This window comes from Hippocampus bargibanti, linkage group LG04 (assembly GCF_051943395.1).
Source record: "Hippocampus bargibanti isolate YZ-2025 linkage group LG04, ASM5194339v1, whole genome shotgun sequence".
In the NCBI taxonomy this organism is placed as follows: Eukaryota; Metazoa; Chordata; class Actinopteri; order Syngnathiformes; family Syngnathidae; genus Hippocampus; species Hippocampus bargibanti.
In genome coordinates this window covers 17,334,643-17,463,468 of record NC_142737.1, presented here as the reverse complement: position 1 = coordinate 17,463,468, position 128,826 = coordinate 17,334,643, and the positions used below count along the sequence as shown (strand labels likewise).

General features: G+C 42.2%; 5 protein-coding genes across 11 annotated transcripts; 3 read left to right on the top strand and 2 right to left on the bottom strand.

Annotated features, from left to right (window-relative positions):
* Positions 1-4,374: 4,374 nt before the first annotated feature.
* On the bottom strand, positions 4,375-30,673 carry antxr1a (ANTXR cell adhesion molecule 1a). The gene is made up of 18 exons (XM_088994467.1): positions 30,220-30,673; positions 28,239-28,310; positions 28,090-28,161; positions 25,937-26,018; positions 25,749-25,782; positions 25,375-25,454; positions 24,891-24,959; positions 22,560-22,640; positions 21,829-21,889; positions 21,636-21,734; positions 18,855-18,924; positions 18,692-18,770; positions 17,040-17,135; positions 16,310-16,351; positions 14,613-14,708; positions 14,374-14,541; positions 13,603-13,683; positions 4,375-5,529 (listed from the first exon to the last, which is right to left on the bottom strand). The coding sequence occupies exons 1-18, from the start codon at positions 30,372-30,374 to the stop codon at positions 5,140-5,142; spliced, it is 1,827 nt and encodes a 608-aa protein (XP_088850593.1). The 5' UTR covers positions 30,375-30,673; the 3' UTR covers positions 4,375-5,139.
* Positions 30,674-40,039: 9,366 nt separating this feature from the next.
* Positions 40,040-47,992, top strand: LOC148899309 (MOB kinase activator 1A). 2 transcript variants are annotated; one of them, XM_088994464.1, is made up of 6 exons: positions 40,040-40,219; positions 41,012-41,178; positions 43,369-43,462; positions 45,187-45,320; positions 46,147-46,310; positions 46,502-47,992. In XM_088994464.1, exons 1-6 carry the CDS (start codon positions 40,206-40,208, stop codon positions 46,577-46,579), a joined length of 651 nt encoding a protein of 216 aa, XP_088850590.1. In that variant the 5' UTR covers positions 40,040-40,205; the 3' UTR covers positions 46,580-47,992. The 2 variants fall into 2 exon arrangements, with proteins under 2 accessions (XP_088850590.1, XP_088850591.1); XM_088994465.1 differs by having other exon boundaries at positions 40,041-40,219; positions 41,015-41,178.
* Positions 47,993-48,712: 720 nt separating this feature from the next.
* Positions 48,713-59,131, top strand: trafd1 (TRAF-type zinc finger domain containing 1). Of its 4 annotated transcripts, none has more exons than XM_088994461.1 (12): positions 48,713-49,275; positions 49,513-49,576; positions 49,657-49,792; positions 49,943-49,996; positions 53,717-54,149; positions 54,997-55,260; positions 55,342-55,406; positions 55,599-55,850; positions 56,036-56,168; positions 56,484-56,697; positions 56,806-56,863; positions 58,391-59,131. In XM_088994461.1, exons 2-12 carry the CDS (start codon positions 49,542-49,544, stop codon positions 58,427-58,429), a joined length of 1,683 nt encoding a protein of 560 aa, XP_088850587.1. In that variant the 5' UTR covers positions 48,713-49,275; positions 49,513-49,541; the 3' UTR covers positions 58,430-59,131. The 4 variants fall into 4 exon arrangements, with proteins under 4 accessions (XP_088850587.1, XP_088850588.1, XP_088850586.1 ...); XM_088994462.1 differs by having other exon boundaries at positions 48,715-49,275; positions 54,994-55,260; positions 56,484-56,681; XM_088994460.1 differs by having other exon boundaries at positions 48,717-49,275; positions 49,529-49,576; positions 54,994-55,260.
* Positions 59,132-60,533: 1,402 nt separating this feature from the next.
* On the top strand, positions 60,534-118,424 carry smtnb (smoothelin b). 3 transcript variants are annotated; one of them, XR_016114710.1, is made up of 21 exons: positions 60,535-60,891; positions 84,159-84,316; positions 85,486-85,564; positions 86,542-86,620; positions 87,384-87,463; positions 92,281-92,377; positions 96,061-96,743; positions 97,911-97,953; positions 102,354-102,929; positions 104,109-104,185; positions 111,237-111,407; positions 111,649-111,724; positions 111,874-111,906; positions 112,397-112,576; positions 112,691-112,753; positions 112,932-113,004; positions 113,409-113,585; positions 113,664-113,790; positions 113,949-114,100; positions 115,693-115,922; positions 117,254-117,392. XR_016114710.1 is itself a non-coding variant. In XM_088994458.1 (21 exons), exons 1-20 carry the CDS (start codon positions 60,832-60,834, stop codon positions 115,838-115,840), a joined length of 3,132 nt encoding a protein of 1,043 aa, XP_088850584.1. In that variant the 5' UTR covers positions 60,536-60,831; the 3' UTR covers positions 115,841-115,871; positions 117,254-117,393. The 3 variants fall into 3 exon arrangements, 2 of the variants coding, with proteins under 2 accessions (XP_088850582.1, XP_088850584.1); XM_088994458.1 differs by having other exon boundaries at positions 60,536-60,891; positions 115,693-115,871; positions 117,254-117,393; XM_088994456.1 differs by lacking the exon at positions 115,693-115,922 and having other exon boundaries at positions 60,534-60,891; positions 117,254-118,424.
* A 517-nt stretch (positions 118,425-118,941) lies between these two features.
* On the bottom strand, positions 118,942-121,484 carry selenom (selenoprotein M). The gene is made up of 5 exons (XM_088994463.1): positions 121,276-121,484; positions 120,259-120,294; positions 120,148-120,182; positions 119,728-119,806; positions 118,942-119,510 (listed from the first exon to the last, which is right to left on the bottom strand). Exons 1-5 carry the CDS (start codon positions 121,366-121,368, stop codon positions 119,274-119,276), a joined length of 480 nt encoding a protein of 159 aa, XP_088850589.1. The 5' UTR covers positions 121,369-121,484; the 3' UTR covers positions 118,942-119,273.
* Between the last annotated feature and the right edge of the window lie 7,342 nt (positions 121,485-128,826).

Genomic DNA, 128,826 nt, shown 5'->3' with positions numbered 1-128,826 from the left:
TTTGTTACATGTGATAGAATTAACATTACAAAGCAAATCACAATATTTGACTAATAATACATTCTCAAACCTTTAAACTATTTAAAAATACTAAAATAAAATCTCATGTTGCCCTTGAGCACAAGCATTTGCCCCCACCGCTCTGTGCTAACCACGCTACACAGTGCTGCTAATTGTTATTATTATTTGTTGTATATTTTGTGAAGCGGACCGAATTTCTGGACTTTGGGATAAAATGGACAATAGGCCAAAGTCAGTGGTCGCTGTGTTGAATACACCAATAGAGCCAAATGATGACCTCATGCCCAATGAGCTCATGTATAGGATGCGACTGCCAAGACTCCAGTGAGTGTTAAACAAAGTACATCTTTTTAAAAAAATATATATAATTATTTCTCCAAAATTCAGGACAGCGTTGATTGAATATCTGTGCATTACAGAAGGCTGAAAATGTCAACAGAAGAACTCATAAGGGGCGCAGATGTTTTCAGATGCCGCAAAAGGGTTCGCCGATGAAGTCAGTGAACGGCGTCTGATGAGGTTGATATGATGTAGTCTTCACAAGCCCCACATTTCAAACCATTTCAACACCTTAGACATGTTAGATCCACTCTGCCCCCTAACCAGGTAGCAAATGTAGTTGACTACAAAACACCATTAAAAAAATGCTCACTACTTTTCCGAATCCACTCGCTGCCAAGCCGTCAGTGGCCATCAAGGCCTGAAAAACATCATGAAGAAAGGTCGGTCAGTTATTTCCTGGCTAATGTTGGCCTATTTTGGTCTTGTAGTAAATCACACCACCCTTTTTCCAGTCTGGATTGATTCAGACGTAGCACTACTGAAGGCCTAACGATGAAATCCACGGCCCGCCACTGCGTAGCAGTGGATTTTGGGAAATACCGGGTTACTTTTGTCCAAGTTTGGTTTAATTATTTTGACTCAGCTGATTAGGTTGGAGATATGATTCGGGTGGGCCAATGTCTTTAACCCTTTCAGGGGCAACAGTGCCAACAGTGGGCATTTATCACGGTTTCAGTTACACGGTGCAAGAAGTAGTTAAGATCACCGTTTCTGTCAATGTTGTGTATTGCAATTAAAGGACATTTATTGTAACATTTTTTTAGAAAACATTAAAGATGTCTGACGGTGCTGTCTTTGGACAGATGGCTCGGGGTTCAAATCCCAGTCAGGGTAGATGTCCCACCTCAGGAAACTGGTGGGACGCTTCAGAAAGCGCATCCAGTGTCATAACAATTCTAACTATGTCATGAAAGTGACACGGGAAGTTGCTTCTGCATCTTTGTCAATGTTGGTATGAAAAGTTTACATGTATTTTTCAACCACGGACATAATGATAATGTGGTGTAACACATTTCTTGGGAGTTTTAACTCATCAGTATGGGTAGTTACCACTCGTTGGATCGAAATATAGACCCGACACGTTGTGTCAAAATAGTGGTTCGTGGAGGGCAAAACATCATTTTTAAATATAAACACCGATTCAACTTATTCACTTAAGTCAAAATTAAAGACAAAAATGAAATGTACCTACTGTAATATTTGGACACAAATATGTCTTCAGCGATTCATCACAGTCGCTCATGGACTCACTCACAAAGTTAATCGATGTGACTTTCTTTGTGTGAGAGGTGGCCTTAGCTCATCCCTCAGCCCCCAAAGCCCCGCCAGGAGTCATTAGCACCATTTCGCCTGTCCTAAGGCCCGTCCATATTTCCGGAAAATTAGTCGGACTCTGCTCTTTTCCATGATGGCTCATGCACATGTGTGTGAACATCTGGAGCTGCTTTGCTATACTGGTGCAGTTCGAGTTTTTTCCCTCCCTCTTCACAGTCTCCATTGCCTGGGCTGCCCTGTAAAGTGACAGTGTGTGAACTTAGTGAGCCGACTCACTGTGCATGCAACTTGATCAGTAATCAATCGTGGGTTTTGTCACTACCATTAATAGTTCACTCAAATGGTTTACCAGTCGCTTTTTTTTAAATGCTTTATGAAGTAATTTAAATGACTGCACTGATTTGCATTTTTTTATATCGATGACAGATGTGTTGTTAGTGGAAGCAGTGCACATCAGTGACATGGTAAAAATTGAATTTTATTCCATTTAATTTGGTTGACTTCCTTTCTTTTAATTATAAGGAATACTTATGTAGAAATTACATTACAAATATATGCTGTAATACTCATACTAGTTTAGTATGTTAATTGATGATGAGGGTTCTGGGGTAGGAGGTTTGTATAGTCCCTTTAAGGGACCATTATGCTCAATTTTTGAGAATCCTCGTTCTGAACTGTAGCTGGGTTTACATCAGTGACGGACCGTCAAGGCCTGCAAATTGCAAAGCCTTCTCTGCTGGCCTAAGAATATCTGAATCACGGACTAATGTTAATTATTGTCACGATCTGGTTGGTGACCAACGGGTGGCGCTGTCGGCCCTGCCTGCACCTGCACAGGTGCTGGTCGTTCCGATCAGTGGCAGACTGTCACGTTCTGGTTGGTGACCAACGGGTAATGCTGTCGGCCCGCCCTCAGTTGCATAGGTGCTGGCTGTCTTCATCAGTGGCAGTTAAAAGGACTCCCGGCACGACCATTCGGTGTCGGGTCAGTGTAGTGTGCATGTGTTTGCTGCACCCTGTCGGGTTTGTTTCACCTTGGCAGATTTTTACTCTTGGTTTTCTTCAATACTTTGTATTTTTCTGTTCAGGTGATTTTGATGTTTAAGATTTTGTTCCTGCTGACTTTATTTTAATACAATTTGTCAAACAAAACCTGCTGCCCCCTCCTGCCTGCTTTTTTGGGATCCTCAACCGCCATCACCACCTTGCAAACCGGGACAATTATATCTTGTCCATGAACTCTTTTCAAAAAATTCCAAATTGTCTTTCAGCTTCTTTTTACTACTTTTCCCCCGATCCACTGTTTTGCAGGCCCTGTCGCATCAAATGTGTCGAACAAACTGTTGCTCTAACCCAGGCATGGGCAAACTACGGCCCGCGGGCCACATACGGCCCGTTCGGCTTTTTAATCCGGCCCGCCGAACCTGCCCAAATTATAGTAAAAACAGCGTCTGAAACTCATGACAAAAAGTTAGCGGACAACAGGGCAGATAACTGAAAAGTTGCCTGCCCCATCTTTCACAACCTGAAACACAATGAGACAACTAATCACATTAAAAAACATTGTCACAAAGTATAACGTTTTTTTTAATCAAGAATGTACCGAGTACAAATACTACCTTGCTTAATTTACGGTAAATGTGCATGGCTAGATTTTGCTGCAGCAGTCGATCGTCATTGTGGTGCACAATGCAACGTTTGGATTGTTTCCTACGAGCCACTCAGCCCCTTTCATGAGTCTCACGTACACTTTACAGTCACGGTTTAATGTAAATTTACGTTTTGTAGCGTCACATATGTTGTTAGCCTCTTTTAAATCTTTCTTCTGGGCTGAGGTTCTGTGCATCTATTTTGGAAAATTATATGCAATTGGACGACTTTATAACGCTTGCGAAAGTCCGGAAGAAAGAAGCAGGCTTCTGATTGGCTGCCGTGCCGAGTATGCAAATTTCACTGCAGGTTGCCGATGTCTGTGTGCTCGGCGACGGTACATGCTTAATGCTTTAGGTTTAGTATTTCCGGCCCAAACACTCCCTCTAAATGCTCCTGGCCCGGCCCCTCTGTCAAATTTTAGAACCCAATGCGGCCCGCGAGTCAAAAAGTTTGCCCACCCCTGCTCTAACCAATCAGATTTTGAGTTGGCAACCCAAAAGGGGTACCAACGCCTTCTTGAAGGCACTGGTCAACTTCAAGAGTTTTTGCAAACTATGATTAACTAGTCACATGATTGGCCAGTCACTAGCCAATCATAGTATCACTTGGTGGTGATCAGAGCATACTGGCCACTGGCTAGAGCTAGCACACTGTATTGGTAGTGAGCTGCATAAGCAAATATATTATGTTGATTTCGTAGCAGTTTTGTCAAGCCACAATAGCTGAAGGCGAAGTCATGATTTGGTTGCAGATTTACTGTGAAAGCCATTTTCAAGACAACCTTTTGAAGGGAAAAAAATGACATTATGAAGAAAGGTCGGTCAGTTATTTCCTGGCTAATGGTACCCTCTAGTAGACTTGTAGTAAGTCACACCACACCTAGCGATGAAATCTACGGCCGCCACTGGTTTACATGAAGACTTTTGTGTCATTCCGATTGAAATAATTTCGTCCCCAGAACTCAGGTCACCCGTTTGCATCACAACAGCTGTTTTACATGTCATGTGACGCACAAATCAATGGTAAACATCACATGATTTATCAATGCTGGCGTTCAAATTAGCACAGTAGGAATGATTGTTTTAAGACTTTTATTAAAACAACAGCTTCATACAAACAAGTTATAAGCAGTATAAAACAAGTTCTCCAATCGCAGACAGGCTCTGGTCACACGCACCCACGTGGGTGCTTAAACGATAAGACCAAATATAGAATAAAAATTGTACAAAGATTATGACATGCAATTATACAACTGACGCCAATATTTCCAGAGGGGTCAGAATGTGAGTGTGAAAAAAAAAATCTTTGTCTTTCCAATGAAGCAAGCCAAGCAGTCCAGCATCCGAGTCTATCCGACGTTGTGCTCACCAAAGACCGGCACATATTCAAACACACCCTTGACCCGAGAAAGACAACCGCTATGGTGAAAGGATAGATGAAGCTGCTCAGGTTGCATTGATCTCAAAACTCAAGGGTGTGTCGGATTCCGCATGATGCGGTTGGAGTTGTTTTATCACTATAGGAGCACACCCCCACGAGTGAGTCTATCATCTCTCAGCTGGACAGGGAGTGGCCCCTTGAAACTCCCTGCGGGAAAATGAATATGATTCAAGGTCAATAATTCAAGCATCCGTTGGCGAAGATGTGTCCAAAAGACAGTGTGGACAAATAGCGGAAAGCAGTTCCTCGTTGTCCTCTGCACAAAGCAGGTGGGCCGCAGCCTGCTGGGCTTTGCTCTCCTGCAGACACAATAAGACATGGCCACGCGCTTCCATTTCTAGCTGGGATTCTCACATTCAAATGTCCCCATTGTGGGACGATCGAAGGCTTTCCGATTCTGATTCCCGGCTACAGGCCAGGGCGTGGCGGCGGGCGGGTTGGGGGCGGGGCTCGTCCCGGGGCGGGGCCTTGAGGCGGCGGGGGCAAGGTGGCGGAGGGCGAGAGGGGCGGCGGCTCGGCGAGCGTGTGCAAAGAGCTGGTGGGGAAGGCCCGTTTGGGAGGCGGGGTGTAATAAAGGGGGGTGGACGGAGGGGAGAGGGACGCGTCGGAGGGCGTTGAAGGCAGTAAGGGCAGCGTCGCCGAAAACGGGGGGGAGGACGGGGGGCCACAGGGGGTTGGCGGGAGAGTGCCCTGCGGTGCGGGTGGACTCCTGCTTGGAGGGGTGTAGATGGGCGGCGGGTTGTAGTGGGGGTAGCGAGGAGGCGCCGACTTCATCCGAATGAAGTTCATGCAACGGCCCTGAAGCGACAAAGTGGACCAGATGTGACTTTTTACAGTGCAGCTCGATGACTTTTAGTGTCGATTCAACAGGCCTATAAAAGCAGAAAAGTTGAAATCTTTTTCATTTGAGTCAATGAGTTAAATATGGATTTCTATTTAACTACTGACTACTTGTACCATTCACTTTCAGCGCATATTATTCATGTTTGAGGAAATCAAAAGAGGGAAGGGGCTGTCATTGTTTTGGAGTGCATCAGCGCAAGAGTTTGCGCACGTGTCCAAAGCTCAGCATGATGTCGACCCAATCATTTTCATGTTGCTGAGAAATGCAGGATTGTGGTCCAATTCAAACACGATTGACTATAAATGCTCACGAGAAACCACCACACAGGAAAGCCCAATGAAGTCTCATACGTTAGACTTTGGTTTAACCATTTGCTCGAGAAATGCAAATAATTGCAAATCATCACAGGAAGTCTATTCATTGTTTTTATTTTAACTAATTCACTGCCAGACTGTGCAAAAATGTGTCGACTCCAGTGCCAGGGTTTTTGTATTTTTCACTCAAATTGCAGGACCCACAGAATATTGAGTTTTAGGACTACATAAACATTCAATACAGCACCAGAAACCTTAGACCAGTGGTTCTTAATCTTGTTGGAGGCACCTAAACCCACCAGTTTCAGATGCTCATTCGCCGAACCCCTCTTCCAATGACTGTGCCTACTAACTGCAGTCTAGACTGAGGGGTGGACCTCTGTGGCGGAGGATCCACTGAACCCCTGAGACTGACTCACCGATCGAGCCCAGGTTAAGAACCACTGCCTTAGACCAAAAGTGTCAAACTAATTTTTTTGCCACAGGCCACATTGTCGTTACGGTTTCCTCTCGGGGGCCGTTATGAATTTGGGGAAGCCATTACAATGTTTAATCCCCTCCGCATATTACATATAATGCGCACAACAAATTCATGAATAACTAGTTGTCAGATTTGAAGTAAAAATAATGACTGTTATTGTGGTTTACATGCGACAATTTGACATTTTGGTTCGGACCTCAGAAAGCATCAAGGAATTTCACAAGTTTGATTTGCTTTCGCAGGGCGAATAAAATGATGTGGCGGGCCAGATTTGGCCCTCAGGCCTTGACTTTGACACCTGCGCCTTAAAGTCTGTTCTTTCATCAGAAAAAATGAGTTAAGTTATGTGGGTCTGGAGTTATATGAGCTTGAAATGAGGGCGGTTGTCCAAAATACAATATACTGGGCATATACATCTTTCACGATATTTAAGTGAGTTTATAAAACCCCAGAACATCATTTAAATAAAATAATTACCATCACTAATTCTGAGGCTACGAGAACAGTCATTTTATCTGTTCACGATGTAATCAAGTCATTGTGTCATGGTTGATTTGTTTGGGAGCAACAGGTGGCTCTGTGTGGGTCCTCCTACAGTGGCACACCTGTTGGTCACCTTGGCATTAGAAGGTTTTCTGTTCCAACAACTTAGTATTGGGTCATTCTATTTGTTGTTCATGATAAATTGGAAGGACGTCAAAAGGTAGGACAAACTGCCATCATCCTCGTTTGTAATGTTTTTTTTTATGTGAACACTTTTTATTTGAACCCTTTCGGGGACAGTGATAAGGTCAGTGAATGGTTTAAACTAGCATGTTATCATCTAAAACGGTGTCTTCTTCTTTTCCTTTCAGCTTTTCCTTTCAAGGGGTCGCCACAGCAAATCAGTGTCCTCCATCTTTAGAGGTTTGATCCACATGTTTGTTTTGGCCGAGCTTTTACGTCGGATGCCCTTCCTGACACAACCCTCTGTATTTATCCGGGCTTGGGACCGGCACAAGAAGACTTATGTCCCTTTGTGGCTACAGAACAAGATCATCTAAAGAAATGAGTTTGACACAGTTTTAGATGAGTTTGACACCGGGTTTGACATCATCTAACCACACTGAAGTTACAGTTTCATCTCGAGGGCCGTTATGAATTTGGGGAAGCCATTGCAATGTTTCATCTCCTTCACATTGCATCCAGAACGCACAACAAATGAACAAATAACTAGTTTTCAAATATGAAGTCAAGAATAATGACTGTTAATGTGGTTCACATATGACAATTTGAAAATTTGGTTCGGACTTTAGCAAGCATCATTGCACTTGACATACTTGATTTGCTTTTGTGGGCCGAATAAAATGATGTGGCGGGCCAGACTTGGCCCTCGGGCCATGACTTTGACACCCATGTCTTAAAGGGTGCATGATTAATCATACTGTGATGTCTCTTCTTGGTGATATAAATCCCAATAGAGTTAGTGAAGATATACGTATAAGAAGTCTGTTTTTGGTTTCTAAAGTTTTGTTGCTGACAAGTTGGGTCTTTAGTCGATGGTTTCCTCCTCGGGGCAACATATACCTTGTGTGTGTGTGTTGCATTTAATGGTGTTTAATGGTGTGTTGATGAGAAGCAGAAACCTGCTTTCAATTAGTGAGTAGAGTAAGTAAGTAGAGTAACTTGGTTTATTTGCCTCCTTGAGTGTATACAATTTCCCACCAACATTTCTTGATTCAGCCAGGATTCATGTGATATGAAGAACAGTTTCCAATGAGATTTCCACTGAATTACCATTTCGCCCATTGATGAGACAGTGACAATCATATCTCAATTCAAATGGAATGTGTATGCACGGTTGAGTTGAAAAGTGCATTAACAAACAAACTAAAAAAAAAATTCGCTGCACAAGAAGGGACAAAGTATGGAATGTCTATCCAACATATACAGTGTATATATTTTTTTAAACACGCGGTTGATCTTTTCCAGTCCGGTAGGAGACGTCCTGACATTGCATTTGTCATGGATGGATCCTGTTAGTCCCATTGCAGCATTCATTTAGGGCAAGTTAGAAAAGGGAGGATCCTAATTGCAACCAGAGCAGCCCGTTTGCTGCAAGTCCTCAAGAAAGCTTTTTTTCCCTTCTTTCTCCAATACCCCCGGAGATCGCTTAACAGAAGAGACTCACTTAAACTCAGGAAGTTGGATGTTGGTTTCATTTAACCAAAACTTCCTGGGGTTGTATAATTCGGTATCAAACAGAAATTCGCCATTTGAAACACTTCATGCATGTCATATGAGACCCGAAAATACGTAGTGTGAGCTTATTTTAGAAAGCATCAACAGATTGTTCATTTTTTTTGGGCAAGGGGTGGGGGGAGCTGACCCCTGTGAGTGGTTGTAACGTGGCAGATTCAAACAAAGGCATTTTTTTAAATTCGCAGCTAATAAAAAAAGGGTCTTCTCGTTCTCATGAATTGTACTGCATGAGAGGCCCACTGAGAGCATGGGACATAGCAGAGAAATGAACCGATTTGTTTCATGCAGCAAGTTGAGCTTTTTTTGGTCAGGAGTTTTTTTTTTTTAATATCTATACTTAGAAAAAATGCAAATACAATTAACCCATTCACTGCCATTCACAAATGTATTCGGGAATTGAAAATATGACATAGAGCGCCATTCCTGAATTTGTTCGGGTTTTGTTTTTTAATGCTTGGGTGTTGATCAAACGTTGTCCATGGCCTCTGGCAATGTTTTTCCCCTTCCACAAGGGTTCAGCATGTTAGCGCTTTGTTCCAGCTTCAGCAGTTGTTCAAGGGCTATAGAAACCAACATTTGCAAATTTCCCCATTGTGGGACGAATAAAGGTTTTCTGATTCTGATTCTGAACATGTATGTATTGCATTGTATTTTGGACAGCTGCCCTCATTTCAAGCTCATATAACTCCAGACCCATATAATTTGGGAATTAACTATTTTTACTGATTTAAGAAGAAAATCTTAGGTTTCTAACACTGCATTGAATGTTTATGTCGTATTAAAATTTAATATTCTGCGGGTCCTGGAATTCAAGTGATAATGACAAAAACCCTGGCACTGGAGTGGACACATTTTTGCACATCGTCTGGCAGTGAATGAGTTAAAGGACAACCAACACCATTTTTTTGTTTCCTAACTGACACCAGAAAAACGTTTCAGAGCATATAAAATACCCAAAGCACGCAGGCTGATATTTTTAGTCAAATGCAAAACACCAATAAAAATGCCTTAAAGTGTCCCAAAACTACTTAAAAATAACCCCCGGTAATGGCGAGTTTTCAAATGGGCTGATTTGTCTGCTGGGAATTTGTGTCAACTAGTATCAAATAGTAGTCTTGGTGCAACACAAAACGATTCACCATCGCGTTATTTGTGTGTTTTCCTTCTAATTTCGCCATCAACACGGATCAACACGAAGTTTTCAGACCAAACAAAGTACCCAAAATGCATTGTGTGTCGCTTTCTCGGTCAGCGGCGTTCCTGACGTGACGTGACGTCAGGAATCTTCACCAACTCGAAAACAGGACTTCCTGAATATTCAGCGCAAGTCTTAAAATGTAAAATATAGCTATATGCCGTGGAATCTTTGTAAAATATGCTCAGTAGAAGTCATTTCAGGTGATTTTACAAATTATGGACACAACTTGTCCGGAGACGTCGGTTGTCCTTTAAAGTACAAATTTAATTTTGTGGGGGAAAAAAAATACTTGACACCGCTATAAGTTAATGTTTCACATCTGTTTCCATTTTTGGAGTGTGTGTGCGTTCAAAATCATATTGTGACAGGAGTGCCCAATGTAGTCGTCAACCACTCGGACAAAATGTTACCAAAAGATCTTTGACTCATCACAGATTTATCAAATGATATCATGATGAGTGGAATCTTGGAGTTGGTTGCATAATTTGGTCTCTTCTAGGAATTTCCATCGTACATTGACTTTCTTCAATAACATCTACACACATGGATGTGATCATTTCAAGGATGTTGTTTTCGTGTCATATTTTAAAATCAGCAGAGATGAGCACTTCAATCTATTTTGCCTGTCTGCGACCTGGCTACCTTTTTCTGTCATCATCCCTCCGTCCTTACTCATTATAATTGTTCTCCATCCCCAAACATTTCCACCCTTGCTGGTGAAATGGGTGCCTGTAGGTACTTTGTTCTCTGACTGTGCACAAAGTAGTGGAGTTGCTATAAAAATACAATCAGATTAAAGAGTCTGTTGACAAAAAAAGGGTTGGCTACACTGTGGCTTTGTTATTTTACCTCCTGAAATATTCTTAACCCAGTTAGGGATGTTTAATTAATGTGTCCTTAAACAAAAACCTCCCAAAAATCAGCGTCTGTCCAAAACAGACGAATAGAACGTTCTGTTCTGGGGACAAAATGCCTCCCGCCGCAAATGGATTTGCATTTAGTTTGGCCATGTCTTAGTGTGTATTTTCTGAAAATTGTTTGACATACCCTCTTACTTGGACATGAGCGTATATACAATGAACAACAAAGATTAAAATAGTACCCCTGAAAGCTGTTGGTGCCATTCCCTCTGCTGTCCTTGTGCGTTAAATGAGAAACACCTGTGACGAAGCAATGACTCACATTGTTCCACACTCCCGGTCAGACTTGAGAATAAACACAGCTGTGTGCCACCTGACACGGTTTTGTCAAAATAAACAAGCGGCTGGCATACATCACGTTCGTATGTGTATGTAAAGGCTATAAAAATGTAAAGGCAGCAATAACACAACCTGGATTGTCAAACTGATGTAATGTCCCATGGCTGCATGAAAATGATCACTCTGAATAGAACGATTTAGATGACTTATTTTACTATTTTGCTTGCTATTAGTTTGCAAAAAATAAAATAAAGACTTGATTTCCATCAGGGCGGCCCGGTAGTCGAGTGGTGAGCACAACGGCTTCACAGTACAGAGGTTGCCGGTTCGCGTCCCGGTCCGGCCTCCCTGTGTGGAGTTTGCATGTTCTCCCCGGGCCCGCGTGGGTTTTCTCCGGGTCCTCCGGTTTCCTCCCACACTCCAAAAACATGCATGGCAGGTAGATTGACCACTCCAAATTGTCCCTAGGTGTGAGTGTGAGAGTGACTGTTGTATGTCTTTGTGTGCCCTGCGATTGGCTGGCAACCAATTCAGGGTGTCCCCCGCCTCATGCCCGAAGACAGCTGAGATCGGCTCCAGCACCCTCCGCGACCCAAACGAGGAATAAGCGGTACAGAAAATGGATGGATGGATTTCCATCCACTTTATGAGCAGGTGGCGAATGCGCCAAAACCTTGCTGCAAATCCCGGTAAAGATTTTGAGGAGCAATTTTTTTAATTAAACCTGAATCTGTAAGGAGTTTACAACTGTCTCAAGTCTGGGTGCAGTGCGGATCAATGCAGTGAAAAGGTTTCTGTTCAAGTAATCACTGGACAATGTAAAACTCTGGCATTCGACTCAGCATGATTCCGACTTGATCTTGGTTTCACTCCCTGATGCTTTCTACTGTATTTGTGGTGCTTTATTTCCTGTATATGGAGGCTGTCCATGTTAAGCACTTTGTTACAGCTAGAGCTGTTGTTAAAGCGCTAGATAAATCAATATGTATTGTATTGTATTGTATTGTATAACAAAATGCTCCTCAATGAACGTTTGTGTGGATAACCTTGCATGTTACTGTTAACACTAAACATGAAGTCTTGGCAAGACGAACCTGCACAACAACGACAACAAAAACCCTAAATGTTATTTCACTTTTTTTGGAAGGGGATAGGGCAATTTCACCTCAACAGAGATGGTTGAATGTTATGTTGTGCCAATCCCACCCCATGAGACTGCGCGTTGACTGCCAACAGTCTAGTGAACCGTTATCGCCTCTATTACGCAGCTCGCCATCGGGAAATCACATTTGGCTTTTTCCTATGATGACTTCAGCAGACATTTCTTCCCTGCATGAATTCTCACTGCAGCCGTCCAGACGCAAGAGGAAGGTTAACTCCCAATTTACAGTCGTTTCACCCGTGGGGCTCTCTCTCTTTCTCTCTCTCTTTGCAACATTTCTCAAATTGAGGTCAGTGGTTCCTTGAGGTCCCTAAAACTGTTTGGAACACCCTTTCGAGGACAGCGATTGCTTCTGTGGATGGTTTAAGTTATTATGTTATCATTTTAAGGGGTGTCAAACTTTTTTTTGCAACAGGTCACATTCTAGTTATGTTTTCCTCTCGGAATTTGGGGAAGCCATTAGATTGTTTCATCTCCTCCACTAATAACATCCGGAGCGCACATCAATTTAATGAATAACCAGGTTTCAAATCTGAAGTCAAGAATAATGACTGTTATTGTGGTTTATATGACAGTTTGACATTTTGGTTTGGACTTGAGCTAGCATCATAGAACTTGACATGCTTGATTTCCTTTAGAAAGGCCGAATAGAAGGATGTGGCAGGCCAGATTTGGCCCCCGGGCCTTGACTTTGACACGTCATACATGATCATGTTGTTTATCTTGCTAAAATACTGGTCTGTCATTTATACTAATCTCCTGTCAACATCTCGGCATGCTGAACACCTGTGCTAATATTGCCAAAAACCTCAGTTGAACAACTCATACAAATTAGTTTTATTGATTGATAAATAATATATATATATATATATATATATATATATATATATATATATATATATATATATATATATATATATATATATATATATATATATATATATATATATATATATATATAGTAAAGTCTCGTTATTTCGATATCGGATATATCGATAGTCCCGGTTATATCGATACTATTTCTATGCACGCACGGAGAAAATTACATGCAAACAGGGTCGGATATATCGATAGTCCCGGTTATATCGATATTTTTTCAGACTCCCTTGAATATCGATATAACGATACTTTATATATATATATATATATATATATATATATATATATATATATATATATATATATATATTTGGTCCAGTGTGTTTTCAAATTAGTTTTATTGATTGATGTATGTGTACTTTTGGCAAAAATATAGTTTGGTGGTGTGCTTTAAAAATGTTCACAGTCAAAATGGGTGGCATGGTTCAATAATGTTTGGGGGGGAGGCACTGTGTTCTCCAATTCAGGGTACATAAGGGGTCTTGTTGAGCAAATTTAATGCAATCTCTCACACACCGATTGACATTATCTGTTCACTTTGTGTTCATCTTACCTTATCACCTGGATGAGGTCTCATAACAGACACGCGGTTGTAGGCTTTCCTTAAAAGGGCCCACAATGCGTCCAGCTTGTTCTATAGAAACAAAGCAGATCAAATGCTAATCTCAATGACACGTGATTTCTGTCCATTTTCCCCAACAGAATATGTCAAAGTCGTCTTCATCCATCTATGCAGCTTCTCTTCATAGTGACAAACAAAACAGCTATGCTGACGATAAAGGGAGGAAAAACAGCTGCACCCCCCCCCCCCCCCCACCTCACAAAAATGCAAGTCGCGCAGCCCTACTCTCTAGAGGGCAATCCAACAGGAGGCTTATTTCTATTAACAATCTCCTTTAAACGGCAATGAAGTGTCACTCCTCGAAGCCAGTGTTGGAAGACCTTCATCAAAGCAGCCGTGTTACAATATGTTTTGTGTCGCATTCATACACAGATCTCGGCAATGTTTCTACTTACATGGCTTGCAGCTGTTTAACATTGATCTTTTGTGTTATCCACATACCAACATGCAAACGGCTGCTTTCAATGGTCTTTTTATGTGTGGGAAGTGGCAAATATTCATCCATGTGGCTCTGATCTCAATTGGCATTTAGTCTTGTGGAAATGTATCATAATCAGATCTTTGTCACATTTCATTAGATCAGATTGCATATGTATAACGCAGAAACGGATATCTATCGCCCTGGTCTGAAATGTACAAGTGCTTCTGAATCTAGTTGAAGTTTCTCAAAGTTAGTGATTATCAGAGCATTCACTGATGTACCTGTATGGGAGAGTACCACTTGTGTGGTCCAAGCGGTTTCTGCATGCCATTGTTGAGAACGCGCGTGGGGGACTGCACAAACTCCTGCTCAGGCATCTTAACTTTGGCGTTTTTGGCCTTCTCCAGCTTCGCGCCTTCTTCTGTGGAGCCTTTTTCACCCCAGCGAACCTAACGTAGATCACTTTGCTGTTGATGGAATTCGAGTCTGACGGTGGTGTATTTCCACCCTCTGTTCTCACCTCCATCCTTTTGATTCCCCCGACTCCTCGTCCTCCATAGTAGGAAGCGTCTACAGTTGGCCATTTCTTCTTTGGTATGTCATCGTCTTCATCATCCTGTTGGGTTTTGACAAACAAGCTCAATGAGGCGAGGATTTCAATGAGCCATTTCACTGGCTTCATGATCTGAAATGAAGCCTGTCAAAATATCTTCGTTGCTGCGGTTACAGTTGGCGGCAGTGTACAAATCCAACATGTTGAGTAACATTTTGGTATAAATTGTAAATAGAAGAATCAAAATATAACAGACTACACATCTGCAAACAATAACTATGCCAGATTAACTTTCTAAGGGTAGAATCTGGGAAACAAACATTCTATTGCACAGGTGTACCGAATGTTGTGGCTCGTGACCAGAACACCATGTACAGATATCTATTGTCTTACATAGTACCCACGTAGTGTTTAACTCATTCACTGCCAGGCGTGCAAAAACGTGTCCACTCCAGTGCCAGGGTTTTTGTCATTGTCACTTGAATTCCAGGAACCACAGAATATCGAGTTTTAGGATTACATACACAAACAGAAAAAAAGAGTTAATTCCTAAATGATATGGGTCTGGAGTTATATGAGCTTGAAATGAGGTTGGCCGTCAGGATGACCCAAAAAGATGAGTACCCATGAAAATTTCAATTGTGGCTTTGATTAAAAAGCTATTTATTTCAAATTACAACCACATATTATTCAGTTTATGGAAGACCATTCACCAGAGCTTCAGCTGTTTCTGTCAATTATTCGTCAATTTATGGCTTTCCCAAGATGTGTTCCAAATGTCCACGATTTCGTTGCAAGCAAACGTGTTCTCGTCTGACAAAGTTGTCAATCACTTTTACACACTCCTCTTTTGGGTGGGTGACCCAAAAAGATGTGTCCTACTGGCGCTTAAAATGTAATGTATTACTGAGTCCCTCACTGCAGCAATGTTTTCACTCCAAAGAAGAGTGTGTAAAAGTGGTTGACAGCTGAAGCTGGAACAAAGCGCTAGCATAGAAAAAGGGGAAATGCTGCCCCTTTGTGGAAAAGAAAAACATTGCTAGAGGCCATGGCCAGCGCTTTATCGGCACCCAAGCATGAAAAAACAAAACCCGGGAATGGTGCTGTGTCATATCTTCAATTCCTGAATAAATTCATGAATGGCAGTGAATGAGTTTTTCGATGTCATTCAATGTCTTTGGGTTTTCTGTCTGTCTGTCTGTCTGTAGTGCTTGACATATCCAAGGAAATAACACAGAAGCTCAAAAGTAAATTGACATGATGTTTCATCCTTGTAATCTATTCTCCTTCTGACTAATAATCTGTCATCTTGTCAAGTCGACAAACGTCCGACAAGCACGCAAAGGCAATCAATTTCACCAATCAGTAGTATAATTACTATAAACAAACGCAATGGGTTATTAGTGAATTATTGGCCGGCTGTACTTGCAAACAGAATGTGGGATAGCTATAAATGAAAAACAGCCATAAACGTGGCATGTTTAGAAAAGTCTGAATTTCATTGTTAATATTGGAGGGCATCAACTCTCAACACATTTGAGATTGTTTAAGACTCATTCCAAGGCGAGAGAGAATGAGAGCGCTTGGTCATTGAGGTTTCAGATGTCAAAATAAACTAAACACTGACAGGGAGTCATTTGAATCGCTAAGAGTGGCGCTCCTACCGAACTCTCCTCCACAATAGGTGGTGGTGGCTCATGGATGATCTGAAAAGCAATAAACACATGGAAGGAGAAAATCATTACACATCAGATAAGGTCATCAAAGTGTTTCGAAAACTTGGTTGTCTCCACCCATGGCTTAGGAAATGCTTTGTCCACTGAGATGAGCAATGCACTGACCTAGAAATCTGCCTTCCATATTTTTCAGGCGAAATTGAGCTTCCAAAAATGCGACATTTGTTTGTTTGCTTATTTATTTATGCAACAATATCCTCTGTGTGTAATGTAGGCATTATTTTCTCATAATTTCAGATGTGCATCGTTTGAGATTGCCACAAAGCTGAAATGGTAGCAGCATATGTGATCACACATTGCACGTATCGTTTAGTTTGGCTGGCACGCGCCGCACGCGTCTCTTGTGTGTGTGGTTCTGTGTCATTTTTACCATCTACAGATGAGCTGTCAGTTTGATTCTAAACTAAATAAAGCCTGCAAATTAAATGCGTGACCCTGATTTTTCTTATTTGTGATTTTCCTCCATCCTTTTCCAAATCCTGGAGCAAGAATGACTCTCCATGGTAACTCAGCATCATTTTCCCAAACAGACACGCATGGACTTTGAATGCCATTGAATGGATAAAAACAGCGCGCGTAAAGGTAGCCGCGTTGTAAAAAAACAAAATTATGAAAGATGATGACTTATATATTAATTCATATGAGAGGTTGGACTCACCACAGTGCAGCAGAGTGGCCAGAACCACCATAGAAGAGCCAAGATAAGCAGCAACATAAGGATGAGCAGAGTAACGGCCAAAATGGTTCCATCAGACTGTGACATATCAACACAGAACAAGCGTCACAACTTCTAGTATTATAAAGATGGTAACCTTTTATTTCTTGCTCCTTCAGTGACTCAACTTGATTTGTCTCTAATTTAAAAAGGCCAACGTGTCATCGATTAGTCATGAGAGTTGGAAATAAACAATGTGAAGCAATGAATGGCATTGTTGGATTGGATTGGATTGGATTGGATTTGCCTTTATTAGTCTCGCAGTGGAGAAATTTACATTTCACAGCAGCAAAGTAATAAAAGGAAGGAAAGTAGAAAAACAAAATACATGAGCTGCTGGAAAGGCAGCCACTCTCGCGGCGCCGTCTTGAAGTCAAAAGAACAAAAAAAAAAAAAAAAAATCACAACACAAAGACAATATAACATCAAAGACACAGAGTCATTCATTCTTTAGCATTTTGTTGCTTACATTCCATTACCACAAGCTTAAAGGCAATATTCTTGGGTAGTGGAAAAGTTTATGAGCTTTGAAAGTGAACCCGCACAACCACACACGTGGTTGATTGAAGTGCAATTGCTTCTCATTTTGGGTCAAATCGAAGGAGAAAAAGCAGCAAGACACGCAGTTAGTCCATCATTGTGCCTCTGGGGTTTTCGGTCAAGTGTTCACTGTTCACAATATGTTCACTGGGTCCAAGGCACTGAGGTGAGTTGGAGTTAGTTGTTTGATGTCAGATTATTGTTTGTAGTTAGCCATGTTTTCAATATTTGCGGAGCAATTCCAAATATGTCATTGACATATCATATGTGTCATATGTATCATTGTGTCATATGTGTTTAGAGAACTGTGTTTTATATCTGAACTACAAATATGCAATATGTACAAAATACAATGAACAGCGCAATAGCATGTCAGTTAAACATATGAGAAAAAAATGTTGAAGGTTACAATTAACTCATTGACTGCCATTCTCGAATGTATTCGGTAATTGAAAAGCATGACGTGGAGTGCCATTCCCAAATTTGTTTGGGTTTAGATCTTCTTGCTGGGGGGACGGGGGGGGGGGGGGGGGGGGGGGGAGAATCAAACTCCAGTCAGACCTCTGGCACTGTTTTCCCTCCCACGAGGGGGCAGCATTTGCCTTTTGTACAGCAGCCCCCTCTTTCATTGCAGATAACTAGAGCCAAAGTAGATAACCATAAACTTTTTTCTTTTTTGATTAAAGTTTTGTTACACTGCATTGAATGTTTATGTAGCCCTAAAACTCTATATCCTGTGGATCTTGCAATTTGAGTGAGTCCTGGCACTGGAGTGGACATATTTTTGCACATCATCTGACAGTGAATGAGTTAATAAAAATTATGATGACAGTTTTGACACTGGTGTGTGTGTGTGTGTGTGTGTGTGTGTGTGTGTGTGTGTGTGTGTGTGTGTGTGTGTGTGTGTGTGTGTGTGTGTGTGTGTGTGTGTGTGTGTGTGTGTGTGTGTGTGTGTGTGTGTGTGTGTGTGTGTGTGTGCGTGTGTGTGTGTGTGTGTATGTGTAATTCAGGTTTTACAATGTTACAGGACATTTTTTGTGTCATGATGTACTCACACAGCTCACAGTTGTAATGGTGACGGAACTGGAGATGAAACTGAGCCCTTCGTTCATACTGACGTAAAGATTTGCTGCCCTGTAAAAGAAATGAGAGAATGAGTCAAATGTTATGCTGGCTCCATTGTGAGAAAAACAAAAGCGGGTGCGACGGTTTACTGACATTCCCTCATCTTGAAGCACAGGTGCCTGGCAGAGAAGATATGTATCCTCCACTATCAAAGGTTTGACCACTAGAGACAAAAATGGAAACGTTTCAAATACCTAAACATGAGTCAAACATTTTAGTGTTCTCCGCTGAAAATAACTTTTTTTCTGAAATCGATTTGTTGTTCACAACAAGATACCACAGTAAGTGAATGAATATTGGGCAAGAGGAGAGCGGACTCCAGGAACATGTTCAAGGAAAAGTAGTGGCTTACACAAGAAGTCAGTTCACAAATTTCTGAGAAATACATTCCCTTAAAATCAAAACAAGTGTTTTCAGTATTAAGGGAACAAAGTCTCTCATAGAAACACCTCAGCAAAATGGTCAGCTTTTGTTTTTGAGGCAAATCTAGGTCTTGTCCGTTTCCAGCTGGATTTTGGGAAACAGCTCCAACAAGCACTGTGACCAGGCCACCATGTTTATTCTGGCTGGGGGAGCGCATACCCCAGAAGTGAGGAAATCAACACGAAAGACGCATGGGCCGTGGCTGATCCACTCTTGAAACTCTATGCGGGATGGAGGGATAAGAAAATTATGTGGCCAGAAACAAGCACAACAGAAACAGTGCCAGATCATATATGATCTTGCTCCAAATTCATCCCTGGATCCACTTTGTTATCCATTAATGAGAGATACTGTAAATTGGACTCGGTGGCTTCTTGAGAGGTCATTGATGGTGTCGTGATATGCTCAGATTGGTTCTCTTTGGGTGACGGTGTGCATGTGGGTATCAATGACCGTTTGTCTGTCGGTGCCCTGCGACTGACGGGCGACCATTTCAGCCCGAATTCAGCTGAGATAGGCTCCAGCGAACCCCCGGGATTCAATTTAGGATAAGCAGTGTTGAAACTGGAGGAATGGGAGGGTGGCTTCTCACAAGTAACCCCACAAATCCAGTGAAGAGCAGACAGGATTTGATTCCCCGAGCCTCCAGAATTGCACCAAACTCCTTTTTGGAAGAATGTTTGGATTCCAAGCCTTGCTCTTCATTCACAGTGCAGTGGTCCGTGATGGCAATTCACGTTTCATAATAAAGATACAGGTAATGGTAATCGAAAAAAAATAATTAAAGGTCTGTGCGAAATTAGTACCACTAGATGTTCTGAAATGAGCATACATACATTAATTAAAATGTCACTCGGTGGAGCACAAACCTCTACCAAGGCGTAATCGATTAACAAAGGAAAATGGAGTTCAGTGAAGTGGTAAAAATCATAGCGAAATACTGTCATATATTGTGTCAGGGGTGTGGTTTAGATTCCCTCTATCTTGATACTTCAATTGTAGCAATGCATTTTGAACAACTGTATACTTTGCGGAAACAGTTTAATGGGCTGTTTTCTTAAAGAGGTATGCACGTTTTTGTGGAAGGACGTTCCATCCATACGCTTTCTATAGCTGTAATGTATCTTTAACATATTAGCCAACGACAGCTGACTTGGGGTGAGTGCGGTACACCCCTTAACTGGTCACCAACAAATTACCGGGCCTCGTTATTCACATTCACATCAGAGTGAGCTGCTAACCTAGAGGTAACCTAATCTGGGAATAATCCACACAAGGATAGCAAGAACATACAAAAGGCACAAAGTAAGAATATAGCCTGGGTTTCACCCCTAGAACAGAGAAATAAATGTGATCTCCGAGAAATATTTACCCATATCATGAAACCTGTATATCCATCATCTTGATGCAACATAAACTAGCTTTAGAAAACAGGTCACCTTTACCAGTTTTCCCGCTAGAGCAGAAATGTTTGATCTTTCTTTGTAAATTAAACCAGCACTTCCCACTGAGCTGTGGGGTGCACAGTAGGAAGTGGTTTCCACAACCATTAAAGGACTCCAGCCGCTAAAACTGTGGAGAAATTGTTTGGTAGCCTAAAGGCAACTTAAACATCTTGTTTCATGTGTGGCACTGGTTACTGTTTTCACATAAAATAGCAAAAGCAGTAAACTTGGCACCTGACTTTGATCATCCAGGTTCCCAACTGAGCACAAGACTTTTAATTTAAACTTCATCTCGATATTAAAATGAGATCCAAGATAAGAGTCAAATATTCTCCCTTTCCAATCCTGACCGACCTGAATGGAAAAGTGTTTGATGGTGTGTAACAATACAAGATATTGGTATTTACAGTTCGGTACATCTTAACGCGTGAGAGGTATTTGTCATAATCTCAGATAAAAACAATGTCGGCGTAAACTATACCCAGAAAATTAAACATGTTGGTCATTTGAATTTCACCTTATTCTGCCATTCCCGAATTTATTCAGGAATTTAAAAATGCGACGTGGAGCGCCATTCCCAAATTTGTTGGGGTTCTGGTTTTTCCTGTGGAGGGCGTCGAAAAAGCGCTGGTCAGACCTCTGGCAATGTTTTTCCCTTCCACAAGGGGGTAGCATTGCCTTTTGTCCATAATAGCGCTTTGTTACAGCTTCAGCTGTTGTTAAAGCGCTATATAAATAAATATGTATGTATTGTATTTGGTACAGCGCCCCCATTTCAACCTCAGATGACTCCAGACCCATATGACTTAGGCATTAACTCTTTTTTTTCTGATGAAAGGACAGACTGTCAGGTTTGTAACGCTGTATTTAATGTTAATTTAGTCCTAAAGCTCAATATTCTGTGAGTCCTGAAATTTGAGTGAAAATCACAAAAACCCTGGCACTGAAGTGGACGCATTTTTGCACATCGTCCGGTAGTGAATTAGTTAAGATTTGTTTCACTTACTTTTAGTCACGGTGTCATTAATACGAAAGCTGCACAAGACCTTCTCAACATTGCGAGCATGAAGGAATCCATTTCCTCTCACTACAACCTGGAAGGACTCTGTGGGAGGAGGAATGAAAACACAAAATGTCACCTCAACATTTGGTGGCCAAGTTTATGATTATCAGCATGCAGGGAAACGCTGCTTCCTCACCTCCCGCACAGATGCTGGAAGGTTCGGCTGCCAGAATCTCAATGCAAGACTTTTTCAGGATCTGAGGAAATGAGTGGGGGTGGGAGGAACATCAATATGGAAGTCTTAAAGAGGAATAACTTGGCATTATCCTCTATATTTTTATAACGTCAATGTTTCCTTATGCTAATCTCTTGCTTCCTGTCCCATTGCAAATTTCAGCATCCACTTGTGGCACTGCTGTATTTGTTGACACAATATTGCTACTTCAACTGTTTTGAAATGTACTGGGCAGCTACAACAACACACTCGCTTCCTTGAAATTCAAATGAGATGATAATGCACTGCAAATGAGAAGGCCAACCTATCGAAAGGCAACCCAGTTGTCATGACACACTGCTTTATATCTCGTGACAACAGTGAGGTCACAAGAGACGCAGTCATTTATTTGATTTTATTTGGTCAAACATGGTCCTCGCTGATCAAAAACAGTCACAGCAAATAATATAGTATATACTGTATATATATATACTGTACTTATTTGTAATTGTGTCCCAGGGAGAGTTTCATTGATGCAAGAGCTTAAATGAATCTTATAGTCCTTTAAGTCTGGTAAGCTTTCTTATGAGTCTAACTCAGAGATCATAGAATGGAGGGAGGTATTGTATTTCAAGGTGATTTCCTGTGGGCCGACAATGCCGTGTCGCTTCTTTCCATACAGATGTTGCTTGTGTGGATAGAGTGATACTTACGGAATCAATGACCCCTTGCAAAGCCTCAAATCCATCATTGACGGGGAATACGTGGTCCTTACTGTCAGCAATCTTTGCCAGCTGTAAGTGAGCAATGAAAAACACAAGTGAGCCAGATGTTGACAAATTCACCCACATACATGCTGGATTGCTGTCTCTTTACTTTGTATATCATATTCACACATAAAACATCATTCAATTATGAAAATGATACCCATTTAACTTTCATCATGATCCTTGAAATGTTACTTGAGGGAAGGAGTGCTCACACATTCTGAGGATTTTTGCAACTTATGTTGATGTGTAACCGCATATGTTGCGCAACACAGTATAATTACTGTATATACATTTTTGCCATTACCTGAGTTCACTCTGCTAACTGACAGATGAGACAACGCAATTCTAAAAGTTGTCTTCCCATTCGATATGAAAGTGAGTTGGCTGGCACTAGGACCAGGCCACTCACCCAGCAGGTGCACGGGAGAGGGCCGGTTTATGTTACATATACGTATTTCACTGCATTTTCTGTTTGAGTTAGATCCACTCGTTATCCGTTGGAATAAACACGTCTCCACATTCAGTCCTCTTTACTCAACGGCTACAGTGATACTTTTTTCCTTCTGAATTCGCCCAGCTCCCCCACTCATTTTTATACTCTCTTATGTTTAAGAGGAAAAACCAGAGCAAAAATTAGGATGTAATTAACAACTACTACCAGGGGCGTTGGTTGAGCACACACAGTGTACCTAATAATGAGATGTCGTCCGATTGGTTGTCCGGTGTATCAATCATCTGAAGGGATGGCTGATAGGCTGAGGTCTAGTTTTTATACCAAATAACTCTACTTTATTTGTATACTGTCAGTTAATGACAATGCGACATCACCTTGTCATGCGATCTACCAATCGTACCTTGGAGATCGACTAGTCGATCGCAATCGACGTATTGAGCAGTGATTTGCTTTCTCACTTTTTGTTCCTGTCTGTCCAGATTTCCAAATTCTGGGGTCTCTAATTCTGGTCTCTGAGGGCCCCCATCCTGCATGTTTGAGATGTTTCCCCCCATTTCAACACAAACAATTCAAATGTTCTGGATCATTATAGGGATCCTGCAGAGATTGATGTTGAGCTGATCATTTAAATTGTATGTCAAAGGAGTCCAAGATGGCGCCCGAGTAGGCAGCCTCAGCAAGTGCTCTCATTAGCTGGACACCAAAGGGGCCATTGTGCTTTTTTGCGCCTGTAATGGGCAGCATCTTCACAGCCCCGCTTTGCTTAGCGGAAAGGTCAGTGCTGCTGGACAGTCTGCGGCTGGATGGATGGATGGCTTGAGGAACCCGCGATAAGAAGAAAGGAGCGTCAGCGCAGAGCGCCGATGCGTATGTGGAACTGTTGCGGCTTGGAATTGAAGCAGATTTATGTGGAACAGGAGATGTGAGACAATCTCTTTTCGTCAATGGATGCTACAGCTGCGTGTTTGCTTTCAACATTTAGCTTGTAGTCGACGTGCACATTCCACTATGATGTCCCTGATCCACTGGTGGAAAGACGCTTTGATCCTCTCCTCTTTCATCTAGAACTGCTTCATGTCATCACAAAGAGGGTACAGCAAGTCCTGAAGAATGAATGTCTGTGTTTTTGTTTTGTCATATTGTCTGTATGCTGTCATATTATTTGTTATTTAGTTTTTTTTGTTCTTTTGACTTCAATATGGCGCCGCGAGAGTGGCTGCCTTTCCAGCAGCTCATATATTTTGTTTTTCTACTTTCATTCCTTTCATCACTTTGCTGCTGTGAAATGTAAATTTCTCCACTGTGAGACTAATAAAGGCATATCCAATCCAATCCAAAAGTAGGCACACACAGGGCATCAGACCTTGAGTTACCCAATTGGTCACTCCGGTGTATAATATACTATACTCGTATGCAGGCACATGCTTTAATTTTTTTACAGTTGTGCACAGGTTATGTGGCCACTGAAAATGTATGACATAATCAGAAGAAACGTTGCAGTTGAAAAAGACAGAAGGAGTATTCTATTTTGATCTGTTTTACCTCCCTTATTTGTTTTTATACAAATACAAAAATCTCAATGTTTTTTATTCTGTGATATTATTATTATATCCTGTAAGTTTAGTCTTTTGATTGGAATCGTCAAGCAAAATATTAGTCAGCTTGATCATTCAAATATTATATGAAAAAAAACAGGAACCCCTATATTACACATTACACTACAGTGTGAAGTAGTTAATGGCTTTGACTTCAAACTATGACAAATGTGGAATGTTTTTCATGTTTCAGACATATGGACTAAAGGTGATGTAAAAAGCCACCTGAGTCTCATTGAAGTCCTTGACCCCAACGCAGTAAACGGTGGCCCCGAGGCTCCGGGAGCGATTGGCCTGTCAGGTTGGCAAAGATTGAGAACACAAATTAAAAAAAAAAAATTCGTGAAGCACACTGATTCAGTTACGTCCTAGCATTTTACAACATTTTACAAAACACAACTAGACAGCTTTGAATTTTGTCATCCAGCTACATGCTTTACAAAACATGCAACAACCAAGGACTATTTTGCAAAGATAAATCATTGATTTCATGAAGGACAATTAATATCCTGGCAAGCTGGATTTAGTTTGAACATGCACAACAAAGTCCAACATAGCTCACCTGCATTGGCTCTTACAGAAGCGTTTACTTAGAGCCGTAAACAGCAGGATGTTCAGAGCGCCAAAGTGGCGCCATTTAATGGGGTTAGTGGTGCAAATGTTTCACCTGCTTGCAATTAGTGTAGAAGCCTATATTTGTCTCTCTGACCTCTCTCTCGGCATAGTAGAAGAGATCCTCATGCAGCTCTCCATCTGTCAGAGCTATAATCACACTGGCGGTGCGATAACCTGTGGATGTAAACCATATGATCAAATCCTTTAAGAATAAATGTATTATCTTTGCTTATCGAGAAAAATGTGTCCGATTTCAAGGGGAAGCCCCACTTATGAGCATAGAGGAAGGGTAATGGAGATAAGACAATGCTTTTTCACTTTTACTGACAGAATTTTTTTAATGAGTCCTCACATTAAACATGCTTAAAAGCTTCAGAGACCCTCTGACTCTTGAATTTTGAATATGAGAATAGTTTTACTGGTAAAACTTTGACACGACAAAGTTGGGTACAATCTCACAATACAAACCTTCTGTGTTTCCATAGTATATCTGCTCACTGGCCTATGGAGCAAATAGAAAGACAATGAGCTGTCAAACAACCACACAGTGCTGGAAGTCAACCCCTGTTTAGTGGGTCCAATGTGTGTTGTTTATGTTATATGAAGAGTACAACTCTTCACTCTTAGAGTGAAGAGAGAGAAACGCCATAGCTCACCCTCAGGATGCCCTCGTGCATGAAGGTGTCCCCTCCTGGATGAACTCCCTGGAGCTCCTCCAGACCTTTGCGGATACGCTCTCTGAGGTGGCATACACAAAACAACCTGATATATGACAGATGAGTGGTTGACGCTATCCAGGGTTCAATTCATATCTCGACTTTGTGCTCACCGTGTTTCGTTTGGTTTACGTTGAGTCTTTGAAAAATCAACTGTACATATCTTGTATAATTGGGTAAAAAGAAAGTAAATGATGTTTACTGCAGTATTATTGACTATTATTTTGTAATTGTTATTCATTCATTTATTTCCCAAACCGCTTCATTCTCGCGAGCCTATCCCAACTGTCTTGGGGCAGGAGACGGGGGACACTCTGAACTGGTAGCCAGCCAATTGCAGGACACACAGAAAAGGACTACCGTTCATGCTCACACTCACACCTAAAAACAATTTAGAGTGTCCCATTAACCTGCCATGCATGTTTTTGGAATGTGGGAGGAAACCTGAGGACCAAGAGAAAACCCATGCAAGCACGGGGAGAACATGCAAATTCCACACAAAAGGTCGAAGCTGGAATCTTACCTGGTACCCTTGCTCCAAACACAACCACAGTGGCTTTAAAATTAAACAAAAAGGTGGGCTTTCACTCCAGACTTTAAGCTTCAATTTGAGGGCATTTACATCAATATCAGGGAGAGCGATTATAACAAAGCGTGTGGAGTCAGGACCAACTAGCTTCATGCTAACATTGCATATCCTTATAAGCCAAGTTTGTGTGATAATCAAAACACCTTCGTTCCAAACATAGTGTTTTCTAGCTATTTGTAATTCCAAGTCTTGGGTTTTATGTACCAGTGCTTTATTATGTATCATTATGAATCCAACTGGAGAAGCCTTTGAGGCGTTCCACTGCATGGCTGCAGTGTCGCTGAAAGGATATGGCCCACATATTGTGTACTCTTGAATGTGAATCATTATGTGCCAACATAACCATGCACAAAGTCATCTTGGTTTTGCAATCTGAGGGAAACTCAGATGAGCCAGTCCGAAATTGTCAAAGCTATACTGTGACGTAGATTTGCCATTGCATGTTTGTTTAATGAAAGTAATATATGCCAAACTATCATAATTCTAAAAGCAGTCAGTTTAAGGAAATTACTCCTGCCTCAAGTGCATAGACGCCATAGAGCACAGGTGTCAAAGTTAAGGCCCGCGGGCCAAATCCGGCCCGCCACATCATTTTTTTTCGGCCCGCGAAAGCAAATCAAACTTGTTTAATTCCATGATGATTGCTAAAATCTGAGCCAAAATTTCATATTTTTGGATGTCAACCACAATAAAAGTCATTATTCATGACTTCAGATTTGAAAACGAGTTATTCATTAATTTGCTGTGTGCTCTATATGTAATATTTGAAGGGATTTAAACATTCTAATGGGTTCCCCAAATTCATAACGGCCCTCGAGAGGAAACCATAACTACAATGTGGCCCGCAGCAAAAAATGACTTTGACACCCCTGCCATAGAGTGAGCCAGGTGGATAAAGTAGTACAGTAGTAGGACAACATTTAGGGGAACAAATTAGATGCAGACTAGGCATGTGCACGGAGCATATTTTGGAGCACAGGTGTCAAAGTCAAGGTCTGGGGGCCAAATCTGGCCCGTCACATCATTTTATTCGACCAAAATTGAAAATTATCCCATATAAACCACAATAACAGTCATTATTTTTTACTTTGCATTCGAAAATTAGTTACTCATTAATTTGTTGTGCACTCTATATGTAATATGTGGAGAGGATTAAACATTCTTATGACATCCCCTAATTCATAACGGCCCGCCGCGAGCAAACTGTAACTACAAAGTGGACCCCGGCAAAAAAAATTGTTTGGAGGTTATGTGCTTAAGCCCTAAAAAGAGCACCCAACCGCAGAATTATTCATACAATTTGAATACAACAGTATTTTAGTTACGTTATTTATTTATATATATTGACTAATGAACACAGTCAATATATCAACTATAGTTGTATTATTGACTGTTATCTATGATCAAAAGAGATGAAAGGAAAATATAGTGGATATAAAGTCTACACATCCCAGTTCGGGTAGCAAAAATAATAATAATCCCAAAATAGGTCATATGTACCCACCTGTCCTCTGTCAGGCTCATTAAAATCGTCCCTTCAGTGGAGAACACGATAAATGACATCCGTAATTGTGGACTAAAGCATAGTAGGATGAAAGTGTGTTAGATCAGGTTCTTGAAAGTTTTTCCATTCCATAACACTGATTCGCTTACCTGATAAATTTATGAGCCAAATGCTCAACAAAATGGTAGATTTCAGTCCAGTGGTCCATCACACTCCCAGATCTACCAAAAACACCACATGTTTAGTTACATAAAACAAAAGAGAAAAGCTTTTTAAATTAAAAGCAGTATTACACAGAAGCAAATCAGCAACAGTTTGGAGCTTTAAGCCGCCTTTTCATAATGGAGGACGCTATTTAAGCTCTGCTCAAGTTACTGCAAACATCTTTATAATACACCCACAATTAAATATTTCGATCTGCTAAATGATCGCACATTAAGTCATCGTGTATACCACCCTGTGATCACAATAAGTTCAGTGTTGCTGCTCATCATTTTTGTTCTCTTTTATACGTCCTCATGCTGAACCTTAGCTTTTAGTGTCTGTTTTTTCTCTAATGGTTTTCCAGTATTAGGTTGAAGCACAACTCCAACAAAGACCTCTGCATTCTGTGCAATTTTTTTAACATATCAGAAAGCAAAAGGAAACCATTCACCATTCAGGATGTTACCAGAGATCTTGTATAGCAGAATATGAAATAAAGAACAAATGCACATGCTTGTATCTCCAAATCACTTGAGATGTCCTTGTTTAAACTTTGATTTTATCAACTTGGATTCCTCACCCCCTCCTCCTCATCCTCCGCCTCATCCATATCAAACACCTATTTTTCCATTGTTGGTATGACATAAGTTCCAGTATGAAAAGGCCAAGACAGCAGGCTGAAACATTAAAACATCTGTAGCCAATGAAAGATAGGCTGTGAAGACAGCAAGAGATGATGAGGCGAATACTGTGTGAGGGCAGGTGGAGGGCATGGTTGCTCTAAGTTCACTGGATCCAAAATGAAATACGATGCAAAAAAAAAACACTAAAATGAGATAGTGATATCCTGCCCTCTGTTAACCCTCAAAATGGAATGTTCGATCTGCATCAATTCTGACACATGCACGATTCACATACATGCACTGTGAATATCCATTTATGCTTTGGCATGTCTGGTTATACACTCAAGTCACACATCCCACCTTCCACACATTAATACAACAAAGATACTGTGCTTCTCGGTGGCCTACTTGTTTTAAAAAGTACTAAGAGGATTAATACATGGAAATGTATTAAAGTGGAGGGTCGACTACTTTAACTTTGAAGATAGACTGATGTTCTGAACTGCCACAGATGTCCCTGATGCGGCAACTCTGTTTTCTTGCGAAGATCTCTTAAGTGCGTGTCAATGAAGGCTGCCAGTTAAGTCTATTTTCTGCATTACCTATTCACCAAAGGTATTTTGATTAGTCTCAGGTGGTAGACTGTCCATGATGAAGCGCGTCTCATTTTAGTGGAGTTTGGTTTCATGCCACTCTAAACCACAATATAGTGAGTGTTTTTCAAACACTGACAGCTTCTATTATTATTTTAAAGGTAGAATTTTTAGCAGCAGGTTTGGTGTGAATCACATTAGATTGTGCAAGTCTACCCAATAAACTGTCCTATGTGACTTTAGTGCATGCCTCCCTAAATCATTTGCCTGTTATTTTTGCACATGTTCAATATTGCCCATTTCTTTTGGGTCCCCCATCTGGTCTGTGTTATGTTGATGAGAGCAAACACAACAAGGTGTTACGCGAGTAATGGTGAACATATGTGGATATACAGCGTATTGTGCTGAAATATAGTTTGGACCCGGTGACACCATTGCAATACCAATTCATCAACACTGCTGACATGGCATGGCAGCAGGGTCCATACTGGTCGCATTTCAACAGACTCCATGACAACAAGCATAAAAAGTACAGTATGAAGAATCTCACTCACAAATATGCTTCAAATTCATGGCTCTGCATATTGGATTGTATGTTTGTGTTTGTCAATGCTTTGCTGAATGAATTCATGTGTTGCATTAAAAAAAACTTTTTTTTCACAAATCCATTCTCTCCTTCCTCACTATTTGTTCAATAGAGTTCAACTCACTTGTCCAAGACAAAATAAAGGTCAAAGCCTCCATAGCACGAGGACGAGCCTGCCAATCTTCTGTCATGGTCAGATCCAGCGTGAACAAAAGGAACAATCAGACTGGCAGCAAACAAAGCTGGAATCCACGGTCTTCTACTCCAATATGAAGACATTATTCCATCTGTAAATCCCACACAGGTAAGGTGAAAAATAAGAGCACCTCTTTCAAAGTGTCAATAAAGATGGAGCCAAGACAGTTGCCCTTGACGACCCCTATTCTAGTTCTTCACAGGCAGCGGCTGAATCCAAAATAAATACGGTAATCATCCAAAGCAGAAGTGTAACTCAAGAAGTGTAGATGAGAAGAGGGAGAAATGAGAGCTCTCTCAGGAAAATGGATCCAAAAAAAGATGATGCAAAGGCCTTCTAGAATCACAACCTCCCACTTGAGCTTTTTTGTTCACAGAATGACCTTGCCAACAAGCGACCCTCTAATTTATTAACTCCCACCATTGACAAGTTTTCTCCCCCGCTCTGCCTTATAAGTAAAGGGTGCGGGACAATGGGAGCTCTCCCTCCAATTAGTACATTCTGCCCCCTAGAGGTGGTGCAGCATAAAAGCAATGTGACCCACGGCCACACTGATGCACGTCTGTAATTTGTGAATGTTGCGGTATTTTATTGTAGACCAATGGTATTAGCAACCATTCAAATACACTGCAGATGTTTTTTACATACTTATTTGTATCACAATTTTAATTCATCAAAAAATGCCCCTTTCAGTTTTCAAAATCCTCCGATATGAGACAGCCTAAAAAGTCAACCCTATTAAAACCCCTATAAATGGCAATTCAACAAATACAAGAAATAAATACACTTGATTATGCATCGCATCAAATATAACAGGGCTCTCAAGTAGTGATGGGAATTCCGCCTCTTTTTATTGAGACGGTTCTTTTGGATCAGCTTACCAAAAGGGCTCTTTCGGCTCCCAAATGGATCCTCAGGTTGTTGTTGTTGTTTTTTTCTTTAATTAATTTATTTCTAAAAATAATGCAACATTATATGTAAAACGAATTACTAATGTAAAAAATATACAATATATCATTTTTTTCAATTTATATGGCTATTTCTATTCTTCTGAACATACAACATGGAGTACTACAAAAAATAAAATAAAGTACAAAGACCCATCTCAAAACAAGGCCAACAAAAATGTCCAATCTTTGTGTATATTCCTAGGCTTTTAACTATTTACAGTAAAATAACACGAGTAAGCTTAGATTACCACAGAACAACATTTAGCTTGTAGTCGACGTGCACATTCCACCATGATGTCCCTGATCCACTGGCGGAAAGACGCTTTGATCCTCTCCTCTTTCATCTAGAACTGCTTCATGTCATCACAAAGAGGGTACAGCAAGTCCTGAAGAATGAATGTCTCTCTGTGTTTTTGTTTTGTCATATTGTCTCTATGCTGTCATATTATTTGTTATTTAAGTTTTTTTTGTTCTTTTGACTTCAAGACGGCGCCGCGAGAGTGGCTGCCTTTCCAGCAGCTCATGTATTTTGTTTTTCTACTTTCATTCCTTTCATCACTTTGCTGCTGTGAAATGTAAATTTCTCCACTGTGAGACTAATAAAGGCATATCCAATAACAAATGATGAATTAACATTTGTAAAACAAAAACAAAAAAGCAGCACCCAGGCCAGTTTTAGCTAGTCTTTTGTGAAGATTGGAATTTAGAAATACCAAGTGGCGAGTACTGTGCTTCATGCACACAGACACATTGGAGGTTTCAAGGTCTGGATGTTTACCGACGGACACCAAGGCTGACCAATCAGTGCTATGCTGAAGTGTTGCCAACCTGTTCAGGCACCGATCCTCCTCGTGCTTACAATTGGCTGTGTAGGAAATCCATCTTCCTAGTTGATGCTCCACTAGGATGTGATGCATAACAAAAAGTAATGGCTGATGGCACATAATTCAGTAATTATGTACCAGTAGGTTCAATAATAGCTTCCTGAAGACCCAAGAATATATGCCGTCGTACTACAGTAGGTGAGAATTTATTTTATGACTGTTAGACCGTCTGTGTTTTATACTTTCCCGTTCAGTGTTTGACTTAAACATACATTCCATGCGAAATCTAGCACTGACTCACCCACAGAAAAACCAATCCTGTGACCTTTCAAAACTTGAGTGTTTTGAAAGGTGCTTATAAAAGAAATGTATTATTATTATTACAGTAAAGTCTCGTTATATCGATATTCAAGGGAGTCCGACAAAATATCGATATAACCGGGACTATCGATATATCCGACCCTGTTTGCATGTAATTTTCTCCGTGTGTGCATAGAAATAGTATCGATATAACCGGGACTATCGATATATCCGATATCGATATAACGAGACTTTACTGTATTATCTCATCTCATTTTCCGTACCGCTTATTCCTCATTAGGGTCGCGGGTGTTGCTGGAGCCTATCTCAGCTGTCTTCGGGCACGAGGCGGGGGACACCCCGAATTGGTTGCCAGCCAATCGCAAGGCACACAAAGACATACAACAGTCACTCTCACACTCAGGGACAATTTGGAGTGGTTAATCTGCCTGCCATGCATGTTTTTGGAGTGTGGGAGGAAACCGGAGGACCCGAAGAAAACCCACGCTGGTCCGGGGAGAACATGCAAACTCCACACAGGGAGGCCGGACCGGGACGCGAACCGGCGACCTCTGCACTGTGAGGCCAGTGTGCTAACCACTCGGCTACCGGGCCGCCCTATTATTATTATTATTATTATTATTATTATTATTATTATTATTATTATTATTATTATTATTATTATTATTATTATTATTATTATTACAGTGAGACCTCGGCTTACGAACTCCTTACCTTACGAACTTTTCGGTTTACGAACGTCAAATTTATGAAAATTAAACGTTGGAACACGCACTACTTTTCGCGATACACACCCATTACGGCTGGCGGAGTGATCTTTGGATCTGGCGGAGTGATCTTCGGATCTTCGGCGGAAGCACACGACTGAACAGCGCTCCAGCCGGTGCATCTTTCCACACCCCCTCTCTCTGAATTCACACGACGATCGCCTCCGAGGAGCTTTTTGCAGATAATTTTACGATTAGGAAATGAATGCAAGATGATCCCCTAATAATCACCGTCGAGGAGAAGGAGATCATTGAGAAACACAAACAAGGTGTGCGTTTGTGGCGTCACATGTGCACACCGCGGCTGTCATGTGAATCTCAGCCTGACACATCTCTCACGCTGTGTGTCACTTCCCTTAGAGTAACTTTGTACGACCATTCTACAAATAAAGAGCCCGATACCGTTCACCATTGCTACCATCCTTCGCCTAAAAGGTTTACACAAAGGTGTTATTTAGTCCATGCTTTCACGTGACTAATGACATCGAAATTGTCATGTGCGAGTTGACAGCTGGGGCGGGGCCGCCGCTCGCGACCTCCACCAGCCGAAGAAGACACTTCAATTTCATTTCATTTCAATGAGTCGCTGTCACCTCACCAGTGACATGATTATGTGGCCTTTGTCACGTCACTCGAGGCTCGAGGGCTGGGCTCGAGTGACGAAAGGACAGCGGGGAGTGTGGATCCAAAATACACGGCGAGACAGATACTCGGATACAAAAGTCTTTACTGAGGCACGCATGAAAAAATAACAAACAGGGAAGAGTGGAGGAAGATAACTAAATGACAGCAGACCTGGCAACACGGAAGTGGAAACGGCAATGTCCAAAAATACTCCGACGGAGACGGTAGTGAGCGACAGACAGATATAGGCAGAAGGCACAATCAGTGAATGACAATCAGCTGTGGGAACCCAGGTGAATGATGATTGGAGGGGCCGTCTCCCAAGATTGGCGGAGGAGGTGACAGGAGGGGCGGGGCGCGCCCCGGATGGCAACGAGATGTGACAGTGCCCCCCCCTCAAGGGACGCCTCTCGGCGGCCCACCAGGTTTGGATGGGTGAGCCGCATGGAACGCCCGGGTGAGGGATGGGTCGAGGATCCAGGAACGTGGGACCCATTGACGTTCCTCAGGTCCATAGCCCTCCCAGTCGACCAGGTACTGCACTCCTCTGCCCCTGCGCCTGGAGTCCAGTATCTCCCGCACGGTGTAGACTGGTCCGTCGTCCAATATCCGGGGGGAAGGTGGGGGGGCGGGCGTGGGGGCTAAGGGGCTGGTCTCCACTGGCTTGAGGAGGGAAACATGAAAAACGGGGTGGATCCTCATGGTGGGTGGCAGCCGGAGCCTCACCGAGACTGGGCTGAGGATGGCCTCGATGGGGAAGGGACCCGTGAAGCGTGGGCCCAGCTTGGCTGAAGACCCTGCCAGCTTAAGGTCCCTCGTCGACAGCCACACCTCCTGCCCGACCTGGTAGTTGGGTGCCTGTCTCCGGTGACGGTCCGCCACCCGCTGGTTCCGGGATGCGGTGCGTGTCAGGGCGTCCCTGGTCTCCTTCCAGACTCGGTGGGCCCGTCTGAGGTGATGTTCAATAGACGGGACCTCCACCTGGCCCTCCTGAGTGGGAAACAAGGGCGGCTGATAGCCACAGGCGGACATAAATGGGGACCGACCTGTGGCTGCGGAGACCAGGGAGTTGTGGGCGTACTCCACCCAGGGTAGGTGCAGGGCCCACGACGCCGGGTTGTGGAGGCACACGCACCGGAGGGCCGCCTCCAGGTCCTGGTTCTTCCTCTCCGTCTGTCCGTTGGTCTGGGGATGGTATCCAGACGACAGGCTCGCCGACGCCCCTAGGGACCGACAGAAACGTTTCCATACCTTGGACACGATCTGCGGTCCCCGGTCCGACACGATGTCCGTCGGAATCCCGTGGAGACGGACGACGTGGTTAACCAGGAGTTGAGCCGTCTCGTTGGCGGACGGCAACCTGGTTAACGGGACGAAGTGGGCCGACTTGGAGAATCGGTCCACAACAGTAAGGACGACCGTCTTGCCACGGGAGGGGGGGAGGCCTGTCACGAAGTCGACGGAGATGTGGGACCAGGGTCTAGACGGTACCGGTAGCGGCCGGAGGAGTCCTGCCGGGGGCTGATGGGAGGCTTTCCCACAGGCACAGGTCGGGCAGGCCTTCACGAAGAGGGTGATGTCCCTCCGGAACCCCGGCCACCAGAATCGTTGGGCGATGAGTTGGATCGTCCTGTTGACCCCCGGGTGACAGGCAATCCTGGAGGTGTGCCCCCAGACGAGCACCTCCGTGCGAAGAGGAGGGGGGACGAACAGGCGATCCTTCGGACAGCCCCTGGGGATGGGGGTCGTCCCCTGGGCTTGCTGGACTTTTCTCTCAACCTCCCACCTCAGGGCACCCAGGATGCGCTGGGCCGGCAGAATGTTGGTGGTGGTGGTCTCCTCCTTTTCTGCCGGCTCATGGATGCGGGATAGGGCATCGGGCTTGGTGTTCTGTGACCCTGGGCAGTAGGTGAGAGAAAAGTTAAAACGGGTGAGGAAGAGTGACCATCGGGCCTGACGGGAGTTCAGTCTCTTGGCCGACCGGATGGCCGCCAGGTTCTTATGGTCAGTGAAGACGGTGAAGGGGTGTTTCGCTCCCTCAAGCCAGTGTCTCCATTCCTGCAGGGCCAGGACGACCGCCAGCAGTTCCCGGTTGCCGACGTCGTAGTTGGCCTCAGCGGGGCTGAGCCGGCGGGAGAAGAAGGCGCATGGGCGTAGCTTCTGGTCTGTGGGAGAGCGCTGGGACAGGACGGCCCCTACTCCGGACTCGGATGCGTCAACCTCGACCGTGAACGGGAGATCCGGGTCGGGATGACGCAGAACAGGGGGATTGGTGAAGGCTAGACGGAGGCGATTGAATGCCCCCTCAGCATCGGGCGTCCACCTGAAGGGAATCTTGGTGGACGTGAGGTTAGTGAGGGGGAGTGCCTTCTGACTATACCCGCGTATGAAGCGGCGGTAGAAGTTGGCAAACCCCAAAAATCGCTGAAGCTGTTTCCGCGTCTTTGGGATCGGCCATTCCACCACCGCTTTGGTTTTAGTGGGGTCGGCCCTGAGCTGCCCCCGCTCCACGATGAACCCTAGGAAGGACAGAGAGTGGACATGGAACTCACACTTCTCTGCCTTCACATAGAGCCGGTTTTGCAGGAGCCGCGCCAGGACCCGTCGGACGTGTTGCCGGTGCTCCTCTGCGGAACGAGAAAAAATGAGAATATCGTCAAGATAAACAAAGACAAAAACATTGAGGGAGTCCCTGAGCACATCATTGATCAAATTTTGGAAGACGGCGGGCGCGTTCGTGAGTCCGAACGGCATCACCAGATATTCAAAATGTCTTAAATGCAGTTTTCCATTCATCCCCCTCCCGGATGCGGACCAAGTGGTACGCGCTACGGAGGTCTAATTTGGAAAAAATGGTTGCTGATTGAAGGGGCGTGAAGGCTGAGTCCATGAGGGGGAGGGGGTATTTGTTACGGATGGTGATGTCGTTCAGACTCCGATAATCGACACACGGACGCAGGGTTCCGTCCTTCTTGTCAATGAAGAAGAACCCTGCGCCCAGCGGAGACCGAGACGGCCGAATGAGTCCCGCCGCGAGGGAGGAGTCTATGTAAGTGCTCAGGGCTTCCCGTTCCGGTTGTGAGATGTGGAAAAGTCTGGAGTCCGGTAATGGAGCCCCTGGCTGCAAGTCAATAGCACAGTCATACGGTCGGTGGGGCGGCAGGGATTGGGCGTTGTCCTTGCTGAACACCTCCCGCAGGTCGTGGTAGCAGTGTGGCACGCCCTTGAGGCAGATGGCCTCAGGCGGTCCACCGCGGGAGGCGTCTCGCCCTGCCGTAGCCGACCATAGGCAGTTGGCGTAGCAGTAGGGGCTCCAGCCCTGAATGGTGGGACCCTCCCAGGAGATAGACGGGTCGTGGGTATTGAGCCAGGGGAGACCCAATACCAACGGCGCATTCCGGGAGGGCATAACTAAAAATTGGCGGTGCTCGACGTGGTTCCCCGCGACCCGGAGTTTGAGCGGGGTGAGGTGGGTGACTCGGGCTAACAGTCTGCCGTCCAGGTCGACCATCTCCTTTGGGGGGTGGAGATCGATCAGCTGGCAGCCCAACGAGTCCGCCAGCTGGGGGTCAATGATGCACCCGTCGGCCCCCGAGTCCACCAGGGCCCGCACGGTTTGGGAGCTGGACGGGCCGATTAATTCGCTGTCCAGCTCCAACCGCGTAACGGGGGTCGTGGATTTGACCTCCAGAGGTCGCTGTGGTCGCCGTCTTGTCGGGGACTTGCGTGGACCTGAGGTCTTCGCCTGGGGGCCTTGGGTGCGACGAGCCCCGGGGGTAGTGTGGTCGTCCCCCCCCCCCTATGATCATGGGTTCGGGGGATTCCTCCAGGCGCCGCACACGCTCGCTGCCGGGTGTGGGAGATCTGGACCGGCTGCGTGGCTGTCTGGGCCGTCGGCCGCGCTACTCCCTCTGTCGCTCCCGAAGGCGGTGATCCAGGCCGATGACTATGGCGACCAGGTCGTCGAAGGTGGTGCCCGCGTCGCGGGTAGCCAACTCGTCCTTGAGGTCGGTGTTCAATCCGCGACGAAACACCCCCCTCAACGCTCGGTCGCCGTAGCCGCTGCCAGCGGCCCGGATGCGGAAGTCAACGGAGTATTCCGCGGCTGAACGGGCCCCTTGGACGCAGTCCAGTAGTCTCCCCTCCGCTTCGGACTCCGTCACCAGATGATGGAAAACCCGGCGAGGTGCGCAGCTCCGGTCGGGATTCTCGGATGGCCAGCACCCACGTCTCGGCTTCTCCCGTGAGCAGGCTGGTGATGAAGGCTACCTTCGCCTCATCGCTAACGCAGGCGTATGGATGTTGCTCAAACACGAGCGTGCACTGCATTAAAAACTGAGCGCAGCGCCCGGTTTCGCCTGCGTAGCGGGAGGGAAGAGGAAATTGAGGAGCGTGCCTACTCACGGGCGGGGAAGACTTGGCCGTGAGAGCGGAAATGCGTGCCTCAGCCGCCTCGAAGCGTTGAGCCAGCCTGGTGGTAATTTGGCTGATTTCCGCGATGGGTCGGGCCAGCTGGCTCGAACGCTCCGCTTGCTCGGTGAGGGCGGCGAGATATCTGTCTTCGCCGGCGGGATCCATAGTTGGTCGGAGTATTATGTCACGTCACTCGAGGCTCGAGGGCTGGGCTCGAGTGACGAAAGGACAGCGGGGAGTGTGGATCCAAAATACACGGCGAGACAGATACTCGGATACAAAAGTCTTTACTGAGGCACGCATGAAAAAATAACAAACAGGGAAGAGTGGAGGAAGATAACTAAATGACAGCAGACCTGGCAACACGGAAGTGGAAACGGCAATGTCCAAAAATACTCCGACGGAGACGGTAGTGAGCGACAGACAGATATAGGCAGAAGGCACAATCAGTGAATGACAATCAGCTGTGGGAACCCAGGTGAATGATGATTGGAGGGGCCGTCTCCCAAGATTGGCGGAGGAGGTGACAGGAGGGGCGGGGCGCGCCCCGGATGGCAACGAGATGTGACAGCCTTGCGCCTCGCTGTGTCTTGTGCTGGCAAGTCCAACAGTTTGCTTTGCCGGAGGTGATTGTTAGCCGTGATCGCGTAAGTTTGGTGCTTTCCGGGATCGCGAATGTGATGGACGGATCGCCCCGCCCGCCTTTGTTTGTCGCTGATGGGTTTACTTTGTTCGTTCGTCCTTGGTTCATTGCTTCTACGGGCGTTGACGGCAGAAGATGGTTAAATCATCAGGAAGCCAGGTATTGAACAGAAAGTTGGTTTAATCTTGAAGACAGCAGAGACATTGTGGGAGGTCAGCGAAGGAGGAAGGCAGAGAGAAGAGGAAGCGCCGAACTAGAAAGGTAGAGAATTCATACGGCGCACAATGTGTGATGCGATAGGATGTGACGTAATCTAAATGCGACATCATGTAAGGGAAGGCAGGATATGACGTATCAGGAAGTCCAAAATATAAACAAAGATTACAGAGCGATGTTTGGAGATGTTTGTATGGCGAATTACCCCAACAGTTGCGTTTTATTCCGCGTCCGTGGAATCATCGGACTCGCGCCTTTTGTTGTAGTAAAATCTCTGTCAGCACCTACGGGACTCGAAGTAGATGCAGATGACATCGAGGAGCTTGTTGCTGACCATAATGAGGTCCTCAACACAGAGGATTTGATTTGCCTTCAAGAGGACAAGCAGAAGCAGGCCATCCAGGAGTTGATGTGCAGGCTTTTATTGAACAGTTCCATCCAGAAAAGGCTATGAGAATCATCAACTTGATGAATGATAATGTGATGCCTCAATTTCGTAAGATATTACAAGTCAGAAAGCAACAGGTGTCAATTAAGAGCCATCAACGACCATCATAAATGTAAATAAAGTGACTTTATTATACAGTGCAGTGTATGTCTTTCATTACAATACAATAGCAAATTTATTATACATAGAATAAGGCATGTTGTGTGTAGTTTTAAGGCTTATTTATTTGAAAATTATATTTTATGGAGACCTGGGAACGGATTATTCTCCTTTTAATGGTTTCCTATGGGAAATTATTTTTGGGATACACACTTTTCGCCTTACACACTCTGTCTTGGAACGACCGCTCAGAACGTACCTCGTTTGTAAGGTCAGGAGCATCTGTACCCTTTTTTGTGTGTGTGACGTGTGTCTCGTCTTTTGCCACGGATTTTGATCAATCACGTGCGCCTTCAACCGAAGGGGTTGTCGGCTCCTCAAGGGTTCCCTTTTAAGAGCCGGCTCCAGTCGTTCACGTAAAAGAGACGGGTCGTTCTTGAACGACACATCCCTACAGAGGAAAAACCTCATTGAGTGCAGTTGGTGATAGCTGTTAGCGGACAGCGTGTACAAGACGTTTGAGTGGTCTCTTGTCAAAGTAACAATCGCCATCGACTAACCGAGAGCGAGGGGCTTCAATCAAGGCATTCGGACGACTACTTTGCCAAGATGAGCTTTCTATTGTAAGTACATTTGGCAAACGTTCTCACTCGTGATTTCTTTTTGTCATGGTCGTTTGTGGTTAACGTTAGCTAAAGTTCCAGTAGGGGAAGTAACTCAAAGCAAAAAGCGATTATCGCCGTTGCGTTGGTGGCTTGTCCAGACTTACTTTTTAGTAAATGGGTATTCTTATTCAACGGAATATGTCAAAAATTGACAGATTCAACTATTCATTCAACTGCCATTTAATTGGAACTTGCATGCTAGCGGGATCGCAAATGTTAGCACCGAGTTGGGGAGCCCCTTTTGTCTGACGTAGATATTGTGAAGATTGATCACAATGTATATCCTCTGGTGTCAATTATTGTTTATGTAATTCTAATGTTATCCACCAATCCCCGCTCAGTTGTTTCAAAAAGTCAATTTGATCACTGGCTATGCACAATTTCACATTGTACATATACGTGTCATACATGAAGACTATGTCACGCATAAATTGAATATAACTTTTGTTCAATTATATTATATTATGAGGTCCAAGATCTAAAATACATTGTAATCAGCTCGTTTATGGGATCGCAACAAACAGTCATTCAGAGAATGTTTACAGTGACTTTACACCATTAACAGGGTGGGCGACGACCATTGCTTTACAATGTAACACAAGGATGTATTGGAATGGCCAATGAATAGACGAACCAGTGGATGTTATTGTGAAAACGTGGAGTCGATATTTCAATTCTTTACCAAATTCGTATGATACAAGATTTCAGAGCATTGGACACTTGTTCAGCTCTGCATGTGTATCCTTCCAGTAGTAGTCGCTCATCCAAGACCTTCAAGCCCAAGAAAAACATCCCAGAGGGCTCCCATCAGTATGAATTGTTGAAACATGCTGAGGCTACGCTGGGCAGTGGGAACCTGAGGCAGGCAGTCATGCTGCCAGAGGGAGAGGATCTTAATGAGTGGATCGCAGTCAACAGTAAGTGCAATAACACGCACATTGAATATCAGTTATTGTTTTAACCAACGCAGTGAACTCCTGTGTAGTGCAGAGAGCCTTTCCAAACTAATCAGGTGAAAATTCACAGTACCTGTTTATAGACCATGTAAAAACATTTTAGACTTCAAACACTTTTACATTTCTTAAAATACACGTTTACAGTAAAGTCCATGAAGTATACCTGAGCACATCCTCTCAATCTCGCTTATCCATTACTTTACAGTAGATGAGAGACGTAGTGCTGTTTTATTGGTGACCTCTGTGAAACAGACACATACAATAGAAGACAATTCAACATATTATAGTTAAACACCAAAACGTTAAAACAAACCAAGGCCGGTTGGTCACCACTCAAAAAGGCTGAATGTTGGGCAGTGTACATAAACACATCCAAATTCAGTGGGGCCTTGGCTTACGAACTTAATTTGTTCCCAGACAGTGTGTAAGGCGAAAAGTGTGTATCCCAAAAATTAATTTCCCATAGGAAACCATTGAAATGAGAATAATCTGTTCCCAGGTCTCCATAAAATATAATTTTCAACTAAATAAGCCTTAAAACTACACACAACATACCTTATTCTATGTATAATAAATGTACTATTGTATTGTATTTGTTGTATTGACATTTATGATGGTCGTTGATGGCTCTTAATTGACACCTGTTGCTTTCTGACTTGTAAGGTCTTACGAAACTGAGGCATCACATTATCATTCATCATGTTGATGATGCTCATAGCCACAGTCTTTTCTGGATGGAACTGTTCAATAAAAGCCAACATTGCCTTGATGCTCTCACTGAATGAATGCAGCCATCTCCTCCTCCTCGCCCTCAGATGTCAACTCCTGAATGGCTTGCTTCTGCTTTACGTCTGTGTAAGCTCTCAGTCGTACAGGAGTGGTCCATCGATGAGAAAGTTTCTTCAGCCGTCATCTGTACAAATTTGAAGGTTTCGGACGTTTCGCCTCCTATCCAAGAGGCTTCGTCAGCGAACTAAAGTCTGACTGGTCGTATCGGCCCTATATATATATCCCTAATGTCCAGCCATGGCGGCGCCGGACACAGCTATGATAGGTCACTACTCTCAGGTTGGGGGGAGCAGAGGACCACTCCCTGTGGCCCCACTGATTGTTCCTACATTCCTGACTAACGACTGGCCCATTTCCCCCACTCCCACTGGTATCACCTCATCAGCATTACGAATGTTGCCTAACCTGTTTTGCCTAAGCAGGCTATTGTATGAACGATCCAAATTGAACCTCGCTCCACCAGACCGGTTTAATGAAGGATTTTGTTGTTTTATAAGAATCACTTCTTTTACCCCCCTTTCAAACCATCTATGTTCTTTGGCTAAGATTTTAACCTCATTGTCGTCAAATGAGTGGTTGCTAGCTTGCTAGCTCGACGTGTGCATTCAGAGAAAGGGGTGTGGAAAGGTAGGCCGGCTGGGCCGCTGTTCGGTCATGTACTTTGGTGTTCTTCTGCCGAAGATTACTCCGCCAGCCGTGGTGGGGCGGCACTCCATGTGTATCCCGAAAAGTAGTGCTTAATCCAAGGTTTAATTTTCATGAATTTAGCATTTGTAAACCGAAAATTACGTAAAGCAAGGTGTTCGTAAACGAGGCCCCACTGTAATCGGTTGAAGTTTTATGATGTGGTGGGGGTGTGAATGCTGACCCGTTATCCTTAGGCACATGCCAGTTTTAGTTCTGTAAATTAACAAATAATTTACATTGCATGCACATCTCATGTCATTTGCCGTACCGCTTATTCCTCATTAGGGCCGCGGGGGTTGCTGGAGCCTATCTCAGCTGTCTTCGGGCATGAGGCGGGGGACACCCTGAATTGGTTGCCAGCCAATCGCAGGGCACACAAAGACATACAACAGTCATTCGCACACTCACACCTAGGGACAATTTGGAGTGGTCAATCTGCCTGCCATGCATGTTTTTGGAGTGTGGGAGGAAACCGGAGGACCCGGAGAAAACCCACGCGGGTCCGGGGAGAACATGCAAACTCCACACAGGGAGGCCGGACCGGGACGTGAACCGGCGACCTCTGCACTGTGAAGCCGGTGTGCTAACCACTCGACTACCGGGCCGCCCATTGCATGCACATTTTTAAAAATTATTGTTACAACATAAGACAACTGCATTTTTTCTGTATTTTAGCGGTGGATTTCTTCAACCAGATCAACATGCTGTACGGCACCATTACAGAGTTCTGTACTGAGGCTAGCTGCTCAGTCATGTCTGCTGGGCCCAGGTAAGGCAGTAAAGCAGGCTGATTCATCGAAATAAATTGCAGTAGGACGGTTTCAAACTCAAGTACGACATTACCTGCGGAGACCCCTGTCTCCCACCAGATATGCCAATAATGTCTGACAGTGCCAAAACTTAAATGTGGGACAATTATTTTTATTTCAATTTCACGTCTTTATTGATGGGATCCAAAATTTAAATGTGACACAAACAGTTTGCAGCACAAGCCTATGCAATGTACATCAGTTTGCCACACATAAACAAGTATTTTGACAGAAGGGCCCATCTGGGGGAAAAAATAAAATCATTCAAAATTTGATTTAATGACATATGACTTTGTTTTCATCAGGTTATGAACATTTAGATTGGAAAAAAAAACTAATGCGCTAGGAACATTTTTTTTTTTTTTAATTGTCATTATGTTTTTGAGGGGTTCCTGAGAAAAATCCTGTGAGGAGTCCCTTAAAGGACAACCGACGTCACTTTTTTGTTTCCTAACTGACATCAGAAAGACGTTTTATAGCATCTAATATACCCAAAACACGCAGTATGATATTTATGTTCAAATGCAAAACAACAATAAAAATGACTGAAGGTGTCCAAAATCTGCAAAAAAAATTGAGCTGCGAATTGGGTATTTTCAGTCCCGCCCCCAGTTCGTGACATCACGCCAAGACGTCTTGCATTGTTGGAGAATCAAAACAATGGCTTCAGATTCGGAGAATATGCTTTCTTGTTACACATCCAGTTATGAATATGATTCAAATAGTTCTGAAGAGGAAAGCATACATGTTTGCAATCGATTAAATAATTTATTTTGTGCCATTTTGAAGCAACATTGGGGGGAAATGTATCACCAAAAAAGAGGCAGAAAATGGCGACCAAGCCCCGTGTGAGGAATTCATCAGCCCGTTTCCACAGGCTGATGAATTCCTTACATGGAGCTTGGTCACCCTCTTCTGGCTCTTTTTGGCACAACATGACGTTTTCAGACCAAACAAGTACAGCAAAATATATTGACGTTATGGAAGGACTGCTACAATGTGTCCTTTTTTCGGTCAGGGGCGTTCCTTCAGTGACGTCACGTACGGACTCGTCACGAACTCAAAAACAAGACTTCCGGAATATTCAGCGCGAGTCTTAAAACGTAAAATATAGCTATATGTGGTGGAAACTTTGTAAAATACGCTCAGTAGAAGTCATTTGAAACCATTTTACAAATTATGGACACAACTTGTCCTGAGACGTCGGTTGTCTTTTAACCTCCTATGTTCAAGAACGCTTAAATGTTGCTTTTGCAAAGAAATGCCTGCACCGAATTTCTCATTTGTTGTCTTGGGCTATAAAACGTCAAATGCTTGTAACGGTCAATTAAGTAATAGCATGAATATCGCTTCAATTAAGTTGTCTGAAATGTGGCTTGCACTCCCTTCAGACGCTTGCCGTTCGTTGCTCAAATCTCAATCTGGCATTTCCTCTTACCATGACGGTCAGCATTTAATCAGGAGGAAGGGGCTGAGGCTCGCTTCCTGCTCACAGAGCAGCTATCAGAAATATAGACATGCAGAAGAGATACTGCTGCATTTCCCATTATTGTGCTTATTTTTAGTTTATCTCTCGCCAGGCAATGTTGGCATGAACTAAGTTGATATGTACATCTTTAAGCCGTTCTGATCTTCCACCTCAAATCATATTCCTGTTTGCTCAGTTTAACTATATTTTTTGCAGATACGAGTACCACTGGGCCGACGGCACCAATATTAAAAAGCCTATCAAATGCTCTGCACCCAAGTACATTGATTATCTGATGACTTGGGTCCAAGACCAGCTTGATGATGAGACTCTTTTTCCCTCAAAGATTGGTGAGATTTGATTTTAACCAAGAAATGTGTTTCATTTTAGATAAATCACACTGTTGTAATTTTTAGATGATCTTGACCGTAACCTGCACTGCAAATGGAGAATTCATTGAACTGATTAATGTTCTGTGTTAACAACGTAGCCATTCAGAAACAAACACGTTTTTTCACCCCCATATTTTAAGTCAAAGTCAAAGTCAGCTTTATTGTCAAATATGCTAATATGCATGACATACAGCACAGATGAAATTAATGTCCTCTCGGACCCAGCGTGCAAGACATGCAAGGCACTTATAACGTGGCTAAAAAAGACATACAATTGACAACAGACAATACATGTAATTTCTGTATGTAAAGTGAGGTAGTGTCGTATGGAAAGTGAGGTAGTGACGTATGTAAAGTGAGGTAGTGACATATGTAAAGTGAGGAAGTGACGTACATAAAGTGACGTAATGTCTTAATTGCAAAAACAAACAACTAGAAAGGGTTGAAGTGAGGTCTTGTCTAATGAGAAATAACAAATAAAACAAAGGTAATTCTGTGCTGTATTTAGATGGAAGAATGAATTAGTTGACTGGTGTACTGCCCAAGGACAAATCTTCAGTTTTTAGCACAAACGACTAATCTTGTGACTTTAATTAAACGGAATAGTTTGATGACGTAATGCTTTTAAAGCACTACTAAGCGCCATCAGCTCAGTGAGGATGGCACGAACTGATTGAGTCGGTCACACTGTACAGAGAAAAAGAGAATAAAACAAACAATGAGACATAATTGGGTTTTACAGATGTAACATTGCATATACATTTAAGCCTACTTTCCACCACAGGGGTTCCATTTCCCAAGAACTTCATGTCTGTGGCCAAAACCATCCTGAAGCGCCTTTTCAGGGTTTATGCACACATCTACCATCAGCATTTTGACTCTGTGATGCAGTTGCAGGAGGAGGCTCACCTCAACACCTCCTTCAAGCACTTTATATTTTTTGTCCAGGTGAGTTCCTGTATGACTGCAATTTGTCATCTTCGATTTATTGAGATGGTGTGGCAAAATGTGAAAAAGCTGTTGGCAAACAGCTGAAATATATGTCTCAGCAAATCTGTCAAGTTTCACAATGTTTTTAGTGTGATTTTACTACATTTGCGTTCCAAAAATAGAGCTCAAAATGATTTTGTTACCTGCAGGAATTCAACCTTATCGACCGACGAGAGCTTGCTCCCCTCCAGGATTTGATTGAGAAGCTTGGTTCCAAGGACAGATAGACATGACATCATACTCGTCCCATTACTTTTATGCTTTCTTTTTCATCCCTCTTCTTGGCCTCTGCTACCTCTGTGACTTCAGGTGTGTGCTCAGTGTGTGCCTTCTTGTCATTCCTTTAAGCTGAGCATTTGGATTGTACCATTTCTTGAATCAGTTTGCCGTCTTTCACGACTGTCTGAATCTCCATGAATACCCTCGCCCCCCACTCCCTGTATTTTGTCTGTTGGACTTTGAATTAGCATTGTGTATTAAATGTATTCATTGCAGGACTGGTTAATAGGAAAAAAAGTTTACTTTTTACTTGGACCAAGAACATTTCGAAGTTCAAGAGAGTTATGTCCTTTTTTAAAAGCTGGTTAATGCTGTTTTTTTTCATATTCATTGTTGTACTGTTTTCACGGAGCAAATATTCAGTTCATTATCATTTGAGCAAAGTGAAACGTTTTTAGAAGATAGTAAGTGAACCAAACAACACATGTTTTTAGTCCTACATGAAGACAGTTGGTGTGCTTGATGCTGTCTGAGGCAATGCATTGCAGGTGATTGAGAGGAGCCTTTTTCATATATATGACTGCATTGCTTGTCTGTTTTCCAGGTATTTTCATGACTGTAAATACGAGATACAATGTAGGGCCTCCAGTAAACCGGTGGATTGTGAAAATAAAATTTATAGAAAGACTTGGAATGTAGATTTGTAGTTAAATAGATATTTTTGTTAGATAATTTCTATGGTGCCGATTGTTTGTGCAACTGTGGATAGTTGTGTATTTCCTCAGTGTTGGTACTTATCTCCCTATAGGTTAACATTTATTGCCTCTGCGCCAAGAGGGCAATGTAAATATAACAGTCATGATCATGTCTTGAACTCAGGCTACAGCAGCTGGGCTGTGTGTACTGCCATCTTTTTACTAACCAACTGCAGCTGGGATTCTAATGGATGTTTTGGATTTGGCAACATTGACTGCAAATGGACCTTAATTCCTGACATACACATTTATGAACATCAGGAACCAGCAGCTGCCATCTGCTACAGTAACTAGTATTAATGTTTTAGTAATTACAAGTAGACAATCCTCTGTCTTTTTTTAATGTACTTCCTCAAATGCCCTTGTTTATTTTAACATTACAGCATGTCAAATCTTGTCCCATGTGTATTCCAGCCACATTTCTTGTTTTTATACATGTAGAATCAGAGAGCGAACGGGGGCTTGTGACTCATCCGGGTTTTACGGAATCACTTGGTGGTCACTTTGACTGGTAGGCGATGCACAAATGTACAACTATGTACCGTGTCCAAACATTTGCTGTAAATAGATCAGAATTTTTATCTGATGAAGCTGTGCCTTTACATTGGTGAAATCTCTTTATGACTGTATTGTCAGATTTGAAGCTCAATAAAAAGAGTAACATTAGGGCGATTCTTTTGTTTTATTCTATGGCACAGTCACTTGATCACTGAGACACCTTTATGCTTAAAAAAAATATATATATATATATATATATATATATATATATATATATATATATATATATATATATATATATATATATATATATATATATATATAAAATCCTCGTCTCACCCACCATGGGTGGTGTCTGTCCCCATTTCAGCTCGGGTCCTCTACCAGAGGCCAGGAAGCTTGAGGGTTCTGCGCAGTATCCGTGCTGTTCCCAGCACTGCGCTTTTCTGGACCGAGATATCCGATGTTGTTCCCGGGATCTGTTGCAACCACTCGTCGAGTTTGGGGGTCACTGCCCCGAGTGCTCCAACCACCACAGGCACGACTGTCACCTTTACCTTCCAGGCTCTCTCCAGCTCCTCTCTGAGCCCTTGGTATTTCTCGATATATATATATATATATATATATATATATATATATATATATATATATATATATATATATATATTTTTTTTTTTAAATATTTTTTAATTTTATGTAGTCCTAACATATACGTTTATTGGCGCTTCTTAGCGTTACGTACTGTCACATTTAAAATGATTTCAAATACGTAGTCCTGTTGCTCATTTAATATATAAATAAAAAACGATAAATGCAGGTTTAGACCAACCAACGATTGAAACCGAGCACAAGTGATGATTATAACGGTTTGCATTTGCTAAATTATATGCCAATATGAAATGCTTTTAAGAAGGAATATATATCCAGCCGTGTAACTTTTTTAAATTATTAAAATTCTAAACATTGCGTAAGGATCCTACAATATTTTTTATTCTACGTGGATTGCCTGAGAGTCAACGCTCAGGGCAACCGTTGGAGTTCATAGCAAAGAAGAAATTGAATGGTCGTGCTCGAGATATAGCAGTTAGCCTGCGTCTGACAATTTCTCATTTGTTCTGCGGTCTTACTTAAAAGGCAATTAACTGTCATGATTGCCTTAAGTGCGACTGTCATGTCACTTCTTAAACCTGTACTGGTTGATGGAACTCTGATGATGCGATAGCTTCTTATGTCCGTTAGCCACACTGTTTGGCTAGCAGCAAGTTAAAGATAGCATTAGCCCAAGTAAAGCTACACTTGGACGGTTGCTAAGCTACATAACCGGGCTGCAGGCGTCATTTGCAACGCCATTTATATTTTATGTGTGGTAAAATCACCGGCGTAAGGTGAAGATGCTTATTGAACCTCGTTACTGAAGACGGCCGCTGTGTCTGCTAACGTTAGCTAGCCGGGTAAGCAAATGCGAAATCCACTGTCAGCCGCTGTTATTTTCTGATCTAAATACTCTACATGAGTCGTCTCTTAATCGTTATTATGGTTATTGGCTGGGTAAAACAAAACAGTACGCAGCACATTGGGATATTCACATTATCAGTTTAGTTATAGACCGCCCTTTTAATTCCATTCATTTACTTTAAATTGCTGTGGCTTAATTCCTCTTCAAGTAAAGGCCTTATGTTTTTACACAGTTGTATTTAAATCCAGGCTTGGTAAGACTATGGCAGACGAAAACACCCAGTTCTGCGGCAACTGGTAAGTACCTGTCAAATTGATCGTGGATACACATTTTGTCGTGAATAATATTTAATTGTGAATTTTACTTGTACTTTGAGCAAACATGACATTCCAGAAGCAAATTTCACTACCCACGAGATCCACTGCCGAAGAAACATTGCACTTTGTGATGTCTGCCAGGAGCCGGTGCCACGTTCAGATCTGCAGGAGCATAAGCAGCAGGAGCATAGCCAGGTAATACATTTTAAGAAACCTGTACACGTAGGCAACATTGCATATGATGATTCAGTGTTGCAGTGTTTTTTTCAATGCACAAATAATAGCACACATCTGAATAATCCTTCATTTGAGTCCATTCTGATTTCCCATCTCCTTTCATTACAGATTACATGCAAGTGTGGACTCAAGATAAATAAGAATCAAATTGAAGTTCACCAGGTATTTATTAAGTACAGTAAAGTCTCGTTATATCGATATCGGATATATCGATAGTCCCGGTTATATCGATACTATTTCTATACACGCACGGAGAAAATTACATGCAAACAGGGTCGGATATATCGATAGTCCCGGTTATATCGATATTTTTTCGGACTCCCTTGAATATCGATATAACGAGACTTTACTGTATATGCAGTATTATTACAATTAGGCCCATATGTGTTTGAACATTGACAGTATTTATGCATTTGCTGAACACAACAATAGAACAATACATTTAAAATAATATAGTCATTGTTTTATTTGAGTCTAGAATAAAAAAAGGAACTATTTGCATTTTATGTAGACTACTGCGTAGTGTGTCCATTCTTCGCCACTCACAAGAGAAATCTTAAGGCTTGAATAAAAATAATCCTTCAGAACAAAGATTTGATGGAGCTTGTGAAAAGCAAAAAAAATAATACAGTAAAGTCTCGTTATATCGATAGTACCGCTTATTACAATACTATTTCTATGAACGCAAGGAGAAAATTACATGCGCGCAGGATCGGATATATCGATAGTCCGGTTATATCGATATTTTTTCGGACTCCCGAGAATATCGATATAACGAGACTTTACTGTACTTGTTTCCCCTTGCTATCCTTTTGATATTTTTCACTGCGGCTACCTTCATTTTGGCCATTTGCCTGCAGGTTTTTGAGAAGTTAGTGACATCATGTTACTGACATAATGATAGAAGACTATTCAATGGATTTGGCTTCAACAAGCATTAATTTTCTTTCACAGGATGTTTAGGGTCATTATTCCTTTGTGATACCAGTTTTTGCAGTTTATTATATTTACTCTCATTGTTTTGTATAATTTATTTAAATTGTTTTAACATTTCAAATTTTGATTTTATGTACAGCATTTTGCTGTAAAAATGAGTTAAGGTGTATTACAAATGCTTATATGAATCGAGTAGCACCTAAAAACTGCATTGGGAACCTTTTATAATTACATTAATGAAGGCCCCTTTATTTTAGCTTGTCATCCACCGGAAGCGTTTTCTTTCTTGACTTCTGTTGATGTTATAAGAGTTTTTTGTGGGGTTACTGTCTAAAGCACACATCTATCATTTTCAACTACAATTACTACTTGGGGTCACTTGGAACTGAGCTCAGCTGACTTATGAGATGGAGGTTCAGGGTCCACCCCCGAATGATCACCTGCTATGTAAGAAGCAAAGATAAACAAACAACTATTTGGATTGGATTTGCCTTTATTAGTCTCACAGTGGAGAAATTTACAACAATTTGTTTGACAATTTGTTGTTGAATTTGTACTCATACTGATATTCACACCTATGGACAATTGAAGGAGTGTCTAAAGCAATTGTTGTCACACTTTTACACCATGTTCTGTCCACAAACATACAGTGAACTTTGAGTAATGCCAACATTAAATACAGTGGCAGAGTAGGTCGAAGCATACATGAAAGCAATATTTTAAGTGACAATAAAAACTATGATGAAATATTGGGGCGTTGTACTTAAAAGTTACAGCTGACCTATACTTTGTCATCGATTAGACAAGAGTGAGACTAAGCACCATTGTGGTTTTAGTGCCACACTTTGAGAATAATTGATCAAGAGCAGGTATCACCAACATGGTGCCCGTGGTCACTAGGTAGGTGTGTGTGTGTGTGTGTGTGTGTGTGTGTGTGTGTGTGTGTGTGTGTGTGTGTGTGTGTGTAAGGCAAAAGGAGCAAGTTTGTTATTTTGAAAGTGCGTGTTGTCAAACTTGTTGCTCTTCACATGAGTCTGTAACTAATAATCATCTCTGTTTGGTCGGTGAGCCCTGATCTAGAGTCTTAATTTAGCCCTTACATGGCTGTTTTTTTGGAACAAAGGAGCACATTGAGAACACAGAAACCTCAAGGCCAAAAGTTATATTAAGAACCTTTGATACAAGCCAGGCATGCTTTCTGCATGTGCTAGTTTACTGCCTGAGTAAAGCACATTATCACTCTGAAGACAATGAAATTAAATATTCTTCAAATGAACTGATCTCAAATCAGTTCATTTCAACTGACAAATGAACTGATCTCTCTTTGGGCATTTCACTGACTGACGACAAAAAGCAAAATAGTTTGATAGGAGGAAGTCTGAATCTGGTGATGCCAAAGGACTCGCTCCATGAGGCTTTCAGTGATTCAAAACCATTTTTGAAGTTGTGAAAAACATTGTTAAAGACCAACAATATGTTAACTCATTCACTGCCAGATATGTGCAAAAATGTGTCCACTCCAGAGCCAGGGTTGTCATTGTCACTCGAATACTAGGACCCACTGAATATTCAGTTTTAGGACTACATAAACATTCAATGGTGCATAAGAAACCCTAGACTCTCTTCTTTCATCAGAAAAAAAGTTATTTTCTAAATTATATGGGTCTGGGGTTGTATGAACTTGAAATGGGGGTGGTTGTCCCAAATACAATGCAATATATACATATTGGTTTGTATAGCGCTTTCCCAGCTGAAGCTCGAACAAAGCGCTAACATGGAAAAAGGGAAATGCTTCCCTCTTGTGGAAAAGAAAATTACATTGGCATATGCTTTTTCTCCACCCAAACAAGAAGAAAAAAAACGAACAAATTTGAAAATGGTGCTCTACGTCATATTTTCAATTCACAAATAAATTCGTGAATGGCAGTGAATGAGCTAAATTACCCTTAAAGGACAACCGACGTCTCCGGACAAGTTGTGTCCATAATTTGTAAAATGGCTTCAAATGACTTCTACTGAGCGTAGATTCCACCGCATATAGCTATATTTTACGTTTTAAGACTTGCGCTGAATATTCCGGAAGTCTTGTTTTTGAGTTGAAGAGTCCGTACGTGACGTCACTGAAGGAACACCCCTGAATGAAAAAAAAGGAGACATTGTAGCAGTCCTTCCATCACGTCAATGCATTTTGCTGTGCTTGTTTGGTCTGAAAATGTCATGTTGCACCAAAAAGAGCCAGAAGAGGGCGACCAAGCTCCATGTAAGGAATTTATCAGCCTCTGGATCGGGCTGATTAATTCCTCACAGGAGCTCGGTGGCCGTTTTCTGCCTCTTTTTTGGTGATCCATTTCCCCTCAATGTTGCCTCAAAATGGCACGGAATAAATTCTTTAATCGATTGCAAACATCCTTCAGAACTATTTGAATCATATTCATAACTGGATGTGTAACAAGAAAGCATATTCTCCGAATCTGAAGCCATTGTTTTGATTCTCCAACAATGCAAGACGTCTTGGCGTGATGTCACGAACTGGGGGCGGGACTGAAAACGCCCAATTCGTAGCTCTATTTTTTGCAGATTTTGGACACTATAAGTCATTTTTATTGGTGTTTTGCATTTGAATAAAAATATCATATTGCGTGTTTTGGGTATTTTAGATGCTATAAAACGTTTTTCTGATGTCAGTTAGGAAACAAAAAAATGACGTCGGTTGTCCTTTAAAAATGTTGGTAGTCCAAATAAATGGCTGTAATTCCTAAACACCCTGGTTTTGGGAAACCTTTTTAGAGTTGAAAATTAACACTTAAAACCCCTCTTTTTGGTTTAATTTCAAAAGCAGTGTGTATGTGAAAATGCAAAATTATGAGAGCCCTTATAATCCAAATACAAGCGACTCTTAACTGTAAATTGAATAATTGCTCATTTTCATAACCTTTGTTCCTGCAGAACTCCGACTGCTCTCAGAGACTGGTCGCATGCCAGTACTGTGAATTGGAGATTGCCTTCAGTCAAGCCAGAGAGCATGAAGATTACTGTGGAGCTCGCACTGAGCCCTGCCCACAGTGCAAGTGCAATGTCATGTTGAGGGAAAAAGCCCTGCATCCAATGCTATGTGGTAGTCCCACGCTGCTCCAAGAGAGGAACAACAGTTACTCCAGTCGCAGTCTGGCAGACCTGCAGCCTCCAGGGGCCTGGTTTGATGGCCACTCAATCCGAAACACCCTAAGAACCGAAGAGCGCGGACCCAAGGAAAACAACCTCAGTGCAGCAAAACGTCAGGTCTTTCCCCGCGCTTTTGAGTCCACATTTTATCACGCTTCAAGACAAGGCAGCGCAGACTGGAAGAATATTGCCCCAAGGAATATGACATCCAGCCGATGTGAGTTACTGATTCAGCTCAAACTTTTTATTTCATTGTATTGTATACGTATCTTTTATTCATGTGAAAATTGGAACAAATGCATCTCACGGAAAGGTGTCTGACTACAGTTTAAATTGCAGTGAACCACTCATTTATCACAGACCTAACTTTATTCTGGTAAAATTGGGGATGATAATATTACGTATTGTTTTTTTTTTTAGTTTTACCACTCCACAAAATGCAATCTTTTCATAAAACCGTCTTTTTCGGACAATTGGATACACCGTATTATTAGGCGTAGTACCAAGTGATCTAGTTAACATGTTTTTTTCATACATGAGGCACTTCAAGTTATAAGACAACTTATTTTTTGTCTAAAAATAAATATTTGGGGTTTTTTTGTGTGATTGGAATACCATTGTTTTTTGACAGATTTCTTGGTTTTAGGCTCGGATTCGGACCGAACACATATCAGGAAGCAAGCACCGTGTGTCTCGCTTGCTTTTGTATGCTGTACAACTCCACGAGGGTTGCTTCACCATTGTCCAACTGTTTTTGCTTCGTGCTGGCAGCTTTTGGAAGCTCGTAGTATTATTTTCCTCTTTCTGGTTTGGTTCCTGATTTTAACATTGAAAATAGTTTTACCAGAAAAATCTTGTTTAAGGCTAGAGGTTAAACCTTAAACCATACTTTATTTAAAAAAGATAAAATGGTTGCGTCCATTCATTCTTCTGTCAGACAAAACATTCTTTTAATCTTTACATTTCTGTTGTTGTGCCAAATATAACACAGAAGAGTGAGACAAAATGGACTTCTGTTGCACATTGTTTGGATGAACTGTTGTGAACTTTTTTTTAAACAGTAGTTGAACAGAGTGACATCCTGAGTCGCAACAGTCCATGGCCACTTCAAGACGAGGATTCATCAGGTCTTGACTACATGCTGGCCCTCAGCTTGCAAACAGACGGCGAGTCCATGCCAGGTGGTGGAGAGGCCAGTCTGTGGAGTGACATTTGGGACCACACGAAGACATCCAATAGCTCAATCGGCTGTCAGTTTCCTACATCCAACAACAATTACCCAAACTTCCCCTCTCGTACAAGTGCCCTTCTAGACCGTGATCAGACAGGTACTTAAAAACTATGTTGTGTCCTTTCTTTCGAACAATAGGTGGTCTACAGTTGACAGGAATGTAAATTATTTCTTTCAGACATCATGCTTCCCTGTGAGTTTTGTGAAGAGCTGTTTCCTGAAGAGGACCTCATTTTGCATCAGGTATGGTGTCATTATAATAACACGATCCACAATCCTCACGCAGGTGAAAAAGCTAACCTCCACCTTATTATGGTATGGTGGAATTGTAGTGAAGTTTAACCGTACTTGGGAAATCAGGAGAGAATTGTAGATTTTCCTTCTCTTTGGGATATACGTACTAGTACCTCACGTTACTTGTCTGTTGACTTTCAGACTGGCTGCAGCCCTGCATCCGCTTTTGCCTCTTTCAGCAAACAGCCACCAACCCCCCCGAAAGAGATGAGGAATCCAGCAGGAATGATGCGTAGCCTCCCTAATACGCTTGCCTCCAACATTCCCACCTTCCCAGGCTCCGTCTCGCCAGCTTCTTACAGTCCACCAGCCAGTCCACTAGAGGGCGACGTTGTGATTCCATGTGAATTCTGTGGGGTTGCACTGGAGGAAGCTGTCGTCTTTCGTCATCAGGTATGACACTCCTCAGAGTGGTTAGACAACTCCAAATGATTCGCTTCCTGTCTCTTATATTGTTAAAAATACCAGTCTCCTATTTTTACATCTGCTTCAGGTCTTTTGCTGATTATAAAGATAATCTTGGAATGTGTTTACAAATAATAATGGTGTAACTGACGTTTCTGTCTTTTCCCATGTAGGACAAATGCGACATGCGTCCTCAGACTGCTTTTCCACTGAACAATATTACAAAAGCATCTTTCAAAAGAAATCCTGCCAAGGACGCGTTTGGACGAACTTCTCCAGATTTTCACAGGAGAATAAAGCATCAAGGTGATGTGTTACAGATGTTTTCTATAATATTTGAATGGGTGGATTATGGATATTTGACGAATGGATTGAAATGATGGAAGGATTTAATTGCAAATGATAAAAAAGAACATTTCACGTAATTCCGTATTAACCACTATGTTAGTGTTATGATAAATGTTCAAAGTATTGTACAATTCCAAGCTCTGCGAACAAGATGGATGAAGAGATGGGTATGTAGAAAGAGAGAGAGAAGTTTGTTTCGCATACAGATGACTTCTTGTTTGGCTGGGTGGTTGCTTTAATTGAATGTTTTAGAGATGTTTGTTTTTCATGCAGGTGATTTCTTGGATGAAGATCTTGGAATGGTTGGAGACGCACCGCCAGGACAAAACCAAAGGGAGTGGCAGAGAGGGTACATTGGGCGGCCAAGTCAGCGAAAAACACCCAACTGCGACGTTTTGGCACAGTCACGAGCTCAGCAGAGCAGAGAATTGGAAGGAGAGCTGTCGTCTTTCTTAGACTCTGACAAGCCAGGTGATTATCTAAAGGGGTACGTCCACTCAGTACATAATCAACATAGTTGTCAGTGATGTGAAATGTTCGTGCTAAATCACAATAAGTGAGAAGTGATGTCATTATTTGCATGTGTCTCCATCAGACTCCATTTAACAGAGAACAACGAGGGTCGAGGAACCAGAAGGAATGTGTTAACAAAGGTACCATTAAAGGACAACTGACACCTTTTTTTTGTTTCCTAACTGACATCAGAAAAATGTTTTATTGCATCGAAAATACCCAAAACATGCAGGCTGATATGTTTCGTCAAATGCAAAACACCAATAAAAATGACTGAAAGTGTCCAAAATCTGCAAAAAATTGAGCTGCGAATTGGGCATTTTCAGAAAGTCCCGCCCCCAGTTCGCGACGTTACACCAAGACGTCTTGCCTTGCTCGAGAATCAAAACAATGGCTTCAGATTCGGAGAATATGGTTTCTTGTTACGCATCCAGTTATAAATATGATTCAAATAGTTGTGAAAAGGAAAGTATAAATGTTTACAATCGATTAAAGAAGGTCTTCCGGGTCATTTTGCGGGATCAAGACTGATGTCTAAGGTCACAGAAAATGCAGAAGATGGCGCCAGAGCTCCGTTGGAAATGGTTTGATTTTTCAGCTTCGAATTTTTGTCAGCGAATATCAAATAGTTGTCTCGGTGTAACATACAACGATTCACAATTGCGTTATCAGAATCAGAATCATCTTTATTGCCAAGTATGTAGGACACACAAGGAATTTGTTTCCGGTAGAACACGCTGCACTAGTATCGTTGTCAAAAAAACTGCTAAGTGGCACTATACAGTTCCATTTTGGCTTATTTATGTGTTTTCCTTTTAATTTCGCCATCAACACGGCTCAACACGAAGTTGTCAGACCGAACAAAGTACCGCAAAATGCATTGCGGTGATGCAAGGTATGTCCTTTCTCGGTCAGGGGCGTGCGTTCCTTTAGTGACGTGATGTGACGTGACATGAGAACTCGTCACCAACTCAAAAACAGGACTTCCGGAATATTCAGCGCAAGTCTTAAAACGTAAAATACAGTAAAGTCTCGTTTTATCGATATTCAAGGGAGTCCGAAAAAATATCGATATAACCGGGACTATCGATATATCTGATATCGATATAACGAGACTTTACTGTATAGCTATATGCAGTGGAATCTTTGTAAAATACACTCAGTAGAAGTCATTTGAAGCGATTTTACAAATTAAGGACACAACTTGTCCCGGGACATCGGTTGTCCTTTAAAATTTAAGCAGCAGTTCCCTTTGTTTGTTTGAGAGCACCATATGAACAAGCTAATGCGAAACATATAACCACAGGGATGCATCTGCGCCGCGCCCTTGCACCATTTACGCTTTTTGACAGCCACTGGCGCACCGTTATAACTCCACTGCACCAGCACCGGTCCAAGTTTATTATGATTAGTGCATTTGTGATCTGCGCCACATATGACATACTAATGTTACAATAGTTTTTTTTCAATCAGTTTAGTATACTTCGGTAATCTAGTTAAATCGGGTCACACCCATTTTAGAATTTGGTCCCCTTTTCAGACATAGGGGGGGCCAACTGGCCAGGTGCATCCCTGTAATCAGACATTTCAGATTGGAAGCTGCCTGCTCAGCAGTTTCATTTTGGGACTCATTTTGTTTTGTATTTATCTTTTTTTTCTATTGACAGCTCCCTAAAAAGCAGAATGAAGACCAGCAGGAGGAATGAGAGCTGCAACATGTGGCGAGAAAGATGTTTATTTGCTCTATGCTTTTTATTTCTGTCCATGTTTAAAAATCTTAAATATATCTGATAAGTGCCTGTGTCAGCAGCAACACAACTCTACATTTAACTATTAAGGGTGATTTGATTTTGCGATGAATATCACACATTTGTCTCAGCTAAGAGTAAAATTGTTTTGATTTGTTGGAACCATTTTTGAAATTCACCGTCCCTAATTTCTTGATGTAACCTCAATATACTCTTCAATTATTGTGTTTTTCTACCGTCAAATATTCTTTAGTACTTCAGCTAATAATTGATGGATTTCATTATATCCTTAGAAGTGTCACGTTGCGATTACTTTTCCAGCTGTCTTGTTTCATCTTTATTTTCCCACGTGTCATTTTCAGCCAAACTAAATGAGGTTTTATATCAAAGAAATGCAATTACAGGATACAATGTGTTCATGTGCCACAAAGATGAAGCTGAAGATCTGCAGCAAATCATTTAATGGAGAAGATTGATTCTGATTTTAATGTCTGGGTGTTATTCATACCAGAGAGTACCAAGTGAATGGTGAAAACTCCTGGTTTGGCGTTTCTTCATGCATGTTGATGATCAATCTCTGCGTACCGCAACCATGTCAACACTCTCAACTCTGTGACTCTCTTTGGGTGTTTTGTAATGTCAATTAAATGTTCACGGCTACATTTTGTATTCTCTATTTACTCTGCAACTTCTTTGCGACAACCATGGATGTTATGTATTTTTTATTTTAATGTAATTAATAAAAAACTGCTATATCAGCAAGATATGCTGTAATCGTCAACAAATAATGCCAATCTGGTGTGTTTTGATCTCCAAATAGTTGCTCTGTGGCTGTGATTTGCCTCGGTTGAGGGGAAGAAACACTTGTGGCATGAGGGAACTATTATAATTTATGCAAAAATGCAATTCACTGAAACAGCTACAGATTTTAGCGATGCACTTAAAATACGAGCAACCCTAACTGTAAATTGAGTAATCATGTATTTTCACAACCATAAGCAACTGCATATCTTTGCCTCAAGGTATGTCTTAATGATCATACATAATGGGAAAATGCCTCAGATGGGCTCTTGAAAAAATATATGGCATTGTTAATTAGTGGTAAACACAGCAATAAAAGGGTGAAGCAACATATGTAGACTGACAATGTAACAATGTTTATAGGTTTTTATCGCCTTCCAAAAAAAGATGACTCCAGATTACTAAATGAAGTGTGATTGTTATCAGTATACACAACTACTCTGTTTATCTTCTGTGTCAATTTATTGTACTGCCACTATATATTCTTTATATATTTTTTGGGGGTTAGTTTTATCGAATTTTGGTGCTTGAGTAGAGTTGGATATTTTGTTAAGGGCTTAGGATTTACAAAGTCAAAACAGTGAAAGTTTAGTTTTATTAGGCTTTCACAGAAAAAAAGAGAACATATCCCCTCTAATGGTAGTCTTATAGGTGTTTAAACAGGCTACACGGGATTTAGGGCACTAATCATCCTGCATGCCCAAATGTTACATTTTGTGGAGGATTCTCTGAGCATTTATTCAATATCCTACGACTGTACTAGTTACTTTCTGAAAATCACAATTCAGGCAGCCATGATACAAGAGATTACAAGTCGTTCTACTCGTGTATTCTGGGCGTTCTATAAGAGTAGAGAAATGTTATACAGTAGTGGAAGATAGAAGGCAGTAGTGGAAAAAAAACCAAGTCTATTGTCACATGTAAGTCACTGTGCCCATAAGTGACTCTGCCATTCTACTGGCCTTCGGTGCTTAAATCATTCACGCACAGAAATAAAGTGGAAGGCAGGAATGAAATTCCGCAGTGGTTCTGCTTGTCTGTTAAATGGGAACAAATATCGTAGTATATGGACAATTCGGCCTACAAGTAGGACATCGGATAAATGCTCAACAAGGTAACTTGTTTGAGCCTTTTGTTGTTGTTTTCACGGTTATAATTCACACTAAGTGGTGTAATTTAAATAAACGCAAGGAGCAGCGGCTGGCCGCAGAGAGGGGCGGGACCTACATAGTCGTTCTCTGATTGTGCAGTTCAAAAAGCAGCCAACGTTTCCCGGTGTGTGAGCGTGTGGCGGCTTTCATTCAGGACACTGACCTGCAAAATGTCTTCTACTTGAATACCTCCACGATTAAAAAAAATAATAATAAAAAAATAAAATAAAACTGCCCACAGGCTAAAAAAAGAGAAGAAGAAAAGTGATAAAAGACAGTTGATCGAAATCTGCGAGGAAGTAGAAGCAGGTGGAACGTCGTCGTCGGGAGTCAAGACGTCTTCACCGAAGGAAGCCTGACTGAAGCCCGAGAGTGTCGCTCGTCACCAGAGTGTGATAACAAGACAACATGTCCAAAATGACCCTGGAAAGTTACGCTGCCCTGGACGAGTCCTCCCTCCGTGCTTTGGTGAGTACACACGAGGGTCTTCCCTCGCTGCCAATTAAGGTGGATTCCCTTGTTTATCACAGCTTCAGCTCTTGAATCTCACCGCCACCTCACTTGGAAACGTTGCTGTGATGTGAGGCAAACTTTAATGCTGACAAGGCACCTACCTGTTTGAAATCATAAAAATTTCACCACAAACACAAAAAAAGTCACACAATTTGATACACAAATTAATCGTCATGTTGTGGAGGGGCTTTTAATTAGTTGGTCTGTCATCAGAGATGCATTATTTGTAATCAATTATTCAGTGGAGCAATTTAATACAATAAGGTCATTCTGTGGCAGACTCGATGAGCTCTTCATGCAAGACTGTGTGCCACAGTCTTTGGGAACTAGTGACTTCAGTGTCAGAAATTCCACTAAACTAACATTGTGGGTTAGTTTATTTTATGTCGTCAAGTATAAACCTTACTGTGAGCAATTCATTGCAAGTGAGCCAATGGAGCAATGCGAGTTCATCGTTTGACAACAGCCTGTCAAAATCATTCCAGCCAATCACCAATACCAACCAAAGATTAACAGCAGATTTGTTTGTCGTTATTGTTTTAATATTGTTGCTGCTGTATCAAGATTGCATTTTTTTTACATTTTTAACTGTCGTTTATGGGTGCAATTTGATGCATCCTGAAGAGGAGATTAAACTTTGTAAAACACCCATTAATTTTTATGTTTGGGTTTCCTAACCAAGTTTGCAGAGGAATTGGAGCATGTCTGCCGAGTTTGCCTTGAATAGGCTACAACCTTGACTTTTAGCTCGTCTGTTGCAGCCCACATTTATAGGAAACTTGTGAACAATTTAGTCTGAAGTTGACTGCAGATTCATGTTTTTGGAAGCTATTTTACATGTAGAAAAACCACACCCGAACATCAAGCTCCACACTGGTAGAAAATTCCCGCGCAACCCGAACATCAAGCTCCACATTGGTAGACTAGCCAAGATTTAACCTCAAGCCGTAGAACAGTCACGCAGACATGCCAACCGTTAGGCACCATGCTGCATTTGTAAACTGTGTTCATGTATTTGGTCTACAATAGTAGTACAGTAGTCTCGTCGATTAGTCATGTGAAATCGAGGCATTTCTGCATTCTTAGGTTTGCACATTGTGTGCAATGGATGAGTAATCACACTGATCAATTAGGACAGTACAATACTGTTGTGTGACTTCACCTCGGGCTGTTGCTTCTCAGACACAATGTCATTCATGAGTATTGATTAAGTGTATTTGGGTGTTGCCGTGTCCTGAATTATTTACCTGAGTCATATTTTCAAGCAGAAGAGGGTGCAACATGACATTTTTTTGTGTTGTTTTTCCAAAAGACACCTGAACCACGTGACAGATATTTAGGCAGCAGGTTGCCCCCAACACACTGCCATTGAGTAACATTGGCAAATTAAGTGTCTTAGAACCAATCCACTTCCTTGAAATTGTTTTATTTTCTAACACTGTACTGATAATACCCACCAACCACATTTTGGCATACCTCCACAATAGCATTAGTTCCATGACACACACTTAAGTTGAAGTTCTATCTTTACAATGACTAGAATGCTCACCTTTCTGACACTGGCAGAGGTATTCACCCAACAATTCAGTTGAATGCCCGAGGAGGAAACACAATCTGTTCCAGGATGATTGCTGACCTGTGATTTGTTTAACTTTTGCCTTCGGACCTAATGGACATCATCACAATCATCTGATCCAGGGGCAAACTGCCACCCTAATACGTAATGTACTTAACTAATAAGAATCTGTTTTAAATTTAAAATTAAAAATGTACTTAACTGTTAAGTTATAACTTGAATATAATTTAACTGCTCTTTTGTACTCAATTTTCAATTTTTTTGTCAATTACCGCTGCCTGTACTGAGTTGAATTGGCCAAGAATCACTTCCCGGACATGTATGAATATATATGTTTCACAGAAAAAGGAGGTAAGCACAAAAATAATGTCAAATTTTATGCTCTGTCAAAGGGGCTGAGCAATACTGGTATAAAAAAATAACAATTGGTTTATTTTTTATTTTTTGCTCAATATTGAAAATTTATTCAGGTTATTTTTACAAGTGCTTTTTATGTGTTTGGATATTGTTTCTCATGTAAATGGTTCTTTCTTAAAGGCTCGTTTTATGCAAATATAAAGTGTGAATACGTCTGTGTAAGCTCTCAGTCGTACAGGAGTGGTCCATCGATGAGAAGGTTTCTTCAGCCGTCATCTGTACAAAAGTGAAGGTTTCGGACGTTTCGCCTCCTATCCAAGAGGCTTCGTCAGCGAACTAAAGTCTGACTGGTCGTATCGGCCCCATTTATATATCCCTAATGTCCAGACCTGGTGGCGCCGGACACAGCTATGATAGGTCCCTACTCTCAGGTTGGGGGGGGGCGCGGGACCCCCCCCTGTGGCCCCACTGATTGTTCCTACATTTCTGACTAACGATTGGCCTATTACCCCCACTCCCCCCGGCATCACCTCATCAGCATAACGACGGTTAGATGTAGACAGAGCCGGTTAATTCCTAAATGCTTGAAGCAAGCACCCCTGGAACCCGGATACTTAGCCGATAAAATGCAACAAAATTATACTAGGAAAATTCTAAATTTGCGAATTAGGAGACTTAACATAGAGATAAAAAACAAACAGTCAGAAATAGAAACTTATTATCAGCGATTACAAACTAATCTTACCCACAAAATCTATCAGGAAGTGTGTGAATTTACTAAATCCGGTTATATGAGGCACCACAGCAAAACCAAAGAGAGACAAAAGGGTAAATTTCAAAAATTACTTTTACTGAAACAATCTCAGCTACTGGTAAACACGCGTAAAATTAGGTATGAACAGTTTGCAAGGGAGAATTGGATCAAAAATTTGTCAGACAGAGATCTCTCAGAGACAGAAAAGGCGGTACTTACCAAAGGTTTAAATTTCTCAGTGACTCCTAAAATTATACCTACAATAGATTATATCACAGCTACTGAATCGGCTATTAAAAATAACAAACTTTCGTATGCAGAGGCAGATGATCTACGCATTAAAATATCAGCTCTTCTCAGTAGTGCCAAACTTCCTCCGTCCAACATAACATTAGAAGAGAGAAAGGCGTTAACTACTCTACAAAAAGACAAAAATATTACTATTTTGCCAGCAGACAAGGGCAGATGCACAGTGCTGCTCAACACATTGGATTATGAAGACAAATTAAATAGGTTAATCAGTGATTCTAACACGTATGAGCAACTAAAAAGGGACCCTTCCAATAGATACAAGAAAGAAATGATTGACTGTCTCCAAAAGCTAGAGAAAGGAAAACATATAGACAAACAGATGTATTTTAGATTATACCCGGGAGAGGCCACGCCATGTATCTATGGCCTGCCAAAAATACATAAAGAAGGGTTCCCCCTCCGACCCATTGTTTGTAGCATTGACTCCTCTACATACAATGTAGCCAAATATTTAAAAACTATTTTAGCTCCGTTGGTTGGTAACACAGAATACCACGTAGAGAACACCACAGGGTTTGTAGAGAGGATCAAAGACCTCATATTGGAACCTGAGGAAACTTTGGCATCATACGATGTGACTTCTCTCTTTACATCTGTCCCAACCCCAGCAGCAGTCTCAGTGGTGAGGACGAGGCTGCTGGCGGATGTTTCTCTGCATGAAAGAACCAAACTGAAACCGGATCACATCTGCCAATTATTAGGAATCTGCCTTAATACTACGTATTTTCAATTTCGGGAAAAAATTTTATAAACAAATCCATGGTTGTGCTATGGGCTCACCAGTTTCACCCATAGTGGCTAATCTGTACATGGAAGAGATGGAGAAACAGGCCCTCACATCCTTCCCAGGGACAAAACCTAGACACTGGTTTAGATATGTGGACGATACTTTTGTCATAATTAAGAAACAAGAAATTCAATCCTTCACAGATCATCTCAACTCTGTAGACTTCAACATTAAATTTACTCGTGAGGACATTCAAGAGAACCAACTAGCCTTCTTGGATTGTAAAGTAATTATAAAAGAGGACAGAGCGCTAAAAACAGAAGTCTTTAGGAAGGCTACGCACACTGACCAATACTTACTTTTTGACTCTAACCACCCTTTACAACATAAACTAGGAGTTATCAGAACCCTCCAGCATAGGGCTAAACTAATACCAACTAGCACTGAAGGTAGAGAAAAGGAGTCAAAACATATCAGGAGAGCACTCACTAACTGTGGGTACCCTCAGTGGTCATTCAACAAATGTCAGAAAGAAAGAATAGCGAACGAAACCAATAATTCTCAAGATTCTAAAAGGAGAGGAGTAGCAGTACCGTACATTGCAGGAGTTTCTGAAAAATTACAAAGAGTCCTTTGGCAACATAAAATTCCTACTTATTTCAAACCGATAAACACGTTAAGGCAAAAATTAGTGCATCCAAAAGATAGGCTACCAAATGAAAAACAAAGTAATGTAGTTTATTCCATACATTGTAAGAATGAAAATTGTAAAGAGCAGTACATTGGGGAGACTCAACAAATTCTCAAAAAAAGACTTTATCAACATCGCAGGGATAATACTAGTGGGCCTCAATCGGCAGTACATTTGCACCTAAAAGCTACTAACCACTCATTTGACGACAATGAGGTTAAAATCTTAGCGAAAGAACATAGATGGTTTGAAAGGGGGGTAAAAGAGGCGATTCTTATAAAACAACAAAATCCTTCATTAAACCGGTCTGGTGGTGTGAGGTTCAATTTGGATCGTTCATACAATAGCCTGCTCAGGCAAAACAGGTTAGGCAACTTGCGCAATGCTGATGAGGGTCGTTATGCTGATGAGGTGATGCCGGGGGGAGTGGGGGTAATAGGCCAATCGTTAGTCAGAAATGTAAGAACAATCAGTGGGGCCACAGGGGGGGGTCCCGCGCCCCCCCAACCTGAGAGTAGGGACCTATCATAGCTGTGTCCGGCGCCACCAGGTCTGGACATTAGGGATATATAAATGGGGCCGATACGACCAGTCAGACTTTAGTTCGCTGACGAAGCCTCTTGGATAGGAGGCGAAACGTCCGAAACCTTCACTTTTGTACAGATGACGGCTGAAGAAACCTTCTCATCGATAAAGTGTGAATAAACTTTAATGGTGGTTTATCTATTTCAGTTAGAGCTGTGAGATGAGCCACTATTAATCGATTAGATGAGAGTTTTTAGATGTCCATGGCATACAAGAAAGTTTGTACGGGACACACAAAAATTGTTCAATATAATTTTGAGATATTTTTGATTCCGTTTTCGTCATTACATATTAGCAGTCATGTTGATGATAACATTGATCTTGACTTTAGCAGCAAAAATAATCATCGCGTGGTAAAACAAAATTCTGTCATAACCCAACCTGGGTTGATTAAGGTCTTATTGCTCCCTTCCTTATATCATTTTGCATTTTGCGTCAGCCTTTTACTGAGCGAGTTGCTTGTTCTGTAGCCACAAAGTGACATAAGTCCCAAGCCCGGATAAATACAGAGGGTTGTGTCAGGAAGGGCATCCGACGTAAAAGCTTGGCCAAAACAAACATGCGGATCAAACCTCTAAAGATGGAGGACACTGATTTGCTGTGGCGACCCCTTAATGGGAAAAGCCGAAAGAAGAAGAAGATGAGAGTTCCACTTGTACGTGAATTCAATTTTGAATTTTCTGGCTTTGCTTGATGTCTGAGACCCTCATCATGTTGCAAAAATGTCGAAACAAAATTGGATACAAATACACTGCTACACTAAACGGGTTAAATGGGGGACATTGATTCGCTGTGGCGACCCCTGAAGGAAAAAGCCGAAAGGAAAAGAAGAAGACTCACAAGCGTATTTTTGAAATATCGATCTGAACTGGGCATTATCTTTTTACAGGTGAAATTTCAGCTCAGCTGCATATCATTAGATTGTGCAGGAGTATATAAAGGATATCAACAATATCACTACACTTGCAGCACGCAAGTGTAGTGATATTGTTGACACACAAAGGTTAGTTTGTGACTTTCTACAGTCAAGAAATAGCTGCGTGTGTGTTCACCTTTAAAGGACAACCGACGTCTCCGGACAAGTTGTGTCCATAATTTAAAATGGCTTCAAATGACTTCTACTGAGCGTATTTTACAAAGATGCCACCGCATATAGCTATATTTTACGTTTTGAGACTCGTGCTGAATATTCCGGAAGTCTTGTTTTTGAGTTGGTGACAAGTCCGTACGTGACATCACTGAAGGAACGCCTCTGACCGAAAAAAAGGACACATTTAGCAGTCCTTCCATCACATCAATGCTTGTTTGGTCTGAAAACCTTGTGTTGCACCAGAAAGAGCCAGAAGAGGGCGTCCAAGCTCCATGGAAGAAATTTATCAGCCTGTGTAAGCGGGCTAATTAATTCTTTACAGGAGTTCGGTGGCCATTTTCTGCCTCTTTTTGGGTGAGACATTTCCCCCTAATGTTGCCTCAAAATGGCACGGAATAAATTCTTTAATCGATTGCAAACATGTATGCTTTCCGCTTCAGAACTTTTTGAATCATATTCATAACAGTATGTGTAACAAGAAAGCATATTCTCCGAATCTGAAGCTATTGTTTTGATTCTCCAGCAATGCAAGACGTCTTGGCGTGATGTCACGAACTGGGGGTGGGACTTTCTGAAAATGCCCAATTCGCAGCTCAATTTTTTTCAGATTTTGGACACTTTAAGTCATTTTTATTGGTGTTTTGCATTTGAATAAAAATATCATACTGCGTGTTTTGGGTATTTTAGATGCTATAAAACGTTTTTCTGATGTCAGTTAGGAAACAAAAAAGTGATGTCAGTTGTCCTTTAAAAAGACTGCTCCCAAAAGCCTGTTATTCCAAGAATGACTTAAAAAGCAAAAACACCTCTGCTTTTTATTTCTCTGTTAAGGTCTCACTAAGTAAGACGAGAAAAGACTTGTTTACTCTGGAACAAAAGATAAAAATGTTCTCTTGACTTTTCTGACTATCGTGTTACTATTCCCAGCTGTAATCATCTCGCTGTGTTGCTCATAAATTAGTGTATGGACAACCATCTTTCCCCGTTTTTAGTGTAATAGCTGTAATTAAAGTCTTGGGAGCTTTAATCATCCTAATTTATGAGTTTGTTCAAAAAAAGCAAATGGCAGAGCTGCGGGAGTAATGAGGACAAAGTTTGACTTTCTCACCAGAGAATTTTGCATGGAGAGTCGGGTTTATAGTCCCTTATGATGCAGTGGTTTAATTGCCTGACTTCTGTGCTAGAATCAGGGGTTCAGTTCCCACTTATTGACTGACCCACTTATGAATGCAACTGAAACTGCCCAACTGTCTGTGAATGTGCCCTGCGATGTACTGGCAGCCAGCCCATGGTGTCGTTTGGTTTTCACCTGAAGTCAGCGGGGATAAGCGGTGCAGTAAATGAATGGGGACGGAATGCTGGATTTAGTCCAAAGAGAGCTCTGCATTCATAAGAGGAATAAAGTTTTCCTGAATAGTCACTTATACCAGTGAGAAAGTCCAGAGTGAGAGCAAAACAATGAAATCAGGCGGATGTGAAAATCCTCAATGTTTGATGCAGAGCTAATCATGGACAGATTTCCTCAATGAGTCAAATCCTCCATCATTGTACGCTCTGTCAAATGTAACTAACAAGATCCCATGTTCTCATTGAACATGTTTGTGGTGACAGAGGGAGGAGTCCGTATTTTCCACTCGCGCGCCTCCACAATCCCGCTGGGACTGTTGTTCAGTTTTAACATAGCTCATGCTACAGTCACATGATGTTGCCAGAGTAGAAAGGTACAAACGGTGTGATCAAAGTGGTCTCTGTTAATCAAGACCGCCCAAAAATTAGCAGTAATTGGTGTCTACTTTGTTGTGAAGCATTTTTCAACTTCATCTCGGTTTGGATGCGTTTCAGTAGTCTCAATCAAGTTCTTGGTGGAGGGGCGATTAATGAGAACATGCTTCCATCCTGTGTTGTACTTGATGAACTAAGCGGTCAGAAGGTCATATGGCGGCCTCTCTAAAGCCGCTAATCCCATCGCCACTCATCTATTCAGAGAACTGGCTGCCTTTTATTCGTGCATCTAATCCCCTCCATGGCAACCAACATTTTTCTTCTGGCTCGGTCGTAATTATTTGAATGTCCACCAAAAAATAACCAGCTGCTATCCCAGTTTGTATAGGAATTGCGCAGCATGTGTGTGGCCATCCATCTGGATGGCAGAATTACTGGCGGAGCTCAAACTAAATCTCCTTAAGGTACTGTGTACTCAACCACATGGGCAGTTTTAAGTGGTGTTTTTTTCCCACCACTCTGGACAGATGCCTGTGGTTGTACCTTAAAATGTTAAATAAATAAATAAATAAATATATGTCTCACCCAGGGAGAGGAATCAATCAATGCCACGTCCGAAAATTGCACAGGAAATTGTCCCAGGAACAATGACTCATAAAAAAATGTCTATTTATTTTTTCATTTATTTGTTTATAATAAATAGGACTGATATAGGAAAAGTTAAAAGGCGAGGAACATCTCATGTAATCTAAATTAATAGAGTAGTAACACATCAAACCTTGAGAACTGTTTTGGGAGTTCTAGTATATATTAACAAATAGCACCCTTGTGGATTTGAAGGGTGTATTATTACATCAGTCGGAAAAATATGCAGAGAACAGACTTTGCTGCTTTCTGTAACCATAAATATATCCCTGTAAATGTCAACAACGCACTGCCTCTGGTGTTCATCAAAGCCATGAACAACCTGTGTCACAGGGAAGTTACACAGCAGTGAGCGCTTGATGTGCTGTCCTCTGCTCTCGTCTTTGATGTCTTCACAAATGCATGCAAACGCACACATTAAAACAATCTTGAAAAATAAACTCCCAGAATAGTGACTATAAATGGAAATTCTTTGTATTAAAATCTTTGGGGGGGGGGGAGCTGTAAAGGGCAATGACTGAGGGGGGGGGGGGGGGGTGCATTTTAGCAGTTCTCCAAAGAGTCACTGTTCTAAAATGGGGAGCCTATATTTGTTTACGTTACGCATTTGTTTATGTTGACAAAATACCTGAACATAAAGAAAAAATATTTTGTGAGATTCTGCACCTTGAAGAATGGAGACTATCAATAATGTGTATGCACTTTTTGAAAAGTATATGTGGTAAGTCAAAGCTGAAGGGCGAGCAGGTGGTTTACAGTGTGTGGAATCTGGCAGTGGCTCTGTTCTCTCATTACCTCTTCAAACCTGCCTTACAACACCAAAGGAATGGGGAATGATTTTCCTCTTCCTGCTTGTTATTAACGCACTCGATTTGGAAAACACACGGCCACCACAGGGGTTCTTTCTGGGCATGGCGCCTGCCCAGTTGATGTCCCACGCTGGATTGTCTGGCACATTGATTTGTAATTATTCCTACCAGCCATGTGAGTGTCCCTTCTCCCTGGTGATCTGGAAAAATTTGTGTGTTTAAGATGTTGGAGCTTTGCGCTGTGATCAGGCCTCCATGATATACAGGACCTCTCCCCCTTTTATTTTATGACCCTCTGGACCTTTGTGCTTTTCAGTGGTCACAGTGAGAGTGGAAGAATGAGTTTGCTTTTCAGCTAATGTAGTCCTCCCAAGAGACGTGTTGAAAATTCTCAGCTTCATCAGTGGGGAGCAATAAATCAGCCAAATTGTGCAGTTTTATGTAACATGCCATGTCAACATGGAAACAACAATAACCCATTTTAGCTTTGTTTCAATAAATGTGATTATATTTACTCACTGATATTTTAGCCCTCTGTGTTGTGTTTTAAATTGTCCGACAGGTTTTTAGAAACATGCCAGGGCAACGACTGTCCAACCTATCTGCGCTCCCCTACTAAAGATGCTGTCCGACCCGACCCCAGAGGAACGGTGGAGAATGGATAGGATATATATATATATATATATATATATATATATATATATATATATATATATATATATATATCTCGGTTATATCGATAGTACCGCTTATTAGGATACTATTTCTATGAAAATTACATGCGCGCAGGGTCGGATATATCGATAGTCCCGGTTATATCGATATTTTTTTCGGACTCCCGAGAATATCGATATAACGAGACTTTACTATATATATATATATATATATAATAGAGAGAGAGAGAGAGAGAGAGAGAGATGTGCGCGCACAGACATAAGAACTTGTTTTTTTGCAAGGGGGATTAAACAGGAAACCTCTTTTTGTGAATCCAACTATAAATGGTCATATTTAGTTTCCGTCTTGTAAGCCTTAGTCTATATTTAATTTTGGACTTAGAGTTTATTGCACTCAAACAATGCACCCCGCCTCCCCCCGATGCTGTTTCCTCTCAGTCTGGGGTTGATTTTAAGTTCAGTTCATTTTCCATTTGTTTAGTCATTCTCAAAAGTTGCTCATTAATATGAGGTGCAGTGTTTTTATTATAGCAGTATCATTGTTCCATAATGGAATAATGTGGCAATTACACACGTAGTTGCCCAAATAAATATTCCGGACATGGATATTCTGTTGGTGGGATAATGTGATTACATTCTTTGAGTAAGTGAATTACAGGTCTGCCTAACCGCACACATTGCGGTTACTTGTCTAAAAGGTCTTTCAATGCTGTCCGACAATCCTTCCTTATGCATTGTGATGCACACATCTTGTCATCGTGTTGTAGTGAACTCTGAGTTTCTGTTCAATGTTTTCAGCTAGAGGGGACAAAATTCATCAATTGTCAAATTACTATTTAAATAATTGAATATTCATTTAGAGCAGTGGTTCCTAATCTTGTTGGAGGCACCGAACCTCACCAGTTTCATATGCTCATTCGCCGAACCTTTCTGTCAATGACTGTGCCCACTAACTGCAGACTAGTCTGAGGGTTGGACCTCTGCGGCGGAGGATCCACCAAACCCCTGAGACCGACTCACCGAACCCCTAGGGTTCGATCGAACCCAGTTTAAGAACCACTGATTTAGAGCCATTGTTCAAATCCTCAGTTGATTACTGGCAAGACAAGGGGCTTCGTGTTGCACACGCATGCCTCCCAGGTAATCAAAGAGCTTGCATCGCGGTCACCCTCTACTCGGCCGTTCATGCCGAAGCAGGTTGATTCAGCTCTGTGTCGGAGTGCAAGTGGGATGTTCCAGTGAGACAAGCTCAGAAATGCAGCTGCGCAACAATCCTGAGAGGTCATCTTGTTGAAATTTCAAAGTTGTACCTTGAAAAATTCAGCACATAAATTGAAATGTAACAATGACTTATGAACAATTCACCTGTCGGAAAGCATTCTTTTCGTATCTTATCAAAGAAAGCAAATCTGACATGAGACAAAATGCATCTAAGATGCTTATTTCCTCATTATCTTAAATCAATGATGTTTTAGGGGTTGTAGTGGGTATAAGTTGACATGTTCATATACATTTCTATGCTGATGAATCCCCATTGTGGAAATCATTAGCTAGCAATGTATATAAAATATGAATGAACAACTATAGCGTCATAAGTCTTGGGTATATCTCTATAACTGACTTGAAGGGGGCATTTTGAGAGTAGCTATTCACTTATATCTCCTAAAACAAAATGATAAAAGTGAAAATGAAAGGTAATTTTCCTAAAAAGAATTTAAAAAAATACATTTATCTTGTAAATGAAAAAATGGATAATTCTGGCCGTATGATTCATTTTGACTATTGATTTTTTTAATGCAAAACAACTCAGCTGTGTGGACCAGGTTATTACATCCACCTGAGTTGCATTATTTGCATACGTCAAATTCTGTAATTGCAGCTATGACCATAGTTTCAGGTAAGACCATTGACAACAAGCAATCCGCGTGATTGTGTCTCTCTAACAACAGGCCTGGCATGAGTCTTGTGTCTTAAAAGACCTTGTCATCAGGGAATGTTTTAACGTCTGTAATATTTTTTCCATGAAAACATGAGAATCAAATTCCATTTTTACTTGGTTGTCACATAGAAGTAGAATAATTATGGCATTTGTTGATTGTGGTACCTCAAAATTGAGCCAAGTACGGAGATGATTCTAAAATAAATTAGAGGCACAGATGAATGTTGGTTTCTTGATTAAATCCCTGAGGAAAGAGTCATTTCCTCACATCTTGCTGAAGTCATCAAGAGGATGTTGATGTTTGGCCTTTCAGCTCGCTGTTGTGAATACTTTAAGGCTAAGAGTGTTTGGCTAAGAGCAGGGGTGTCAAAGTCATTTTTTGCCGCGGGCCACAATGTAGTTATGGTTTCCTCTCGAGGGCCGTTATGAATTTGGGGAACCCATTAGAATGTTTAAATCCCTTCAAATATTACATATAGAGCACACAGCAAATTAATGAATAACTCATTTTCAAATCTGAAGTCAAGAATAATGACTTTTATTGTGGTTGAAATCCAAAAATATGACATTTTGGCTCAGATTTTACCAATCATCATGGAATTTAACAAGTTTGATTTGCTTTCGCGGGCCGAAAAAAATGATGTGGTGGGCCGGATTTGGCCCGTGGGCCTTGACTTTGACACCTGTGGCTAAGAGTGTTTGGAGATGCATCGCACATAGCTCATCTGCTCAATGGCACACATTTCACTGCTCTTATTAAAGTTGAGTCAGCTTGCATCTGTTTAGGCTCAGAATTTGTTTTTCTGCTGATGGAGAATCACATTCAGCAGAAACCGGCATACACCCCCACCCTCGAAGGTCCTCCTCCTCTCAGCAGTGTCTCACTACAGTATTTCCCATATGCTGACCACTCGGGAAAAATGTGTCTTATCTGGAAATATTAAACAACCTCCATCAGAATTTTCTGCTTGGTGTCTAACGAGAGACGAAAGACTCCTCACTTGGCACACAGTCCTTAAACCATTTTAAAGTACAGCATTCAAACTAAATACATTGATAAGTGTATTCACAGCATCCATGTATTTGTAATAGAGTATGATGAGTTGATCAATTTGAGAATGAACAGAATGTTGTCTGTACGTGTCACTGTTGTGTGTTCAGACTCTCGTTTCACTGGACTCAAAAAATGAATGCGAAATGGAATGCACCATTTGGAAACAGGAATATGTTTCTTTTTCGGCCAAGCCTATTTTGGAGTCCATTGTTTTCCTCTGATACTGTTGTATGTTTTTCGTGTGCTGTGTACCTACAGGGATGCTTTAAACACAAAACATTTGTATCACATGAGTTGAAATATTCTTTTCAGTGTATTAATCTGATCTTCAGTAGAATATTAATTACTGTATGTCCTATATTCTCCACCCCCACCGACTTTGTTTCTGCTCTGTGGACAGGAAAGAGTGACAGTGTTTTTCCCTTATCTCTGTCTTTCCTGTCATTTACTTATGCTTGAAAGTTTAACTTCCCTGCATGTTTAGCTTCAGTCAAAGCGAACATGTTGACACATGTATATTAATCTTTCTTCTTTTCACGTTAAAGTCATTGGCAGTCCGTGTTCAGTCTTGTTCCCATACAAGTGGGCCCTGCGTGAGAATGTAGTTCAACCTTGAATCAAGTTCATGTCTTTGTTGGTCTTCCAGCTGTGAAGTGACCTAAACTCCCTCTTCGTAGAAACAGATTGCCTTGCAAAGCTTTCTTGTATCCTGACTACGTTTCCCTTTTTCACAGGGTGTGCTAGGGTCTGTCTATACCAGGCATGGGCAAACTACGGCCCGCGGGCCACATACGGCCCGTTAGGCTTTTCAATCCGGCCCGCCGAACTTGCCCAAATTATAGTACAAACAGTGTCTAAAACTCATGACAAAAAGCTAGCGAACAACAGGGCAGATAACTGAAAAGTTGCCTGCCCCATTTTTCCCAACTTGAAGCAAAATGAGACCAATCCCATTAAGAAACATTGTCACAAAGTATAAAGTTTTTTTTAAAATCAAGAATGCACCAACTACAAATGCTACCTTGCTTAATTTACGGCAAATGGGTATGGCTGTAAATTTTGCTACAGTAGTCGATTGTCATTGTGGTGCACAATGCAACGTTTGCATTGATTCCTACGAGCCACTAAGCCCCTTTCATAAGTCTCACGTACACTTTACAGTCACGGTTTAATGTAAATTTACGTTTTGTAGCGTCACATATGTTGTTAGCTTCTTTTGAATCTTTCTTCTAGTTTGAGGTTCTGTGCATCTATTTTGGAAAATGACATGCAATTGCACGACTTTGTAACGCTTGCGAAAGTCCGGAAGAAAGAAGCAGGCTTCTGATTGGCTGCCGAGCCGAGTATGCAAATTTCAACTGCAGGTAGTCTATGTTTGTGTGCTCGGCGACGGTACACGTGTTTTGTTAGCGCGTGAAGGCGAGAGCGTCAGTGAGGAGTTTGTTGAGCGCGCGGTCAGGACAAACCATCTATGATTTGGCGGAATTTAACACAAGTAGGTATTATTGAGCTTGAATATTTCGTTGTGTAATAATATGTTTTGAATGTTGAAAGTGATTCCATTTTTCAATAAATGTTGATTTCTTTGCCCCTTCGATGGAAACTTAAAAACAGACGCAATCTTGATAAATCACAGTGCATATGTTATTTTAATCTATTTCCATTTCCTCCTCCAAGTATCTGCGAAATAGTTTGTAAATGCCATATCTTGCATATTCCTTGAGACAAATTTATTAACTGATCAGGGATATTTTTCACATTTGAAAGACAGTTAATAAATTGGGTTGTAGTGTTTTTACTGTGCTATGAGGTTTGTACATACTACATTTAAAGGACAACCGGCACCATTTTTTGTTTTTGTTTCCCACTGACATCAGAAAAACGTTTTATAGCATCTAAAATACCCAAATCAGGCAGGCTGATATTTTTAGTTAAATGAAAAACACCAATAAAAATGACTTCAAAATGAATCCGGAAATGGCCAGTTTCAGAAGGTTGCTCGAGAATCAAAACAATGGCTTCAGATTCGGAGAAGATGTTTTCTTGTTCTTGTTCTTCTGAAGAGGAAAGCATAAATGTTTGCAATTGATTCTAGGAGTCCTCCCATATCAATTCGAGCCGTCAATGACAGCAATGTAGCACCCAGAAAAAGCAGAAGATTGCGCCCAAGCTCCGTTGGAAATGGGCTGATTTGTCAGCTGGGAATTTGTCAGCGAATATCAAATAGTTGTCTTGGTGCAACACACAACGATTCACCATGGCGTTATTTATGTGTTTTCCTTCTAATTTCGCCATCAACACGGATTAACACGAAGTTTTCAGACTAAACAAAGTACCCAAAATGCATTGTATGTCGCTTTCTCGGTCAGGGCGGTCCAAACGTGACGTCACATGGGGATCGTCATCAACTCGAAAACAAGACTTCATATATTCAGCGCAAGTCTTAAAACGTAAACTATAGCTATATGCTGTGGAATCTTTGTAAAATACGCTCAGTCGAAGTCATTTGAAGTGATTTTATAAATTATGGACATAACTTGTTCGGAGTATTTCCGGCCCAAACACTCCCTCCAAATGCTCCTGGCCCGGCCCCTCTGTCAAATTTTAGAACCCAATGCGGCCCGCGAGTCAAAAAGTTTGCCCACCCCTGGTCTATACTCATTGTCATCCTGAGTTTTTACAAAAATAAGAAATTTACTTAGGAGTTGTATTTGACCTCACTTTGAGAGAAATTGTGTTATGTATGGCATTTTATTTTTTCTTGAAAGAGCTCATCTAAATGTTTACATTTTAACAGCGTCTACAATGGAAGCTGGTTACTCACTCCAGCATTGCCAGAAGGAGTATCCTTTGTCCTTATAAGGCAAAACTCAGTCTTGACACCAAATAGCTAAAACTCTGATCCCATCTGCTGCCTGAATGCTCTCTAACCCCAATCTGTTCTGATACTCGAGCACCTGTGTGCTGGCGTGTTGGATGCATGCGTGTTTCTGTGCGGTCTTTAATGCATCATATTTCACAAATTAATGAGTGGCATTGGAGCTGCAAACACAACGGGAACAGCGCTTTGTATGTGCACAAACTAGGAGCCAAACAGTCTAGAGTTGGCCATAGGGATCATATTGTCCTTCCTGGGAGTTTTATCTGATAAATAGTGTAGCATATGTCACACTGCTACAGAATGTTGCGACAGGTCGTAAAGCAGCGGTGACGTCACGACCGCAGGTAGACTAAGATGGTGGCACAATAAACACGTTGACAAAGCAACTCTCCTCTCTCATTCCTCCGGACACAACATTGGCGACGAAGATGGACTTCTACACAGCTCCCCTACCCTCGTTTCTCGCGCTCCCCGGTGAGCCACCAGTCCCGTGGTCCCGCTGGTATGACTCGTTTACGACGTATCTGACGGCGACCGGACTAAACGAGGCAAGCGAAGCACGCCGAACGGCTATGCTAATATACAGTTTAGGTAGTGAGGGGCAGCGCATTTTTCGCTCTCTTGGACCCGCGAAGACATACGGGGATTGTGTCACTTTATTGGCCCGACATTTCGCCCCACCTCAGGGCGTGATTGTCCGGCGGGTTGCCTTCCGTCCACGACGGCAACGAACAGGCGAGTCGGTACACCACTAAGTTGCCGACTTGCGGTGTTTAGCGGGCCTCTGTAAATTCGGCCGCTTGGAGGAGGAAATGATTAGGGATCAACTCGCCGAGCACACGATTGATCCCAAACTGCGGGAGAAACTGTTATTGTCCCCTGACGACCTCCCACTATCGAAGGCTGTGGAAATGGCGTTTCAATTGGAGAACGCAGCACAATTAACGGCTCGGTTTGTGAACCCACCCACACCTTCACACTCTCCCGCGTTGGCACAGATTGTTGCTCCAACCCCTCCACTCCCAGACGCCACCTTCACCTACGACTCCACCGCTACATACGACGGTGCCGAGATAAATGTGGCCAGACGTCAAGGGGCCGATGCACGCACGCCTTGTGCCAACTGTGGGTCAGCCTCGCATCCCACACGTGCGCCCACTTGCAGAGCCACCGGACAACGATGCCAACGCTGCGGGAAGATGAATCATTTCGCAAGGATGTGCCGCTCTGCTCCCACCTTCACCTATGACCGTACCGAGATAAATGTCGTCAGACATCAACGGGCCAACACACGCAGACCTTGTGCCAACTGTGGGTCTGCCTGGCACCCCACACGCGCGCCAACTTGCAAAGCCATTGGACAGAGACGCCAGCACTGCGGAAGGAGGAACCACTTCGCCAGGATGTGCCGCTCTGCTCCCACGTCAACATACCCGCCACGCCGCTCACCAGACCAGCCGAGGCGAACCACCATCCACTGCGTGGGCTCGCGCGCCAAGCCATTCAAGTGGTGCACAGTGGAACTGGATGGAGTGAGCTTACCACTCCTGCTCGACACGGCAGCCTCCAGGTCACTGTTGAACGTGTCCACAGTTCGACGGCTATTTCCTCATCTCCAGATCGAGGCCAACGCTGAGGACTTGTTTGGCTATGGCCAAACTAAGATTGGTATGGTGGGCACTGCCACCTTCACAGTGCGCTATGGCTCGAGGACTCTCCCCCCCCCTTCACCTTCCAAATATCCCGTCATGGCGCCAACCTCTTGGGCTTGGACTTGTTTTGTGCACTCGGCTTTTCTATCTCTGACAATGCGGGTGCCACAATTCACCCCCAGGCCAACGGCGGTGGAGAAAGCTCCAACCAAGCAGACGGCCTGCCCTACTCTTCCTCAGCCAGCAGAGGGCCCAACGAGAAGCGCCGGACGAAGCAACGCACACTTACTGTGTCGGACTGGGTCCGCATTCGCCGGCTGTGCTGCTCTCACAAATTGGACTCATTCTGGACAGCACCAGTCCAGATTACCGCCCAACTGGGACCGACCACCTTCTGTCTGGCTGACGGGTCCCGTTGGCATGCCAGCCGCCTAAGGACAGTGGCGGCACCGACCCCCTCGAACGACTTCTACGGCAAAGACTACTAACGTCCTGTCACACATCAGAGAACACCGATGGGACGCCTCGAAGAGTGTGGTGAACCAGCCGTGCCTGTGGGGCCAGAGCCTCGGCCAGCTCGCGTTCGCCTTTGCCCTCGGTATTTGGACAATTATCACCGATTTTGAATGTTCAGACCCTAGCCAGTGCTTAGCCTATCGCGTGGCAGAATAACCCACACGGCTGAGCAGGGAAACCGGCAGTCTACCCGGTTTCCCTTGTTACAGAGTGTTTTTGGTTCCTTCAGGGAGGGGGGTAAATGTAGCATATGTCACACTGCTACAGAATGTTGCGACAGGTCGTAAAGCAGCGGTGACGTCACGACCGCAGGTAGACTAAGATGGTGGCACAATAAACACGTTGACAAAGCAACTCTCATCTCTCATTCCTCCGGACACAACAAATAGTCTGAGTGTTTCAGTTATCGGCCGCAAGTACCTTATCCTCCTTGTGGTGAAGCAAATTATGCTGCAAGAGACCAAGACGTTGTGCTGCTCACTTAATTGCAGGGACAGGGAACCCAGGGGGCAACATTAAAATTGTGTGGTCGCTGTACAAACAGAATATAACCGGCTTTCTTTCGTTACTTTCCATTCTTCTTCTCTTATTATTCCTTGATTTTTTTTTTGGGCTTATTCAACGCTGAGCACTAAGGAGAGATTATGTACCTCTTTTTGACGACTTATTGGGGGTTATATCGTGATCATTTTAGAAATCTCTAACCAATCCCATTCTTTGGTGGCATCGCTAATTAACCACACAAAACTGAAGACAATAAGAGTACTTGTACAAGATGTTTTGGTGTGAAATGAAATTGTACAATTTAGGGGCCATCTAACTTTTTAGACATGATTTAATTAAACACTGTCATTTTAAAATATATTTGTCATACATTAAATTTGAGGTCTACCCTACTACACCTTTCCACTAAATTTAATTAAACTCTGCTTGTCGATTTTGCACGTATCTCACAGACATACAAAGCTACAGCAATAGTAGCATCATTTCCATTTAGCAGAGGCAGGTCAAGGGATAATGAAAGGTGTAGACACGAGGGATGTGCTTTTGGGAAAGCTCAACTGGTAAACCGCTTGCTGTATATTTGTACAGTAACTGAGCTGAGTGCTCAGTTCTTCTGCCAGCAGGTAGTCATTAAAATGTAAATCGTGGACCTACAAAGTAGTACCATTCTGGTATTATTTACACCTGAGAAACTTAAAGTATAGCCTACTTTTGACCATGTTTTACTTTTCACATAGTAACCTAAACTGACCTTGTAGGCATTGAAACTCCCTTCATTTTGTGGCATGTAGTGTAAATGAGTACAAAGGTTGGAGCGCAGGAGCATTTTGTCAGATGGGTGAGATTAAAGTAAACCACCAAGGACTTTTAATTGACCGTGAATGATTGAGCTGCTCGGTCAGACATTCGGAGGTGTTACATTGTGGCCTTCTATCATTAGAACATTAATTAGACTAGTATCTTATTTGAGTCCTGTCACATCACATCCTGCCTTTCTGGTTTATTCTCGGAGTAATGCAATAATCTAAAGCAGACACTGTTATTAGTCTGTAATATCATCTGCAATTATCTACCCAGTTTGTGTATGACATTCTATGAGTCACACACCTTCACCGTCCTGTTTGCCAACATCCTACTATCTGGGCAGGTGACTTCCACTCTAGGATTAGTAGGTGTGTGAGTTTTTTTAAGAGCTGACAAATAGCTCAGATTGTTAAAAGATCAGACCTACCTGTAACTTGTGCGCATATGCGTGCCTGCAAGCTCTGACTCACACGTCTGCTGGCAAACAGTGTGGTGTGAAAAGCAGTTCTGTATGTGAGTAACGGCTACTCTCCAGTTCATGCAGCGAATGTTTTCAATGCATACAGACAGTATTATGGTGAAATATGCCTCCAGGCTTAGTCATTGGCCCTAAGGTGTTGCTTCCCTGTAACCACACTTTTCCTCTCATATTTCCTGTGACACACTGCTGTTCTTCACTGTGTGAAGGCCACTGTATGCGCCTGCACTCATGTCACCCTCTGTTTCTTTAACGGCTACTTTTGTTTTTGTTGGCACGTGCTCTGTCTGGAGTGTTTTATTTGCTGTCGTCATGGTCACTCATTACGTTACAGGGCTTGGAGACCCCCCCCCCCCCCCCCCACACACACACACACACCTTTGCTCTCCTTCAAATACTCAAAGGAAAAAACGTTGCAGCTGCTGGCTTTGTGCCAAGGAAATGTGTCAAATTCAAATGCTGCAACCAATCCAGATGCATTCAACCCAATCTGTCTCCTTATTGCCTCATTTGAAACATCCACTAGGCTTTTGAATTTATATGTCAATATCCTGATGCATCCTGATATGAAGACCATAATAAGGAATACTGTCTATCACAAGTTTTTACTTCTTAAATTCACATCGTTAATAGCAGCTATATTTCCTCATCAAGAAATCGAGTAATATCCGACAACAATACAACTGACTTGAATATATACCTTTATGTTTTTGTTCGTTTTATGCAAAGCTAAATTGCTTTAAAACAAATGTACTCCAAAGTGGATCATTTGTTGAGCCATATTTATAATATTCTGTTTGCGGAACATGTTCTGTTTATTTTCAGCCTCACACAAATGTGTTGCAATATTGTCCTTCTCTTGCATTTTAGAAATGAAAAGGATGTGTAAAGATGGTACAATTTTATGCCAGTTCTCTGTTGGACTGAAAGTGTGACAGAAACAAGCACACATCATCACACCTTGTCTCTTCACCCTACTTAACAAAAAAAATCGACCTGACCCCAATTCTCGTCTCCACTAGCATCCCTTTCCTTGTGAGTCAGCAGGAATGTGAGGAATGACCCTTTCCCGCCCAACTCTGCTCTACCCATTTTTAGACACACGACTCCAGCTTCATTCTCCCTTTTAACCTCCTTGTCATCATACCTCTATGCTGTTAACCATTTTCCGTCCTTCTCCTCCCTCCTCTGATCTTTGCTCTTCCCAAGCATGCTCACATCAAAACTTTAAATTTCCACAAAAGACAGCTCAAGAGCGACGCTTAGCTACTGCATATTTTCGTCAAACCACAGCGAGACCTCAAAAAACCACTCGTCATCCTCAATGAGACCCCGCCTCCTCTGACTCCAGCATGTGCAGGAGGAATTTAAAGAGGCAACTCGTCAACTGCAATTTTGAGTCTTCATGTATTTTTATTATTAGCCTTTTTATCGAGCGTCTTCATCTTTATTAAGCTCCTCAAATTGCTTGTTCTGTAGCCACAAGGGGACACAAGCCAGTGTCTTATTGTGCCGGTCCCAAGCCCGGATAAATACAGAGGGTTGTGTCAGGAAGGGCATCCGATGTAAAAGCTTGGCCAAAACAAACATGCGAATCATACCTCTGAAGATCGAGGACTGATTCGCTGTGGCGACCCCTGACGGGAAAAGCCGAAAGGAAAAGAAGACGATGTGTGGCTTGGCCGAACCACAACATCCAATAAGCAAACTGGTATGAATACAGTAGTCTGGCATTTCTCCAGTGCCTCATTAGACCGACGCAGCAGGAAACAGAGTACAGCTGGCTCAAGGACAGTTTCTGCCACCAGGCAGTCAAGAGACTCAACTCCCTACCAGCCCTGCCCCCCCTGCCCCTTCTCACTGCCACACTCACCAAACTCTGAGTACACGCTACATGCTGTACTATCATCCTGAACTCTATTTTTTTCTTTCTCGTTTTTTTTCTGCAAGACGTGAGGTCAACCTTTTTTTGTTGTTTTTGCATTACTACATTACGTCACTTTACATACGACACTGCCTCACTTTCCATACGTCACTACTTCACTTTATGACACTACCTCACATTAGTTTCAGAAATTACATGTATTGTCTGTTGTCAATTGTCTGTCTCTTTTAGCCACATTATAAGTGCCTTGCATGCTGGGTCCGAGAGGACATTAATTTCATCTGTGTTGTATGTCATGCATATTTGACAATAAAGCTGACTTTGACTTGAGCTGAGTGTGAGAAGTGTCAACCTTTCTTGCATCACTCACCTCTGCATGTGTTGACAGTCTTATGTTGTCTGTCAAACGAGAGCTCTGTCTCTTCTGTGACAGCAAATGCCACACCTATGTTGCTCACATCCTGTAAAATACCATGGTGAACTCACCATAATTACAGTAAAGTCTCGTTATATCGATATCGGATATATCGATAGTCCGGGTTATATCGATACTATTTCTATGCACGCACGGAGAAAATTACATGCAAACAGGGTCGGATATATCGATAGTCCCGGTTATATCGATATTTTTTCGGACTCCCTTGAATATCGATATAACGAGACTTTACTGTATTAGAAAATTAATGGTAATCTTAAATTAGCGGGAGGTAAATTCCAATGTGAGGCCTGCATAGCGAACACTCTGGAAGCAAAACAGCAGCTGTTTGTGCTCCTGCTTGCCCGGGTGGACCAATCTCTTCACATTAGTGATGTCTCTCCAGTGTGCACTTGTCAGCATCTTTTTTTTTATACCAAAACTAATTTTAACACTCAACCCTAGTTTTAAACGCGACTTTGATACGCTAGCCCATAGTTTAAAACGCACATTTGAAACCCAATGCCTCATCTAAAACCATCCTCGACATCAACGCAAGTATTGAACTTTTTTGAAAACTTGACTCTTCTTTTAAACCCAATTTTGAAGCCTTAACCGCAGTTTAAAGACGATCTATTTACATGTTTTCTTCTGGACCTGAATTGTGATCATGTTCTAAATATGGTTTTGTGTTTACTAATTTAATGAAACATCACATTAGTCAAGTGCAACTGTTAAGTATGAGGTGGATTATTTTGGTGGTGAGATGTCTAGCAGAAATATGGAGATACTAAATTTAGGCAATATCACACCATATGTACCATGTTGGCACAATGCAGCAATAGTCATTTCACATTTAACTCTTCTGTGGTTCCTTTAAAATTCTGATTTTTGGATGATCAAATGCAACCTTTTCCCCTAGCGTTAATCCCAGGAGAATAAATATTGCAGCATTGCAGTTTATCCTTGCTTATGATCTACTGTATAATTATGTCGTCGTTCAACAATTCTGTCACTGTCATGCTAAGGCATGAACGGCAGTGTTTGTGTAGTATGTGTCGAGTTACGGTTTGACAGTGTGACACTTTGTTATTACATTTGCACCTCAATCATTCAACTTCTTCTGTTTGTCTTTTTGCGGTGGACATGCAGCTGGATGGAACCGTGGATCTGGACGAGAGACGTATTATCCGTTCAGCTATCCGCGAGCTGAGGAGGAGAGAGATCGAAGACATGGAGGCTGCACTGGCCAGCAAAAGGTTCCGCCACACACGGCTCAATCAGCAGGAAGACAAAGAAAACCACCACAGGTGAGCCCACATACATATACATGCTGTACTGGAATGTCCTAATTACAAAGTAGTCCAGGCGAAATGGATATGAAATGGTGAAATGGAAACCAGTATTTCTCAACACACCAGTAGGAAAAGTCTGGAAATGTGAAGTGGGTAAATCGTAAATGGCAGCTACAGTAAACTTTCCATTTTCCACTATGGTTGCCCTTGTCACAATAAACAGGGCCATTTAGTCGATTGTCTTCATATCGAGTTACCAGTCAGCATTTTAACTGAGAGTCAAAAAGAAAGCTGTTAGAAGTATTCTTCAGGCATTTTTCCGGGTATGTCCCTCAGTTCTTAAACTGAGCCACGTGGAAGGAAATCTCTTGCTTAAATTCTTGTCCGTTTATAGATTTCCCTTAAAAATCCAAGTACCTGCAGATAAAATTAAGGTTTAAAAGTCATCCCAAAAATTGTTGTTTTTAAAGATCAGATGTTTGTATCTTATCACTTGGCTTATCTGCTAACCATAATTAAATAAATAAAAAAAGGAATGAATATATGGAAGAAAAAAAAAGTTCTTATCCCATTAATCAAAGGATAAATGAATGGATGAGGTCAAATTGAGTTGCGAAGAATTAGAGGCACAAAATCCATGTTTGGCACAATCGATCTCAGGGATTAGAAAAACTGTCATCCTCAACTAATTGGACTGCAAGTACAACTCATTGGGTGGAAAAAAATGGAAAAAACATTTGATCTTCGAGGGTGAATCACCAGTCATGTGCACTCTTCTTTTTATTGTGCAAAACTTGACCATAAGAGGAATCCTTAAAAGGCAATCGGAGTGATATTTGTGTGTTAACAATGCCAAAATATTCCGAACATTCAATAATATGTCATCCTTCGTCGTCTACGGTGAGAGCAATTATCAAGCCATCCATTTTTATACAACAGGGCTTGATGTGACTGGATGAGTTTTAACCAGTCATTTACTTTGCTAAAATAGTACAATAACAATAGTAAGAAAAACAGGAAAAATATTCCAAAAATAAATATTTCTTCTGGATCATTATTTCCAGTTTTGGCTTATTTTGTGTCCCCTCTGGCTCTTCGTATAAATTAGTGAAACCGCAGTTAGTATCGTGAAGTTAAGGGCTAGTGATGGTGACCGTGATCTAACCACTATCTTGCCCTCTCAGGTCCGAATCCAGCACAGCTCTGGATGTCCTGTCACACAAACTAAAAGCAGTCAGAGATGTTGATGAGCTCACCAAGATGGTCAGTACCAACGAAGGCATATAGGTTTAATTATGGTGTTTGATTTTATTGGCACATGAGTGTCAGTAGTACATCTTATCACACAAATGGGTCCATTTTAATTTTGATTTAAATTGAAACATCCATGAAAATCAAGTACACCATAGATTTTTTTTAACATTTGTTTTGAAGGTCAATGTCGTAGCAAGAAAAACCAAACAACCGTGGTTTTCCGGATATTAAAAATACACACACACACACACACATCCCATGGGTCACATTGTGATAGAGAATAAGTAGTTATCATATTTAAAAGTTTCACACATTGACAACGCACCGCCAGTTGTTCCGGCGGAGTGTTGTCTGGTGTCATAACTATATATCCAATGTTTTAAAGAAACCAATCCATGTCAAAAGTGGTGGATAATTTCAACATTTGTTTTCATATATATAATCTAAGCAGTTATCTCAATACTAATGAATGGAATGAGTTTCCAGGGACTCTCTATTAAAGCTGGTGACTACATATGTACATCTTCAACCAACCAATCATATACTTGTAGATGTAGAGTATCTCAATTGGAAGAGCTATGTACTTCTGCACATTGCTCCAATGCATTGCACCGCAAGCTGTTGACTCCTCCTTGAACTTTCAGCCGCTTTTCTGGCTGATCTGAAAGACCTAATGTGTCACACAAATTCATAGAATATATTCGACGGACTTTTAAACGACAGCATGTGCACCACATGTGATGAAAAGGCAATTCACAATTTATAGTGGCGTTTGGGGTGTGTGTGGTCACCGGCCTGGCCTCACATGTCTGTTTATTACAGATGTTCATCTAGCTTATGTTGATTAAATATATTGTAAGCATCACAGCATGCCTGAGTAAAACTAACCTTAAAGTCTAGTGTACTAAATATGAAATCATATACGTAATAGCTCGGGAGTTAATGAATGAGTTTTGGTGGCGCCTAATTGTTGGGTGTGCTTGTAGCTTCGTGCTGCTGGGGAGTATGAGGAAAGGAAGATGATTAGAGCAGCCATTCGACAAATCAGAGATGAACAGCAGCAAGGTGAGTTTGATGACTTTACACAATCGTTTATTCTGCCATTTGTATGAAGGCGAAACATTGCTGGAAAAACCTGCGATATGGGTGTTCAGTAATGTTATGCCAGGATTATTGCCATTGTTTATCATGTTCATCAAGAAGTGACAATTTTATTATTGATTTTTTTTTAATTAACTCGTTCAATTAGTATTTGTAATATTTCACGATACTGCAATCTTATTGGATGGCAATGCGCATTTAAGGTTGCATCTAATTGCTCAGTCAGATGAATGTATACTCAATGTAAATCGATCACATGGCTCTGCAATACGCGTGTTCCATCTGCCGTTATATCGATGATAATGTTTTTTGATTATATTGTGCTTCCTTAATATTTACTACACTATAACTGTTTTAAAAAATGCGTTTCATACAATAAAGCATTTGATTTTTGCAGTTCTGTAACTATCGCGGTACAGCACATGTGATGCACTATCAGATAGCAGATTCCTTCCATTCTTTCATGCTGTCTACTGTGGATCGTGCTGATGCCGTTTTGTATTGTGGTGATAATTGAACTACGTGCTGTAAATACTCCCACACACACAAACGCACATTCTGTCCTCACCCTACCCTGTCTCTTTCGCTTTCTATGAGGACACTGTAAACAATTCATTCATCTCAGTGTTCATCTCAAGGTTGTTTGCGTCCTACCTCATGTCATAAGTGATGCAGATGATGATATACGTTGACAAGGGTTGTGCCACTGTTGAAACTTGTCTTTTAGGACCAGTGGAGAGAGTTAAAGCCCCCGGTCATAGCCTGGAGACAGAGAGTCTGGAGTCCCAAAGCATCAAGGGGACGATGGTGAGTACTGTTAAAAGGAAAATCTGCCTTTTTTATAGGAATGCAGAGATCATTGAAACGTTTGAGTCTTAAATTGAATTAAATAACGTGAGTTTGATGTCTCATGACAGACACCGTTTGCAAATCTGCATTGAGCAGGCTTATTTGCGCGTGTGGAATTTGTGTGAAGGGCTCTCGTGGCCACTGCCGTTTCTCTGCTACCACAATTAAGTATCCATCACAACAAAGAGTGTGTGACTTGTGTCACAGGCACCCTGTCATATAGCGGTGCTAAATGCCATCTTCAACAGATGGTTCAACTCGGGCTTGTACTTTTTTTTCCGTTGAGTTTTTAATTACAGACTTTTGTGCACCCCTGTTGACACATGCTACTTTTTGCATACTTTCCTGTGGATGCTTTATTTTAAGTTGAAGATGCTAATTGTTGCTGCTGACTAGCCCTCTTGTGGACAGCAATGAGTGTGTTTCCAGTAAATAAAATCAATGATTCCGTAATTGATATGATTGTTCCACTGGATAATGTGACAGCCTCACAGGGGCCAGATGTTATCTTATCCATTGCATTTTAAACGTCTTTTGCTCTGTTTCCGCTGGAAGTCTGAATAACTATTACAGTAGGTGGCCACTGTTGTGCTGTACTCAGAATAGGAAGTTATGACAGCAAGCTGACGTCACAGGATAGGGGGGCATTCAAGTTTTTTTTTGTCTCAGTTCTTGTCAGACAGCTGAGTGCTGTACACTAGGGGCGTCATGAGTCACTTGAGTTGTGGATGTGTGGTTCTGAGGAGAGATGTGGGACAGGGAAAGGCAGACTGACAAACACACAGGCAGCCAACCAGCTGGGCTCCAGTCGCCTGAAGTCGCCCCTGGAACATGTACGTGTCCAAAACTAACACAAGCAAAAGCAGCAGGGCTCCTTACAGACACATCTCAGTAGCGGATCTCTTTGAGCTGCATGCAATTGTACCATGACAGATGAATGTCTCAGATAGGCCCCCTCAACAGCCACACACACACACACACACACACACACACACACACACACACACACACACACACACACACACACACACACACAATGCATCCCATAAGCATCAAACTTTCAGACTTGTGAAACTTCACTTGGAAAATATGTGGGCTCACTTAGTGGACTTTTGCATGTGCAGTGTTGCCAAAAACGATTTGACATTGACAGTTTTAAATGGCAAGTCTGAGTTACAGTAAAAGATTCCTTTTGCTCTTGCCGAAGCCACTTGTGATAGCATATTAAAATTTTATTATATGTTTGTAGCTCTAAGAAAGTGGAGCAAAAGGCATACAAGTCAGCGCAGCACTCTACAGCATGTAAAATTTAAAAACATGATTTTTGTACTCGGAGTAAAATCAAGCCAAACAAAAGATTTACAGTACTACTCCACATACTGAAGTCATATTGTTTGTAAATTCACCAATTTGCTTTAGCTGTGGAACGTTTCCCCAGCTATTCGCTGAAAAACTCACGAGCGGTTTTCGCAGATCACTGACCAAATATCTCTCTTCAAAATGCCTGAGAAGTTCCGCATTTTGTTGATGTTCAAATTGATTGATAACATACATTTTGGCAACCTTTCTGTGCTTAATGTGTAACCTGGTCTATATAGAGTTTAATGTTTTCTGATTTAATGTAAATGTGGCATTTTTGGGGGTGAAACAGGATGGAGTGTCAGACGTTGTGTCAAACAGGCGAGGCATTAACTGTGCATGTGCGTGTGTGTGTTGGGTACAGATACCCGTGGAGACAGAGGGGGAGGTTGAGGAAATCAAGGGAGTGGCGTGTGTTGTTTGTGATGTGTGTGGGGTGTATATGTTTGTTCTCATGGCGTCTGTGTGTGTAATGAGTTAGCGGACGTCCTGACTCCAGAGGGTTAAATGCGAGAGAGCAAGAGAGGGGGCAGTCCCTCTTGTTAAGAGGTAAATGTCAGTCTTATTTTCCTCCAGATGTGCGTCCTACACTAAGCGCTACACTTGTCCCTTTGGAAAAGAACAAGCCAACTAGAAAACTTTTCAATTGTTTTTTTTTATTCTATGACTGGAGAATGGAACAGTCATACCACTCTGGTTGCATTTCAGGTTTGTGAGCAAGTTTCTTCAACTTAACTGACAGCTTAATGCTCATGATATAAATAATCTTTTCTTAATGCTCTTAATGCCTCGCCAATTTGTTCAGAGAGACACTTTGATGATGCTAAACTTGCAATCATTTTGTGACATTGGTCTTAACTGTTTCTTTATGTGCCATATAAGACAGGTGTTCTTAACTGGAAGTATGTACGTAAGGTGTAAAAAAAGTGAAGTTTACAGATTCAAGCGAAAGTGTAAGGTTGTTTTTTTTAATGTTTTAACTTGATATATACCGGGAATATCCAACACTTTAAGATAATAACTTTTTACATTTTTATTTTGTTTGTGTGTATCATGTCCACATTTTTAATGCAAATTCACTTTACCCCATATTTGGGCCACAGTGTAAAATAATTGTAGTTGGAATACAAAATTAGAATAATGTAGCTTGTGTTCAAATTGTGATGTGTCCGTGTATTTTCGTCTCATTCTTAGTCATAAAAAGGACTCTACTGAACGTAAGGTGCATCGTAAAACATATTTCAAGAAACTTGACCTAAAAAAAATAAAAAACACAGCAAAAATAATTCCTTGTGACGTTCTAGAAATGGATGCCAATGTGACAAGGAGCAAAAAGTACTATGAATACATTTCCTGTGTGGGTTCCATAATCCCGAACTGCAATGCAGACATGATTGCTACTGTAGCTTTGACATTGGAGATGGGCATACTGTGTAGTCGCAGTAATGGAAACGCCGGCATGTTTCATCTCCCTTCCACATGATGGCAACATGGAGCACTGATGCAAATTCCATGGCAATGAGGACCGCTGAACCTCACATTATTAATCCATATGTCTGAAGAGCATGGTGCAGAAGGAAAGCTCTATTTTAGCGGTCCTTAATCTGCACTGTTGTGAGCTGGTGCCTTTGGTGGTTCAGAAGAGTACATATCAGAATCATATGGCCTACGCCTTGCTATGGTCACACGAGAGGACAGTCCCCATATTTTTGGTCATCGCTATGAACATTTGTAATTATAGTCTTAACACAAGCATACTTCTGTGGCCAAGTTGGGGTGAGTTTTCTAACGAAGCAGGGCATTGAACCGGTGTCACTGTTGACTCTTTCGTGTCTCAGCTCTCTGAACCAGTGGGAAGCCACTAATGACAGCATGGCAACTAGCAGTAGGTTTGCATATCCATCTACTCTTGTTTTCTTTCCTCTGAAAAAAATGGTTAAGTGGGAGCTGTGAACTGATGCGTCTGGAAGCAAGAGGCAGGTTTGGAAAGGCTTTTTCTCTCTAATTGCGTTTATAGCTCAAACACCATAATCCCACCTGCAGGCGGCTCTTGTGTAGGTCGATTTACACATTTTGTAGTTGCCAATGTCTTTGGTCTTTTATGCTAAATTGGGAAATATAAGCGTATTTGGGTTAATCAAGCACTTCAATAACCCACTTAGGAAACATTCCGAAGAATTTAAGCTTTTTGGTGGAGTCAGCTTAGTTTCATTTGTTAGCATTGGCCGTTGTGATGAGAATTTAAAGAGTTTTTTTCTTTAAGTGAGGCAATATTCTTAGTTAAGATTTTTGTTCCACAAGCAGAGTGAAAAGTGAAATGGAAAAAATGATGGGCTACGAGCATCCTGGTTCTCCATTTACTTGGGCACGATATTCCAGTTCACTTCTTTCTGAAGTCTCTCACACAGTGATCTCAACTAGATTTAAAAATGTAAAGCCTGAAACAGCAAAAGCATTGTTGCTTTTGACACTGCCAATGATGTGGTATGATTGATGATTAGTCTAACAGAGAATCACCTTTCCTTTTGACATTATTTATGATTGCAATTATTGGTATGCTCAAAAGGCAACAGAATGCATCTCACTTGTAGTTGAAAAGATTGTGGATTGTCTGTCAACAGCCCAGCCAGCCATGTTTAGTGTCTGATCACAGTAACTTCATTAAAATCCATTTACTGGGAAAACCCGTCTCTGCTTACAATTTTTTTTCGTTGAAAAATGTCTTCAGAACCAAATTTCTAACAGTATTTGTAACCTCTAGTCCAGTGATTTTCAACCACTGTGCCGCGGCACACTAGTGTGCCGTGAGAAATCGTCAGGTGTGCCGTGAGAAACTATCCAATGCCCCTTTTTCAAATTAACAATTTTACAAACATTTATGAATCATTTTCTGACAATATTATTTCATTGTCCTGTGTCCGTGCTGAAAAGACTGGGAGGGTAATTTCATATTCGTCCGTGTGGCAACACGTCACTGATTGCCTCTTTCCTGCGAGATGGTTCGTGGTGTGCCGCAAAAAAAATCCAATGTAAAAAAATGTGCCCTGGTTCAAAAAAGGTTGAAAAACACTGCTCGAGTCCACATCTTTTGTTCTTCAACTGAGGGATGTTATTGGAGCTTCTTGGTGCAAGATTTGCTTCACACAGGCATCATCTAATTGTCACAGTACTCGTAGTTAAATTTTGGCTGTTTTTGATAACTCTAGAGCTGATCGTTAGTGATGCTTTGCAATTCTGGAAATTCTTCAATCCACCTCAAATGGTAGTCTTTGTTTTACACCATGTCACTCTAATTTGTCTTTCAGTGTGGTTTGTTTCATTCAAATTACATTGTTCTCAATATTGTCGAAGGACAAATAATCTCTGGTGACCTCAGAAATTATGTGAATTGTTTTATCACCTGTATTTTTTTACAGCGACGAGCGCAGGACTGTGAACAAGACCAGATCAAATCTCAGATCCGGGAGTTGCGTGGCCATCAGACGAACCAAAGTCGAGAGCTCCACAGACTAGGTGAGGACCGTAAATAGGGCACACCCAATCTCTTGGATTCATTTTCCACATCCCACACATCTGTGATTGTTGCTACACAAAAGTGTGTATAGTATGTAAACATTCACCTGAAGGTCAAATTTAGATAACTTACAGGAAACATTGACCATGTGTGTGCAATGAACTCGTGGCTACGTTAAGGCAGCTAAATACAGCTTCCTCTCAAAGGCTTGTTAAAACAGCCAGTTAAGAGTGTTTCTTCTTAGGTGGCAGGCAGAGTCATATTATCTTAGAATCTTTCAGACTTTTCGTCCTGCTTTATTAACTGTGCACAGAAGTTTAAGCCATCAGCTTTTTTTCCGACTACTTGGTCTTGAAGAAATTTCATAAACTGTTGAGGCCATGAATGCAGGCTTTTGGAGCAGGATGAATAGATTTTTAAAATTATACCTGATCATTGATATCTTTGTTATGCTGTATTTACTGTACTATATTTATTATATTGTAAATGTTACCTTTATGTATAGCTTCTTTTATCGCTGCCTATTAAACACTGAAATCTTTGAGTGATGACACTCAATTAACTCCCTACTATACAGCCATAATTCATATTGCCCTACATACAATGTGTCCTCCCTGAGTCCTTCACATGGATAAGGAACAAAAAATGGCAAACCCAACCGCCACATATTGACAGAATAAAGCTAATAACAGAACCCATGTTTTCTTGAATGACACAGCAAATCTAAGATGATTTATTCCCGCCATATACTATAATTTAAGACATTATGAAGCTTGTGTCAAAAACAACAAAAAAAGACCACCATTGAAAACCACTTCTCAACAAAGACAGAGAACATTATGAAGTTGGAGCAGGAGTGAGTAGGCAGGGTGAGACCGTGGTTTTTCGAATGGCGAGTTGTCTTTTTTTTTGGGAAGGGCAAAAGCATGTGGAAATGAGAGACGAGCCTGTAAAAAGCACATTGTTTGAAATTGTAAACATGATAAAAGTACATTCCCATGCTTCTCAGACAAAAAAAAGCTACAGTATTTACAAGCTTTAAATATATATCCATGTGATCAGCCATATTGTACTCAATCGTAACTTTTACTGCCAGGGCTATGATTTGGAAAATGAAATGTTTGTATAGACTCAGTGGGAGCCATTGTATCCTTGTCTGGCGTGACCACTTGCTATTCTGCCCACAATGGATGCCTGTTTTACCACTTAGAGTTATAAAAATAACTGAAAACAATGAATGCACCTCATATATCCACACTTCTGTTATTTCTCAGCCATTTCATATTATTATAATGCAGTAACCATAGAAATCCACTTCTTCCTTGACAACTGTGCAATTGTATTTGTGATTTGTAAAATGGCTTTCCCCCTATGCACCCCCCCCCCCTTATGTAACAAGTCGGTATGTGTCTAAGTGACAATTACCAGATGAGACATCTGTGAGAAGGTGACGTTTGTACACAGTTGTCCAATTCTGTTACATTTGGTCGTGTAGCATTAATGGAAATCTACAATCTTGTCTTTTCATTTCCTTTAATTAATTGAGGAAATTAGCAGATTAGATACAATATCACTGCTGATTTTGAAAGAAGTGTTTGAAGTGACGCAAATGTGAACCCTCCAATAGGTGTGAGCTAGAATTATGGCTAAATTGTACGGTATTGAAATAGAAGAATTTGAATGGGTTTAAAAAGGGTTTTCTTGCAAAGTTAGTGGAAGGTGCAAGCATAGAACTGCATGTACATTTTCCCAAAACGAAACAAATGGCTCTTGAAAGCATACATGTTATTGTACCTCTTCATAGCGTTAAAGTCAGCTGCTTGATTACTTGAGTCTGATCTGGTTTCTCCACATCAGGAATGTGCCCAGCCACAGATATTTCCCCCATAAAACGCACTGTTGTGTGTTTAGAGGAAGAAAGGATGTGGGTGCTGCTGTGTTGTTTGGAGTGTGGTTTCCTGAGGAGAGAGGGAGCAGTGAAGGAGCTCAGACGGAGGGGAATGAAAGCTCTTGTCTCTATTTCACTTCACTTCCTCCTTGATGTTGGCCTACCTTTTAACAGCACTGTCTGCTTCATGACTCAACTTCCTCCTCTTTTGTGCGCAACACAATCTGACACATCTAACTCTGGAACAGAGGCTAGTCAGGAGGAAATCGTGATATCCCGTCATGTCTCCACGTATCTCCTCTCTGATCCTGGGTGATATTTTCTTTCCCAGTGTCTCTTTGAACTGTATGTATCCGGATCTATGTAATTTCCCTCCCTTTTCAGTCATTTCAATACTACCTGTTAGTTCTCGTCATATCCAGTGAAACAAAGAGGAAATGTTGAATATTCAAATGGATAGTCAAATTTAAAATAGAACATTTTAGTGTAAAGATATTTATCTACCATCGCATGTCTAAACACTGTATTCTATATTGTGCTTGTGGAATATGAATTAAATAGAAAAATATTTTTCTATTCATCCCAGGGAGTTTTGGACCTTACCGGTAACTTAAAATGAGATCACTAACGTCAAGCAATCACATCTCAACTTGAAAACATCACATGACAAAACACATTAAACAGGTGAGCCTTGAATGGTCCTTACCTGATAAAATGGCTAACCCTGAAATGGAAAACAACTAATGGATTTTACTGCTTAATTCATATCCCACCAATGCATTATTAGTGAAAATGCAATATTTAGTCTAGTGAGGGGACATAAAACATTAAGACATTTTATATATATATATATATATATATTCACGAACTTAACACAAACGCACCTCTTTTGATAGGTGTATTTCAGTAAAGCAAGTCAGCAATTGTATAATCATGCTCTGTCCCTTCAGTTATCCTGCTAGTTTTATTTTTAAACTAAAATGTCTTACACTACAAGCTATATTTAAGTGAGATGTGCGTCAAGAATATACAAAAGAAAAAAAACAATGAAATAAAACACAGACAGATGTTAAAAAGTCATGAAGAACAAGTTGTTCCTTTAAATCAGTGGTTCTTAACCAGGAGTCCTCGCACTCAGTCAGGTTGCGAGAATGCTTCCTTGGGAGTGCGAGGATACCCTGGGTGAAATTTACACATTTTTGGAGTTAATGGTCGGGTAACCAAAAAGTGAAAAATTGTGGAAATCAAGAAGACATTGTGTTAATTGGCATTCAGGATCATGCTAATTAAGCTGTAAAGTAATTATAATATCAATATTTCTTTCCAGCAATTATGGAAGGTGGTGCAATAACTGGTTGATGAATTGAATTGTCAGAAAAACAATACAGTGATACCTCATCTTACGAACGCTTAAGCTCACGAACTTTTTGCCTTACGAACATTAATGAAGAGCATTATGGAGTGGCTCTAGAATTAGGAGTATTTCATAGATTCACTATGATGGTGAAAAAAATTGTAATCTGGATGTACCAGCAAGTGAAACTCTATTCCCTTCATGACTGCCAACCACATTTTGTGGGATTCCCACAAACTGTCGCTACCCTTTACCATCCTCTTATTGTCTTGTTATCAGTGTACATTTGGATATCACCACATGGCTTGCAGCCGGAATGTATGTCAGGCTGGGGAAATGTTATTTGTGTCGTAGTATGGTAGCATTGTTAGGATCACAAACGACAGCATTGACATCGCTACGCTAAACCCACTTTGCACTCTTCATCTTTTGTGTTGCAGGCTCCAACTCAGGCATGGTACTTGTTCTTGACCATCTGGCAAAAGGGGATGGCTCTGCACCTCTGCTAATCTCCACAGAGCCTGACCTGGTTCGGTCTCACCGTCAGAGGTCTGATTCTGCAGCTTCAAACTGCAGCATGACCTCTGTACTTTCTAGCTCCAATATGGATTCTGTGATAACTGAAGAGGGCCTGAGCTCAACCTACAGAGCACGTTCAGATTCTGGAGCCTCGGAAAGAAGCCAGCGCTCCTCTCAGCGCAGCAGCCAAGACTCTGGGTCGTCAGAGCATAATATCGAACCCCAATCCTGCATCAATCAGATAGTCGCTACAGGTGGCTCAGTTTCTTGTGTCGGGCACGCTCTTGATTCTGGAGGTTTTGACAGCATTGATTTGTCAAGAAACCAGAATGGCTCTGCTTCATCACATCGCAGTATGAGTATGTTCTCTGAAGAAAGGTGTCCAGAAGATAAAGAGGAGGTGGATACAAGTGTGTCAGATCACACTATCACCTCAGAAACTGAGAACAGAAGCCACAGTGTAACAAGCCTCCACGTTCCGTCTAGTCATGACCACCTCGTAGATCAGGTGCTTACAGATGGATCGCTCCTGTCTCGCAAAACCCCTGAAACTACCTCGGTCGATGATATTGCAGAGGAAACGCATGACACCCTGAGACAAAAGGTAAATGACATTCTATATTGTCAGCTCTGATGGTCATTTGGTAATAATGTTCAATGCAGGCACAAATTAATGCATAAAATGCTAACTCAATACATATCCCATCTCTTCAAGAAACAATAAACTGTCACAACTTTGTAAAAGAAATTAAAGACTTACAATTAGAGCGTTATAGGGGATGTTCATCCTCGTCCAGTATGAAGACCTTTTGTTAGTGATTTTCCCCGTCAGTCATTGCCAGTAGCTTACAAAACTAGATCGCCAGGGGGCGCCGTTTAGTCACACTGCATACGTTTATGAGCTGTCCCTCTCTCCATGACATCCACTCGACTTTGGTGACGGCGAGGTTACACTGGCCCCGTAGACACACTGTGCTGACATAAAGTTCTGACCTGTTTATATTTTGTTACTCGGCGACACAATCAAACACATTCACACTTGAGTAGCTCTGCTTCCTCTCAACAGTTTTGTGTGAACCTCACCTGTTGTTTGAGAGGAGATGGCATCACTCTGTCTGTTTAGCCAAAAGCACAGAAGACACAAATTAATACTTGCATAATCATCAATGTTAACAGTTACTTCCCATGCAGGATTTCTATTTCAATTGTGTTTACCCAAGCTTTGCCTCAACGGTCCATTTCCATTTAGGCTGATGCACCATAGGCTCAATGTAATGTAAACACTCTGGGGCCCTGTAGCTATAAAAAGAAAGGATCTCCGCAACTTCACTCGATATAAAAGTGTTACATCATAAAAATACCAGCACTCAATTTTGTACTGTATGGATGAGAAGGTTTCTTCAGCCGTCATCTGTACAGCCGTCATCTGTACAGATGACGGCTGAAGAAACCTTCTCATCGATGGACCACTCCTGTACGACTGAGAGCTTACACAGACGTTTGTACTGTATGTTAAATCATGTATAACTTGGTCAGTCAACAGCCATCCAGAACAACTTAAAGCTTCTTCAATCCGCAGTAGAGCACTGTGTTTATTGGATTGGATTGGATTGGATTGGATTGGATATGCCTTTATTAGTCTCACAGTGGAGAAATTTACATTTCACAGCAGCAAAGTGATGAAAGGAATCTATTATCTATTGCAATTGAGCTTCACAACAACAACTCCTCTCCACTGATGGCTCTGTTCTCTTTTTTTCCCTTCAAATAGATGAGAGTGTGTGATCAAACCCTCACCCATGCCAAGAATGCTGGTAAGGAAAGAAAAACAAACCAATTGCTCACTATGCATTGGTGGCTTGTGATAAGAGTAACCCAACTTCAGTGTTTTTCGAGATATAAAACTAATTTGTTATTTGTTTAACTTGCAAGCAACAAATTGAGACAGAAATGTTTTTTGGCAGTGAACTCAACTCGGTTGACTTTACAAAAGGCATTTTGACTGAGTGTTTAAAAAAATCAAAGCGGCTGAAGTTGGCTAGTTTAATGCTGACACATGTGGGTTTCACACATAAATAGATCATATGGCAGTGTTGCAGTGGATATTTGAACACCAATTGGTACAGCAACACATGTAGAAAAACAATATTTTCTTTTATGTAAAAACAACTAATTACTGCAGAGGTACTTTATCATTTGCACTAATTGATTGAAACACCTCTTCTTAGCTGCATGACTGTATTATTCTGCTGCCCAGTGGCCACTTCACACACGGCAGAAGGATCAGCAATGAATTATGATGCACAAACCATGTAGTTTTTATATTCTATTTAATTGTTTTGTTACTATATGGCAGTGTTTGTAATAGAGTCTGCCCGGACGCCCGAGGCGTCCAACTTTTCCGTCGGGCGTACAACTTGCAGAATGTCTCCTCCCGGGTGGCCGACAACTTCTTCAAGAAAAAAAAAAGTTTTTTTTTTTTTTTAAATCAAACGTTTGGTTTATTTAATCAAGCAAACGTTTGTTTTATTTAATCAAGCAAACGTTTGAACAAAGATTTCGAATTCAGAATAAATTATTCCGATTTCAAGATCTTCATTCGTTTTGGAAATGTCTGAATTTTGGTTCATTTGGCAATTTGCATACTTGGCACGGCAGCCAATCCGAAGCCTGCTTCCTGCTTCAGTCTTTCCCAAGCGTTATAAGGTAGTTCATTTGCATATCATTTTCCAAAGTAGACGGACAGAACCTCAGCCCCAGAAGAAAGATTCAAAAGAAGCTAACAAAATTTATGATGCTACAAAACGTCAACGTACATTATTCCATGACTGTAAGGTGTACTTGAGAGTTTTGAAAGGCGTTTAGAAATTAAACGTACTGTACGTTAAAAGCATCGTGGAAACAGGAGTTCACGTGGGTTGTAGCAGACGACGCAAGGCATACATTGCATTGTGCAAAATGACGAACAGTGTATGGACAAACGACCAAGTGGAGCAAAATCATCAGCAAGGGATATTTACGATAAATTAAGAAAGGGGGCATTTGTGGTAGGTATAAAGAGTTTGATGTTTCTCTTTATTTGTAAGTAGGTTCGTTGTCAGATCTCCCAGGCAGGTGACGCGCAGAGCTTGATCGTGGCGTGGAGTCGAGCAAGTTGTGCCGTGATGACTGTCCGACGCCCGGCGTGTGGCGTGAGTCCGAGATGAGTCTGAGATGATTCTGTCCCGTGGTTCGCCCCATCTCTCTGTCCCGCGACAGCTGCTTTTATACCATTTTCAAGCGTGGGCTATGCGTCAGGGTGAGGCGCACATCAAGGAGCTCAAGGAATTGAAAGACATGAAAGGGTTGAAAGGCGCACTTCAAAATCATACCGAAGATGGATCCGAAGTCGGGGAAGGCGACGCAGAAAAAAACGAGCTGGATGCACTCAGAAGAGCCGGTAGGAGGCGAGACGTTCTGGGAAATGCACACGTCTGCCGCTCCGGGTCATTCGGCCACACTGAGAGGCCAGGCACGAGGAAGGTCGATCACCGGACACGGGGGACGTCGTTGGTGGGGTGGCCGACGTCGATGTCCGGGAGCACGGCAACGTGTGCTCTACGACTGCCGGTTTGAATCGGTCGATGGAGACTGTATCCTTGCGGCCGTTGATTTGAATCCGGAACGTCTTCTCACCACGGGAGAGGACGGGATACGGGCCATCGTAAGGGGCTGGAGGGGCTTACGCACCCGATCACACCGCAGGAAGGCATGCGTACATGTTAGGAGTGCGGGATCCACGTGCGTCAGCTGGTACGATGTTCGCGGTGACTGGGGCCGCAGAGCCAGCGCAAACTGCCGGAGGCGGGTGAGCAGATCATTGACGTCAGCAGTCGTAGGGTCGGTCGGGTTGAGCAGTTCACCAGGCAGGCGTAAACTGGTGCCATATACCAGCTCCGCTGGAGTCGAGTTGATGTCGGGCTTTAGCGTGGAGCGGATGCCCAGCAACACCAGAGGCAGGTTATCCACCCAGTGTTCGGCATTGTCGGCAGACATTAGGGGGGCCTTCAGTTGACGATGGAGGCGTTCCACCATGCCGTTCGCAGCTGGGTGGTAGGCAGTCGTCCGGTTTAAAGAGTTTGATGTTTCTCTTTATTTGTAAGTAGGTTCGTTGTCAGATCTCCCAGGCAGGTGCCGCGCAGAGCTTGATCGTGGCGTGGAGTCGAGCAAGTCGTGCCGTGATGTCCGTCCGACGCCCGGCGTTAGCCAGGCGTGAGTCCGAGATGAGTCTGAGATGATTCTGCCCCGTGGTTCGCCCAATCTCTCTGTCCCGCGACACAATTTTCAAGCGTGTGCTATGCGTCAGGGTGAGACGCACATCAAGGAGATCAAGGAATTGAAAGACATGAAAGGGTTGAAAGGCGCACTTCAAAATCACACACACGTGTGACGCCACAGGGCTCCCCTCCTGGATCCGAAGTCGGTGAAAGCGATGAAGGAAAAAGAAATAAAAACAAAAGTCATTCTGCGACATGGTGAGGCCAAGTAAGATGACGGTCATGGCAGGCGTCGGTGGGGTGGTTGCCGAGGAAGTTTCGTGGTGCCTGAAGTCGTTGTACGGGGGAGCACGGCAAAGAGTGCTCAACGACTGCCAGTTTCAGTCGATCGATGGAAACTTTCCTCGCGGCCGTCGAGTCGATGCCGGAAGGTCTTCTCACCGTGAATTGTTCGGCTGGGATCGGTCAAGTCTGAGAATCGATGAGGGATTGTGAGGACGAAGGTGCGTGGGGTTGGCCATGCTGCCGGGCACGGACAGGCCGCTCATCGGTGACGGTGGCGATAATCCCGCTGCCATGGCGCTCTGCAGGACGCTGAGGAAGCACGCTGACGTCGGCGGCCGTGTCGGCCATGAAGCGTCTTCCCGAAGTCCGATCGTGGACATAAGCGAGCGATGTCCGATCGTGGACATATACGATGTCCGATCGTGGACATAAGAGATGCAGCTAGTTGCAGAGTCGCCAGGCGAATTGAACGATGTTGGCCATCAGGGTGCGGCAGGTTTCACGGTGGGGTCGGGGCGCCCACGGGTGGTGGCGGCCCATCGGGAGCTCGGCTCGAGGGGTCTTGCTGTGAAGATGCCGGGTTCACGGGCGGCTGGGAAATCTGGTTCTATCTGCCATTTGGAGAGTTGATTGGGCTGAGGAGGACGGAAAAAATCCTCCTGGCTAGCTCGCCAATAAAGAGTTTGATGTTTCTCTTTATTTGTAAGTAGGTTCGTTGTCAGATCTCCCAGGCAGGTGACGCGCAGAGCTTGATCGTGGCGTGGAGTCGAGCAAGTCGTGCCGTGATGTCCGTCCGACGCCCGGCGTGAGTCCGAGATGAGTCTGAGATGATTCTGTCCCGTGGTTCGCCCCATCTCTCTGTCCCGCGATAGCTGCTTTTATACCATTTTCAAGCGTGTGCTATGCGTCAGGGTGAGACGCACATCAAGGAGATCAAGGAATTGAAAGACATGAAAGGGTTGAAGGCGCACTTCAAAATCATACACACGTGTGACGCCACAGGTACATCCTTAATAAAAACAATCCTTAATACTTTGCGACAATGTTTTGTTTTAGTTTTTTTTATCCGATTAGTCGTCTTATTTTGTTTCAAGTTGTGGAAAATGGGGTAGGCAACTTTATGGCCGGGCAGGCAACTTTTCAGAGTTGTCTGCCCTGGTGTCCGGTGACGTTTTGTCATGAGTTTCAGACACTGTATATGGTTTCATGGAGTATAATACCATAGGGTACAATTTTCAATATTAAAATCATGTTGCAAACATTTTGGGGGGAATTAATCTTGCTCTTCGATGCACCATTGTAGATGACAGTTTAATTCCATGCAGTCACGGATGTCAGCCAAGTGAAGGCTTGCTATTTTGTCTAATGCCACAACAGTAATCTATGATAATTTATAAAATGGGGTCAAAGATGACCCCATTTTATACTTTCAGTTCCCGTAATACTCCATGTCCATGTTAGACCACAAAATAATCGCACAACTCCAATATTATCAGCGCATTCGAAGAGATCAGAATTTCCCTTACAACTAAATTACTTTGCATTGGTATAGGACTGGGAATGGCAAGTTAACTTGAAACGCTTTGTTTACTTTGGGCTGTGGGTGGAAACAAGCATAATTTTCATAATTTCTGATGAAAGAATTTCATCCTCCCTCCTGTTTAAATTCACAGCACCTGAGAAGAAAGATGTGGTACTGGAACAGTCCAAGCGCACCAACTCCGTTCGGGATCGGATGCGCAAGTTCAATGAGCCCAGTCAGAACATCATTTCCCCAGCTTTGAAGAAGGCTCCCTTAAGCAGCAGTGGCCAGACGAACTTTTCCAGAGCTGCGGAGCTGTTTCCTCCCACTGCAACATCCCTCATCACTTCTGGCAACAAACCAGCATGGACGCGAGCAGACACCACATCTTACACCTCTGCTGCATCCAAGAATCAGGCCACACCTCAATTTAGAGGTGTGGCTAACAAACCTCTGCCTTCAACCGACCAATCCCAGGAGTGCATGGGTGGTACAACGCACCCGACCGAGAAAAGTGAGCTCGTCTTGAGTGAGTCTAAGGAAGACCAAACCCCAGGGAGAGAAGCTGGGGCGCAGAACACTCAAGACACAGACCCAGACATGAAGACGTTTCTCACCATTGAGATTAAGGATGCTGGGACGACATCTTCGTCCCAGAGGGGCAACATTGTCCCCATCAGCAACATGGCCCCACGCGTCACTGCTAATGCACTGGGGCAGAGAACAGGTAGGGCATGTTATTAACAAGAAACACATTGACTCCAATTTAGGTAGGCTTTTGATAATTAAGGCACTGTTGTTTGGCTGCAGCTGTTATTTACTACTTTGCACATCAGAAGCAGACCTCCAGCTTCCCGTGTTGTGGAAAGTGACAAGCACCAGTCACAGGTCACACATTGGGTGGTGACCAAGCTTTTCGTCATACTGTACTAGTGAATATGAAGAAGCACTCTCGTTCTAAAGGGTGCTTGTTATAGAGGGGCCTTGTTGAGTGGGTGAGGTCAGAGGTTCACCACAGACAGTATATCAACACAAAGGACACACAAATGGTCTCTCTTCAACCAGACTGAGTAGTAGGATAGGACACTCTGTAAACCAACACAATGTGCTGCTTTGTGTTCTGTGTGATTTGCTTTTAAAGATGAGAAGTCTGAGGGGTAGATTAGAGGTCGTCTGTAATATATTTACGCTGCACCTCATAGAATCTATCCCATTTGTTACTTACAAGATATATTTACCTAAATCATGATTGGGTGCACTCTGTAAGTTTTAGGCTTTGGTTTTCATTTCCAATATTGTCTGTGTGCTCTAACAGGATACACAACTCTACAGTTGTTTGTGCAAAATGTTCATGTAAATTGGCCTTTATCGATTAAGGATGGGGTTATGTTTTAGCTGCCGTAGAACACTTAGTATACAGTATAAAGGCATTTAATCACATTTTTTGTGTTTGTAATTTGATTTAGGGACTTAATTAGTCATGAGGATCTTAATATCGATAAAAAACAGTCAGTACTCTGTGTTAAGAGCAATGTATAAAATGCACAGTGATTGTCGACTGGACAGAATACATGTGTTTCTTTCAATTATGCATTTTAACTCTTATTTACTTCAATTTGTGTCTCCTGTTCGCCTCCCAAAACACACTTCAAGTCTTGGGTATATGGTGATCAAATGTCTCTTGAGTGGTGAGAAGGGGGAGGATACAAATGAACACTCAACATTTTATATATGCTAAAATTGTACATGTTTCTTTCTTGCGTCATGTACGATTACTCTTATTTTAATAGTGGTCTGGCATTTTATGTAACAGACTAATAGCTAGACTAGAGCATACAAACATACAGACAGTATAGCAAAGCCTTTCTTATGTCCAAACCCTAAAATCTGAATCTGTCTACATCAGAGCTGACTCTTGGCCTCAGACCTGCACCATTCAAGATCATCACATCCACCAGCATCTCTTCCGGATCTTCGATTAAGGTACTGGCTTTGGAAATTCATTGTAAATCATCACTGAGGCTCTGAAGAGCTGATCAAAACGTGCAAAGCACGCTCTCTGACACACGCTGTTGGGGGTATTTTGTTTAAATGAATCTGCAAAGTTTCTCTGCAATAGAAATCCCCTATAAAGGAAGCAGGCATGTCTGTTCTGTGAAAACCAGACAGAGGTAGGGAAGCAGAGGGAAGAGCAGTGTTTATCAAATACAGAGAGGGTAGCCAGTCACATTTTTCCTTCTAGGGTATGTTAAGGAGAGCAAAGGAAGAGGAGGTGCTCAGGGCATTCCTCCTTTTCTCACACCAGGGAAATGCCCAGTGTGATCTATCGAATAAGTACTAGTTAAGTCACATCTGCCTATCATCCATCACATCAAAAGACAAGTTGTTCCAATGAGTCTTTATTTGGCCTCGCATAAGATGCATCTCTTTTGGGAAGCATAAGGAGATGACTGCTGATGAAGGAGAGTGACTGCTGTTCGACGGTTATCGCCGTTCAGTGTGGGTTTAAAATCCAATTAGTTGCCTTCGTAACCTTCACTGCCCTCCAAGAAAGGAAGTGTTCTGATGAAACGATGGTAGGGGAGGGATGTGGGCCTTGCCTACTCTTTAATGGCACTCGTGAGGGCAGACATAATGCGATTTTTGAGATCAGGGAGTTAGTTAATTGTGGCTAGGAGGAGCTTCGATCGGGCTGCAGTCTTGATATAAGGTGTTGGGAATGAGAGCATGTCCATCAGTTAGAGCCTCATCGAGACAAAGGTATGAACTAAGACAATTCACTGGGGTTTCAGAAGAAGGTAGCATTTTGTTGGGAATGAGACTGAGATACCTGAGCACATCAACCTCCCGTACAGGTAACTTCTTCCTTTTTTTAAGCATATGTGCAATTTAGATAAGGGTTATCAATCTTCACCTACGACATCATCACAAAATCATTGTGAGTTCCAAGTTTGTTTCACCCTGGGTTCCTTTGAGAGGGTAACCACTGACATTACTGATGGGCGAAAATGTCACGCACAGAGAATGACTGCATGCTTGTCCCACGAGGCACCCGTTTTATAAGCGAGGAGCCACAACAATGGCATAGTTGTATCAGTTCAACGTGAATATCAGTAAGTCCTCTATATTACTTTTTGCCATTCGGTTTAACAAGGTATCGTAAAATAGTTTAATTTTGTCTTTGCCTATTTATTTTCATTTGAAAAACACTACATTCAAATTCGGATCATGCAATCCGGAGCGATGTTTTTTTTTTTTTTTTTTTTCATCACATAATTTTGGTTAGCTCAAACTGGAATTAATTTAACAATATTTTTGTTTTTATACAGTGGTTGTCCTAAATCTCTTTAGACTGTGCAGTTAGGTGTATCAAAATTAATCAATCACAATATTGTACAACTGTTATCATAATCGATTATGAGTCTTGAGTAAATATTAGACAAATGCCTCGAGTAAATATTCTCCGAGTTCTGCAGTCCTTCATGTAAGCAGACCAGTTGAGGAATCCAAATACAGGAACACATTTGCTTTTATTTTGCAAAACAATGATGAACATTTTTGACAAAACCAGACTCTTAACTAAATCATAATCACTGTACGACCTCAGAAGTGTACAATATATATGGTATACAACGAGTAGCCCTTTCGTTTCATCAGTACCCAAGAAGTAGCTTTACAATTAACTTTGTTCCAAAATAATCCGTAAGCAATTGTTTGATTGAACCAGCAATTCAGAAACTATACAATAGTAAAATCCCAATATGTAGGTGTACAGTACTTATAACACGAGGCTCTATGTGAATATCCCCGATGCATCATAAAAATGAGAGTAAAAAGAAATATCGATCTATTTTTTTTTTTTTTTTTTTTTTTTTTTTTGTTACGTTTCAGCGGTATACTATATCTTAACAAGAGTTCACAGATGACTTGTCTTATTTTTATTACTGGCCACATATAGTCTCACTCTTTGATCTCTTTGTGTGGTCTTGGTTCCTCCTCGGTGGTCCACTGACAAAAACCACCACTATTTCCTTCGCTGTATTTTTATTGCTCTTGTATTGGTAACTGGTGTGGCCAGAGGCAGCGTTGCCTCCTTACTTTCTCCAACATATGGACATCTGCCCATCTCAAGAGCATTTGGATGAAAATAATTTTTACTCTGCCATTATCAACAACAGTAATCTAAACAAAGTATTTACAATACTGTAATTGCCGAATTGCTGGAGCTATTTAGCCACACAAAATGTATTCTTAAAATCAATGTTATTTAAAAAAAACGGCAAGATAATGCGTTTAGAGCCCAGATTTTCAGAAAGTGCCAAAGCAACAATCTTTGCACTTGATGCAGTAGTATTAGAGTTGCCTTCATTACTTAATGTTACAAATAAAATGAGAATAATAGGGATGTGGTCAAAATGGCCACAGGAACATTCAATCGGGTGTTTTCCAATGCCGAGTAGTAATCCCACACAGTTTGTCATCACAGCTGTTCCTATTCCTCTCTCTTGACTCGTCCTTGAGTACCGATATAATAAAAGCAGAGCAATGACAGCACGGTCACAGTCTGTGTCATCGTCACAGAGATAACTGTTGAGCCCCCACTCATAATTGTAACTTGTTGCTTGCACTGGAGTGGCTCACAGTCTGGGATAGGTTGTCATAAATTTACATTGTGATGATGACCCCAGTATTGAAATATCGCGAGCCATGTCACATGGTGTTTGACAAACCGCTTCACATACTGTACATTGCAGATGATAGCCTGCTTGGTGCTAACTGCAAACTTTTATATCCCTACTTGTCCTCAGGCATGATGATTTACTTCAGTTTTTTACTTGCTCTGGTTTAAGATTTATTCGGTCACTGCATGCCTTTATTTCTGTGCCTTACAAGGTGCTCCACTACATTATTTTTAGAAATGCAGCAGCAAGGTTTTATATTATAGTTGCAAACTTTAACTCTGTCTCTCTCTCTCACAAACGCACACTGACATGAAGCAGAGAAGATCAAATTCACTCAAAATATTCAACATTTACAGTGTAAGTGCTTGGCAATGTTTTAATCTCATTTTTGTAATGAAATGCTCTGAAATTTGAAATTTTGGTTATAGATATCATGCTGATATTCCACTTGTCAAATGAAGTAACATAATATGGAAACATTTATCAGATAAACAACTCTCTCGCAAACCCAACATGCACGAGACTCTGTAAATGTTAACATTCCGTACTTTAGAATAATAGGAGGCAGCATGTGTGCAGTATCTCTACCTGCCTTGGTTGTGTTAAAATATCAAAGTAAATATTCTTGAAACAAATATAATACGAGATCAAGTTCAAGGTAACCATCAGTGATCAGCCGGTCTTTTAATCCAATAAGCAATTTAAGGCTGCAGCTCTTATGAAAGTTATATTTAAATAAACATGTGTTGTCTCTGAAAAACAACCACACTGATGATGTTCCTTAATCACCTTCAAACATGCAATCTCGGGGAGATTAAGACTTGTGCAACTAATAATCAACTGCTTTCAGCCGAATACCATAGCCAAATTATGTCATCCTTCCGATGCAAGTGTGAAGAACAAGAGGTGTTGTGTTTTTGTTTGTTTGTTTTTGAACTTGATATGATTGTGCCCTCTGAAGCTTCGACGATTGCCCCACAGATCACTGGCTCAATGGAATCATGTATGAGCCAGAGATAAAGAGACATATCTCTGCCACCTGGAAAAAGGGGATGGAACGCCTGTTGCCTTGGCAGTGGGATTCCTTGCATGCTCATTGGTTGGTACGATATGGCTCAGTAAAGAGGGGTGGCGTGTGGGGTGTATAAAGAGATGTGTTGTTTGACAGGTCCTAGAAAAGGAGAGAATACTTGTTGGCCTATTTAAAAATTTGGCCTAATTAAAAATATATATATTATCTGAATGACATTTTAATTTGAGAGCAGTTCAAATTTGTAAGGATCTGAAAAATTAATTTGTACATCTTTGCAGCCAGTTCCGCCAATTGTGACAATGCCTGGTGTTAATTTGGATTTCCGACCAGCCCCAGAGGGACCAGAGGCTCTAGGCAGCCCAGATAGTGCTTGTTCTGCATCTGGCCTGGAGGAGGTCATTGGAGATTTGCTTTCACAACAGGAGTATGAAGAACAGTCTGGTCAGAGGGATTTTGAATTGACTTTGAGATGTGCTGTGGAGGAGATCCATGGTGACCTCAAGTTATTTCGAAAGCAAGTTGATTCACAGCTGGAGCAGGCAGAAGTTCAGATGATGCCTCTGGCCCAGGCGCTGGCTATTTTGCAAGAGGAGAACTTGAGGCTGAGGAGTCAACAAGAGAGGTTGGTGATGCAAGTAGAGAAACTTTGTAAAGCGATGGGGCTTCCTGGTGCTTTATCCCAAGTCATCTCAGATCTCTCATCCAATTCTCCACTGAGCAATTCATATGCTTGCACAACACCAAATATAAAGGTTCATACAACCCACCAGGAAAGCTTTGATAGTTCAACTGGGGATGCTCCACCTGTTGACACCCAGGAAAGGAAACCAACGACCCAGGAATTGGACTCTGCTCCAGAATGCACAGACGCACAAACAGCTTTGGAACCTGAGCCAGTGCCAGTCTCTCACCCTCCAGCCTTTGCGTCTTGCCTCTCATTCTCTGCTCCCTCCCTAATGGGAAACATTTCATTGAACAGCAGCATGGTAGTGCGAGTATTTTGGTTCTGATAATGACCTCCTTTGTAATATGTTGGTTTTGAAGGGGAACTCAACCCGAAAATATTCTTGATATGCTTTATGTGCATCCATTAGTCTAAACATGGAATTCAGATGAATTTTGCATTTTTGGAATTTGAGTTAAGCAGTGAAAGTCACCTGTTTTAGCCATCTCATAAGGCCATCATTTTGCCACTTTCTGTCAATTAAAATGACATAACAGTTGTTCCAAGTTCAGATAACGAACGATCAAACATGTCTTCTTAGCTTAGCCATGACTGATTGTTACTAGAATCCTGAGCAACTATGAGGTAATTTTCCACCCAGTGTAGACAGACAAAAACGGTTGGATTTTACTGCTTAACTTGTATTCCACAAACACACTATTGATATAAATTCAGAGTTTAGACTGATGTGGGTGTACAGTTTATTATTACAGACATCTTTTGGGTTGCTTACCCTTTAATGGGTGTTTTTTTTTCTTGTGTGGATGATAGTTGAAGATGACATGTGCGACTTCTCCCCAAAGCCTGAAATTGAATTTAACCCAATAGAATGGTTTTGTTCAATCCCGTAGCTCATTAAAATTCTAAATGCCATAGATATTTGATTATCATCGACTATTTTTTATGGGGAGGGAGCTAACACTCATATGAGAGATATGTTAGCGCAATGACCCATTGCAATCTGTATATTTGGCTTTACACAGTATAACTGGTGGAAATGATTGATGCTATTGTACCTATTTCTTAATTGATAGCCTTAGAGAGAACTGTCTCTACATCAACATCAAACACCTTGGACACTGAGTGTGTGAATTGTCTTAAACATGACTTGTGCACAAAGGCTCTTGGATTTTTTCCCACCCCCCGCAGGCCCACTCACATTCTGTCTTTGCTAAACTCAGAGGCCTTGTTTGGCCATGCTGCAACTCCAAACATTCTTGGTCAGTCAAGTGACTTTCTTTCCACCCTGTCCCAGGGGCCACAAGTTCACCAAGATTTGCTCAACAGTGATCATGCAATTTAGACTTGTATTGCCCTCGCCTCTCTCTGGGGAGACCTGCTCCAGCCTGGCCCTTCCTAGAAGAGTGGTGGACCGGGATGGAGACAGCTGTCTGAGCTATATCTGGACATGGACCTGATTATGGCAAAAGCACAGTGGCCGCAGCTACAGTGGTCTTCCACAGGCATTCAGCACCATGTGAACATTTTGAGAGGTGTTTTGTTTAGGATTCATGGCCACTGGAGATATTTTAGTATACGCCCAAGGCGTTTCTCTCCTAAAAAAACACGCTGAGGTACTTTCATTATCTGAAATGCTTGCCACAATGTTCCAACACCCCTCCCCACCCCTCAAAAATACACAATTTATTAGTTGTGTTAAGTTCGTCAGAGTGTCACGGATGTTGTTGTGACGCGCCTTTTTCAGCTGATGTCATAGTAACATCAGCTGAAAAAGGCGGACAACAACATCCGTGACACTCTGATAAAGGCGGAAGTATACGCCGAAATGTAAGGTAATTGAACACCTAAAAAAGCCACTGTCTGTAAGAAAAGAATATGTTGCAAATTACACAATTCATTGTACTTAAAATTCACAGCAAATGTAATTTTAAATTAACCCAATGGTCAAAAACGATTGGTGTCTTTAGTTGGTTGGGTAAATTAGAATTTTGTCATCTTACGACTATGGCTGTATTTTTTTCTTATCTGCTTTGAAATTCTTCAGGTTTTTTTCCATCATGATTTTTACTTCATAAGCACATCCTTTAAACTAAGTGCACATTTCAGAAAGCCTTCATCTTCCATAAAATTGATGCATGTTCTCTGGTGTACAATGTCTAATGGTGTGAAATATCCAGTGGGTTCCTGGCAGCTCAGTCACATTTAACAAACCCAATGTCAGTAACACTCAATGAACAAGTGACTATTGCCTCTATTTCTGCCATGGTCGGATGGAGAAGGGGGCGGAAGAAATAATGAGCTATGTGGAGTGAACAGTCTTTGTCCGAGAAGTGAAGATTATTAGGAAGGGAAAGATGTGGGCTTTGAAACCAAGTTCCCAGATTCAGGCCTATTATGGTGTTCACCTAAATCCTTCTGTGCCTATTACTTCGTAAATGTCAACAAACTTTGATTGTGTTTTCTTAACATCACCCTGGTCTCATAATGCTGAAACTTGCAGTCTGTGATTCAGACTTGCAAATTCACGTTGTATCCAATTATGGTTACAGTTCAGCAATCTCATATTAACTAATGAATACCCCTTACTCTGCATTTTTTTCGTGCTCTTATTGCCTTTTATTTGGACTGGTGTAGATGGAGACCGAGCCCGTTGCTGCCTCAGAGCCGGTGTTTTCATCCGGGCCATCAGTCCAAGTGCACATCGAAAATGGTCCCACAATCCAGGCCAATACGAAGGAGTCTCCCGGAAATCTGACTGCTGACCAGTTGGCTGCCATAGAGGATGAGGAAGTCCTTGATAAAATGGCAAGTTATTATTCTTAATGATTTATACACGCACTTGATGGCAAATACAACAGCTACAGACATGCGCAAAAGTTGGCGCATGTGCAGTAAATCTTGTCAGCTGGGTTATATTTGGAAAATTCACAGCCTGTTCTTGTGGGTTGGCACTTTATTATCATCAGACCAGCATGCGTAAACAGTTGTGACCCTGATTGTGGAAGGACTAACCTTTCATTGTTACTCTTTGTCACTCTTCCAACAGCTTGATGAGTCCAAAGATTTTGAGGAAAGGAAAATGATCCGTGCAGCCATGAGGGACCTTCGCAAAAAAAAGAGAGGTAACAAAAGAAAAAAATAAACAATGACTTCTTCATAGCCGAGTGCACGATGCCTCAAAAATGCAAACCTCTAAAAGTCACGAAAGCAAGAATTGGTTGTTCATTTCAAGTTCTCTATGCCCAAATATTTCCACTCACTCTGCTCTCAGAGGCCATGCTGGGGTGCACTCAAGAGGAAATAGGTAGGACAGGTTGGTTTGCAGTGCGATTTAATAGCTCATAGGCTTGCGTTTTCCATTTGTTGTGTTTGCACCATACCACCGTTGTCCAACACTTGGAATGGAGGGTGAAAAACTGTGTTGACCGAGGCAAGATGATAGTTTTATGCATGCTTCTTATAGTTTTATTTGAGAACAATATTTGGCAATCATCACTAGAGGTGTTCACACGTCAACTTCATTCATGCAGAAAAGATAAGACTTTAAATGCATGATACATGCGTGCTGAAGAAATAAAGGTCATTTGTTACTCCTAAATTATTTAGAGTTTGATGTTTTGTCACTGTGTTTTTTTTGACACTCCACCCCAAATAAGTCTGCATGCACTTCCCCTCAGAAGCCCATTTTATCCTTGAAGTAACATGTTTTTTGTCCCTCCCTCTCTGTCCACTGATGACACTGAATCTCATCTCTCCATCTCCCACTTTGTTCTATCTATTCCTATTCTTTCCAGACCAGAGAGAAAAAGAACGAGAGACTCGTCTGCAGGAGCTCCGGCAGCAGCGAGACGAGCGTTCTAACAAAAGTCGCCCAGGAGTCGGAGCTGGAGAAGTGGTGATGAGGAAGGTGGAGAAGTCTGCAGATGGCTCCACGCTTAGCCAAGTTACCAAGACAGACCGCTTTGCTCAGTCTGGTATATTTGTCTTTTTGATTTCCCAAACCTACAGAGAACGAGACATTTCACTCAGCCTCTTAAGAATAGATGAGCTGCCGTTGTCAACTTTCTAATATGAACGTGTGTGCTTAGATGACGGCAGCAGATCATCTCGCAGCACTGTTGTGGAGGCCAGTTATGTGCAGAAAACAGACAGTGAGTTGGCGCTTCTTTCCCGTCTTCTGATCAATTCCACCCATTACCTGTAGTCTAGATTGTTCTAGATTTTTCTTCTCTTACAATAGCAATAATACATTCAATTCATAAACACCTTTTAAAAACTCTCCAGGACACTTTCTTGTGTTCTACTGACATGTTTCTCTCTCCATTTTAGAAGGGACGGTTCAGTCCAAATCATACAGCTACAGTTCTTCATCCTCCTCTAATACTAGCAAAAAAGTAGGCAGGTGAGTTGTTTAAGCCTTTTGCACAATGGAATTCATGGTTTTAGTTTGCCAAAGGAGACATGTGGAAATTCTGGTCATTGAGATTGGAACATGGGCCAAAAAAGACATTTCTTCAATTTAAATTAGGTTCTGGTAGTAGGTTTTCCTCAAAAATTGCACAGCAATCTTAACGGTTTGATCTATTTAAACTCATTTTTATATGAATGACAAATTTATTTCCATCCACAATAAATGGCTCTTGTGAACAGTAAGTTATGTGAAAGGGACTTTCGTCAAATTACTTTTTAATTCTTGACAATAAAACTGACCAACAATATCTACAATCCGGTTGTCAGTAATCATGAGTTTTTACAGCCATATGGTGTCCTTTTTCGAATGAAGTGTTATGCATTTGATTATTTTAGTGTTTTTGATCGCGAGGATGAGTCGTCATCGTCGTCTCGCAGTGGGGGGTTGGCCGCGGTGGAGCGAAGGCAGGCCGAGAGACGCAAGGAACTGATGAGGGCGCAGACTTTGCCCAAGACTTCGGCCATGCAGGCCCGAAAAGCCATGATAGAGAAGCTGGAAAAGGAGGGAGGCAGGTGAGCATAAACACTGAAATAGACTAACCAAAAGTAGGAAAAAAGAAGCAAGTCTTGACATCAACTCTCCTCCTTAAGTCCGGGTCATCAGGTGGTCTCCAAAATAAACAAGGTTCAGCGTTCCACTAGCTTTGGTGTACCCAACGCTAACTCCATCAAGCAGATGCTACTTGACTGGTGCCGTGCCAAGACTCGCTCATATGAGGTGCGCATCCCAGCCACATGCTTACCACTCAACCCTCATGCTCCCCGTTAAAAGTTGATCTTAACCTGCTAATGCGCCCTCGGCTGGGATAATATTGAACATAGCCATGCGTGTGTTTCCATGACCTAACCCACTTTTTTCCCCCTCTCCCCGATCAGCATGTGGATATACAAAACTTTTCATCCAGCTGGAGCAACGGCATGGCCTTCTGCGCCCTGGTACACAACTTCTTTCCAGAGGCCTTCGACTACAGCTCCCTGAGTCCCAGCAACCGCAGGCAAAACTTTGAGGTGGCCTTCAGCAATGCAGAGTGAGTTCAAACATGTGATTAGGTTGTGTCGGTTGCTGGTGACTGTTCACTTTAGCGCTGCTGAGGTTTCTGACATGGATAGACCGTGTACATTATGCCAAACCATTTCAGCCTTTTGGAGAAAACTGCAGAACATGGTCACTCACGGGCAATGAGATCGGTTACATCTGCACAGTCTAATAAGCCAAGGCAAGAGCGATATTAATTTTGTTCAGAGATATACTCATTTAACGTGTCTTGGTTTGTTACTTGCAGTTGTATAGAACTGCTGTGCGTTCAACTGAGGGATGCTTTTTACCTTATTTAGCTACGCAAATGTTTTGGCCAACGTTTAATAGAATTCCTTTTTCATACACAGTGTCCTCGGTTTACGACAGTGCCGTCATGGCATTTCAAAAGCTACAAATGGAATCCCATGGAATAAGAAACGAAGAAGATTGTTTCATATTTATGACTGAGTGTTATTTAACCATTAAGTGTTTTTACTTACTAAAATTATGACCTTTTGGGGTTATGAATGGCATATAAGCTATTTTGCACAGCTGCAGCCCAAATACATCAGTTCATCTAATGAGAAGTCGTGCTTCTGACTCGTTTGGTTTGTTTCTTCTTTATTGCTTTCGCACATGGTCTTACAATGAAAGCACATGATGACTTGTGTGCAAATTTCTGTTGCATTGCTGTTGCAGGGAATGTCTTTGGTCATAAATAGAGGACCCTCATACAGAAGCAAGATATATAAAAATTCAACGGATATAAGTGGAAAAAAATCACATTTCAATATTAACCCTTTCAATGTCAGTGCTTACTACAGTGGACAGCTGATCAGGATATCGGGTTACAGCATGCATGAAAGGGTTCATATAAACCCGATTACCACGACTCTTATACTCTCATCTCCATTTTAAGCCGCAGAGCTGTACGCAACCCACCCCCATCCGACGACATTAAAAAAAATGTCGACCCATCAGCCATGCGATATCGGCTCCATTCTTTTTCCTCCTCTTCCCACACCCGTGTTAATTGCTCCTGTCATCGTTTTATACCTGTGACGTCACCCAAGTGCACCATGCCCACACTGGTTTGTGGTTTATGGACTGTCACCTGACCACAATCACCACCTGTGTGCTTGTGTGTGAATGTGCACTCTTCACATGTACTGAGCCCACTTGCATTTTGGGGAGGTTATTTGGAGTCACACACGATTCACCTTTGTATGAGTATTCGTATTGGGCTAATGAAAAAAAAATGAAAAGTTAAATGAGCATCGCCTGATGCTCATTTGACAGTTTTGTTTTGTCTGTTTGTGTTATTCTATGCCACATATGTATGATGTATCATGATATATAGGAAGCATGTCAACACATTGCTACTTGTGTGAACACTGCCAATGTAATGTTTGTTTGTCTCTCTGCAGTCTCTGTCCACCAAATCTGTATTATGGCTGCTCACTGCATTATTTGTGTTATCTCCTTTATGTCTTTCCCACCTTTTGTTGTCCTCTTCTTTCATCTCATTTTCTCGCCATTCCCTTTTCCGTTTGCCTCCTCCTCTTTGTCCGCGTCCGTCTTCCTGACTCTTTCCGGGCGCAGGAAACTAGTGGACTGTCCGCAGCTGCTGGATGTGGATGACATGGTGAAGATGCGCGAGCCTGATTGGAAGTGTGTGTACACATACCTGCAGGAGTTCTACAGAGGTCTGGTGACCAAGGGCCTGGTTAAAACCAAAAACTCATCCTAAAGGCCCACCTGAGCCTAAAAGCAAACCCATGGTGAGAGAGGGAAAAGGAAGCCTCATTGTGGTGTTTCTCGACCAATGGTTGGTAAGTCCGATCCAAGAGAGGTGCTTTCATGTCTGTTTTAAAAGTGTCTTTCCTCATCACACTTGATTCAAATGGTCAGCAAGTTCTCGAGAAGCTTAATAATGAACCTGATCAGTTGAATTGGGTGATTGAAGAAGTGAAACTTCTAAAACAGGCAGGAAAGCGGCGCTCTTGGCCTGGATTTGCGCAAACCCATTCTAGACCGTGAATGTGTGTGTGTGGTTGTGTGTGTGTACACTTGTCTCATCGCATGTAATGTTAAATGTGTGTGAGGGAATTTCTTTATATTTTTATGCACCTCTACAGTTTCAGACACAGCATTCTGATTAATTTAGTCTTTTTGGATTTGCATTAAGCAATAAAATGCACACATTTTTGGGCATTTTAGCAGCCATCTTGTGTTTTTTTATTCTGTCAACTGACAATGGCATCATAGTCACTCAAAACTCGGGTAACCAGCAATTGTGGCTCATCTGAAGCTGAGCCATGATTGATTGACACCTCAGCTCTGAGCATCTGAGATGTCATTTTCAGGTGACAAAAATGTCTGCTCCTTTAAATGTACAAAAAAAACAGGATAATTTTATTGATTAACTCGTATTCCACAAACACAATATTAATCTGTTCTGCACACTGTGTTTAGATGAGTGGAGTTGCATACAACGTATTAATGTAAAGAAAATGTGGGGGGTTGACCTCCTTTGAAGAAAAGAGCCAAACATGGTATGCTTGTGTCTGTGCGCATGTTATCCAGACTTGACATAGGCATCCGGCCAGGTCGACCTGCTCTTAAACAGTCTAAAAGGAGTAAATGTATCACATTATTTCAAACAGACAGCTCTGGAGACAAAACAGAAAGGGTGGAAATCATCACTGAGTTTGTGTTGTAGCCCGTGGTTTCCTTTAATCCAGTGATAGTTTACATGTGTTTATGCATTAGGCTATCAAATCCTTTTTCAAGATGCTTTTAAAGAACGAATGGTTAACTGCAGCCCCTTAAAATAGGAAATGACTTATTTTACTATATTGTTTTCTTTCTCATTCAGTAGGGCTGATAGTGTCTCGGCCATTTTTGATTGACTGCAATGTGAAGAATGCTGAGATGCAAATGCTGCATTATGTTTCCATACTGGCACCATGTGGTCAAAATGTTTAGTGCTCACACATGGAGCTTTGGAACATAGTCAGCAACGAGATTAATTTTCCAATGTGTGACCTGCAAGTAAAAGTGGTATATTTCAGCCCATTCCTCTAATCTAATAGAAAGACGATTGTAGTTATCACTCATCGTCATCCTGCTCATACTGTGTCTTTGAATGCTTCCCCTCCAGGACGTACGCCAACTGTATGCCTTTGGTGGAAGTGGAGGACATGATGATCATGGGAAACAAACCCGACTCCAAATGCGTGTTCACCTACGTGCAGTCTCTGGTCAACCACCTGCGGCGGCATGAGATGGCCATGGGTCGGCCCTGCGACCTTTGATGTAGGTTTGGTGACAAACGTTGTTGAGCTTCGGTCAGCCAGGTCGCACGTTCACTAACAAAGGCTGGGAGGATTGTGTATGAGTTTGTGTTAAATAATTCCGTCAGCAGTGTTGGTCTTATCCTCTCCTGGATAAAATCACTTCTATATTTTCCAACGAGATCCTATTGAAGGAGGTAACTCTAAACTTAACATTTTTGGAACAGTCACCTTTTTTTCTACTTGTATGCGAGTGATACACAGCAAGAGAAGCAACAATATACTCGTCTTTTTAAATTATTTATGCATCTATTTTGTATTGTAAATTCCGTGTCATTGGTCCCACTAAAGAAGAATTCTTGGCATTTAATGTTGGTACTTTGACATTTTGGACCCAACTCTGGTCACTTTATTATTTAAAGTTATTATCCTTGTGGTGTCATTTAACATATTACTATTTAATGCATTCGCACTGGGTTGTTTATGATAGTACATATACATCTGTATTCATATTATGTAAACTTGGCTCTCTGGTCTGCAGTGCTACTGAAAACAAGCATCAGTTTTGGACAAAACTTATGTACTGTGTGTGTCACGATGACAAATGATCAGAGATTTTGCCACCGCCGCCACCACCACGCTTGTTTATTCTTAATGGTGGGCTTTTTTTTGTGGGGGGGATGACAACTATTAGTAATAGATTAAAAAGGGTTGTGGGGTGTTTTTGTGGACCTGATGAGCGCCAGCTCTCAGCTGAAACAAAACAGCAAACGTGCATGTGTATATTTTAAAGCTAAAACAATTTTTCAAGTGTTTTTTTAATGAGTTTTCATGTCTACAGTGAGCAGTGTTTTAAGATCTCGGTCGGATAAACCTAAATGTATTCACTCTATTCTGTAGCTATTGACATAAGTGAAATGCGATCCCAGTGCTCGCGATGAAGAAACAAACTTTCCACACACAAGGCAAGGACTGTTGTACATAACATGTTTCTGTGCACGGCACCTCAATGTGAATTCATTAAAGCAGACAAACCAATTTCTTTGTGTTGGAATGTTTATCAAGGAGAGTCTAAGCGTGGTATTCTGCAACCAATGCAGTGATGTAATTCAGAAAAACTCGCATTTTTCAAATGCTTTTAAACCACGGCTGAAAGAAAGAGCATTTCTGTATTAAGATTTTTGTTTTGACAGGTGTTGCAGCGTAAATTAGCGTTTCCATATAAATTAACGCTTCTTTACGATGACAGTTGATCGTACACCTCACTGGTGGTGTACAACACCCAGTTATTTTATGGGGGTTAGTTGTAGGGGGAGGGCGTTTTTAGATGTTTTTGTATTCATTTTCAATGTTGAATAGTCACATTTGTGAAAACGCACTCAAAAAAAAAAAATCTAGAAAAACATAGCATGTCAGTAGTGTCTGAACAAATTATTTCGTGAGGTAATACACGTACTGAATTATTTCTGGTGGCTTCTCAATCATAGGCCAATCTATTAAAATGCCTCTACTTAGCCCAATTCTATTTTACTTTCTCCAATAAAGTTGCAATAAATTGGTTGTAAACATTTTATTCCTTTACAGTGGTGACACTTGAATCTTGTGTGTCGCAGCCAACCCACCAGTACATGTAGCATCAGCCTCAGACCAATCAATAGATTTTTAGCCCGCAGCTTCATTAGGTAGCTCAGTGAATCGGAAGCGCACACAAGAGGACACAAGTAAGGCAATCTCAAGATAGCCTATACATACATGACAGAGAATGACAAAATCTATTCCACAAAACAATCACGGCAGGAGAAAAAAAAAGTGAGGCCAAGAGTTTGTCTTTCCTCTTTTCCAGAATCTGATAGACTTGTTTAGCAGTAACCCTATGTCGTAACATTGTTAAAGGTCAAGATGCTTAGCCTCAGGTTCAGTCTTTGTTGAGGCTGGGGTGTTCTGACTGACTACGGGGGCAGTGGTGGGCTTGTCTTCTGGCTCACTTTTAAACGGGCTGTCTTTGGCTGGTGCAAAGCGGACCTCTTCTGGCACTTGGTCATCTGCTTGTAGCTTTTTGTAGAATCCCAGTTTGCCTAGAAGCTCATTGATCTCAGAGCGTGTCATATCAGACAAGGCGATGCGCTGAGGAAATAATACATCGCCTCAGTTGATAAATAAGAAGCCAAAGAATTATAGTAACGACGCACGTTGCCATATACAAAACTGCAATCACAGGAATTAACATTCTATCGGCACATCTCCATATACAATACAAAATAACACATAGATTTATATAGCGCTTTAACAACAGCTGAAGCTGTAATATATGTCATCTCAATCTTATCAAAACGAAATTTACCTGCAGCTCCTCGTAATAATGATTCAGGAGGACAAGCTCAGGGTCGGCCCCAGGAATGTGCTTCAACACCAGGTTATGGCTTAGAGAGCCCAGGTCAAGGACTGATAGATGTCCACTTGTGATTACATAGTTATGTGCAAAGTGTACTTGATTTGTTTTGACTGTCATTTTATCACGGGATTGTCTCAGTAGAGCACAAATTGTACAAATACAGCCAAGAAGTGGAAAATATGACAGGCCATTTTAGGGTTTTTTTTTGCCCAATATTTATTAGTTGGCAGGCTAGATTTTATTTTGATTAAATGTATTATCCCTCAATGGGGATATTCTAGACTTTGAACAGAAAGGAGATCCATACATCTCATTTTCCAAAGTTAAATTTCATTCAGTTGTGAATATGTTATTTTTTCTAAAGGATACTAGAGAGGAATGTCCTCGACCACGAAGGCTTTGACCTGCACACAAAAGTGGACAATCGGTGAGTGTCGGACAGAGATGATTGACAACATTTGTTATTTCAAGACAATTTACCTCTCTGAGTCTATTCAACTGTCACCCACCACATGTCTGCAATGAGATATTAGAAACACAATTTTTATTATGTTTCATGTGTCAGATTTGTGCAGTAATGCACTACATTACTATCAATGAAACGACAGCACAGCCCACTGGAAAGCAAATTTGTTCAGTTTCCTTTGGGGTTGTCATGGTTGAAGAAGTTCACATTAAGGTCAGTTGGGGTCCCTTTTCAACTAGGGACTCACAGTTCAAGAGGCGTTGTAGTGTGCTTTTCCTGATCGATAGTGGTAAAGTCCAACTCCTCAAAATCCTTTGATGCACCATTGGGCCAAAATGTATGGTTTTTCAAGATTTCACAGGGCTTCAAATATCAAAGCAGGTGATAATTAACAAGCAAGAACATGTTGCACATGATGTAAAAGTGGTCAAATTAGGTTCAGCAAATAGTGCATTTTATGTTCACCATGAATTTTATCCGAAAGCCCCAAAAACAACATTTTGTGAGTAGTGTAGAATTTGTATTCGTTTCTTTACTTTCCGTGCCCTGTTGGAAAGATGCTCAACCTGTTTTATAGAAACGAGAGACTCGGGTTTCGAGTTGGAGACATTCCCAGCCCAACAATAGTGACTAATAGCACATTTTTGTATAACTGTGGAGGCCAACCTGGAATTCTGAAGGTATGCGTCATGTATTTCAATGACATACTACCTCATCACACATTTGCTTATGCACGTCGTGTCCTGTATCGTCCTGCATCAATTCGCTTATCAAATGACCAAAAAATCAAAAATCACTGAGAAATACTTGGAAGTAGTCATTTACGAGTGAGGTTCCGTGTTACGTCGGGACGCATCGGAGTCTGCGATCACTCATCGATGCTGACGTAGTAGTAAAAAAAATATTTATGTCTTAAGCCGTAAAAATACACCGATTTACACGTATCTCGCGGAGTTCAAACATATAATGGATGTGACCAAAGAAGCTCCCCGTCCACCGCTTTCTTTGTCGAATATTATAATATCCAGTACCTCCACTTTGGCTCGAGCCAGCCCCTCCAGCTTGTCGAGATCCACTTCAAATGAAGACGTACATGTAAGCAGACTGAAAAGTAGCAGCCACATCGTTCCGACGCACAACGACGAGCCTTTTGGAATGTGGGCACCAAATACACCTGAATAAGATGCAGAGTAGAAGTCAGGATGAGGAGGGAGGATCAGGGTCGACTTTGAGAATCACATCCGGATGGCGTGCCACGTCAAAGGTTTTCAACGTAGGAGTGGGCGTGGTAAAAGACCAATAGATTACAATTCAGATGCATGTAATTACATTGGTCCAAAAATAGATTTTGTACTGGTTTTCACTGGTAATAAAAGTACAGACACAGTACTAGTGTAACCAAGGAGAGATTTCACTCATGTATTTGAATCTATCTATCTATCTGTCGTGTTGTCAAATAAGGCACACGTGAGTCCAGCTGTGCGTTAACGTGGGTAACTCTTTATTTAGCCTCTAATGCCGTGCTTCTTCCCAGTCACTCCCCCTGCTGGTCCTTGGCGCCTCCTGCTGACGTCATCGCCCAGCGCCACTGATCTTGTCAACAATCACACCACATCTCCCCTTTCTAGAATCATTGGATAGACTACCAATGATTCAACAGACCTTGAGGATTATTCTGCCTCGTGGTTGAAAGGTCTGCTCGTCCCTCAGACTGTGACAAGGGATCGCATAGGAAAAACAAACATATTTGAGACAATCCATTTGAGAACAATAACTTGATGGTCCATCTTAACTGATCCTCCTCTATGCTCTGTAATGGGCTGAACATTGTATGGACAAACAGAACAGCATGTACAAGTACATCTCAATATTCGGAATACACCCACCCCCGTTTTTTTTTTTTTTTTTTTTTTTTTTTTTTTTTTTTTTTAAACGAACAACCCTGCAAGCAGGGCCTGAAAGTAGGGGGAAAATGGGTGAAAAAAAAGAAAATCACAAGTCCAACCTGGTTGGTTTCACCACGACTCTCCCAAACCTGGTCTTGGTAGTAGGAGTGGGTGGTTCTGGAAGATTGTGCTGTAGTGGTCCCGCTGATGGACTTTCTGGATCGCTTCCCGAAGACTGCTCCGCTGCATCACAGCCACTCTGCTCAGGCGAGGACCTCATTGGGATGAGATGACGCCGGTTTCGTCTGATGGTCCCGTGAGGTCCCTCTACCAGATATGATCGTGGGGAAGCATGTCTTTCGATGATGGCTCCTTCCGCTCCTTGGTCCTTAATCCACACACACTGTCCCGGGTTGAGTCTGACGAGGTTCTGTGCACGATGTCGCGTGTTGTAGCGTTGTGCATCTTTTGTCCTCTTCTCATCTTCCTTCTGGATGATGGCTTCTCGGTCGGGGATGGCTGGGTTAAGCAGGACAGGAAGGATGGGAACCCTCGTGCGGAGTCTCCTCCCCATTAGAAGCTGAGCGGGGCTGTACCCGTTTTCAAGAGGGGTAGCCCTGTACGCAAGCAAGGCCAGATAGGGGTCATCTGCTTTTTTCAAGAGGCTTTTGATCGTCTGAACTGCACGTTCTGCCTCGGCATTGCCTTGAGGGTATCGTGGGCTACTTGTAATGTGGCGGAACCCATATGACTCCGCAAACTCTGTGAAGACTGTTCCGGAGAACTGAGGCCCTCCATCCGAAACCAAAAGGTCCGGGATCCCATGGCGTGCATATATTGATTTGAGGTGGCGGATTACCTCGTTCGATTTTGTGGAGGCCAACAGAGCTATTTCCACATACCTTGACATGTAGTCTACAACCAGCAAGTAGGTCTTGTTTCCGAGCATGAACAAATCTGCTCCTAGCTTTTCCCATGGTCTTCCTGGGTACGGTGATGGAATCATTGGCTCTCTGTGGTTCAGTCTCTCCTTGCAGCATGTTCGGCAGTTGAGAACCAACTCGTTCAGCTGTTGGCTTAGCCCAGGCCACCACACCGCCCGCCGCGCTCGTTCTCTACACTTTACCACGCCCTGGTGACCTTCATGCAGTTTAACGAGAACATCATTTCTCATGGTTGAAGGTATGACAATTCTCTGTCCCTTCAGTAGGATTCCGTCGTGGACTGTGAGGAATGCCTGCTCTGCTCTGTACAGCCTGAGTGCCGGTTCATTGGGGCCTTGTTCAGGCCAGCCTTCTTTGCACAACTGCATCACACGTGCACACACGCTGTCCCTCTGCAGCTGCTCTCTCAGCCTTTCGAGGTAATTGGTGGTTGCCGGGAGGTTCTCCATCACCATGTCGACGTAGATGTTCGTATCTTCGAGCAATTCTTTGTCATCTGGTGTCGCCCCCTTCTCCACTGGAGCTCGAGACAGTGTGTCAGCTGTCAACAGGCTTTTTCCTGGAACGTGAGAGATGGAGTAAGAGTAGCGCATGAGTCGCATTCTGAAGCGTTGTATCCGTGGAGGTAATGTATCCAGGGCTTGGGACCCCAGGAGACTCAGGAGAGGTTTGTGGTCCGTCTCCATCAAGAAATGCTTCCCGATGAGAAAGTTACGAAACCTCTCGCAGGCCCAGGTCAGCCCCAGAGCCTCCTTCTCCACTTGAGCATATCTCTGCTCCGTAGATGTGAGCGAGCGTGACACGTAAGCTATTGGTCTCCATTCTTCCTCCCACTTTTGGAGAAGAACTCCGCCCAACCCGTACGACGACGCATCTGCAGAGACTTTACTTTCTCTGTTGGGATCAAACATGGCCAGCACCGGTGTGGACGTCAGCGCGTCTTTTAAATCTTGAAAGGCTCGTGCCTGGTCGACGCCCCACACCCAGCAGTTCCGTTTGGACAGGAGGTCTCGGAGAGGCTTGTCTCGATCTGCCAACCCCGGCACAAACCTCCCCAGTTGGTTCATCATTCCGAGAAATCTTCTCAACTCTGTTAGATTTGTTGGTTCCGGCATCATCCTTACTGCCTCAGTTTTAGCTGGGTCTGGCCTGATGCCGCTGTCTGAGATCACATGGCCTAGAAATGTCACCTCTGACTTTGACAGTTCACATTTTTCCACATTGAGAGTGATGCCTGCCTCCTGGATTTTCTCCAAGGTAGCATGCAGGCGGGCATCGTGCTCCTCCTGCGTTCGGCCCCATATGAGCACATCATCCATGAGGCAAACAACACCGTCCAGCCCTTCTGTAACCTCTGTTACCATTCTGTTTTGAAAGTGTTCAGGGGCGGAGGCTATCCCAAAAGGTAGCCTCTTGAAATAATAGCGTCCAAATGGCGTGATGAAAGTTGTAAGCTTTGCGGAATTAGGTGTTAGGGGTATTTGCCAGAACCCCATTTTTGCATCCAGCTTACTAAAAACCCTGGCTCCAGCCAGCATGCCGAGTGTTTCCTCCACTGATGGCAGGATATACTTTTCTCTGCAGACTGACTCGTTGAGTTTGGTGAGGTCGACACAGATTCGTACAGCACCTGATTTCTTGGGCACTACCACGATGCCAGCGCACCAGTCTGTTGGCTGCTCGATTCTTTTTATTACTCCGAGTCGTTCCATGCGGGATAGCTCTTTCTTGACTTTGTCCATTAATGGCAATGGAATCCTCCTTGGTGTTTTTAAAGAGAAAGGTTCAGACCCTGGTTTCAGTTTGATGTTGTACGGCTGCCGCATCTTTCCGAGTCCAGTGCATATTTTTGGGTAGTTGTCTTTTAATGACTGCATAGTGACGCTGCCTAGGCGTGCGACGAGCCCCAGCCTGCAGCTCACAGATCTCCCCAGCAAGGCAGTATGCACATGACGACTGATGTAAACATCCTCCATCACCTCCGTCTCACCTTTTCTCAGCGGCAGCTTGGCGACGCCCACAACCTCAAGAGGGCTGCTCCCTGGTCCCAGGAGTCGTTTTGTTGCCTTTTTCAGTTTAGGGAGATTGTTTTGATACGTGACCTTGAATGCTTTGTATGGCAGAACAGTGACGTCGGCGCCAGTATCGATTTTAAACATCACACTGCGCTGATTTATGTCGATCTTGACCATCCACGGATCACGGTCTGTCACAACACTGCCAAGGAGAACTGCTTCCTCCCCCTCGTCTTCCTCATCTCCTGTAATTTCATGCGTCGATTTGAATTTACATACGCGCTGAAAATGTCCCTTCCGCCCGCAAGCATGACATTTCACCTCATGGGCCAGACAATCAAATTTTGGATGAGAAGGAGAGCTGCCGCATTTCTGGCACACTGACTGTGCCCCCCTTTCCTTTCTAAAGTGAGTACTGTGGGGCTTGTTTGTCTGGCTATTGGCATAGTTGGGTGAGTTTTTAGCCGTCTTTAATTTGCTTTTGAACACTCTGTCAACAGATTCGGCGCCACTTGCCTCTGAGTTGGTGTCCCCCCGCAGATAAGGCTGTTGCCTCTTCACCTCCTCACTTTGCCGTGCTATTCTTATGGCTTTTTCAAGGGTCAGATCCGCATCCAACTGCAATCGTTCGGACAATCCCTTGTCCCGTAGTCCGACTACAATTCTGTCTCTGATCAGTTCATTGCGTAGCGTCCCATAGCTACAATGCTCTGCCAGGGCATACAGTGCAGTGACAAACGAATCCACACTCTCCCCTTCCTTTTGATAGCGCATGTTGAATATTGCACGCTCAAAGATGACATTTTTCTTCACAACGAAGAAGTCTTGGAGTCCCCTCCGCACTTCTTGATACGTGCACCGTTGAACCTCCGTCAGATTCAACCCGCGTAAAATATCATCAGCCTCGTCACCCATGCAGTAAATAAGTGTGTTTACTTGATTTTCTTCAGAACTCGCTTTAAGGTTACTTGCCAGGCGAAATCTTTCAAATCTCCTGATCCATTTTTCCCACTCCTGCGGTTTTGAGAAGTCAAAGGGTTCTGGCGGCTGGATGTTGAACGTGGCGCACGGCCCCGCGGTGACGACTGGTCCCGCAGCCTGCTGTGCACCTCGCGCCATGGCTCCATTAGCCCGTGCCGATGTTCCATCCTCTACGTCGCTCATGTTGCCTTTTTCTCTCCGCCGCGTTTCCAAAATATCCTCTTCGCGCACACCACGTCAACTACAGGACTTCTGACACCATGTCGTGTTGTCAAATAAGGCACACGTGAGTCCAGCTGTGCGTTAACGTGGGTAACTCTTTATTTAGCCTCTAATGCCGTGCTTCTTCCCAGTCACTCCCCCTGCTGGTCCTTGGCGCCTCCTGCTGACGTCATCGCCCAGCGCCACTGATCTTGTCAACAATCACACCACACTATCTATCTATCTATCTATCTATCTATCTATCTATCTATCTATCTATCTCAAGCTCTCTCTCTTTCTCTCTCTCTTATCCGTCCCAACACGCACCAAAATAAGGTTGCAAATAAAACAAGGACGTAATTTCTCATACAATGAGAACGAAATTGTGACAGATTACAGTATAGATTTTCTTCGAGACAACTATAACATCCCCGTTGATGTTTAGCGCACCAAAGTGATTAGTAAATACGTACACTCATTGAGGAGGAAGGCGCATCCGCCATATTGTATGTGGAAAATCAACAATAATACGTAGGTCGATGAGAAGGTTTCTTCAGCCGTCATCTGTACAAAAGTGAAGGTTTCGGACGTTTCGCCTCCTATCCAAGAGGCTTCGTCAGCGAACTAAAGTCTGACTGGTCGTATCGGCCCCATTTATATATCCCTAATGTCCAGACATGGTGGCGCCGGACACAGCTATGATAGGTCCCTACTCTCAGGTTGGGGGGGCAAGGGACCCCTCCCTGTGGCCCCACTGATTGTACCTACATTCCGGACTAACGACTGGCCTATTACCCCCACTCCGCCCGGTATCACCTCATCAGCATAACGACCCTCATCAGCATTGCGAAAGTTGCCTAACCTGTTTTGCCTAAGCAGGCTATTGTATGAACGATCCAAATTGAACCTCACCCGACCAGACCGGTTTAATGAAGGATTTTGTTGTTTCATAAGAATCGCCTCTTTTACCCCCCTTTCAAACCATCTATGTTCTTTCGCTAAGATTTTAACCTCATTGTCGTCAAATGAGTGGTTGCTAGCTTTTAGGTGCAAATGTACTGCCGATTGAGGCCCACTAGTATTATCCCTGCGATATTGATAAAGTCTTTTTTGGAGAATTTGTTGAGTCTCCCCAATGTACTGCTCTTTACAATTTTCATTCTTACAATGTATGGAATAAACTACATTACTTTGTTTTTCATTTGGTAGCCTATCTTTTGGATGCACTAATTTTTGCCTTAACGTGTTTATCGGTTTGAAATAAGTAGGAATTTTATGTTGCCAAAGGACTCTTTGTAATTTTTCAGAAACTCCTGCAATGTACGGTACTGCTACTCCTCTCCTTTTTGAATCTTGAGAATTATTGGTTTCGTTCGCTATTCTTTCTTTCTGACATTTGTTGAATGACCACTGAGGGTACCCACAGTTAGTGAGTGCTCTCCTGATATGTTTTGACTCCTTTTCTCTACCTTCAGTGCTAGTTGGTATTAGTTTAGCCCTATGCTGGAGGGTTCTGATAACTCCTAGTTTATGTTGTAAAGGGTTATTACTGTTACTTACGACTAAAGAGAAACATCAAACGCTTTACCGGCACAAGAAGACATTGGCGTATGTCCCCTTGTGGCTACAGAACAAGCAACTCTATGAACTTAATAAAGATGAAGAGGCTCGGTTAAATGCTCCCAAATATATATACTGTACAGTACTGTATATGAATGAAATTCAGTACGAAAACCAATTTTTATACTTAGTCGTGTACTTGAATACAGAAGTATATTTTTACACTTTGCCATTGTGGGACTGATAAAGGCATTCTTGTTATATACTACAATACATGTACTTGTTTTGTTAAGTTGGCACACGTACCCCCCCCCCCCCTAAAAAAAACGATGTTCCCGTTTCATGAACAAAAAAAAAATCCTGATGCAGGGTAGCATTAATAGCATCAGAGTGATGTGAATTATATTTTGTCCATGAATTCTTATTATATAATTCCATTGTATTTCGTTTTTCTACTTTCATTCCTTTCATCACTTTGCTGCTGTGAAATGTAAATTTCTCCACTGTGAGACTAATAAAGGCATATCCAATCCAATCCAAATTGTCTTTCAGCTTCCTTTCATTGCTGTTCCCCTGCTGTGCTGCTTCCAGACGTGTGTTTTTGTATTAAGCATTTAACCAATCACATTGCAGCCATTATTTGTCAGAGATCTACCTGGACGCTTTCCCAATCAGTTCTGCGGGCCCTGTCTCATCAAATGTGTCGATCAAACTAGCTGTTGCTCTAACCAATTGAATTTCGAGTTGGCAACCCAAAAAGGGGTACCAACGCCTTCTCGGAGGCGCTTGTCAACGTCAGAGTTTTCGCAAACTATAATTGGCTAGACAATAGTCTGAGATTTACTGTTAAAGCCATTTTCAAGACTGACTTTTCAAGAAAATTACATATTTAAGAAAGGTCGGTCAGTTATTTCCTGGCTTATGTTACCATCTAGCGGACTTGTAGTAAATCACACCATGTTTTTTTCAGTTTGGATTGATTCAGACATAGCACT

Coding starts and splice junctions, on each gene's coding strand:
- smtnb (XM_088994456.1), top strand. CDS start 60,832: ATGTCCAAAATGACCCTGGAAAGTTACGCTGCCCTGGACGAGTCCTCC. Junction 60,892..84,158: donor AGTCCTCCCTCCGTGCTTTG/GTGAGTACACAC, acceptor GTGGACATGCAG/CTGGATGGAACCGTGGATCT. Junction 111,725..111,873: donor CCTTCGCAAAAAAAAGAGAG/GTAACAAAAGAA, acceptor CTCTGCTCTCAG/AGGCCATGCTGGGGTGCACT.
- antxr1a (XM_088994467.1), bottom strand. CDS start 30,374: ATGTCTTCATATTGGAGTAGAAGACCGTGGATTCCAGCTTTGTTTGCT. Junction 28,162..28,238: donor TTGGCTCATAAATTTATCAG/GTAAGCGAATCA, acceptor ACTATGCTTTAG/TCCACAATTACGGATGTCAT. Junction 26,019..28,089: donor ATGAGCCTGACAGAGGACAG/GTGGGTACATAT, acceptor ATGCCACCTCAG/AGAGCGTATCCGCAAAGGTC.
- trafd1 (XM_088994460.1), top strand. CDS start 49,542: ATGGCAGACGAAAACACCCAGTTCTGCGGCAACTG. Junction 49,577..49,656: donor ACCCAGTTCTGCGGCAACTG/GTAAGTACCTGT, acceptor TTGTACTTTGAG/CAAACATGACATTCCAGAAG. Junction 54,150..54,993: donor GAATATGACATCCAGCCGAT/GTGAGTTACTGA, acceptor TTTTTTAAACAG/TAGTTGAACAGAGTGACATC.
- LOC148899309 (XM_088994464.1), top strand. Junction 41,179..43,368: donor TGAGTGGATCGCAGTCAACA/GTAAGTGCAATA, acceptor TCTGTATTTTAG/CGGTGGATTTCTTCAACCAG. Junction 45,321..46,146: donor TCTTTTTCCCTCAAAGATTG/GTGAGATTTGAT, acceptor TTTCCACCACAG/GGGTTCCATTTCCCAAGAAC.